Raw genomic sequence first — 135606 nt, forward strand, 5'->3', positions numbered from 1 at the left:
CCGTGACTGTGGGGAATTGGGTGTGGTGATTGATGGAAATACATTCACTGTCTCAGTTGAATAGGATTCACTGTCTCCGTTAAATGGGATGCAGTGACTGAGTGAAATGTGATGCAGTGACATAGTGAAATGGGATGGAGTGACTGAGTGAAATGTGATGCAGTGACTGAGTGAAATGGGATGGAGTGACTGAGTGAAATGGGATGGAGTGACTGACTGATAATGGGATGCAGTGACTGATGGAAATGGGATGCAGTGACTGAGGGACAGGAGCTGCCGTGACTGAGGCACAGGAGGTGCCATGACTGAGGGAAAGGAGATGCAGTGACTGTGGGAAATGGGTTGCAGTGACTGTGAGAAAAGTTTGCAGTGACTGTGGGAAAAGGGACGCAGTGACTGAGGGAAATGGGACACAGTGACTGAGTGTAATGGGATGCAATCACTGAGTGAAAAGGGATGCAGTGACTGAGAGAAATGGGATGCTGTGACTGAGTTAAATGGGATGCAGTGACTGAGGGAAATGGGACACAGTGACTGAGTGTAATGGGATGCAATCACTGAGTGAAAAGGGATGCAGTGACTGAGTGAAAACGGATGCACTGACTGAGTGAAATGGGATGCAGTGACTGAGGGTAATGTGATGCAGTGACTGAGGGAAAGGAGAGGCAGTGACTGTGGGAAATGGAATGCTGTTACTGAGGGTAATGGGATGCTGCGACTGAATGTATTGGGATGCTGTGTCTGAGAGAAATGGGATGCTGTGACTGAGTGAAATGGGATGCAGTGACTGTGGGAAATGGGTTGCAGTGACTGTGGGAAACGTTTGCTGTGACTGTGGGAAACGGGAGGCAGTGACTGAGGGAAATGGGACGCTGTGACTGAGTGTAATGCGATGCAGTGACTTAGGAAATGACATGCAGTGACTATGGGAAATGGGATGCACTGACTGAGTGAGATGGGGTGCTCAGACTGAGTAAAATGTGATGCAGTGACTGAGTGAAATGTGATGCAGTGACTGAGGGAAAGGAGATGCAGTGACTGACTGAAATGGGAGGGAGTGACTGAGTGAAGTGGGAGGCAGTGACTGAGGGAAATCGGATGCAGTGACTGAGGGAAATGGGAGGTAGTGACTGACTGAAATGGGAGGAAGTGACTGACTGAAATGTGATGCAGTGACTGAGTGAAATGGGCCGCAGTGCCTGAGTGAAATGGGCCGCAGTGCCTGAGTGAAATGGGCCGCAGTGCCTGAGTGAAATGGGCCGCAGTGCCTGAGTGAAATGGGACGCAGTCCCTGAGGGTAATGGGATGCAGTGACTGAGTGAAATGGGATGCAGTCCCTGAGGGTAATGGGATGCAGTGACTGAGTGAAATGGGATGCAGTGACAGATGGAAATTGAATGCAGTGCCTGAGTGAAATTGGATCCAGTGACTGTGGGACATGGGATGTAGTGACTGAGAGAAATGGGACGCAGTGACTGAGGGAAATGGGATGCCGTGACTGTGGGGAATTGGGTGTGGTGATTGATGGAAATACATTCACTGTCTCAGTTGAATAGGATTCACTGTCTCCGTTAAATGGGATGCAGTGACTGAGTGAAATGTGATGCAGTGACTTAGTGAAATGGGATGGAGTGACTGACTGATAATGGGATGCAGTGACTGATGGAAATGGGATGCAGAGACTTAACGAAATGAGATGCAGTGACTGAGGGACAGGAGGTGCCGTGACTGAGGCACAGGAGGTGCCATGACTGAGGGAAAGGAGATGCAGTGACTGTGGGAAATGGGTTGCAGTGACTGTGAGAAAAGTTTGCAGTGACTGTGGGAAAAGGGACGCAGTGACTGAGGGAAATGGGACACAGTGACTGAGTGTAATGGGATGCAATCACTGAGTGAAAAGGGATGCAGTGACTGAGAGAAATGGGATGCTGTGACTGAGTTAAATGGGATGCAGTGACTGAGGGAAATGGGACACAGTGACTGAGTGTAATGGGATGCAATCACTGAGTGAAATGGGATGCAGTGACTGAGGGTAATGTGATGCAGTGACTGAGGGAAAGGAGAGGCAGTGACTGTGGGAAATGGAATGCTGTTACTGAGGGTAATGGGATGCTGTGACTGAGTGTATTGGGATGCTGTGACTGAGAGAAATGGGATGCTGTGACTGATTGAAATGGGATGCAGTGACTGTGGGAAATGGGTTGCAGTGACTGTGGGAAACGTTTGCTGTGACTGTGGGAAACGGGAGGCAGTGACTGAGGGAAATGGGACACTGTGACTGAGTGTAATGCGATGCAGTGACTTAGGAAATGACATGCAGTGACTATGGGAAATGGGATGCACTGACTGAGTGAGATGGGGTGCTCAGACTGAGTAAAATGTGATGCAGTGACTGAGTGAAATGTGATGCAGTGACTGAGGGAAAGGAGATGCAGTGACTGCCTGAAATGGGAGGTAGTGACTGAGTGAAGTGGGAGGCAGTGACTGAGTGAAGTGGGAGGCAGTGACTGAGTGAAGTGGGAGGCAGTGACTGAGGGAAATCGGATGCAGTGACTGAGGGAAATGGGAGGTAGTGACTGACTGAAATAGGAGGAAGTGACTGACTGAAATGTGATGCAGTGACTGAGTGAAATGGGCCGCAGTGCCTGAGTGAAATGGGCCGCAGTGCCTGAGTGAAATGGGCCGCAGTGCCTGAGTGAAATGGGACGCAGTCCCTGAGGGTAATGGGATGCAGTGACTGATGGAAATGGGATGCAGTGACTGAACGAAATGAGATGCAGTGACTGAGGGACAGGAGGTGACGTGACTGAGGCACAGGAGGTGCCATGACTGAGGGAAAGGAGATGCAGTGACTGTGGGAAATGGGTTGCAGTGACTGTGAGAAAAGTTTGCAGTGACTGTGGGAAAAGGGACGCAGTGACTGAGTGTAATGGGATGCAATCACTGAGTGAAAAGGGATGCAGTGACTGAGTGAAAACGGATGCACTGACTGAATGAAAAGGGATGCAGTGACTGAGGGTCATGTGGTGCAGTGACTGAGTGAAATGGGATACAGTGTCTGAGTGAAATGGGATACAGTGTCTGAGTGAAATGGGATGCAGTGACTGAGGGTAATGGGATTATGTGACTGAGTGAAATGGGACGCAGTGACCGAGGGAAATGGGAGGCAGTGACTGAGGTTTAGGAGGTGCCGTTACTGAGGGAAATGGATTGCTGTGACTGAGGGTAATGGAATGCACTGTCTCAGTTCAATGAGATTCACTGTCTCAGTTGAATGGGATGCAGTGACTGAGTGAAATGGGATGCTGTGACTGAGTGAAATGGGATGCTGTGACTGAGTGAAATGGGATGCTGTGACTGAGGGAAATGGGAGGCAGTGACTGAGGGAAATGGGAGGCAGTGACTATGGGAAATGGGATGCGCTGACTGAGTGAGATGGGATGCAGTGACTGAGGGAAATGGGATGCAGTGACAGAGGGAAATTTGACGCAGTGACTGAGTGTAATGGGACGCAGTGACTGAGGGTAATGTGATGCCGTGACTGTGGGGAATATTGCGCGGTGACTGTTGGAAATCGATTCGCTGTCTCAGTTGAATAGGATTCACTCTCTCCATTAAATGGGATGCAGTGACTGAGTGAAATGGGATGCAGTGACTGTGGGAAATGGGATGCAGTGACTGCGTGAAAAATGATGCAGTGCCTGCGTGAAATGGATGCAGTGACTGTGTGAAATTGGATGCAGTGACTGAGGGAAATAGTATGCAGTGACTGAGGGAAATAGTATGCAGTGACTGAGTGAAATAGGATGCCCTGACTGAGTGAAATAGGATGCCCTGACTGAGTGAAATGCGATGCAGTGACTGACGGAAATTGAATGCACTGACGGATGGAAATTGAATGCAGTGAGAGAGTGAAATTGGCTGCAATGACTGTGGGAAATGGGTTGTAGTGACTGAGAGAATCGGGATGCAGTGACTGAGTGAAATGGGATGCTGTGACTGAGTGAAATTGGACGCAGTAACAGAGTGGAATGCATTGCAGTGACCGATGGAAATTGAATGCAGTGACTGAGTGAAATGGGATGCCGTGACTGATGGAAATTGAATGCAGTGACTGAATGAAATGGAATGCTGTGACTGAGGGCAATGGGATGCACTGTCATAGTTCAATGAGATTCACTGTCTCAGTTAAGTGGGATGCAGTGACTGAGTCAACTGGGATGCAGTGACTGAGTCAACTGGGATGCAGTGACTGAGTCAACTGGGATGCAGTGACTGAGTCAACTGGGATGCAGTGACTGGGTGAAATGGGATGCAGTGACTGTGGGGAGTAGGGTGTGGTGACTGATGGAAATTGATTCACTGTCTCAGTTTAACAGGTTTCACTGTCTTCGTTAAATGGGATGGAGTGACTGAGTGAAATGGGATGGAGTGACTGAGTGAAATGGGATGGAGTGACTGAGTGAAATGGGATGGAGTGACTGAGTGAAATGGGATGCAGTGACTGAGTGAAATGGGATGCAGTGACTGAGTGAAATGGGATGCAGTGACTGACTGATAATGGGATGCAGTGACTGATGGAAATGGGATGCAGTGACTGAACAAAATGAGATGCAGTGACTGAGGGACAGGAGGTGACATGACTGAGGCACAGGAGGTGCCATGACTGAGGGAAAGGAGATGCAATGACTGTGGGAAATGGGTTGCAGTGACTGTGAGAAAAGTTTGCAGTGACTGTGGGAAAAGGGACGCAGTGACTGAGGGAAATGGGACACAGTGACTGAGTGTAATGGGACGCAATCACTGAGGGTAATGTGGTGCAGTGACTGAGTGAAATGGGATGCACTGTCTGAGTGAAATGGGATGCAGTGACTGAGGGTAATGGGATTATGTGACTGAGTGAAATGGAAAGCAGTGACCGAAGGAAATGGGAGGCAGTGACTGAGGGATAGGAGGTGCTGTTACTGAGGGAAATGGATTGCTGTGACTGAGGATAATGGGATGCACTGTCTCAGTTGAATGGGATGCAGTGACTGAGTGAAAAGGGATGCAGTGACTGAGTGAAATGGGATGCAGTGACTGAGTGAAATGGGATGCAGTGACTGAGGGAAATGCGAGGCAGTGACTGAGGGAAATGGGAGGCAGTGACTATGGGAAATGGGATGCACTGACTGAGTGAGATGGGGTGCTCAGACTGAGTGAAATGTGATGCAGTGACGGAGTGAAATGTGATGCAGTGACTGAGGGAAAGGAGATGCAGTGACTGAGGGTAATGTGATGCCATGACTGAGTGAAATGAGAGGGAGTGACTGAGTGAAGTGGGAGGCAGTGACTGAGTGAAGTGGGAGGCAGTGACAGAGGGTAATGGGATGCAGTGACAGAGGGTAATGGGATGCAGTGACTGAGTGAAATGGGATGCAGTGACAGAGGGAAATGTGACGCAGTGACTGAGGGTAATGTGATGCCGTGACTGTGGAGAATATTGCGCGGTGACTGATGGAAATCGATTCGCTGTCTCAGTTGAATAGGATTCAGTCTCTCCATTAAATGTGATGCAGTGACTGAGTGAAAAGGGATGCAGTGACTGTGGGAAATGGGATTCAGTGACTGAGTGTAATGGGATGCAGTGTCTGAGTGAACTGGGATACAGTGTCTGAGTGAACTGGGATACAGTGACTGAGGGAAATGTGGTGCAGTGACTGAGTGAAATGCGATGCAGTGACTGAGTGAAATGGGATGCAGTGACTGAGTGAAATGGGATGCAGTGACAGAGTGAAATGGGATGCAGTGACAGAGTGAAATGGGATGCAGTGACAGAGTGAAATGGGAGGCAGTGACTGAGTGAAATGGGAGGCAGTGACTGAGGGTAATGGGACGCAGTGACTGAGGGTGATGGGACGCAGTGACTTAGGGAAATGAGATGCAGTGACTGAGGGAAAGGAGATGCAGTGCCTGAGTGAAATGGGATGCAGTGACTGTGGGAAAAGTTTGCAGTGACTGTGGGAAAAGGGACGCAGTGACTGAGGGAAATGGGACACAGTGACTGAGTGTAATGGGACGCAATCACTGAGGGTAATGTGGTGCAGTGACTGAGTGAAATGGGATGCACTGTCTGAGTGAAATGGGATGCAGTGACTGAGGGTAATGGGATTATGTGACTGAGTGAAATGGAAAGCAGTGACCGAAGGAAATGGGAGGCAGTGACTGAGGGATAGGAGGTGCTGTTACTGAGGGAAATGGATTGCTGTGACTGAGGATAATGGGATGCACTGTCTCAGTTGAATGGGATGCAGTGACTGAGTGAAAAGGGATGCAGTGACTGAGTGAAATGGGATGCAGTGACTGAGTGAAATGGGATGCAGTGACTGAGGGAAATGCGAGGCAGTGACTGAGGGAAATGGGAGGCAGTGACTATGGGAAATGGGATGCACTGACTGAGTGAGATGGGGTGCTCAGACTGAGTGAAATGTGATGCAGTGACGGAGTGAAATGTGATGCAGTGACTGAGGGAAAGGAGATGCAGTGACTGAGGGTAATGTGATGCCATGACTGAGTGAAATGAGAGGGAGTGACTGAGTGAAGTGGGAGGCAGTGACTGAGTGAAGTGGGAGGCAGTGACAGAGGGTAATGGGATGCAGTGACAGAGGGTAATGGGATGCAGTGACTGAGTGAAATGGGATGCAGTGACAGAGGGAAATGTGACGCAGTGACTGAGGGTAATGTGATGCCGTGACTGTGGAGAATATTGCGCGGTGACTGATGGAAATCGATTCGCTGTCTCAGTTGAATAGGATTCAGTCTCTCCATTAAATGTGATGCAGTGACTGAGTGAAAAGGGATGCAGTGACTGTGGGAAATGGGATTCAGTGACTGAGTGTAATGGGATGCAGTGTCTGAGTGAACTGGGATACAGTGTCTGAGTGAACTGGGATACAGTGACTGAGGGAAATGTGGTGCAGTGACTGAGTGAAATGCGATGCAGTGACTGAGTGAAATGGGATGCAGTGACTGAGTGAAATGGGATGCAGTGACAGAGTAAAATGGGATGCAGTGACAGAGTGAAATGGGATGCAGTGACAGAGTGAAATGGGAGGCAGTGACTGAGTGAAATGGGAGGCAGTGACTGAGGGTAATGGGACGCAGTGACTGAGGGTGATGGGACGCAGTGACTTAGGGAAATGAGATGCAGTGACTGAGGGAAAGGAGATGCAGTGCCTGAGTGAAATGGGATGCAGTGACTGTGGGAAATGGGTTGCAGTGACTGTACGAAAAGGTTGCAGTGCCTGAGTGAAATGGGATGCAGTGCCTGAGTGAAATGGGATGCAGTGCCTGAGTGAAATGGAATGCTGTGACTGACGAAAGGACATGCAGTGACTATGGGAAATGGGTTGCACTGACTGAGTGAGATGGGGTGCTCAGACTGAGTGAAATGTGATGCAGTGACTGAGGGAAAGGAGAGGCAGTGACTGTGGGAAATGGAATGCTGTTACTGAGGGTAATGGGATGCTGTGACTGAATGTATTGGGATGCTGTGTCTGAGAGAAATGGGATGCTGTGACTGAGTGAAATGGGATGCAGTGACTGTGGGAAATGGGTTGCAGTGACTGTGGGAAACGTTTGCTGTGACTGTGGGAAACGGGAGGCAGTGACTGAGGGAAATGGGACGCTGTGACTGAGTGTAATGCGATGCAGTGACTTAGGAAATGACATGCAGTGACTATGGGAAATGGGATGCACTGACTGAGTGAGATGGGGTGCTCAGACTGAGTAAAATGTGATGCAGTGACTGAGTGAAATGTGATGCAGTGACTGAGGGAAAGGAGATGCAGTGACTGACTGAAATGGGAGGGAGTGACTGAGTGAAGTGGGAGCCAGTGACTGAGTGAAGTGGGAGGCAGTGACTGAGTGAAGTGGGAGCCAGTGACTGAGTGAAGTGGGAGGCAGTGACTGAGTGAAGTGGGAGGCAGTGACTGAGTGAAGTGGGATGCAGTGACTGAGGGAAATCGGAGGAAGTGACTGACTGAAATGGGAGGAAGTGACTGAGGGAAATGGGACGCTGTGACTGAGTGTAATGCGATGCAGTGACTTAGGAAATGACATGCAGTGACGATGGGAAATGGGATGCACTGACTGAGTGAGATGGGGTGCTCAGACTGAGTAAAATGTGATGCAGTGACTGAGTGAAATGTGATGCAGTGACTGAGGGAAAGGAGATGCAGTGACTGACTGAAATGGGAGGGAGTGACTGAGTGAAGTGGGAGCCAGTGACTGAGTGAAGTGGGAGCCAGTGACTGAGTGAAGTGGGAGGCAGTGACTGAGTGAAGTGGGAGCCAGTGACTGAGTGAAGTGGGAGCCAGTGACTGAGTGAAGTGGGAGGCAGTGACTGAGTGAAGTGGGATGCAGTGACTGAGGGAAATCGGAGGAAGTGACTGACTGAAATGGGAGGAAGTGACTGACTGAAATGTGATGCAGTGACTGAGTGAAATGGGCTGCAGTGCCTGAGTGAAATGGGCCGCAGTGCCTGAGTGAAATGTGCCGCAGTGCCTGAGTGAAATGGGATGCAGTGCCTGAGTGAAATGGGACGCAGTCCCTGAGGGTAATGGGATGCAGTGACTGAGTGAAATGGGATGCAGTGACTGAGTGAAATGGGATGCAGTGACTGTGGGGAGTAGGGTGTGGTGACTGATGGAAATTGATTCACTGTCTCAGTTGAACAGGTTTCACTGTCTCCGTTAAATGGGATGCAGTGACTGAGTGAAATGTGATGCAGTGACTGAGTGAAATGGGATGGAGTGAATGAGTGAAATGGGATGCAGTGACTGACTGATAATGGGATGCAGTGACTGATGGAAATGGGATGCAGTGACTGAACGAAATGAGATGCAGTGACTGAGGGACAGGAGGTGACGTGACTGAGGCACAGGAGGTGCCATGACTGAGGGAAAGGAGACGCAGTGACTGTGGGAAATGAGATGCAGTGACTGTGGGAAAGGAGATGCAGTGACTGTGGGAAATGGGTTGCAGTGACTGTGAGAAAGGTTTGCAGTGACTGTTGGAAAAGCGAGGCAGTGACTGAGTGAAATGGGATGCAGTGACTGAGTGAAAAGGGATGCAGTGACTGAGTGAAAAGGGATGCAGTGACTGAGGGTAATGTGGTGCAGTGACTGAGTGAAAAGGGATGCAGTGACTGAGAGTAATGGGACGCAGTGACTTCGGGAAATGAGATGCAGTGACTGTGGGAAAGGAGATGCAGTGACTGTGGGAAATGAGATGCAGTGCCTGAGTGAAATGGGATGCAGTGACTGTGGGAAATGGGTTGCAGTGACTGTACGAAAAGGTTGCAGTGCCTGAGTGAAATGGGATGCAGTGCCTGAGTGAAATGGGATGCAGTGCCTGAGTGAAATGGAATGCTGTGACTGACGAAAGGACATGCAGTGACTATGGGAAATGGGTTGCACTGACTGAGTGAGATGGGGTGCTCAGACTGAGTGAAATGTGATCCAGTGACTGAGGGAAAGGAGAGGCAGTGACTGTGGGAAATGGAATGCTGTTACTGAGGGTAATGGGATGCTGTGACTGAATGTATTGGGATGCTGTGTCTGAGAGAAATGGGATGCTGTGACTGAGTGAAATGGGATGCAGTGACTGTGGGAAATGGGTTGCAGTGACTGTGGGAAACGTTTGCTGTGACTGTGGGAAACGGGAGGCAGTGACTGAGGGAAATGGGACGCTGTGACTGAGTGTAATGCGATGCAGTGACTTAGGAAATGACATGCAGTGACTATGGGAAATGGGATGCACTGACTGAGTGAGATGGGGTGCTCAGACTGAGTAAAATGTGATGCAGTGACTGAGTGAAATGTGATGCAGTGACTGAGGGAAAGGAGATGCAGTGACTGCCTGAAATGGGAGGTAGTGACTGAGTGAAGTGGGAGGCAGTGACTGAGTGAAGTGGGAGGCAGTGACTGAGTGAAGTGGGAGGCAGTGACTGAGGGAAATCGGATGCAGTGACTGAGGGAAATGGGAGGTAGTGACTGACTGAAATAGGAGGAAGTGACTGACTGAAATGTGATGCAGTGACTGAGTGAAATGGGCCGCAGTGCCTGAGTGAAATGGGCCGCAGTGCCTGAGTGAAATGGGCCGCAGTGCCTGAGTGAAATGGGACGCAGTCCCTGAGGGTAATGGGATGCAGTGACTGATGGAAATGGGATGCAGTGACTGAACGAAATGAGATGCAGTGACTGAGGGACAGGAGGTGACGTGACTGAGGCACAGGAGGTGCCATGACTGAGGGAAAGGAGATGCAGTGACTGTGGGAAATGGGTTGCAGTGACTGTGAGAAAAGTTTGCAGTGACTGTGGGAAAAGGGACGCAGTGACTGAGTGTAATGGGATGCAATCACTGAGTGAAAAGGGATGCAGTGACTGAGTGAAAACGGATGCACTGACTGAATGAAAAGGGATGCAGTGACTGAGGGTCATGTGGTGCAGTGACTGAGTGAAATGGGATACAGTGTCTGAGTGAAATGGGATACAGTGTCTGAGTGAAATGGGATGCAGTGACTGAGGGTAATGGGATTATGTGACTGAGTGAAATGGGACGCAGTGACCGAGGGAAATGGGAGGCAGTGACTGAGGTTTAGGAGGTGCCGTTACTGAGGGAAATGGATTGCTGTGACTGAGGGTAATGGAATGCACTGTCTCAGTTCAATGAGATTCACTGTCTCAGTTGAATGGGATGCAGTGACTGAGTGAAATGGGATGCTGTGACTGAGTGAAATGGGATGCTGTGACTGAGTGAAATGGGATGCTGTGACTGAGGGAAATGGGAGGCAGTGACTGAGGGAAATGGGAGGCAGTGACTATGGGAAATGGGATGCGCTGACTGAGTGAGATGGGATGCAGTGACTGAGGGAAATGGGATGCAGTGACAGAGGGAAATTTGACGCAGTGACTGAGTGTAATGGGACGCAGTGACTGAGGGTAATGTGATGCCGTGACTGTGGGGAATATTGCGCGGTGACTGTTGGAAATCGATTCGCTGTCTCAGTTGAATAGGATTCACTCTCTCCATTAAATGGGATGCAGTGACTGAGTGAAATGGGATGCAGTGACTGTGGGAAATGGGATGCAGTGACTGCGTGAAAAATGATGCAGTGCCTGCGTGAAATGGATGCAGTGACTGTGTGAAATTGGATGCAGTGACTGAGGGAAATAGTATGCAGTGACTGAGGGAAATAGTATGCAGTGACTGAGTGAAATAGGATGCCCTGACTGAGTGAAATAGGATGCCCTGACTGAGTGAAATGCGATGCAGTGACTGACGGAAATTGAATGCACTGACGGATGGAAATTGAATGCAGTGAGAGAGTGAAATTGGCTGCAATGACTGTGGGAAATGGGTTGTAGTGACTGAGAGAATCGGGATGCAGTGACTGAGTGAAATGGGATGCTGTGACTGAGTGAAATTGGACGCAGTAACAGAGTGGAATGCATTGCAGTGACCGATGGAAATTGAATGCAGTGACTGAGTGAAATGGGATGCCGTGACTGATGGAAATTGAATGCAGTGACTGAATGAAATGGAATGCTGTGACTGAGGGCAATGGGATGCACTGTCATAGTTCAATGAGATTCACTGTCTCAGTTAAGTGGGATGCAGTGACTGAGTCAACTGGGATGCAGTGACTGAGTCAACTGGGATGCAGTGACTGAGTCAACTGGGATGCAGTGACTGAGTCAACTGGGATGCAGTGACTGGGTGAAATGGGATGCAGTGACTGTGGGGAGTAGGGTGTGGTGACTGATGGAAATTGATTCACTGTCTCAGTTTAACAGGTTTCACTGTCTTCGTTAAATGGGATGGAGTGACTGAGTGAAATGGGATGGAGTGACTGAGTGAAATGGGATGGAGTGACTGAGTGAAATGGGATGGAGTGACTGAGTGAAATGGGATGCAGTGACTGAGTGAAATGGGATGCAGTGACTGAGTGAAATGGGATGCAGTGACTGACTGATAATGGGATGCAGTGACTGATGGAAATGGGATGCAGTGACTGAACAAAATGAGATGCAGTGACTGAGGGACAGGAGGTGACATGACTGAGGCACAGGAGGTGCCATGACTGAGGGAAAGGAGATGCAATGACTGTGGGAAATGGGTTGCAGTGACTGTGAGAAAAGTTTGCAGTGACTGTGGGAAAAGGGACGCAGTGACTGAGGGAAATGGGACACAGTGACTGAGTGTAATGGGACGCAATCACTGAGGGTAATGTGGTGCAGTGACTGAGTGAAATGGGATGCACTGTCTGAGTGAAATGGGATGCAGTGACTGAGGGTAATGGGATTATGTGACTGAGTGAAATGGAAAGCAGTGACCGAAGGAAATGGGAGGCAGTGACTGAGGGATAGGAGGTGCTGTTACTGAGGGAAATGGATTGCTGTGACTGAGGATAATGGGATGCACTGTCTCAGTTGAATGGGATGCAGTGACTGAGTGAAAAGGGATGCAGTGACTGAGTGAAATGGGATGCAGTGACTGAGTGAAATGGGATGCAGTGACTGAGGGAAATGCGAGGCAGTGACTGAGGGAAATGGGAGGCAGTGACTATGGGAAATGGGATGCACTGACTGAGTGAGATGGGGTGCTCAGACTGAGTGAAATGTGATGCAGTGACGGAGTGAAATGTGATGCAGTGACTGAGGGAAAGGAGATGCAGTGACTGAGGGTAATGTGATGCCATGACTGAGTGAAATGAGAGGGAGTGACTGAGTGAAGTGGGAGGCAGTGACTGAGTGAAGTGGGAGGCAGTGACAGAGGGTAATGGGATGCAGTGACAGAGGGTAATGGGATGCAGTGACTGAGTGAAATGGGATGCAGTGACAGAGGGAAATGTGACGCAGTGACTGAGGGTAATGTGATGCCGTGACTGTGGAGAATATTGCGCGGTGACTGATGGAAATCGATTCGCTGTCTCAGTTGAATAGGATTCAGTCTCTCCATTAAATGTGATGCAGTGACTGAGTGAAAAGGGATGCAGTGACTGTGGGAAATGGGATTCAGTGACTGAGTGTAATGGGATGCAGTGTCTGAGTGAACTGGGATACAGTGTCTGAGTGAACTGGGATACAGTGACTGAGGGAAATGTGGTGCAGTGACTGAGTGAAATGCGATGCAGTGACTGAGTGAAATGGGATGCAGTGACTGAGTGAAATGGGATGCAGTGACAGAGTAAAATGGGATGCAGTGACAGAGTGAAATGGGATGCAGTGACAGAGTGAAATGGGAGGCAGTGACTGAGTGAAATGGGAGGCAGTGACTGAGGGTAATGGGACGCAGTGACTGAGGGTGATGGGACGCAGTGACTTAGGGAAATGAGATGCAGTGACTGAGGGAAAGGAGATGCAGTGCCTGAGTGAAATGGGATGCAGTGACTGTGGGAAATGGGTTGCAGTGACTGTACGAAAAGGTTGCAGTGCCTGAGTGAAATGGGATGCAGTGCCTGAGTGAAATGGGATGCAGTGCCTGAGTGAAATGGAATGCTGTGACTGACGAAAGGACATGCAGTGACTATGGGAAATGGGTTGCACTGACTGAGTGAGATGGGGTGCTCAGACTGAGTGAAATGTGATGCAGTGACTGAGGGAAAGGAGAGGCAGTGACTGTGGGAAATGGAATGCTGTTACTGAGGGTAATGGGATGCTGTGACTGAATGTATTGGGATGCTGTGTCTGAGAGAAATGGGATGCTGTGACTGAGTGAAATGGGATGCAGTGACTGTGGGAAATGGGTTGCAGTGACTGTGGGAAACGTTTGCTGTGACTGTGGGAAACGGGAGGCAGTGACTGAGGGAAATGGGACGCTGTGACTGAGTGTAATGCGATGCAGTGACTTAGGAAATGACATGCAGTGACTATGGGAAATGGGATGCACTGACTGAGTGAGATGGGGTGCTCAGACTGAGTAAAATGTGATGCAGTGACTGAGTGAAATGTGATGCAGTGACTGAGGGAAAGGAGATGCAGTGACTGACTGAAATGGGAGGGAGTGACTGAGTGAAGTGGGAGCCAGTGACTGAGTGAAGTGGGAGGCAGTGACTGAGTGAAGTGGGAGCCAGTGACTGAGTGAAGTGGGAGGCAGTGACTGAGTGAAGTGGGAGGCAGTGACTGAGTGAAGTGGGATGCAGTGACTGAGGGAAATCGGAGGAAGTGACTGACTGAAATGGGAGGAAGTGACTGAGGGAAATGGGACGCTGTGACTGAGTGTAATGCGATGCAGTGACTTAGGAAATGACATGCAGTGACGATGGGAAATGGGATGCACTGACTGAGTGAGATGGGGTGCTCAGACTGAGTAAAATGTGATGCAGTGACTGAGTGAAATGTGATGCAGTGACTGAGGGAAAGGAGATGCAGTGACTGACTGAAATGGGAGGGAGTGACTGAGTGAAGTGGGAGCCAGTGACTGAGTGAAGTGGGAGCCAGTGACTGAGTGAAGTGGGAGGCAGTGACTGAGTGAAGTGGGAGCCAGTGACTGAGTGAAGTGGGAGCCAGTGACTGAGTGAAGTGGGAGGCAGTGACTGAGTGAAGTGGGATGCAGTGACTGAGGGAAATCGGAGGAAGTGACTGACTGAAATGGGAGGAAGTGACTGACTGAAATGTGATGCAGTGACTGAGTGAAATGGGCTGCAGTGCCTGAGTGAAATGGGCCGCAGTGCCTGAGTGAAATGTGCCGCAGTGCCTGAGTGAAATGGGATGCAGTGCCTGAGTGAAATGGGACGCAGTCCCTGAGGGTAATGGGATGCAGTGACTGAGTGAAATGGGATGCAGTGACTGAGTGAAATGGGATGCAGTGACTGTGGGGAGTAGGGTGTGGTGACTGATGGAAATTGATTCACTGTCTCAGTTGAACAGGTTTCACTGTCTCCGTTAAATGGGATGCAGTGACTGAGTGAAATGTGATGCAGTGACTGAGTGAAATGGGATGGAGTGAATGAGTGAAATGGGATGCAGTGACTGACTGATAATGGGATGCAGTGACTGATGGAAATGGGATGCAGTGACTGAACGAAATGAGATGCAGTGACTGAGGGACAGGAGGTGACGTGACTGAGGCACAGGAGGTGCCATGACTGAGGGAAAGGAGACGCAGTGACTGTGGGAAATGAGATGCAGTGACTGTGGGAAAGGAGATGCAGTGACTGTGGGAAATGGGTTGCAGTGACTGTGAGAAAGGTTTGCAGTGACTGTTGGAAAAGCGAGGCAGTGACTGAGTGAAATGGGATGCAGTGACTGAGTGAAAAGGGATGCAGTGACTGAGTGAAAAGGGATGCAGTGACTGAGGGTAATGTGGTGCAGTGACTGAGTGAAAAGGGATGCAGTGACTGAGAGTAATGGGACGCAGTGACTTCGGGAAATGAGATGCAGTGACTGTGGGAAAGGAGATGCAGTGACTGTGGGAAATGAGATGCAGTGCCTGAGTGAAATGGGATGCAGTGACTGTGGGAAATGGGTTGCAGTGACTGTACGAAAAGGTTGCAGTGCCTGAGTGAAATGGGATGCAGTGCCTGAGTGAAATGGGATGCAGTGCCTGAGTGAAATGGAATGCTGTGACTGACGAAAGGACATGCAGTGACTATGGGAAATGGGTTGCACTGACTGAGTGAGATGGGGTGCTCAGACTGAGTGAAATGTGATCCAGTGACTGAGGGAAAGGAGAGGCAGTGACTGTGGGAAATGGAATGCTGTTACTGAGGGTAATGGGATGCTGTGACTGAATGTATTGGGATGCTGTGTCTGAGAGAAATGGGATGCTGTGACTGAGTGAAATGGGATGCAGTGACTGTGGGAAATGGGTTGCAGTGACTGTGGGAAACGTTTGCTGTGACTGTGGGAAACGGGAGGCAGTGACTGAGGGAAATGGGACGCTGTGACTGAGTGTAATGCGATGCAGTGACTTAGGAAATGACATGCAGTGACTATGGGAAATGGGATGCACTGACTGAGTGAGATGGGGTGCTCAGACTGAGTAAAATGTGATGCAGTGACTGAGTGAAATGTGATGCAGTGACTGAGGGAAAGGAGATGCAGTGACTGACTGAAATGGGAGGGAGTGACTGAGTGAAGTGGGAGCCAGTGACTGAGTGAAGTGGGAGGCAGTGACTGAGTGAAGTGGGAGCCAGTGACTGAGTGAAGTGGGAGCCAGTGACTGAGTGAAGTGGGAGGCAGTGACTGAGTGAAGTGGGATGCAGTGACTGAGGGAAATCGGAGGAAGTGACTGACTGAAATGGGAGGAAGTGACTGACTGAAATGTGATGCAGTGACTGAGTGAAATGGGCTGCAGTGCCTGAGTGAAATGGGCCGCAGTGCCTGAGTGAAATGTGCCGCAGTGCCTGAGTGAAATGGGATGCAGTGCCTGAGTGAAATAGGACGCAGTCCCTGAGGGTAATGGGATGCAGTGACTGAGTGAAATGGGATGCAGTGACTGAGTGAAATGGGATGCAGTGACTGTGGGGAGTAGGGTGTGGTGACTGATGGAAATTGATACACTGTCTCAGTTGAACAGGTTTCACTGTCTCCGTTAAATGGGATGCAGTGACTGAGTGAAATGTGATGCAGTGACTGAGTGAAATGGGATGCAGTGACTGAGCGAAATGGGATGCAGTGACAGATGGAAATTGAATGCAGTGAGAGAGTGAAATTGGATGCAATGACTGAGGGAAATGGGATGTAGTGACTGAGAGAAATGGGATGCTGTGACTGAGTGAAATTGGATGCCGTGACTGTGTGGAATTGGGTGTGGTGATTGATAGAAATACATTCACTGTCTCAGTTGAATAGGATTCACTGTCTCTGTTAAATGGGATGCAGTGACTGAGTGAAATGGGATGCAGTGACTGAGGGAAATGGGATGCTGTGACTGTGGGAAATGGGATGCCGTGACTGAGTGAAATGGGATGCCGTGACTGGGTGAAATGGGATGAGGTGACGGATGGAAATTGAATGCAGTGAGAGAGTGAAATTGGATGCAATGACTGTGGGAAATGGGATGCAGTGTCTGAGAGAAATGGGATGCAGTGTCTGAGTGAAATGGGATACAGTGACTGCGGGAAATTGGATGCAGTGACTGAGTGAAATGATCTGCAATGACTGTGTGAAGTGGAATGCAGTGTCTGAAGGAAATGGGATGCAGAGACTGAGGGAAATGGGATGCATTGACTGACGGAAATGGGATACAGTGACTGAGGTAAAAAGGATGCAGTGACTGAGTGAAATTCGATGCAGTGACTCCGTGAAATGGGATGCAGTGAGTGAGGGAAATGCGATGCAGTGACAGATTGGAATGCGAAGCATTGACTGTTAAATGGGCTGCAGGGACTGTGGGAAATGGGATGCACTGACTGAGGGAAATGGGATGCAGTGACTGAGTGAACTGGGATGCAGTGACTGAGTGAACTGGGATGCAGTGACTGAGTGAACGGGGATGCAGTGAGTGAGTGAAATGGGATGCAGTGACTGTTAAATGGGCTGCAGGGAATGTGGGAAATGGGATGCACTGACTGAGGGGAATGAGATGCATTGACTGAGGGGAATGGGATGCAGTGACTGAGGGAAATGGGATGCAGTGACTGAGGGGAATGGGATGAGGTGACAGATGGAAATTGAATGCAGTGAGAGAGTGAAATTGGATGCAATGACTGTGGGAAATGGGATGTAGTGACTGAGAGAAATGGGATGCAGTGTCTGAGTGAAATGGGATACAGTGACTGAGGGAAATTGGATGCAGTGACTGAGTGAAATGGGATGCAGTGACTGAGTGAAATGGGACGCAGTGACTGACGGAAATGGGATACAGTGACTGAGGTAAAAAGGATGCAGTGACTGAGTGAAATTCGATGCAGTGACTCCGTGAAATGGGATGCAGTAAGTGAGGGAAATGCGATGCAGTGACAGATTGGAATGCGAAGGATTGACTGTTAAATGGGCTGCAGGGACGGAGTGATATGGGATGCAGTGACGGAGTGAAATGGGATGCAGTGACGGAGTGAAATGGGATGCAGTGACTGCGTGAAATGGGATGCAGTGACTGAGGGAAATGGGTTGCCGTGACTTTGGGAAATGGGATGCAGTGAGTATGGGAAACGAGATGAAGTGACTGTGTGAAATGTGATGCTGTGACTGCGTGAAATGGGATGCAGTGACTGCGTGAAATGGGATGCAGTGACTGTGGGAAATGGGATGCATTGACTGTGGGAAATGGAATGCAGTGACTGAGTGAAATGGGATGCAGAGACTGAGGGAAATGAGATGCAGTGACAGAGGGAAATGAGATGCAGTGACTGAGGGAAATGAGATGCAGTGACTGAGGGAAATGGGATGCAGTGACTGAGGTAAAAAGGATGCAGTGACTGAGTGAAATTCGATGCAGTGACTCCGTGAAATGGGTTGCAGTGAGTGAGGGAAATGCGATGCAGTGACAGATTGGAATGCGATGCATTGACTGTTAAATGGGATGCAGGCACTGTGGGAAAAGGGATGCACTGACTGAGGGGAATGGGATGCAGTGACTGAGTGAAATGGGATGCAGTGACTGAGTGTACTGGGATGCAGTGACTGAGTGAACGGGGATGCAGTGACTGAGTGAAATGGGATGCAGTGACTGTTAAATGGGCTGCAGGGACTGTGGGAAATGGGATGCACTGACTAAGGGGAATGGGATGCACTGACTGAGGGGAATGGGATGCAGTGACTGAGGGGAATGGGATGCAGTGACTGATGGAAATGGGATGCAGTGACTGACGTGAAATGGGATGCAGTGACTGATGGGAATGGGACGCAGTGACCAAATGAAATGGGATGCAGTCACTGTGGGAGATGGCATGCTGTGAGTGAGCGTAATGGGATGCAGTGACTGAGGGGAATGGGATGCAGTGTCTGAGGGAAATGGGATGCAGTGTCTGAGTGAAATGGGATGCAGTGACTGTTGGAAATGGGATGAGGTGACTGAGTGAAATGGGATGCAGTGACTGAACTGGAATGCAGTGACTGATTGAACTGGGACGCAGTGACCAAATGAAATGGGACGCAGTCACTGTGGGAGATGGCATGCTGTGACTGAGCGTAATGGGATGCAGTGACTGAGGGGTATGTGATTCAGTGACTGAGGGAAATGGGATGCAGTGTCTGAGTGAAATGGGATGCAGTGACTGATGGAAATGGGATGCAGTGACTGAGTGAAATGGGATGCACTGACTGAGGGAAATGGGATGCACTGACTGAGGGAAATGGGATGCAGTGACTGAGGGAAATGGGATGCAGTGACTGAGGGAAATGGGATGCAGTGACTGAGGGAAATGGGATGCAGTTACTGAGGGAAATAGGATGCAGTGACTTTTGGAAATGGGATGAAGTGAGTGATGGAACTGAGAGGCAGTGATTGAATGAAACGGGTACAAGTGACCGTGGAGATGGGATGCAGTGACCTGGGGAAAGGAGATGCAGTGACTGTGGAAACGGGATGCTGTGACTTCGGGTAACGGGTTGCAGTGGCTAAGTGAAATGGCACGCCGTGTCTCTGTGAAATGTGATGCGGAGACTGTGGGGAAATGGATTCTGTGACTGAATGAAATGGGATGCAGTGACTGAGTGAAATGTGATGCGTTGACTGATGGAAATGAGATGCAGTCACTGTGGGAAATGGCATGCAGTGACTGAGAGAAATGGGAAGCTGTGAATGAGTGAAATGGGCTGCAGTGACTCAGTGAAATGGGCTGCAGTGACTGAGTGAAATGGGGTGCAGTGACTGAGGGAAAGAAGATGCAGTGACTGTGGCAACGGGATGCAGTGACTGATGGAAATGGGATGCAGTGACTGATGGAAATGGGATGCAGTGAGTGATGGAAATGGGATGCATTGACTGAATGAAATGAGATGCAGTGACTGAGGGAATTGAGATGCACTGATGTAGGGAAATGGGATGCACTGGCTGATTGAAATGTCATGCAGCCACTGAGTGAAAAAGGATGCACTGGCTGAGAGAAATGGGATGTAGTGACTGAGGGAAATGGGATGCAGTGACTGAAGGAAATGGGATGCAGTGACTGAGGGAAATGGGATGCAGTGACTGAGGGAAATGGGTTGCAGTGACTGAGGGAAATGGGTTGCAGTGACTGAGGGAAATGGGTTGCAGTGACTGAGGGAAATGGGATGCAGTGATTGAGGGAAATGTGATGCAGTGACTGAGGGAAAGGAGATGCAGTGACTAAGTGAAATGTGATGGAGTGACTGAGGGAAAGGACATGCAGTGACTGAGGGAAATGGGAGGTAGTGACTGACTGAAATGGGAGGGAGTGACTGACTGAATTTGGGAGGCAGTGACTGAGTGAAGTGGGAGGCAGTGACTGAGTGAAATGGTCTGGAGTGACTGACTGAAATGGGAGGGAGTGCCTGAGGGTAATGGGACGCAGTGACTGAGTGAAATAGGATGTAGTGACCGCGTGTGATGTGATGCCGTGACTGTGGGGAATAGGATGTGGTGACTGATGGATATTGATTCACTGTCTCAGTTGAATAGGATTCACTGTCTCCGTGAAATGGGACACAGTGACTGAGTGAAATGGGATGCAGTGACTGAGTGATAATGGGATGCAGTGACTAATGGAAATGGGTTTCAGTGACTGAACGAAATGAGATGCAGTGACTGAGGGAAATGAGATGCAGTGACTGAGGGTAATGGGATGCACTGACTGAGTGAAATGGAATGCTCTGACTGAGTGAAATGTGATGCAGTGACTGAGGGTAATGGGATGCTCTGGCTGAGTGAAGTGGGATGCAGTGACTGAGGGTAATGGGATGCTCTGGCTGAGTGAAATGGGATGCAGTGACTGAGTGTAATGGGATGCCGTGACTGAGGAATTGAGATCCAGTGACTATGTGAAATGGGATGCAGTGACTGAGTGAAATGGAGTGCAGACACTGAATGACATGTGATGCACTGACTGCGTGAAATGGGATATAGTGACTGAGAGAAATGGGACGCAGTGACTGAGCGAAATGGGACGCAATGACTGAGGGAAATGGGAGGGAGTCACTGAAATGGGAGTGAGTGAATGACTGAAATGGGAGGCAGTGACTGAGTGAAATGGGAGGCAGTGACTGAGTGAAATGGGATGCAGTGACTGAGTGAATGGGGTGCAGTGACTGAGTGAAATGGGATGCAGTGGCTGAGTGAAAAGGGATGCAGTGGCTGAGTGAAATGGGATGCATTGGGTGAGTGAAATGTAATGCAGTGGTTGAGTGAAATGTCATGCACTGACTGAGGGTAATGGGATGCAGTGACTGAGGGAAATGGGATGCAGTGACTGAAATGAGAGGGAGTGACTGAAATGGTAGTGAGTGACTGACAGAATTGGGAGGGAGTGACTGACTGAAATGGGAGTCAATGACTGACTGAAATGGGAGTCAGTGACTGACTGAAATGGGAGTCAGTGACTGAGTGAAATGGGAGTCAGTGACTGAGTGAATTGGGATGCCGTGACTGAGGGAAATGAGATGCAGTGACTGAGCGTAATGGGATGCACTGACTGAGTGAAATGGAATGCTCTGACTGAGTGAAATGTGATGCAGTGACTGAGGGTAATGGGATGCTCTGTCTGAGTGAAATGGGATGCAGTGACTGAGTGTAATGGGATGCCGTGACTGAGGAATTGAGATCCAGTGACTATGGGAAATGGGATGCAGTGACTGAGTGAAATGGAGTGCAGAGACTGAATGACATGTGATGCACTGACTGCGTGAAATGGGATGTAGTGACTGAGAGAAATGGGACGCAGTGACTGAGCGAAATGGGAGGCAATGACTGAGGGAAATGGGATGCAGTGCGTGAGTGAAATGGGATGCGGTGACTGAGTGAAATGGGATGCGGTGACTGAGTGAAATGGGATGCGGTGACTGAGTGAAATGGAATGCGGTGTCTGTGTGGAATAGGGTGCGGTGACTGAGGGTCATGGGAAGCACTGTCTCAGTTGACGAGGATTCAGTGTCTCCGTTAAATAGGATGTCGTGACTGAGTCAAATGGGATGCTGTGACTGAGTGAAATGGCATGCAATGACTGAGTGAATATGACGGAGTGGCTGAGTGAAATGGGATGCAGTGGCTGAGTGAAAAGGGATGCAGTGGCTGAGTGAAATGGGATGCATTGGGTGAGTGAAATATGATGCAGTGGCTGAGTGAAATGTCATGCACTGACTGAGGGTAATGGGATGCAGTGACTAAGGGAAATGGGATGCAGTAACTGAAATGAGAGGGAGTGACTGAAATGGTAGGGAGTGACTGACAGAAATGGGAGGGAGTGACTGAGTGAAATGGGAGTCAATAACTGAGGGAAAGCAGATTCAGTGACTGTGGGAAATGGGTTGCGGTACTTTGGGAATTGGGTTACACTGACTGAGGGAAATGGGACGCAGTGACTGAGTGAAATGGGATGCAGTGACTGAGGAAAGGAGATGCTGTGACTATGGGAAATGGGATGCAGAGACTGAGAGAAATGGGACGCAGTGACTGAGGGAAATGGGAGGGAGTGACTGATTGAAATGGGAGTGAGTGACTGACTGAAATGGGAGGCAGTTACTGAGTGAAATGGGATGCAGTGACTGAGTGAAATGGGATGCAGTGACTGATGGAAATGTGATGCAGTGACTGATGGAAATGTGATGCAGTGACTGATGGAAATGTGATGCAGTGACTGAGGGTAATGTGATGCAGTGACTGAGGGTAATGTGATGCAGTGACTGAGGGTAATGGGATGCAGTGACTGAGTGAAATGGGATGCAGTGACTGTTAAATGGGCTGCAGGGACTGTGGGAAATGGGATGCACTGACTAAGGGGAATGGGATGCAATGACTGAGGGGAATGGGATGCAGTGAGTGAGGGGAATGGGATGCAGTGACTGATGGAAATGGGATGCAGTGACTGAGGTTAATGGGATGTAGTGACTGAGTGAACTGGAATGCAGTGACTGATTGAACTGGGATGCAGTGACTAAATGAAATGGGATGCAGTCACTGTGGGAAATGGCATGCTGTGACTGAGCGTAATGGGATGCAGTGACTGAGGGGAATGTGATGCAGTGACTGAGGGAAATGGGATGCAGTGTCTGAGTGAAATGGGATGCAGTGACTGATGGAAATGGGATGCACTGACTGAGGGAAATGGGATGCACTGACTGATGGAAATGGGATGCACTGACAGTGAAATGGGATGCTCTGACTGAGGGAAATGGGATGCTCTGACTGAAGGAAATGGGATGCACTGACTGAGGGAAATGGGATGCACTGACTGAGGGAAATGGGATGCAGTGACTGAGGGAAATGGGATGCAGTTACTGAGGGAAATAGGATGCAGTGACTTTTGGAAATGGGATGAAGTGAGTGATGGAAATGAGAGGCAGTGATTGAATGAAACGGGTACAAGTGACCGTGGAGATGGGATGCAGTGACCTGGGGAAAGGAGATGCAGTGATTGTGGAAACGCGATGCTGTGACTGAGGGTAACGGGTTGCAGTGGCTAAGTGAAATGGGACGCCGTGTCTCTGTGAAATGTGATGCGGAGACTGTGGGGAAATGGATTCAGTGACTGAATGAAATGGGATGCAGTGACTGAGTGAAATGGGATGCAGTGACTGAGTGTACTGGGATGCAGTGACTGAGTGAACGGGGATGCAGTGACTGAGTGAACGGGGATGCAGTGACTGAGTGAACGGGGATGCAGTGACTGAGTGACCTGGGATGCAGTGACTGAGTGAAATGGGATGCAGTGACTGTTAAATGGGCTGCAGGGACTGTGGGAAATGGGATGCACTGACTGAGGGGAATGGGATGCAGTGACTGAGGGGAATGGGATGCAGTGACTGAGGGGAATGGGATGCAGTGACTGAAATGAATGGGATGCAGTGACTGATGGAAATGGGATGCAGTGACTGACGTGAAATGGGATGCAGTGACTGATGGGAATGGGATGCAGTGACTGAGGGAAAAGGGATGCACTCACTGAGGGAAATCGGATGCAGTGACTGTGGTTAGTGGGATGCAATGACTGAGGGGAATGGGATGCAGTGACTGAACTGGAATGCAGTGACTGATTGAACTGGGATGCAGTGACTAAATGAAATGGGATGCAGTCACTGTGGGAGATGGCATGCTGTGACTGAGCGTAATGGGATGCAGTGACTGAGGGAAATGGGATGCAGTGACTGAGGGAAATGGGATGCAGTTTCTGAGGGAAATAGGATGCAGTGACTTTTGGAAATGGGATGAAGTGAGTGATGGAACTGAGAGGCGGTGATTGAATGAAACGGGTACAAGTGACCGTGGAGATGGGATGCAGTGACCTGGGGAAAGGAGATGCAGTAGCTGTGGAAACGGGATGCTGTGACTTCGGGTAACGGGTTGCAGTGGCTAAGTGAAATGGGACGACGTGTCTCTGCGAAATCTGATGCGGAGAATGTGGGGAAATGGATTCTGTGACTGAATGAAATGGGATGCAGTGACTGAGTGAAATGTGATGCGTTGACTGATGGAAAGGAGATGCAGTCACTGTGGGAAATGGCATGCAGTGACTGAGTGAAATGGGAAGCTGTGAATGAGTGAAATGGGCTGCAGTGACTGAGTGAAATGGGCTGCAGTGACTGAGTGAAATGGGGTGCAGTGACTCTGTGAAATGAGATGCAGTGACTGAGGGAAAGGAGATGCAGTGACTGATGGAAATGAGATGCAGTGACTGAGGGTAATGGGATGCACTGACTGAGTGAAATGGAATGCTCTGACTGAGTGAAATGTGATGCAGTGACTGAGGGTAATGGGATGCTCTGGCTGAGTGAAATGGGATGCAGTGACTGAGGGTAATGGGATGCTCTGGCTGAGTGAAATGGGATGCAGTGACTGAGTGTAATGGGATGCCGTGACTGAGGAATTGAGATCCAGTGACTATGTGAAATGGGATGCAGTGACTGAGTGAAATGGAGTGCAGAGACTGAATGACATGTGATGCACTGACTGCGTGAAATGGGATGTAGTGACTGAGAGAAATGGGACGCAGTGACTGAGCGAAATGGGACGCAATGACTGAGGGAAATGGGAGGGAGTCACTGAAATGGGAGTGAGTGACTGAGTGAAATGGGAGGCAGTGACTGAGTGAAATGGGATGCAGTGACTGAGTGAAATGGGATGCAGTGACTGAGTGAATGGGGTGCAGTGACTGAGTGAAAAGGGATGCAGTGGCTGAGTGAAAAGGGATGCATTGGGTGAGTGAAATGTAATGCAGTGGTTGAGTGAAATGTCGTGCACTGACTGAGGGTAATGGGATGCAGTGACTGAGGGAAATGGGATGCAGTGACTGAAATGAGAGGGAGTGACTGAAATGGTAGTGAGTGACTGACAGAATTGGGAGGGAGTGACTGACTGAAATGGGAGTCAGTGACTGAGTGAAATGGGAGTCAGTGACTGAGTGAATTGGGATGCCGTGACTGAGGGAAATGAGATGCAGTGACTGAGCGTAATGGGATGCACTGACTGAGTGAAATGGAATGCTCTGACTGAGTGAAATGTGATGCAGTGACTGAGGGTAATGGGATGCTCTGTCTAAGTGAAATGGGATGCAGTGACTGAGTGTAATGGGATGCCGTGACTGAGGAATTGAGATCCAGTGACTATGGGAAATGGGATGCAGTGACTGAGTGAAATGGAGTGCAGAGACTGAATGACATGTGATGCACTGACTGCGTGAAATGGGATGTAGTGACTGAGAGAAATGGGACGCAGTGACTGAGCGAAATGGGAGGCAATGACTGAGGGAAATGGGATGCAGTGCGTGAGTGAAATGGGATGCGGTGACTGAGTGAAATGGGATATGGTGACTGAGTGAAATGGGATGCGGTGACTGAGTGAAATGGAATGCGGTGACTGAGTGAAATGGAATGCGGTGTCTGTGTGGAATAGGGTGCGGTGACTGAGGGTCATGGGAAGCACTGTCTCAGTTGACGAGGATTCAGTGTCTCCGTTAAATAGGATGTCGTGACTGAGTCAAATGGGATGCTGTGACTGAGTGAAATGGCATGCAATGACTGAGTGAATATGACGGAGTGGCTGAGTGAAATGGGATGCAGTGGCTGAGTGAAAAGGGATGCAGTGGCTGAGTGAAATGGGATGCATTGGGTGAGTGAAATGTGATGCAGTGGCTGAGTGAAATGTCATGCACTGACTGAGGGTAATGGGATGCAGTGACTAAGGGAAATGGGATGCAGTAACTGAAATGAGAGGGAGTGACTGAAATGGGAGGGAGTGACTGACAGAAATGGGAGGGAGTGACTGAGTGAAATGGGAGTCAGTGACTGAGTGAAATGGGAGTCAGTGACTGAGTGAAATGGGATGCCGTGACTGAGCGTAATGGGATGCACTGACTGAGTGAAATGGAATGCTCTGACTGAGTGAAATGTGATGCAGTGACTGAGGGTAATGGGATGCTCTGTCTAAGTGAAATGGGATGCAGTGACTGAGTGTAATGGGATGCCGTGACTGAGGAATTGAGATCCAGTGACTATGGGAAATGGGATGCAGTGACTGAGTGAAATGGAGTGCAGAGACTGAATGACATGTGATGCACTGACTGCGTGAAATGGGATGTAGTGACTGAGAGAAATGGGACGCAGTGACTGAGCGAAATGGGAGGCAATGACTGAGGGAAATGGGATGCAGTGCGTGAGTGAAATGGGATGCGGTGACTGAGTGAAATGGGATATGGTGACTGAGTGAAATGGGATGCGGTGACTGAGTGAAATGGAATGCGGTGACTGAGTGAAATGGAATGCGGTGTCTGTGTGGAATAGGGTGCGGTGACTGAGGGTCATGGGAAGCACTGTCTCAGTTGACGAGGATTCAGTGTCTCCGTTAAATAGGATGTCGTGACTGAGTCAAATGGGATGCTGTGACTGAGTGAAATGGCATGCAATGACTGAGTGAATATGACGGAGTGGCTGAGTGAAATGGGATGCAGTGGCTGAGTGAAAAGGGATGCAGTGGCTGAGTGAAATGGGATGCATTGGGTGAGTGAAATGTGATGCAGTGGCTGAGTGAAATGTCATGCACTGACTGAGGGTAATGGGATGCAGTGACTAAGGGAAATGGGATGCAGTAACTGAAATGAGAGGGAGTGACTGAAATGGGAGGGAGTGACTGACAGAAATGGGAGGGAGTGACTGAGTGAAATGGGAGTCAGTGACTGAGTGAAATGGGAGTCAGTGACTGAGTGAAATGGGATGCCGTGACTGAGTGAAATGGGATGCAGTGACTGAGGGAAAGCAGATTCAGTGACTGTGGGAAATGGGTTGCGGTACTTTGGGAATTGGGTTGCACTGGCTGAGGGAAATGGGACGCAGTGACTGAGTGAAATGGGACGCAGTGACTGAGGAAAGGAGATGCTGTGACTATGGGAAATGGGATGCAGAGACTGAGGGAAATGGGACGCAGTGACTGAGGGAAATGGGAGGGAGTGACTGACTGAAATGGGGGTGAGTGACTGACTGAAATGGGAGGCAGTGACTGAGTGAAATGGGAAGCTGTGACTGATGGAAATGGGATGCTGTGACTGAGGGTAATGTGATGCAGTGACTGAGGGTAATGGGATGCAGTGACTGAGTGAAATGGGATGCAGTGACTGTTAAATGGGCTGCAGGGACTGTGGGAAATGGGATGCAGTGAGTGAGGGGAATGGGATGCAGTGAGTGAGGGGAATGGGATGCAGTGACTGATGGAAATGGGATGCAGTGACTGAGTGAAATTGGATGCAGTGACTGACGGGAATGGGATGCACTGACTGAGGGAAATGGGATGCACTGACTGAGGGAAATGGGATGCAGTGACTGAGGTTAATGGGATGAAGTGACTGAGTGAACTGGAATGCAGTGACTGAGTGAACTGGAATGCAGTGACTGATTGAACTGGGATGCAGTGACTAAATGAAATGGAATGCAGTCACTGTGGGAAATGGCATGCTGTGACTGAGCGTAATGGGATGCAGTGACTGAGGGGAATGTGATGAAGTGACTGAGGGGAATGTGATGCAGTGACTGAGGGAAATGGGATGCAGTGTCTGAGGGAAATGGGATGCAGTGTCTGAGTGAAATGTGATGCAGTGACTGATGGAAATGGGATGCACTGACTGAGGGAAATGGGATGCACTGACAGTGAAATGGGATGCTCTGACTGAGGGAAATGGGATGCAGTGACTGAGGGAAATGGGATGCAGTGACTGAGGGAAATGGGATGCAGTTACTGAGGGAAATGGGATGAAGTGAGTGATGGAAATGAGAGGTAGTGATTGAATGAAACGGGTACAAGTGACCGTGGAGATGGGATGCAGTGACCTGGGGAAAGGAGATGCAGTGACTGTGGAAACGCGATGCTGTGACTGAGGGTAACGGGTTGCAGTGGCTAAGTGAAATGGGACGCCGTGTCTCTGGGAAATCTGATGCGGAGACTGTACGGAAATGGATTCAGTGACTGAATGAAATGGGATTCAGTGACTGAGTGAAATGGGAAGCTGTGAATGAGTGAAATGGGCTGCAGTGACTGAGTGAAATGGGATGCAGTGACTGAGTGAAATGGGGTGCAGTGACTCTGTGAAATGGGATGCAGTGACTGAGGGAAAGGAGACGCAGTGACTGTGGGAAATGGGTTGCAGTGACTGAGGAAAATGGGAGGCAGTGATTGAGTGAAATGGGATGCAGTCACTGAGTGAAATGTGATGCAGTGACTGAGTGAAATGGGATGCAGTGACTGAGTGAAATGGGATTCAGTGACTGCGGGTCATGGGATGCAGTGACTGCGGGTCATGGGATGCAGTGACTGATGGAAATGGGATGCGGTGACTGAGTGAAATGGGATGCCGTGACTGAGTGAAATGGGATGCGGTGACTGAGGGGAATAGGGTGCAGTGACTGAGGGAAATGGATGCACTGTCTCAGTTGAATAGGATTCACTGTCTCCGTTAAATAGCATGTAGTGACTGAGTCAAATGGAATGCTGTGACTGAGTGAAATGGGATGCAATCACTGAGTGAATATGATGAAGTGGCTCAGTGAAATGGGATGCAGTGACTGAGTGAAATGGGATGCAGTGACTGAGTGATATGGGATGCAGTGGCTGAGTGAAATGGGATGCAGGGGCTGAGTGAAATGGGATGCAGTGACTGCGGGAAATGAGTTGCAGTGACTGAGGGAAAGGAGATGCAGTGACTGTGGGAAATGGAATGCTGTGACTGAGGGGAATGGGATGCACCGTCTCAGTTCAATGAGATTCACTGTCTCAGTTAAATGGGATGCAGTGACTGAGGGAAAGGCGATGCAGTGACTGTGGGAAATGGGTTGCAGTGACTGTGTGAAATGGGTTGCAGTGTCTGAGGAAAATGGGACACAGTGATTGAGTGAAATGGGATGCAGTGACTGAGTGAAATTTGATGCAGTGACTGAGTGAAATGGGATGCAGTGACTGAGTGAGAATGGATGCAGTGACTGAGTGAAATGGGATGCAGTGACTGAGTGAAATGGGATGTTGTGACTGACTGAAATGGGACGCAGTGACCAAGGGAAATAGGATGCAGTGTCTGACTGAAATGGGAGGTAGTGACTGACTGAAATGGGACGGAGTGACTGCGTGAATTGGGAGGCAGTGACTGAGTGAAATGAAATGCAGTGACTGAGTGAAATGGGATGCTGTGTCTGAGGGTGATGCGATGCAGTGACTGAGTGAAATACGATGCAGTGACTGAGTAAAATGCGATGCAGTGACTGAGTGAAATGGGATGGAGTGACTGTGTGAAGTGGGAGGCAGTGACTGAGTGAAATGGCAGGCAGTGACGGATTGAAATGGGAGGCAGTGACTGTGCGAAGTGGGAGGCCGTGACTGAGTGAAGTGGGATGCCGTGACTGAGTGAAGTGAGAGGCAGTGACTGAGTGAAATGGCAGGCAGTGACTGAGTGAAATGGCAGGCAGTGACTGAGTGAAATGGGAGGCAGTGACTGAGGGAAATGAGATGCTGTGACTGACTGAAATGGGAGTGACTGACTGAAATGGGAGGCAGTGACTGACTGAAATGGGAGGCAGTGACTGTGCGAAGTGGGAGGCCGTGACTGAGTGAAATGGCAGGCAGTGACTGAGTGAAGTGTGAGACCGTGACTGAGTGAAGTGGGAGGCAGTGACTGAGTGAAGTGAGAGGCAGTGACTGAGTGAAATGGGAGGCAGTGACTATGGGAAATGGGATGCAGTGACTGAGTGAAATGGGGTGCTGAGACTGAGTGAAATGTGATGCAGTGACTGTCGGAAATGAGATGCAGTGACTGAGAGAAATGGGATGCAGTCACTGTGTGAAATGGGATGCAGTGACTGAGTGAAATGCGATGCAATGACTGAGTGAAATGGGATGCAGTGACGGATGGTAATGGGAAGCAGTGACTGTGGGAAATGGAATGCTGTGACTGAGGGGAATGGGATGCACCGTCTCAGTTCAATGAGATTCACTGTCTCAGTTAAATGGGATTCAGTGACTGAGGGTAATGTGATGCTCTGACTGAATGAAATGGGATGCACTGACTGAGTGAACTGGGACGCAGTGACTGTGTGAAATGGGATGCCATGACTGAGTGAAATGGGATGCAGTGAATGAGTGTAATGGGATTTAGTGACTGAGTGTAATGGGATGCATTCTCCTGAGTGTAATGGGATGCAGTCTCCTGACTGTAATGGGATGCAGTCTCCTGACTGTAATGGGATGCAGTCTCCTGACTGTAATGGGATGCAGTCTCCTGAGTGTAATGGGATGCAGTGACTGAGTGTCATGGGATGCAGTGACTGAGTGTCATGGGATGCAGTGACTGAGTGTCATGGGATGCAGTGACTGAGTGTCATGGGATGCAGTGACTGAGTGTCATGGGATGCAGTGACTGAGTGTAACGGGATGCAGTGACTGAGGGTAATGTGATGCAGCAACTGAGTGAAGTGGGCTGCAGTAACTGAAGGAAAGGAGATGCAGTGACTGTGGGAAATGGGTTGCAGTCACTTTGGGAATTGGGTTGCACTGACTGAGGGAAATGGGACGCAGTGACAGAGTGAAATGGGATGCAGTGACTGAGCAAAGGAGATGCTGTGACTGTGGGAAATGGGATGGAGCGACTGAGTGTAATGGGGTGCAGAGACTGAGTGACATGTGATGCAGTGACTGCGTGAAATGGGATGCAGTGACTGCGTGAAATTGGATGTAGTGACTGAGAGAAATGGGACGCAGTGACTGAGGGAAATGGGACGCAGTGACTGAGGGAAACGGGACGCAGTGACTGAGGGATATTGGGGGAGTGACTGAAATGGGAGGGAGTGACTGACTGAAATGGGAGGTAGTGACTGCGTGAAATGGGAGGCTGTGACTGAGTGAAATGGGATACGGTGACTGAATGACATGGGATGCGGTGACTGAGTGAAATGGGATGCAGTGGCTGAGTGAAATGTGATGCAGTGGCTGAGTGAAATGGGATGCATTGACTGACTGAATTGGGAGGGAGAAACTGAAATGGGATGCAGTGACTGAGGGAAATGGGAGGGAGTGACTGACTGAAATAGTAGGCAGTGACTGAGTGAAGTGGGAGGCAGTGACTGAGTGAAGTGGGAGGCAGTGACTGAGTGAAATGGGAGGCAGTGACTGAGTGAAATGGGAGGCAGTGATTGAGTGAAATGGGATGTAGTGACTGAGTGAAATGGGATGCAGTGAATGAGTGAAATGGGGTGCTGAGACTGAGTGAAATGTGATGCAGTGACTGTCGGAAATGAGATGCAGTGACTGAGTGAAATGGGATGCAGTCACTGTGTGAAATGGGATGCAGTGACTGAGTGAAATGCGATGCAATGACTGAGTGAAATGGGATGCAGTGACGGATGGTAATGGGATGCAGTGACTGACAGAAATGTGATTCAGTGACTGACAGAAATGTGAGGGAGTGACTGAAATGGTAGGGAGTGACTGACTGAAATGCGAGGGAGTGACTGAAATGCGAGGGAGTGACTGAGTGAAATGGGAGTCAGTGACGGAGTTGAAACGGGAGGCAGTGGCTGAGTGAAGTGGGAGGAAGTGACTAGGTGAAATGGGATGCAGTGACTGAGTGACGTAGGAGGCAGTGACTGAGTAAAATGGGATGCAGTCACTGAGTGAAATGGGATGCAGTGACTGAGTGAAGTGGGATGCAGTGACTGAGTGAAGTGGGATGCAGTGACTGAGTGAAGTGGGATGCAGTGACTGAGTGAAGTGGGATGCAGTGACTGAGGGAAATGGGATGCAGTGACTGTGGGAAGTGGGATGCAGTGACTGAGGGAAGTGGGATGTAGTGACTAATGGAATTGGAGTGCAGTGACCGCATCAGATTTGGTACTGGGTCATGAGTCTGGCCAGGTGTTAGATTTGGAAGTAGGTGATCACCTTGGTGATAGCGATCACAATTCTAAGATAATAAAATGCCAACCTCAGCGATCACAATTCTGTTATGTTTACTTTAGTGATGGAAAGGTATAGGTGTACACCACTGGGCAGGAGTTATATCTGGGGGAAAGGCAATTACGATGAGATTCAGCAAGATTTTGGGAGCATAGGATGGGTTAGGAAACTGCAAGGGATGGGCACAATAGAAATGTAGAGCTTATTCAAGGAAAAGTTCCTGTGTGTCCTAGATAAGTATGTACCTGTCAGGCAGGGAGGAACCTGTAGAGCGTGGGAGCCGTGGTTTATGAAGGAAGTGGAATCTCCGGTCAAGAGGAAGCAGAGGGCTTCTGTTACTATAAGATGTGAATGCTCAGTGAGGGTGCTTGAAGGTTACAAGGTAGCCAGGAAAGACCGAAAGAGAGAGCTCAGAAGAGCCAGGAGGAGACTTGAGAAGTTGTTGGCGGATAGGATCAGGGTAAACCGTAAGGTTTTCTATCGGTATTTAAGAAATAAAAGAATGAGAAAAGTAAGATTACGCCCAATCAAGGATAGTCGTGGGAAGTTGTGTGTGGAGTCAGATGAGATAGGGGAAGCGCTAAATGAATATTTTTCAACAGTATTCACTCTAGAAAATGACAATGTTGTCGAGGAGAATACAGAGATACAGGCTACTGGACTAGGTGGGATTGAGGTTCACAAGGAAGAGGTATTTGAAATCCTACAGAGGGTGAAGATAGCTATGACCCCTGGGCCGGATGGGATTTATCCTCGGATCCTCGGGGAATCCAGGGAGGAGATTGCCGAGCCTTTGGCATTGATCTTTAACTCGTCATTGTCTGCAGGAATAGTGCCAGATGACTGGAGGATAGCAATTGTGGTTCTCCTGTTCAAGAAGGGGAGTAGAGACAACCCTGGTAATTATCGGCCAGTGAGCCTTACCTCAGTTGTTGGTAAAGTGTTAGAAAAGGTTCTAAGGGACAGGATTTATAATCATCTAGGAAAGAATAAATTGATTAGGGATAGTCAGCACAGTTTTGTGAAGGGTAGGTCGTGCCTCACAAACCTTATTGAGTTCTTTCAGAAGGTGACCAAACAGGTAGATGAGAGTAAACCGGGTGATGTGGAGCATATGGATTTCAGCAAGGCGTTCGATAAGGTTCCCCATAACAGACTATTGTACAAAATGCAGAGGAATGGAATTGTGGGGGATATAGCAGTTTGGATCAGAAATTGGCCTGCTGAAAGAAGACAGAGGGTGGTAGTTGATGGGAAATGTTCATCCTGGAGACCAGTTTCTGGTGGTACCGCAAGGGTCGGTGTTGGGTCCACTGCTGTTTGTCATTTTTATAAATGACCTGGATGAGGGCAGTGAAGGATGGGTTAGTAAATTTGCAGACGACACTAAGATAGGTGGAGTTGTGGATAGTGACAAAGGATTGGTTGCAGAGAGACAGAGATAAGCTGCAGAGCTGGGCTGAGAGGTGGCAAATGGAGTTTAATGCAGACAAGTGTGAGGTGATGCACTTCGGCAGGAGTAACTAGAAGGCAAAGTACAGGGCTAATGGTAAGATTCTTAGTAGTATAGATGAGCAGAGAGATCTTGGTGCCCATGAACACAGATCCTTGAAAGTTGCCACCCAGGTTGACAGGGCTTTTAAGAAGGCATACAGTGTTTTAGCTTTGATTAATAGAGGGATCGAGTTCCAGAACCGAGAGGTTATGGTGAAGCTGTACAAAACTCTGGTGCGGCCGCACTTGGAGTATTGTATACAGTTGTGGTCACCGCATTATAAGAAGGATGTGGAAGCTTTGGAAAGGGTGCAGAGGAGATTTACTAGGATGTTGCCTGGTATGGAGGGAAGGTCTTACGAGGAATGGCTGAGGGACTTGAGGCTGTCTTCATTAGAGAGAAGAAGGTTGAGGGGTGACTTAATTGAAACATATAAAATAATCAGAGGGTGAGATAGGGTGGATAGGGAGAGCCTTTTTCCTAGGATGGTGACGGCGAGCACGAGGGGGCAGAGCTTTAAATTGAGGGGTGAAAGATACAGGACAGATGTCAGAGGTAGTTTCTTTACTCAGACAGTAGTAAGGGAATGGAACGCTTTGCCTGCAACGGTAGTAGATTCGCCAACTTCAGGTACATTGAAGTGGTCATTGGACAAGCATATGGACGTACATGGAATAGTGCAGGTTAGATGGGCTTGAGATCGGCATGACAAGTCAGCACAAGATCGAGGGCCGAAGGGCCTGTACTGTGCTGTAATGTTCTATGTTCTGTGGCTAGCTCTCCCTGTGCTCCGTGTGTTTTAACTTCCCTAGTGGACTACTGTGAGGAACCTTCTTGAACGCCTTACTGAAACCCATATACGTCCATGTTTCTGCCTTAATCAATGCTCTTCATTACTACTTTAAAAAACTCATTCAAATTACATGAGTTATGATTTCCTGTGCACATGTGTCCTCGGATCCCATGGACTGTTTCCTGTTCTAACAGCCCTCAAATGGGGAATCTTGTCAAGAGCTCTGCTGAAGCCCATGTAGACTGTATCAAATGCATTGCCCTCATCCACACACCTAGTTAGCTCTTCAGTCATAGATTCATAGAGTCATACAGCACAGAATCAGGACCCTCACTCCTAATCATCTGGACTGATCAGATGTCCCAAACTTAACCGGTCCCATTTGCCTGCGTTTGGTATCCGTCTAAACTTTTCCTCATTGTGTACCTATCCAAATGTCTTTTAAATACAGAAATTTTATCTGCCTCTACCACATCTGTTGGCAGCTCATTGCATTCACGCACCACCCTCTGTGTGGGAAAAGTTGCCTGTCGGGTCACTTTTAAATCTTTCCCCTTTCACATTTGAACCTACTCCCTTCTAGCTTTGGACTCCCCTACCTTGGTTATTCCCCTTATCAATGCCCATCATGATTTTTTACACCTCTGGAAGTCACCCCTTCGTCTCCGATACTCCAGGGAAAAAGTCCGAGCCAATCCACCACTCCTCATAAACCCTCCAGTCCCGGCAATGACCTTTTGTAATTATTTTTGCACTCTGTATAGTTTAACAGCATTCTTCCTACGGCAGGGTAACCAGAATTCACTGAAGTATTATGACATAGAACATAGAACATTACAGCGCAGTACAGGCCCTTCGGCCCTCGATGTTGCGCCGACCTGTGAATCCAACCTGAAGCCCATCTAACCGACACTATTCCATTACCATCCATATATTTAGCAATGTTCATTTAAATGCCCTTAAACTTGGCAATCTACTCCTGTTGCAGGCAGGGCATTCCGCACCCATACTACTCTCTGAATAAAGAACCTCCCTCTGACTTCTGTCCCATATCTATCTCCCCCCAATTTAAACCTATCCCCACTCGTGCTCGCCATCACCATTGAGGAAAAAGGCTGTCGCTGTCCACCCTGTCTAATCCTCTGATTATCTTGTATGTCTCTATTAAGTTGCCTCTTCACCTTCTTCTGACAAAAACAGCCTCAAGTCCCGAAGCTTTTCCTCATAAGACCTTCCTTCCACACCAGACAAGATCCGAATAAACCCCCTCCAAATCCTTCCGATAATGTGGCGATCAGAAGTGCATGCAATAGTCCAAGCGCGGCCGCACCAGTGTTTTGTACAGCTGCAACATGACCTCATGGCTCCGAAACTCAATCTCTGTACCAATAAAACCTAACATGCCGTACGCCTTCTGAACAAGCCTATCAATCTGCGTGGCAACTTTCAGGGATCTACGCACAGGGACACCGAGATCTCTCTGCTCATCCACACCACCAAGATTCTGGGCAGCACGGTGGCTCAGTGGTTCGCACTGCAGCCTCGGGCAATTGTCTGTGCGAAGTTTGCACGTTCTCCCCGTGTCTGCTTGCATTTCCTCCTGGTGATCTGGTTAAGGCGGATAAGGGAGGGGAGGGGAATATGTGTCTGGTGGCGGTATCCTGCTGGTGGTGGTGGAAATGGTGCCTGAGGTTGGTATGGATGTGGGCATGTGGGTTGATAGGTAAGGTCAAGTGGAACCTTATTGCTATCTTGGGAGGGAAGAGAAAAGGTGAGGGCAAAAGTGCTGGGTTGGACACAGTTGAGGGCCCTGTCGACCACGGAGCTGGAGAATCCTCAGCTGAGGAAGAAGATGGACATTTTGGAGGCTCCCTTGTTAATGTTGGCCTCATGAGAACATGTTCGATGGAGATGGAGGAAGTGAGAGAAGAGGTGGGAGTCTTCACAGAAAGTGGGGTGTGAGGATATATAGACCAGGTAGCTGTGAGAGTCAGAGAGTTTGTAATGGATATTAGTGCGAAGCCTACCCCCAGGAATGGAAGCAGAAATGTTGAGGAAGGGAAGGGTGGAGTCAGAGATAGAGCAGGTGAAAGTGAGGGCAGGATGGAAATTGGAGGCGAAGTTGATGAAGTTTTCCAATTTCAGACAAGAGAGAGAAGCAGCCTGATGATATCATTGATGTATCGGAGAAAGTGTTGTGGGTGGGAATGTTCCACGTACCCCGTGAAGAGACAGGTTTAACTCGGGCCCACGCAGGTGCCCGGAGCTGCTCCTCTTACCCGAAGAAAATGAGAGGAGTTAAACAACAAGTTGTTGAGGGTGAGGATGAGGTCGACCAAGTGGAGGAGGGTGGTGGTGGGAGGGGAATGTTCAGGTCTTTGCTCCAAGAAGAAGAGGACAGCCCTAAGAACCTCCTGGTGGGGAATGGATGTGTAAAGGAATTACACGTTCATGGTAAAGAGGACGCAGCTGGAACCGGCAAACTGATGTTTTTAAAACTGCGTAAAATGTCAGAGTATTTCTGGATGTACGTGGGCAGTGCTTGGACCAGGGGACAGAAGATTGAGTCAAGGTCGGAAGAGATGAGTTCTGTGGGGCAGGAACAGGCTGAAACAATGGGTCTGCCAGGACAGTCTCATTTGTGGATTTTTCGGGGGACGTCGGAGCAACCTGTGGGGAGCTGTGGCCTTTCATCTTGGAAACAGAGGGGGAAGATCACCGGATAGACCAAGATCAGTTACTGTAGTAGATACAATGGCCCGGTGCGGTCATGGTCCAGGAGAAGTCGGAGGAGGTATCTGAGAGCTGGCGCTCAGCCTCTGCAAGGTAGACTTCAGCTCACCAGACCACAACAGCACCACCTTATCGGCAGGCTTAATAACAAAGTCAGGGTGAGATATGAGTGCGTGGAGGGCAGTCAGTTGGGCAGGACGTAGGTTGGGTTTGGTGCAGGTAACAGAGAAATTGAGGTGATATCACGCCGACAGTTCTCAATGAACAGATTGAGTGCACCTGCATCCCCACTTTAACAATTCTGCACTGAGGGTGCCATTAACTGTATATTTTTCCGTAATAGTTGATTTCCCAAAGTGGAGCATCTCACATTTAATGGATTAAAATCCACTTGCCGTTTCTGCAACTGATCTGTATCCTTTTATGACGTCTACACTCATCACGATTCTCCCAATCATTCTATTGTCTGCAAACTTGCAAACCCATCCATCTATATTTTCATCTCAGTCATTTTGTATAGACAACAGCAGAGGTCACAGCACAGATCCCTGCGGAACACCAATCGTCCTGGATCTACAGCCTGAAAAGCACCATTCCACATCTTGCCTCTGTCTTCTCTGGGCAAGCCAGTTGTGAATCCAAACATCCAAGCCACCATTGACTCGGTGCATCTTAATTTTCTGGATGATCCTACCATGAGGCACCTTGTTGAAAGTATTGCTAAAATCCATGAAAACAATATCGACTGCTATACCTTCATTGATCACTTTCGTCACCTCCTCAAAAAATTCAGTCAAGTTAGTAAGACATGACCTGCCCTGCACAAAGCCATGATGACTGTCCCGAATTAGGCCATGCTGTTCCAAATACCGATAAATACAATCCCTAAGAATTCTCTCCAATAGCTTCCAATGAACGATGAGAAACTCGCTAGTCGAGAGTTTCCTGGATTGACCCTATTTCCCTTCTTAAACAGAAGAAGAACATTTAGCAACTTGCTAATCCTCCAGTACCCCTCCAGTGGCTACTAAGGATACAAAGATATTGCTGAATGCCCCGACAATCTCCTCTCTCACCTCGCTGAAAACCTTGAGTAGATACCATTGGGTCCTGAGGACTCATCCACCTTAATGCTCTTTCTTGATTTCAAAATGCTGTTATCATATGAGCATGCTCCACACAAATTCCACTATCCTCCACACCCTTCGCCTGAGTGAATAGTGATGCACGGACTTAATTTAGGATCTTGCCCACATCCTCTACTTCCAAACACAAGTTCCCTCCTTTCTCCTGAATGGTCGTACCTTCTTGCTATTTATCGCCTTGTTTTAGATGTGTGCACAGAATGCCTTGGGATTTCCTTCAACCCTCCTTGCCAAGGTCATTTGATCGCCTTTCTTTTTCTGCTTTCTTTATGTCAGCCCTGTTCGATTTTAGCTTCCTAAACCTGACATATTTTTGTTTTTCCCTTTTGACTAACTTCACAACCTCCCCAATTATCCAAGGGTCTTTTCCCTTGCCATCCTTGTCCTTCCTCCTTCCTGATCCTAAACTCATAAGCAGGCCTTTAAACAATTCCCATATGGCAAATGTGACAGCTCCTCCCAATTAACACTCCCCAGCTCCTACCTAAAATTGATATAATTTACTCTCCCCCAAGGTCCTGACTTATACTTCTTCATAGCAATCTTAAAATTTAAGGAGTTGTGATCACTATTTCCAAAATGCTTTCCCACCCTTCTCACCAGTTACCTGACCAGGACAAAGTCCAGTATGGCCCATCTTCTATCCACATACTGTGTCAAGAAACTCTCTTGGATAGACTTAACAAATTCAACCTCATTTAAACTCCTGTTGTAAGGGAGTCCCAGTCAATACCGGGGAGGTTAAATTCACTGACTGTGACAACTCTGACTTATTGCATCGTTTCACAAGCTGCCTACATATTTGTTCCTCAGTGTGTCCGTGTCAACATGGGAGCAGGCTTTCAGTTTAATCTGATCAGAGTGATTGTGTCTATCTTATTTTTGAACGCTACCTCTATTGCCTGAGTGGGCAAGCCCTCCAGAATGTCCTTTCTAGGTACAGATGTAACATTTCCCACAGGTTAGGAGTGCACCTCCTTCTTTTATCTTCCCCTCTATCTTGTCGAAAGCAATGAAACCCTGGAACATTGAGCACCCAGTCTGGTCTCTGTCTCAACCAAGCCTCTGGAATGGCCTCAACATCAGAGTCCCATGTACGGATCCAGGCTCTAAGCTCATCTGCCTTACCTGTAATACTCCTTGCAGTGAAATAAACATATTTCAGCTTGTTCGTGCCATCATGTTCATGTACCTGTCTCTGACTGCCATTCTTTTCTGATTTATTGGTCCTGGCATGTACCTGCCATCAATTCATCTACTTGCTGACCTGCTGCTCTGGTTCCCAGCTGCCTGCCAGTCTTTAAATCCTCCCAAGTAGCACTAGCAAACCTCCCTGTGAGGGTATTTGTTCCCGTTCAGTTTAGGTGCAACCCATCCCTCTTACACAGGTCACCCCTTGCCCAAGAAGCGGTCGTAATTATCCATGAACCTGAAAGCCTGCCCCCAGTACCAGCTCCTTAACCAATGCATTCATCTCACCTATCTTTCTCTGACTTAACTCACTAACATGTGGCACTCGTGGCAACCCATAAATTATTCCCCTCTAGGTCCTGCCTTTCAGCCTCTTTGCTAACTCCTTGTACACAGTCCACAGGATCTCATCCCTCTTTCTACCTACGTCATTGGTACCAATGTGCACAATGGCCTCTGACTGCTCACCCTCCCCCTTAAGAATTTGTTGCAACCACTCAGAGATGTCCTTGACCTTGGTACCAGGGAAGCAACACACAGCCCTGGTATCTCAAATGTGGCTACAGAAACTATGCCCCCAACGAATGAGTCTCCAACCACGATCACTCACTTGGATTTGCCTGACCCTGTCCCACAGCAGGGCGGGTTGTACCACGGACCTGGCTGCTGCTGATTATTTTACCGTTCCAGTTTAGTTTTAGATCAGTGTTAACCTTGATGAAGTGGATAGCCAAGCACCTCAGTGGGCTACAGTACAGGAGAATTAAATTCTTAAGCTCACGGATTCTGTGAGAGTCAAAGACAAGCACTGAATTGTTCTAACCTCATTTCCAACACCTGGCCCATTACCCTGCATGGCTTGGATAACACTTGCACATTTAAAAAAAATGTAAGGATGATGTGAGGGTAAGGACATGGAATTTTGTGATATGGTCATATTCTCTCTTGTTGGAGCTGATTGCTGCTCAGCACTTGTATGGTGCAAATGTTACTTATCCTTTATCAGGCCAAGCCTGATCGTTGTCCAAGTCTCACTGTATTTTCTCATCGTTGACTTCACTGTTGGAAAAGTCATGAATTCTGCTGGACACCTGGACAATATTCAATGAACGTTCATGTCTCCACTTTGGTTCAAATGAAGACATGACTTCAACCAGTGCAGGTATCCAGTGAATGCCACTGACTCAATTTTCTATTCCTCTGCTTCACACCACATTCAATCAGAAGTTGCCTTGGTGGAAATGACAGATTGCACTTTCCTTCCTTTTCAAGCTCAGGATCTCTGATCATATTTGTGGTAAATCCTGAATGAGGTTACGAGAAGTGTGGCATGACGAAAAGTAAACTGAACCTTAGTGTGCAGCTGTTTGACAGCACTGTCATCCAGATGTGGCATTACTTTGCTGATGATTGAGAATACATTGAGGTCATAATTGGTCAGCACAATTTGTCTGCCGATTGCGTGATAGGTCATCTTTCTCTGAAATGTGAGTGTCGCGAGTGTTTAAAAATGTACTGGAAAACATTTACTGTTGGTGTGGCGACCTTGGGGTACATTGTTCCAATACAGTTTGTGGGATGCTGCCAGTTGCCATGGCATTTGCAGTATCCGGAACATTCAGTCTTGTCATTGCATGAAATAATTTGAATTGCGTGTAAGTTAAGATCTGTGATGCCTCCTCAGGATGAGGGCAAGAAGATGATCCAGACTGGTGAATGGTTTCATCTGCTCCTTCACCTTTTGTTCATAACATCTTGTAATAACTGCCATGTAGCCTGATGAGAAACTAAAGCTCACCTTGATTCATTTGCATTTGAAGGTGCCTATTTTTCCCAAAAAAAAGGACCCATCACTGAGCGGGAAGTATGGAGAATGTTATAGACATCAGTGGTGAGATAATGCTGGATCTTGACCAGCAAAACCATTGTTGTGTTGGTGAAATGCAAACAAAAATCTATATGATGTAAACTTTATTTTCAGCTAATCCCTTTCTCAAATGACAGATTCTGATGTCGGTTCCTGGAAAGCCTCCATTGTTGGAGGACGAGAAGCCGTATCCAATTGAAGCAGCACAGGCTTCTGCGATGACTGTGGAAACCACTGCTTATGCCTTGCTTCAAGCGTTGTCAAGGAATGATATTGACTATGCAACACGGATTGCGAGGTGGCCAACGATGCAACAGAACTATGGTGGTGGATTTCACTCGACGCAGGTAAATGCTTGAGATCACAACAACAGGCATTCAGATATTTCCATTGATCATGTTACTAACTGGTGGTTGTTGCAGTTTGCAATCAAACTGGACACTGCATTTTCATCAGAGATAATGGGAACTGCAGATGCTGGAGATTCCAAGATAATAAAATGTGAGGCTGGATGAACACAGCAGGCCAAGCAGCATCTCAGGAGCACAAAAGCTGACGTTTCGGGCCTAGACCCTTCATCAGAGAGGGGGATGGGGGGAGGGAACTGGAATAAATAGGGAGAGAGGGGGAGGCGGACCGAAGATGGAGAGTAAAGAAGATAGGTGGAGAAGGTGTGGGTGGGGAGGTAGGGAGGGGATAGGTCAGTCCAGGGAAGACGGACAGGTCAAGGAGGTGGGATGAGGTTAGTAGGTAGCTGGGGGTGCGGCTTGGGGTGGGAGGAAGGGATGGGTGAGAGGAAGAACCGGTTAGGGAGGCAGAGACAGGTTGGACTGGTTTTGGGATGCAGTGGGTGGGGGGGAAGAGCTGGGCTGGTTGTGTGGTGCAGTGGGGGGAGGGGATGAACTGGGCTGGTTTAGGGATGCAGTGGGGGAAGGGGAGATTTTGAAACTGGTGAAGTCCACATTGATACCATCCCAAAACCAGTCCAACCTGTCTCTGCCTCCCTAACCGGTTCTTCCTCTCACCCATCCCTTCCTCCCACCCCAAGCCGCACCCCCAGCTACCTACTAACCTCATCCCACCTCCTTGACCTGTCCGTCTTCCCTGGACTGACCTATCCCCTCCCTACCTCCCCACCCACACCTTCTCCACCTATCTTCTTTACTCTCCATCTTCGGTCCGCCTCCCCCTCTCTCCCTATTTATTCCAGTTCCCTCCCCCCATCCCCCTCTCTGATGAAGGGTCTAGGCCCGAAACGTCAGCTTTTGTGCTCCTGAGATGCTGCTTGGCCTGCTGTGTTCATCCAGCCTCACACTGCATTTTCATCTGCAGGTTTGGTGCATTGGCACAAATTCCAGTTCTTCAATGGCGTTAATCCTTGGTTAAATTCTTACATGCACTTTGCCTGTGCATCACTTTTCCTCTTGGCATTGTCCTTGAAAACTATCTGTTTCTGTAAACCTTCACTTACTTGTCATAGGATCGTTGAGGGACAGCATAATAGAGTGCTATGGCAATGGAACAGACCCTTCAGCAAATTGTATGTGCCCTCACAAGATGCAAGTCCCAAACTATTCTCATCACATTTCCCAGCACTCGACCCAGAGCCTTGTATGCCTTGGCATCGCAAATGCCCAATCAAAGACTTGTTAAATTTTATTATGGTTTCTGCCTCTACCACCCACACAGTCGGTGCGTTCCACATTCTCACCACAGTTTGGGTGCAAAAACAAGTAAGTTTCCTCAAGAGATAGGAACTTGCCAATGCTGGAGAATCTGAGAGAACAAGGTGTAGAACTGGATGAACACAGCGGGCCGAGCAGCATCAGAGAAGCAAGAAAGCTGACGTTTCGGGTCGAGACCCTTCTTCAAAAATGGGGGAGGAGAAGGGGATTCTGAAAAAAATAGGGAGAAGTGGGGAGGCAGATAGAAGATTGGTAAAGGAGAAGTTCGGTGAACTGTCCTGTGCTGTCCACTCACTGTCCCCTGCTCCAGAATCATAGAATAAGAGAATTCTCCAGAATTAGACCATAAGGCCATGAGACATAGGAGTGGAGGTAAGGCCATTCAGCCCATCAAGTCCACTCCTCCATTTAAATCATGGCTGATGGGCATTTCAACACCACTTCCCTGCACTCTCCGCGTAGCCCTTGATTCCTTTTGAGATCAAGAATTTGTCGATCTCTGCCTTGAAGGCGTCCAACATCCCGGCCTGCACTGCACTCTGCGGCAATGAATTCCACAAGCCCACCACTTTCTGCCTGAAGAAATGTCGTCTGATTTCAGTTTTAAATTGAACCCCTCGAATTTTAAGGCTGTGCCCACGGGTCCTCGTCTCCCCTGCTAACGGAAATAACCTCCTAGCGTCCACCTCTTCTAAACCATACATGATTTTGTAAGTTTTTATTAGTTCTCCCCTCAACCTTCTAAACTGTAGTGAGTACAATCCCAGGATCCTTAGCCATTCATCGTAGGTTAAGCCTACCATTCCAGGGATCATCCGTGTGAATTGAACAAGCACTTCATTCCATTGTGTCTGTAACCACTGAAGCCACACTAAGTTCACATTCGGCTCATGTTTTAGCAATCGGCCGGATTGTCCATGCTGGACAATCAGCAACAGCTATGTCTCATTAAAGAATAAATAAATCGGAAAGAAATCCATCTGAGAGTCACAGGCAAATGGGTACTTTTTTTGTTCACTCAGCAGATTGTGGGCTATTACCAATTTTGAAAATGACAAATGAAGCTTTTGTTTGGGTGGGTATTGACAGCAGCTGCCCCCAAAATAAAAAGAAGATGGGAACTGCAGATGCTGGAGAATCCAAGATAACAAAGTGTGCAGCTGGATGAACACAGCAGGCCAAGCAGCATCTCAGGAACACAAAAGCTGACATTTCGGGCAGAGACCCTTCATCAGAAAAGAGGGAGGAGGCGACAGTTCTGAAATAAACAGGGAGAGGGGGAAGGCAGATTGAAGATGGACAGAGGGGAAGATAGGTGCAGAGGAGACAGACGAGCAATCAGGAAGGAGAGGATCAAATATGAAGGTAGGCTAGCTAGTCATATTAGAAATCACAGTGAAAGCTTCTTTCAATACATAAGAAACAAACATGAGGCAAAAGTAGACACTGGGCCGCTCCAAATTGATGCTGGAAGGCTAGTGATGGGAGATAAGGAAGTAGCTGAAGGACTTAATAAGTACTTTGCGTCAGTCTTCACAGTGGAAGACATGAGTAGTATGCCAACACTTAGGGAGAGTCAGGAGGCAAAGTTGAGTATGGCAGGCATTACAAAAGAGAAAGTGCTAGAAAAGCTAAAAGGTCTAAAAATTGCGAAATCTCCTGGCCCCGAAGGGCTACATCCTAGAGTTCTGAGGAAGGTGGCTGAGGAAATAGCAGAGGCTTTGGATGTGATCTTTCAAAAGTCCCTGGAGTCAGGGTAAGTCCCAGATGATTGGAAAATTGCTGTTGTAACCCCCTTGTTTAAGAAAGGATCAAGGCAAAAGATGGAAAATTACAGGCCGATTAATCTGACTTCGGTAGTTGATAAAATTCTTGAATCATTGTCAAGGATGAGATTTTGAAATTCCTGGAAGTGCAGGGTCAGATTAGAACAAGTCAGCATGGATTTAGTAAGGGGAGGTCGTGCCTGCCAAACCTGTTAGAATTCTTTGAAGAGGTAACAAGTATGTTCGCCCAGGGAAACCCAGTGGATGTTATCTATCTAGACTTCCAAAAGGCCTTACATAAGTGTCTCACGGGAGGCTGCTGAGCAAGGTGAGGGCCCATGGTGTTCGAGATGAGCTACTGGCTTGGATTGAGGATTGGCTGTCTGATAGAAGGCGGAGAGTTGGGATAAAAGGCTGTTTGTCGGCATGGCAACCGGTGACGATTGGTGTCGCAGGTTTCGGTGTCGGGGCCGCAGCTGTTCACCTTACGTATTGATGATCTGGATGAAGGGACCGGGGTCATTCTGGCGAAGTTTTCCGATGATACGAAGATAGGTGGACAGGCAGGTAGTACTGAGGAGGTGGAGAAGCGGCAGAAAGAGTTAGACAGTTTAGGAGAGTGGTCCAGGAAATGGCTGATGAAATTCAATGTGAGTAAATGTGGGGTTTTGCACTTTGGTAAAAAGAATACGAGCATGGACTATTTTCTAAATGGTGAGAAAATTCGTAAAGCTCAAGTACAAAGGAATCTAGAAGAGTTGGTCCAGGCTTCTCTAAAGGTTAACTTGCAGGTAGAGTCCGTAATTAAGAAAGCGAATGTAATGTTGTCCTTTATCGCAAGAGGGTTGGAATATAAAAGCAGCGATGTGCTTCTGAGGCTTTATAAAGCTCTAGTTAGGCCCCATTTAGAATACCGTGTCCAATTTTGAGCCCCACTCCTCAGAAAGGACATACTAGCCCTGGAGCGTGTCCAGCGGAGATTCACACGGATGATCCCTGGAGTGGTAGGTTTGACATATGATGAACGGCTAAGGATCCTGGGATTGTACTCATCAGAGTTTAGAAGGTTGAGGGGAGATCTAATAGAAACTTACAACATAATGTCTGCCTCGGAAGGGGTGGACGCTAGGAAGTTGTTTCCGTGAGGCCGGGAGACTAGGACCCGTGGGCACAGCCTCAAAATTAGAGGGGGTAAATTTGAAACGGAAATGAGATGACATTTGTAAAGCCAGAGAGTGGCGGGCTTGTGGAAATCATTGCCACGGAGTGCAGTCGGGGCCAGGTCGTTGGATGCCTTCGAGGCAGAGATCGACAAATTCTTGATCTCACGAGGAATCAAGGGCAACGGGGAGAGTTCAGGGAAGTGGAGTTGAAATGCCCCTGAGCCATGATTTAAATGGTGGAGTGGACTTGATGGGCCGAATGGCCCTACTTCCACTCCGATGTCTTCTGGTCTTAAGTAAAAGGGGCGGACATGAAGCCAGTAGAGGTGAGTGTGGGCGTGGAGGTCGGGAGGGGATAGGTCAGTCTGGGGAGGACGGACAGCTCGAGCGGGTGGGAAGAGGTTAGTCGGTAGGGAATGGGGGTTTGCCTTGAGCTGGGAGGAGGGGATCGGTCAGCGGAAGAACAGATTAGGGGACGAGCTGGGCTGGTTTTGGGATGCAGTGGTGGGAGGGAAGATTTTGATGCTTGTGAAATCCACGTTGATAGCATTGGTCTGCAGAGCTCCCAAGGCTCAGTTAAGGAAGGACAATAAACACTGGTCAGTCAGTCACACATCCAGCAAAAAAAGTTTATTTTTTTTAAAAAAAGGATGCATCTGTTAATCAAGTGGCAAAGCATTATCGAGTTTTGAGAAGATTTGTAGCTCAGGGTTGAGGTTCTGGATGTCAGATTGCTCACTGAGCTGGAAGGTTAGTTTGCAGACGTTTCGGCACCATTCCGGGTAAAATCTTCAGGGAGCATCCGGGGAAGCGCTGGAGTTAGGTCCCGCCTTCTCTTTAAGTGTTCTGGTTTCCTTGGGTTGGTGATGTCATTTCCGGTTCCTTTTCTCAGAGGATGGGAGATGGATTTGGCGCCAACGTGTTCTCCCGAGTGTAGTCTGTGTGTGGCATGAACTGCCAGAGGAGTGACAGAGGCTGTTATACTCACAGTATTTAGAAGTCACCTGCAGGGACACATGAATAGGAAGGGGCTGGAGGGATATGGGCTCCAGGCTGGCAAACAGAACTAGTCAGTTACGGTGTCTGGTCAGCCTGGAGGAGTTGGACTGAAGGGTCTGTTTCCCTGCTGTACAACTCGACGACTCTGTCTCTCTCTCTCCCATTTTCTCCAAACCCACCCCCCGCCACACACACAATCTCTGTCTCTCCATCTCTCTGTGTGTGCCTCACTCTATGTCTCTGTCTCTCTCTGTCATCTTGTCTCTGCCACCTCGCTGTGCACTTCTGTCTCTCTCCTCTCTCACTCTGTCTCTTTGGTCGATGTGTGCGCCCCTCTCCATCTCTCGTCTGGTATCTGGCTCCCTCTGTGTGTGCTTCTGCCGTTCTCTCTCCCCTGTCTCTCCGTCTCTCCCTGTGAACTTGTCTCTCCCCACCCCTCACCGTTCCCTGTGTCTCTCTTCCTCTCTATCCGAGCCTCTCCACCCGCTCAGCAGGGAGCGTTGTGAGTTTTTTTGAACAAAGTTTAAAAATCTCTGTTTAAACCCAACCCATTCGCAATCAGACTGCATTTCTGATCCCCTCTCTCTCTCACACACACAGAGTCTGTCTCTTTCTCCCTCTCAGTCAATCCCCTTCCTCTCCTGTTCCTACTCACGCCTTTCCCCCCGTCTCCCTCGACGACGAGTCCGCTGTCTGGAACCCTTTTCCCGGCAGGGTTCTGAGGACCCAGCTGTTCGGCAGTGGGGATCATCGCACCATGCTCCCGGACCCCTACAACCTCCTGTTCTCCAGCGGCCTCCAACATGACCATGGGGCTGGGAGCAGGCATCTGGGCTGCTGGAGCGCTCGCTGCTCAGTGGCTCGGCCCTGCGCCGCCTGTGCCGGGAGCGGGGATCCGAGGTGGGAGAAGGCCTCTTCGCCCGGCGCCTGGGCACAGCTGCCTGGCACCGAGCCCGCGCTCCCCGAGCACCCGGCCGCGGGTCCGCGACGCCTTCCGTAGCTGAGCAGCGTACAACTATCTCCTACTGCAAGGTAAGCTGGGGGTGGTGGTTTGGGGTGAAGGGAGGATTGGGTACATGAGCACGGCCCCTGTTTCACATCCTGCGCCGCTCCTATCCCAAAGCGAGGTGTTGGGAATGGATGTTTTGGGGGTGAGAACTCCCCTCCCCGGGTGAGGGGAAGGCTGGGGACATTGGGAGGGTGTCTATTATCCAGCCTTGCGCGGGTTTCCGTCGCCGACCAGCCTGCAGCTCTCGTACCACATGGTAAAGGGAAGGAGGCAGATGGGATGGGGTCGGTGTTGGAGGATAGCCGCCCTGGAAGTGAGTGGACATGGGGAGAGTCACTATTATACAGCCCAGTGACTGAGTGGCCGATAGCTACTGCAAAAGGGTCGGATTAGGAGAGGGGTGTTGTAGGGAGGTTTGGGGTCACGGGCAGCACCGCTTTCTGCAGCCGAACAGCCATTGCCACAAGATTGGATGGGAGGGGGTGTTTCAGGAGCGAAGGGATGCCCCCTCCCCCTGCCGCTGTGGGAAGTAGGATCTTAATCGCACAGCCCTCCGTAGTCGAATAGCACCCCGGCGACAAGGTGAGAAGGCAGGAGGGGCTCCCGGGGATGAGGGAAGGACACAACCACTGTCAGTATAAGGTTAGGGGGTGATCATACCCCTTCCTGGGGCTGAGGGGAGCTCCTGACGCCAAGCGAACAGCCGAGATGGAGCTGCAGCTCTCCGACCTCAAGGGGACCCTGTCTCAGAGGCTGGAGCATTTCTAGCCGGAGCTCTGAGGGAAAGGGTCATCGCACCCAAAACGCTACCTCGGGACTTTTTCTTCACAGATGCTGAGCATTTCCAGCAACTTGTGTTTGCATTTCCACCCGGAGGTGGGTTTGTGGAGAGACACCATGGGACGGGAATGGGTGTGGGGTTTGATGGGGCAGTCACAGAGACTGTCGAGAGAGAGAGAGAGGCAACCCCTGTGTCAGGGTTTGGAAAATCTCCGGCAGTTCTTCATTTCTCTCTCAGCCGAAGGCGCTGCGTGCTTTGGTTTCCTTTCCTCTTGTACTCTCTCCCCCTGTGAATAAAGCCAGAGTGAGTTTGTGGGCGGAGAGAGAGAGAGAAGGGACAGAAAGATGGAAAGAAGGGAACATGACAAGGGAGTGAAATTAGAGCCAGCAGAGGTGAGAGAGGGGGTGAGAATCAGAGGAAGGGAGGAAGAGCAAGAAAACACAAACAAAGGAGAATGGGGGGTAACAAGGTGTTGATGTGGATGAACACAGCAGGACAAGCAGCATCAGAGACGCAGGGAAGCTGATGTCAGAGATGATGGGAACTGCAGATGCTGGAGAATCCAAGATAATAAAATGTGAGGCTGGATGAACACAGCAGGCCAAGCAGCATCTCAGGAGCACAAAAGCTGATGTTTCGGGCCTAGACCCTTCATCAGATAGGGGATGGGGTGAGGGTTCTGGAATAAATAGGGAGAGAGGGGGAGGCGGACCGAAGATGGAGAGTAAAGACGATAGGTGGACAGAGTATAGGTTGGGAGGTAGGGAGGGGATAGGTCAGTCCAGGGAAGACGGACAGGTCAAGGAGGTGGGATGAGGTTATTAGGTAGATGGGGGTGCGGCTCGGGGTGGGAGGAAGGGATGGGTGAGAGGAAGAACAGGTTAGGGAGACAGAGACAGGTTGGACTGGTTTTGGGATGCAGTGGGTTGGGGGTAAGAGCTGGGCTGGTTGTGTGGTGCAGTTGGGGGAGGGGACGAACTGGGCTGGTTTCGGGATGTGGTGGGGGAAGGGGAGATTTTGAAACTGGTGAAGTCCACATTGATACCATTAGGCTGCAGGGTTCCCAGGCGGAATATGAGTTGCTGTTCCTGCAACCTTCGGGTGGCATCATTGTGGCAGTGCAGGAGGCCCATGATGGACATGTCATCTAAAGAATGGGAGGGGGAGTGGAAATGGTTTGTGACTGGGAGGTGCAGTTGTTTGTTGCGAACTGAGCGGAGGTGTTCTGCAAAGCGGTCCCCAAGCCTCTGCTTGGTTTCCCCAATGTCGAGGAAGCCACACCGGGTACAGTGGATGCAGGATACCACATTGGCAGATGTGCAGGTGAACCTCTGCTTAATGTGGAATGTCATCTTGGGGCCTGGGATAGGGGTGAGGGAGGAGGTGTGGGGGCAAGTGTAGCATTTCCTGCGGTTGCAGGGGAAGGTGCCGGGTGTGGTGGGGTTGGAGGGCAGTGTGGAGCGAACAAGGGAGTCACGGAGAGAGTGGTCTCTCCGGAAGGCAGACAGGGGTGGGGATGGAAAAATGTCTTGGGTGGTGGGGTCGGATTGTAGATGGCGGAAGTGACGGAGGATGATGCGTTGTAGCCGGAGGTTGGTGGGGTGGTGTGTGAGAACGAGGGGGATCCTCTTTGGGCGGTTGTGGCGGGGGCGGGGTGTGAGGGATGTGTTGCGGGAAATACGGGAGACGCGGCCAAGGGCGTTCTCGACCACTGTGGGGGGAAAGTTGCGGTCCTTGAAGAACTTGGACATCTGGGATGTGCGGGAGTGGAATGTCTTATCGTGGGAGCAGATGCGGCGGAGGCGGAAGAATTGGGAATATGGGATGGAATTTTTGCAGGAGGGTGGGTGGGAGGAGGTGTATTATAGGTAGCTGTGGGAGTCGGTGGGCTTGAAATGGACATCAGTTACAAGCTGGTTGCCTGAGATGGAGACTGAGAGGTCCAGGAAGGTGAGGGATGTGCTGGAGATGGCCCAGGTGAACTGAAGATTGGGGTGGAAGGTGTTGGTGAAGTGGATGAACTGTTCGAGCTCCTCTGGGGAGCAAGAGGCGGCGCCGATACAGTCATCAATGTACCGGAGGAAGAGGTGGGGTTTGGGGCCTGTGTAGGTGCGGAAGAGGGACTGTTCCACATAACCTACAAAGAGGCAGTCATAGCTGGGGCCCATGCGGGTGCCCATGGCCACCCCCTTTGTCTGTAGGAAGTGGGAGGAGTCAAAAGAGAAGTTGTTGAGGGTGAGGACGAGTTCGGCGAGGCGGATGAGGGTGTCGGTGGAGGGGTCTGGTCGGGCCTGTGGGACAGGAAGAAGCGGAGGGCCTGGAGGCCATCTGCATGCGGAATGCAGGTGTATAGGGACTGGACGTCCATGGTGAAGATGAGGTGTTGGGGGCCAGGGAATTGGAAGTCCTGGAGGAGGCGGAGGGCGTGGGTGGTGTCACGGACGTAGGTCGGGAGTTCCTGGACCACAGGGGAGAAATTGGAGTCCAGATAGGTGGAGATGAGTTCAGTGGGGCAGGAACAGGCTGAGACGATGGGTCGACCAGGGCAGGCAGGTTTGTGGATTTTGGGAGGGAGATAGAAACGGGCCGTGCGGGGTTGGGGAACAGTGAGGTTGGAGGCTGTGGGTGGGAGGTCCCCTGAGGTGATGAGGTCATGAACGGTGTTGGAGATGATGGTTTGGTGCTCGGGTGTGGGGTCATGATCGAGCGGGCGGTAGGAGGTGGTGTCGGAGAGTTGGCGTCTGGCCTCGGCGATGTAGAGGTCAGTGCGCCATACTACCACTGCGCCACCCTTGTCTGCGGGTTTGATGGTGAGGTTGGGGTTGGAGCGGAGGGCTGCCCATTCTGCGGGGAAGAGGTTGGAGTGGGTGAGAGGGGCGGAGAGGTTGAGGCGGTTAATGTCTCGACGGCAGTTGGAGATGGAGAGGTCGAGGGAGCGTAGGAGGCCTGGGGGTGGTGTCCAGGAGGAGGACTTGTGTTGGAAGAGGGTGAAGGGGTCAGTGGAGGGAGAGTTAGGCTCCCGGTTGAAGAAGTAGGCGTGGAGGCGAAGACGGCGGAAAAATTGCTCTATGTCCAACCGTGACTGGTATTGGTTGATGTGTGGTTGTAGGGGGACAAAGGTGAGCCCCTTACTGAGGACTGACCATTCGTCCTCAGTCAGTGGGAGGTCTGGGGGGAAGGTGAACATGCGGCAGGGGCGGGTGTGGCTGTCTCTTCTGGGGTTGCTGGCTGTGGGCGGAGCGATGTGGTCGTCGGCCGTGGGCGGGGTTCCATCGGCTTCGGCCGTGGGCGGGGTTCCGTCGGCGTCGGCCGTGGGCGGGGTTCCGTCGGCGTTTGGAGGATCGGGGTGGGCGGCAGCAGCTGCGGTGAGGGTGGTGTGTGAGGTGTTGTACCTGGAAGTGGAGGTGGTGACTGCGGCAGCGGTGGATGTGACGTCATCGGTGGGGTCTCCGGCCGTGTCTTCATGTTCAATGGCGGCGGGGCAGGTACAGACTCGGGATTTGGGAGGCGCAGGAATCCTCTTGTGGGTGGCAGGGGCCCGTGAGTTGGTTGTACTTAGGATTTTTGGTGTCCAGTAAAGCTGAGTGGAACTGGCTGTTCAGTCTGTGGATCCTGCGGAGGATAAAAAACAGCAGGGGTCCTGTGCAGGTCTGGGAGAGGGAGGCTCTGAGCTGGGGCAGGCTGGATTGCAGTGTGTGGAGGTGCCGGCGCATGGCTGCGAGTGTCTGTTTCAGGAGTCGCAGGGAGAAACGCTTCTGAAGGGTCTGAATATTCTGGGTGTAGAGGTGATGTCAGACTGTCTGCTGTGTTCATCTCCCTTCCCCCCCCTTGTCCTGCTCCTTTCCACCCCCCCTTGTCCTGCTCCTTTCCCCACCCCCCCGTCCTGCTCCTTTCCCCACCCCCCCCGTCCTGCTCCTTTCCCCACCCCCCCCGTCCTGCTCCTTTCCCCACCCCCCCGTCCTGCTCCTTTCCCCACCCCCCCCCGTCCTGCTCCTTTCCCCACCCCCCCGTCCTGCTCCTTTCCCCACCCCCCCGTCCTGCTCCTTTCCCCACCCCCCCCCGTCCTGCTCCTTTCCCCACCCCCCTGTCCTGCTCCTTTCCCCACCCCCCCCGTCCTGCTCCTTTCCCCACCCCCCCCGTCCTGCTCCTTTCCCCACGCCCCCCCCCGTCCTGCTCCTTTCCCCACGCCCCCCCGTCCTGCTCCTTTCCCCACCCCCCCCGTCCTGCTCCTTTCCCCACCCACCCCCGTCCTGCTCCTTTCCCCACGCCCCCCCGTCCTGCTCCTTTCCCCACGCCCCCCCGTCCTGCTCCTTTCCCCCCCCGCCTCCATCCAGCCATCCGTTCCTCCATCCCTCCAGCCATCCGTTCCTCATAATTGGGCTTAGCCAGCAACATCCACATCCCGTGAATATAAAAAGAATCCTCCAGGCTACCTGTGCCAATTGGATTCACAGTTTATTGTAACATCTTTCTTACAAGATCCGATTACCTCTTGGTCTATAGACTGTATGCTCTCCTGGACTGTATCTTCTGTCAGGGGATGCATGAATCTGAAACTGTCACAGCTGTGACGACTTTCCTTTGGTGTTCATATCTCTATCCAAACTGATTGTATATTTTGCCTGGGAGCCAGTTAGCTCAGTTGGCTGGTTTGTAATTCAGAATGATACCAACAGCATGGAAGACTACACTGTCTGAAGTTACAATGAAGGAGTATCCTTCTGAACCTGTCTCCTCATCTGAGGTGTGGCAACCTTCAATTTAAACCACCTCCAGTTATCTCTCTGTCTACTGTGAGAGCAGTCCTGTGGTCCCGTCTGGGACTATAGTGACTTTGAATCTGCAAACCAAGATAATTTCTCACCAATGTATTGATCTCATCTTTGACTCAAGACAAAAAACCAAAAAAAGAAACCCAATGAGATGAATTTTGGATCAGTAATTATACATGGCATAATTGGACAAAAAATGCACTATTGTTAAAATAATTAGCAATTCACCCAGAAAGGCCACTAATGTGAATCCTGGATCTGTGTATCATTTGAAATGTGTTAATTGTATAGTTTTAGTATTTGACCACAAGATGGAGAATTCTGTTCAGGTGATGTTGTAGCCAGAAGATAGAAAGATGATAGAAATGTTTGGAGAGATATGGGCCAAGCACAGGCAGGTGGAACTCGTTCAGTTTGGGATTGTGATCAGCATAGACTGGTTGGACCAAAGGATCTTTTTTCATGCTGTACGACTGTATGAAACTCAAGCTTAATTGTTCGAAACTCACATTCAGACATAGCTAACCTTTATCATAATCTTACAGAAAGATAGCGACTTTTTCCCTCAGAATTGCAGACTCTTTAATTTTACATCTTCAAAGACATTTAGCAGGGAAAGCATGGATTATAGAGTGAGTTGAGTAGATTGGTTCATTATTAATTCTTAATTAAATTTGATTTATTTTACATTTTTAGACAACATCAGGTGAAGATGTGCGTGATTTCAGCAAGGTGCTGAAAAATAAGTTCAGATCAAAGAAACACTTTGCCAAACATCCTCGCTTGAGTTATTTACAAGTACAAACAGGTCTAGAAGGCGAGAACCTTGAGAGGTAAGTTTATTGATGTGAGATTTACTCGTGTATCAATGCTCATTTGGGAGTTGACAAATATTGCAGCATGATTCATTCTGCAGCTTTGCAGGAGAGTGAGGTTGTCCATTTGCGCATATGTCAGAGGTACACAATACAAAAACAAGGTTGGCTTAACTGATACCATTGGACCTCACGCCTTCAAAACAGTGTACTTACTCAGAGAGTACATCTGCTGACGACTGGGCCCCTGCAGTCCTCTCCCGCTCACAGGTACTGGCCCCCGCAGCCCTGTCCCGCTGACAGCGATTTCCCCTACAGCCCTGACCCGCTCACAGGGACTGTCCCCCGCAGCCCGGACCCGCTCACAGGGACTGTCCCCCGCAGCCCTGTCCCGCTCAAAGCTCTTTGCCACCGCACCCCTGTCCCGCTGACAGCTCTTTGCCACCGCACCCCTGACCTGCTGACAGCGATTTCCCCCGCAGCCCGGACCCGCTCACAGGGACTGTCCCCCGCAGCCCGGACCCGCTCACGGGGACTTGCCCCCCCGCAGCCCCGTCCCGCTCACGGGGACTTGCCCCCCCGCAGCCCCGTCCCGCTCACGGGGACTTGCCCCCCCGCAGCCCCGTCCCGCTCACGGGGACTTGCCCCCCCGCAGCCCCGTCCCGCTCACGGGGACTTGCCCCCCCCGCAGCCCCGTCCCGCTCACGGGGACTTGCCCCCCCGCAGCCCCGTCCCGCTCACGGGGACTTGCCCACCCGCAGCCCCGTCCCGCTCACGGGGACTTGCCCCCCCGCAGCCCCGTCCCGCTCACGGGGACTTGCCCACCCGCAGCCCCGTCCCGCCCTCCCCCTCCTTCCGACCCCCCCGCCCTCCCCCTCCTTCCGCCCCCCCCCCCACCCTCCTCCACAACCTCCTTTGCAACCACCCTCCTCCTCCTTCCCCCCGCCCTCCTCCTCCTTTCCCCACCAACCCCCCTCCTTTCCCCCCCCAACCCCCCTTTCCCCGACCCCCCTCCTCCTTCCACACCCTACTCCCGTCCTCATTCCACCCCCTATCCTCTTCCTCCTTCCACCCCCTACCCCCCTCTTCCTTCCACCCCCCTACCCCCCTCCCACCCCCCTACCCCCCTCCTCCTTCCACCCCCCACCCTCCTCCTCCTCATTCCCCCAACCCTCCTCCTCCTCCTTTTCCCCCCCTACCACCACCCTCCTTCCACCCCCTGCCCTCCTCCTCATTCTCCCCCGCCCCACCCTCCTCCTTCCCCCCCCAACCCTCCTCTTGCTCCTCCTTTGTTATCACGGAGCAGGAGAAGGGTGGGGTGGAAGGAGGAGGAGTGGGCTGGGGGGCAATGGAGGAGCTGAGGAGGAGGAGGAGGAGAGATATGGGGAACTGCAGATGCTGGAGAATCCACGTGAACCAAGTGTGGAGCTGGATGAACACAGCAGGCCAAGCAGCATCTCAGGAGCAAAAAGCTGACGTTTCGGGCCTAGACCCTTCTTCAGAGACGGGGATGGGGAGAGGGAAATGGAATAAATAAGGAGAGAGGGAGAGGCGGACTGAAGAAGGAGAGAAAACAAGATAGGTTTGGAGGAGAGTATAGGTGAGGTCGGGTGAGGATAGGTCAGTCCAGGGAAGATGGATAGGTCAAGGAGGCAGGATGAGGTAGAGGTAGGAAATGGAGGTGTGGCTTGAGGTGGGACGGAGGGATGGGTGAGAGGAAGAACAGGTTTGGGATGCAGTGGGGGGAGGGGACGAGCTGAGCTGGTTTTGGGATGCAGTGGGGGGACGGGACGAGCTGAGCTGGCTTTGGGATGCAGTGGTGGGAGGGGACGAGCTGAGCTGGTTTTGGGATGCAGTGGGGGAAGGGGAGATTTTGAAGCTTGTTTTCTCTCCACCTTCGGTCCGCCTCCCCCCTCTCCCTATTTATTCCAGTTCCCCCACCCCATCCCCGTCTGTGATAGAGGGTCTGGGCCCGAAACGTCAGCTTTTGTGCTCCTGAGATGCTGCTTGGCCTGTTGCGTTCATCCAGCTCCACACTTTGTTAAACTGGATTCTCCAGCATCTGCATTTCCCATTATCTCTCCCCCCCTCCTCCTCCTCCTCCCCCCGACCACCCTCCTCCTCCTCCTCATCCTCCTCCTTACCCTCTCCCTCTCCCTCCTCCTCCTCCTCGACTCCTCCACTCCCCCCACCCTCCTCCTCCTCCTCCACTATCAACACCCTCCTCCTCCTCCTCCACTCCCAACACCCTCTGCCGCCTCCTCCTCCTCCACTCCCCACATCCTCCTCCTCCTCCTCGACTCCACCCACCCTCCTCCTCCTCCTCCTCCTCCTCCTCCTCCTCCTCCTCCTCCACTCCACCCACCCTCCTCCTCCTCCTCCTCCACTCCACCCACCCTCCTCCTCCTCCTCCTCCTCCTCCACTCCACCCACCCTCCTCCTCCTCCTCCTCCTCCCGCTCCGCCTCCGCCTCCCCCCACCATCCTCCCCTCTCACCCCCACCCTCTTCCACCCCCTCCTTCACCCCCACCCTTTTCCTCCTTCTTCCCGCCCCACCCTTTTCCTTCTTCTTCCTGCCCCACTCCCCTCCTCCTTCTGCCCGCCCCACCCCCCACCCCCCTCCTCCTTCCCCCCACCCAACCTCCCCTCCTTTGACCATACCCTTCCTACTCCTTACCCCCCACCCTTCCTCCTACTCCTCATTTCCCCCACCCTCCCGCTCCTCCTCCTATTCCCCCCACGCTCCGCCACCCCCTCCTCCTCACAGCCACTTGCCCCCTCCGTCGTCACCCGCACACAGCCACTTGCCCCGACCGTCCTCACCCGCGCACAGCCACTTGCCCCTGCAGCACTTAGCAATTGACAGCGACTTGCCTCCTCTGTCATTACCCGTCCCCAGCCTCTTGCCACTGCTGTCCTGACCCCCTCACAGCCTCTTGCCCTTGCAGTCTTCACCCGTCCACGGCAACTTGCCCTTTCTGTCCTGACTCGCTGACAGCGACTTGCGCCCTCTCTCCTGACGCACTCAGAGCCAGTTGCCCCCGCAGCCCTGACCCGCTCACAGGGACTGTCCCCCGCAGCCCTGACCCGCTCGCAGGGACTGTCCCCCGCAGCCCTGACCCGCTCGCGGGGACTGTCCCCCGCAGCCCTGACCCGCTCGCGGGGACTGTCCCCCGCAGCCCTGACCCGCTCGCGGGGACTGTCCCCCGCAGCCCTGACCCGCTCGCGGGGACTGGCCCCCGCCGCCCTGACCCGCTCATGCGGATTGTCCCCCGCTGCCCTGACCCGCTCGCGCGGATTGTCCCCCGCAGCCCTGTCCCGCTCGCAGGGACTGGCCCCCGCAGCCCTGTCCCGCTCGCAGGGACTGGCCCCCGCAGCCCTGTCCCGCTCGCAGGGACTGGCCCCCGCAGCGCTGACACGCTCGCAGGGACTGTCCCTCGCAGCCCGGTCCCGCTCGCAGGGACTGGCCCCCGCAGCGCTGACCCGCTCGCAGGGACTGGCCCCCGCCGCCCTGACCCGCTCGCAGGGTCTGGCCCCCGCCGCCCTGACCCGCTCGCAGGGACTGGGCCCCGCAGCCCGGTCCCGCTCGCAGGGACTGGCCACCGCAGCCCGGTCCCGCTCGCAGGGACTGGCCCCCGCAGCCCTGACCCGCTCGCAGGGACTGGCCCCCGCCGCCCTGACCCGCTCGCAGGGACTGGCGCCCGCCGCCCTGACCCGCTCGCAGGGACTGGCCCCCGCCGCCCTGACCCGCTCGCAGGGACTAGCCCCCGCCGCCCTGACCCGCTCGCAGGGTCTGGCCCCCGCCGCCCTGACCCGCTCGCAGGGTCTGGCCCCCGCCGCCCTGACCCGCTCGCAGGGTCTGGCCCCCGCCGCCCTGACCCGCTCGCAGGGTCTGGCCCCCGCCGCCCTGACCCGCTCGCAGGGTCTGGCCTCCGCAGCCCTGACCCGCTCACAGGGACTGGACGCCGCAGCTCTGTCCTGCTGGCAGGGACTTGACCCCAGCAGTCCTGACCCGCTCGCATCGACTTGCCCGCCGCAGTCCTGACCCGCTCACAGTGGACTGGCCACCCGCAGCTGTGTCCCGTTCACAACGGACTGGCCATCCGCAGCCGTGACCCGCTCGCAGGGACTGGCCCCCGCAGCCCTGACCCGCTCGCAGGGACTGGCCCCCGCAGCCCTGACCCGCTCACAGGGACTGGACCCCGCCGCCCTGACCCCCTGCCGCGGATTGTCCCCCGCAGCCCTGACCCGCTCACGCGGATTGTCCCCCGCAGCCCTGACCCGCTCGCAGGGACTGGACCCCGCAGCCCTGACCCGCTCACGCGGATTGTCCCCCGCAGCCCTGAACCGCTCACGCGGATTGTCCCCCGCAGCCCTGATCCGCTCGCAGGGACTGTCCCCCGCAGCCCTGACCCGCTCACAGGGTCTGGCCTCCGCAGCCCTGACCCGCTCACAGGGACTGGGCCCCACAGCCCTGTCCCACTCACAGCGTTCTGTCCCCCGCAGCCCTGACCCGCTCACAGGGTCTGGCCTCCGCAGCCCTGACCCGCTCACAGGGACTGGGCCCCACAGCCCTGTCCCACTCACAGCGTTCTGTCCCCCGCAGCCCTGACCCGCTCGCAGGGACTGGCCCTCGCAGCCTGGTCCCGCTCGCGGGGACCGGCCCCCGCAGCCCTGTCCCGCTCGCGGGGACCGGCCCCCGCAGCCCTGTCCCGCTCGCGGGGACCGGCCCCCGCAGCCCTGTCCCGCTCGCGGGGACCGGCCCCCGCAGCCCTGTCCCGCTCGCGGGGACCGGCCCCCCCGCACCCCTGACCCGCGGACAGCTATTTGCCACCGCAGCCCTGAACCGCTCACAGGGTCTTGCCCCTGCACCCGGACCCCCTGACCCGCTGACGGGGACTGTCCCCCGCAGCCCTGACCCGCTGACGGGGACTGTCCCCCGCAGCCCTGACCCGCTGACGGGGTCTGTCCCCCGCAGCCCTGACCCGCTGACGGGGTCTGTCCCCCGCAGCCCTGACCCGCTGACGGGGACTGACCCCCGCAGCACTGACCCGCTCACGGGGACTGTCCCCTGCAGCCCCAACCCTCTCTCGGGGACTGTTCCCCGCAGCCCCGACCCGCTCACGGGGGACTCTCCCCCGCAGACCTGTCCCGCTCACGGGGACCGGCCCCCGCAGCCCTGTCCCGCTCACGGGGACCGGCCCCCGCAGCCCTGTCCCGCTCACGGGGACCGGCCCCCGCAGCCCTGTCCCGCTCACGGGGACCGGCCCCCGCAGCCCTGTCCCGCTCACGGGGACCGGCCCCCGCTGCCCTGTCCCGCTCACGGGGACCGGCCCCCGCAGCCCTGTCCCGCTCACGGGGACCGGCCCCCGCAGCCCTGTCCCGCTCACGGGGACCGGCCCCCGCAGCCCTGTCCCGCTCACGGGGACCGGCCCCCGCAGCCCTGTCCCGCTCACGGGGACCGGCCCCCGCAGCCCTGTCCCGCTCACGGGGACCGGCCCCCGCAGCCCTGTCCCGCTCACGGGGACCGGCTCCCCCGCACCCCTGACCCGCGGACAGCTATTTGCCACCGCAGCCCTGAACCGCTCACAGGGTCTTGCCCCTGCACCCGGACCCCCTGACCCGCTGACAGGGACTGTCCCCCGCAGCCCTGACCCGCTGACGGGGACTGTCCCCCGCAGCCCTGACCCGCTGACGGGGACTGACCCTCGCAGCCCTGACCCGCTGACGGGGACTGACCCCCGCAGCACTGACCCGCTGACGGGGTCTGTCCCCCGCAGCCCTGACCCGCTCTCAGGGACTGTTCCCCGCAGCCCCGACCCGCTCACGGGGGACTCTCCCCCGCAGCCCTGTCCCGCTCGCGGGGACTGTCCCCCGCAGCCCTGTCCCGCTCGCGGGGACTGTCCCCCGCAGCCCGGCCCCGCTCGCGGGGACTGGCCCCCGCAGCCCTGACCCGCTCGCGTGGACTGGCCCCCGCCGCCCTGACCCGCTCGCGCGGATTGTCCCCCGCAGCCCTGACCCGCTCGCGCGGATTGTCCCCCGCAGCCCTGTCCCGCTCGCAGGGACTGGCCCCCACAGCCCTGTCCCGCTCGCAGGGACTGGCCCCCGCAGCGCTGACACGCTCGCAGGGACTGTCCCTCGCAGCCCGGTCCCGCTCGCAGGGACTGGCCCCCGCAGCCCGGCCCCGCTCGCGGGGACTGGCCCCCGCAGCCCTGACCCGCTCGCGTGGACTGGCCCCCGCCGCCCTGACCCGCTCATGCGGATTGTCCCCCGCAGCCCTGACCCGCTCGCGCGGATTGTCCCCCGCAGCCCTGTCCCGCTCGCAGGGACTGGCCCCCACAGCCCTGTCCCGCTCGCAGGGACTGGCCCCCGCAGCGCTGACACGCTCGCAGGGACTGTCCCTCGCAGCCCGGTCCCGCTCGCAGGGACTGGCCCCCGCAGCGCTGACCCGCTCGCAGGGACCGGCCCCCGCAGCCCTGTCCCGCTCGCGGGGACCGGCCCCCGCAGCCCTGTCCCGCTCGCGGGGACCGGCCCCCCCGGACCCCTGACCCGCAGACAGCTATTTGCCACCGCAGCCCTGAACCGCTCACAGGGTCTTGCCCCTGCACCCGGACCCCCTGACCCGCTGACAGGGACTGTCCCCCGCAGCCCTGACCCGCTGACGGGGACTGTCCCCCGCAGCCCTGACCCGCTGACGGGGACTGTCCCCCGCAGCCCTGACCCGCTGACGGGGACTGATCCCCGCAGCACTGACCCGCTCACGGGGACTGTCCCCTGCAGCCCCGACCCGCTCTCGGGGACTGTTCCCCGCAGCCCCGACCCGCTCACGGGGGACCGGCCCCCGCAGCCCTGTCCCGCTCACGGGGACCGGCCCCCGCAGCCCTGTCCCGCTCACGGGGACCGGCCCCCGCAGCCCTGTCCCGCTCACGGGGACCGGCCCCCGCAGCCCTGTCCCGCTCACGGGGACCGGCCCCCGCAGCCCTGTCCCGCTCACGGGGACCGGCCCCCGCAGCCCTGTCCCGCTCACGGGGACCGGCCCCCGCAGCCCTGTCCCGCTCACGGGGACCGGCTCCCCCGCACCCCTGACCCGCGGACAGCTATTTGCCACCGCAGCCCTGAACCGCTCACAGGGTCTTGCCCCTGCACCCGGACCCCCTGACCCCCTGCCGCGGATTGTCCCCCGCAGCCCTGACCCGCTCACGCGGATTGTCCCCCGCAGCCCTGACCCGCTCGCGGGGACTGGACCCCGCAGCCCTGACCCGCTCACGCGGATTGTCCCCCGCAGCCCTGACCCGCTCACGCGGATTGTCCCCCGCAGCCCTGATCCGCTCGCAGGGACTGTCCCCCGCAGCCCTGACCCGCTCACAGGGTCTGGCCTCCGCAGCCCTGACCCGCTCACAGGGACTGGGCCCCACAGCCCTGTCCCACTCACAGCGTTCTGCCCCCCGCAGCCCTGACCCGCTCGCAGGGACTGGCCTTCGCAGCCCGGTCCCGCTCGCAGGGACTGGCCCCCGCAGCGCTGACCCGCTCGCAGGGACTGGCCCTCGCAGCCTGGTCCCGCTCGCGGGGACCGGCCCCCGCAGCCCTGTCCCGCTCGCGGGGACCGGCCCCCGCAGCCCTGTCCCGCTCGCGGGGACCGGCCCCCGCAGCCCTGTCCCGCTCGCGGGGACCGGCCCCCGCAGCCCTGTCCCGCTCGCGGGGACCGGCCCCCGCAGCCCTGTCCCGCTCGCGGGGAGCGGCCCCCGCAGCCCTGTCCCGCTCGCGGGGAGCGGCCCCCGCAGCCCTGTCCCGCTCGCGGGGAGCGGCCCCCGCAGCCCTGTCCCGCGGACAGCTATTTGCCACCGCAGCCCTGAACCGCTCACAGGGTCTTGCCCCTGCAACCGGACCCCCTGACCCGCTGACGGGGACTGTCCCCCGCAGCCCTGACCCGCTGACGGGGACTGTCCCCCGCAGCCCTGACCCGCTGACGGGGTCTGTCCCCCGCAGCCCTGACCCGCTGACGGGGACTGACCCCCGCAGCACTGACCCGCTCACGGGGACTGTCCCCTGCAGCCCCGACCCGCTCTCGGGGACTGTTCCCTGCAGCCCCGACCCGCTCACGGGGGACTCTCCCCCGCAGCCCTGTCCCGCTCACGGGGACCGGCCCCCGCAGCCCTGTCCCGCTCACGGGGACCGGCCCCCGCAGCCCTGTCCCGCTCATGGGGACCGGCCCCCGCAGCCCTGTCCCGCTCGCGGGGACCGGCCCCCGCAGCCCTGTCCCGCTCGCGGGGACCGGCCCCCGCAGCCCTGTCCCGCTCGCGGGGACCGGCCCCCGCAGCCCTGTCCCGCTCGCGGGGACCGGGGGACCGGCCCCCGCAGCCCTGTCCCGCTCGCGGACACCGGCCCCCGCAGCCCTGTCCCGCTCGCGGGGACCGGCCCCCGCAGCCCTGTCCCGCTCGCGGGGAGCGGCCCCCGCAGCCCTGTCCCGCTCGCGGGGAGCGGCCCCCGCAGCCCTGTCCCGCTCGCGGGGAGCTATTTGCCACCGCAGCCCTGAACCGCTCACAGGGTCTTGCCCCTGCAACCGGACCCCCTGACCCGCTGACGGGGACTGTCCCCCGCAGCCCTGACCCGCTGACGGGGACTGTCCCCCGCAGCCCTGACCCGCTGACGGGGTCTGTCCCCCGCAGCCCTGACCCGCTGACGGGGACTGACCCCCGCAGCACTGACCCGCTCACGGGGACTGTCCCCTGCAGCCCCGACCCGCTCTCGGGGACTGTTCCCCGCAGCCCCGACCCGCTCACGGGGGACTCTCCCCCGCAGCCCTGTCCCGCTCACGGGGACCGGCCCCCGCAGCCCTGTCCCGCTCACGGGGACCGGCCCCCGCAGCCCTGTCCCGCTCACGGGGACCGGCCCCCGCAGCCCTGTCCCGCTCACGGGGACCGGCCCCCGCAGCCCTGTCCCGCTCACGGGGACCGGCCCCCGCAGCCCTGTCCCGCTCACGGGGACCGGCCCCCGCAGCCCTGTCCCGCTCACGGGGACCGGCCCCTGCAGCCCTGTCCCGCTCACGGGGACCGGCCCCCGCAGCCCTGTCCCGCTCACGGGGGCCGGCTCCCCCGCACCCCTGACCCGCGGACAGCTATTTGCCACCGCAGCCCTGAACCGCTCACAGGGTCTTGCCCCTGCACCCGGACCCCCTGACCCGCTGACGGGGACTGTCCCCCGCAGCCCTGACCCGCTGACGGGGTCTGTCCCCCGCAGCCCTGACCCGCTGACGGGGTCTGTCCCCCGCAGCCCTGACCCGCTGACGGGGTCTGTCCCCCGCAGCCCTGACCCGCTGACGGGGACTGACCCCCGCAGCACTGACCCGCTCACGGGGACTGTCCCCTGCAGCCCCGACCCGCTCTCGGGGACTGTTCCCCGCAGCCCCGACCCGCTCACGGGGGACTCTCCCCCGCAGCCTTGTCCCGCTCACGGGGACCGGCTCCCCCGCACCCCTGACCCGCGGACAGCTATTTGCCACCGCAGCCCTGAACCGCTCACAGGGTCTTGCCCCTGCACCCGGACCCCCTGACCCGCTGACAGGGACTGTCCCCCGCAGCCCTGACCCGCTGACGGGGACTGTCCCCCGCAGCCCTGACCCGCTGACGGGGAGTGTCCCCCGCAGCCCTGACCCGCTGACGGGGACTGACCCCCGCAGCGCTGACCCACTCACGGGGACTGTCCCCCGCAGCCCTGACCCGCTCTCAGGGACTGTTCCCCGCAGCCCCGACCCGCTCACGGGGGACTCTCCCCCGCAGCCCTGTCCCGCTCGCGGGGACTGTCCCCCGCAGCCCTGACCCGCTCGCGGGGACTGTCCCCCGCAGCCCTGACCCGCTCGCGGGGACTGGCCCCCGCAGCCCTGACCCGCTCGCGGGGACTGGCCCCCGCAGCCCGGCCCCGCTCGCGGGGACTGGCCCCCGCAGCCCGGCCCCGCTCGCGGGGACTGGCCCCCGCAGCCCTGACCCGCTCGCGGGGACTGGCCCCCGCAGCCCTGACCCGCTCGCGCGGATTGTCCCCCGCAGCCCTGTCCCGCTCGCAGGGACTGGCCCCCGCAGCCCTGTCCTGCTCGCAGGGACTGGCCCCCGCAGCCCTGTCCCGCTCGCAGGGACTGGCCCCCGCAGCGCTGACACGCTCGCAGGGACTGTCCCTCGCAGCCTGGTCCCGCTCGCAGGGACTGGCCCCCGCAGCCCTGACCCGCTCGCAGGGACTGGCCCCCGCCGCCCTGACCCGCTCGCAGGGTCTGGCCCCCGCCGCCCTGACCCGCTCGCAGGGACTGGGCCCCGCAACCCGGTCCCGCTCGCAGGGACTGGCCCCCGCAGCCCTGACCCGCTCGCAGGGACTGGCCCCCGCAGCCCTGACCCGCTCGCAGGGACTGGCCCCCGCCGCCCTGACCCGCTCGCAGGGACTGGCCCCCGCCGCCCTGACCCGCTCGCAGGGACTGGCCCCCGCCGCCCTGACCCGCTCGCAGGGACTGGCCCCCGCCGCCCTGACCCGCTCGCAGGGACTGGCCCCCGCAGCCCTGACCCGCTCGCGCGGATTGTCCCCCGCAGCCCTGTCCCGCTCGCAGGGACTGGCCCCCGCAGCCCTGTCCCGCTCGCAGGGACTGGCCCCCGCAGCCCTGTCCCGCTCGCAGGGACTGGCCCCCGCAGCGCTGACACGCTCGCAGGGACTGTCCCTCGCAGCCTGGTCCCGCTCGCAGGGACTGGCCCCCGCAGCCCTGACCCGCTCGCAGGGACTGGCCCCCGCCGCCCTGACCCGCTCGCAGGGTCTGGCCCCCGCCGCCCTGACCCGCTCGCAGGGACTGGGCCCCGCAACCCGGTCCCGCTCGCAGGGACTGGCCCCCGCAGCCCTGACCCGCTCGCAGGGACTGGCCCCCGCAGCCCTGACCCGCTCGCAGGGACTGGCCCCCGCCGCCCTGACCCGCTCGCAGGGACTGGCCCCCGCCGCCCTGACCCGCTCGCAGGGACTGGCCCCCGCCGCCCTGACCCGCTCGCAGGGACTGGCCCCCGCCGCCCTGACCCGCTCGCAGGGACTGGCCCCCGCCGCCCTGACCCGCTCGCAGGGTCTGGCCCCCGCCGCCCTGACCCGCTCGCAGGGTCTGGCCTCCGCAGCCCTGACCCGCTCACAGGGACTGGACGCCGCAGCTCTGTCCTGCTGGCAGGGACTTGCCCCCAGCAGTCCTGACCCGCTCGCATCGACTTGCCCGCCGCAGTCCTGACCCGCTCACAGTGGACTGGCCACCCGCAGCCGTGTCCCGTTCACAACGGACTGGCCATCCGCAGCCGTGACCCGCTCGCAGGGACTGGCCCCCGCAGCCCTGACCCGCTCGCAGTGACTGGCCCCCGCAGCCCTGACCCGCTCGCAGGGACTGGACCCCGCCGCCCTGACCCGCTCACGCGGATTGTCCCCCGCAGCCCTGACCCGCTCGCAGGGACTGGACCCCGCAGCCCTGACCCGCTCACGCGGATTGTCCCCCGCAGCCCTGACCCGCTCACGCGGATTGTCCCCCGCAGCCCTGACCCGCTCGCAGGGACTGTCCCCCGCAGCCCTGACCCGCTCACAGGGTCTGGCCTCCGCAGCCCTGACCCGCTCACAGGGACTGGGCCCCACAGCCCTGTCCCACTCACAGCGTTCTGCCCCCCGCAGCCCTGACCCGCTCGCAGGGACCGGCCCTCGCAGCCCGGTCCCGCTCGCAGGGACCGGCCCCCGCAGCGCTGACCCGCTCGCAGGGACCGGCCCCCGCAGCCCGGTCCCGCTCGCGGCGACCGGCCCCCGCAGCCCTGTCCCGCTCGCGGGGACCGGCCCCCGCAGCCCTGTCCCGCTCGCGGGGACCGGCCCCCGCAGCCCTGTCCCGCTCGCGGGGACCGGCCCCCGCAGCCCTGTCCCGCTCGCGGGGACCGGCCCCCGCAGCCCTGTCCCGCTCGCGGGGACCGGCCCCGGCAGCCCTGTCCCGCTCGCGGGGACCGGCCCCCGCAGCCCTGTCCCGCTCGCGGGGACCGGCCCCCGCAGCCCTGTCCCGCTCGCGGGGACCGGCCCCCGCAGCCCTGTCCCGCTCGCGGGGACCGGCCCCCGCAGCCCTGTCCCGCTCGCGGGGACCGGCCCCCCCGCACCCCTGACCCGCGGACAGCTATTTGCCACCGCAGCCCTGAACCGCTCACAGGGTCTTGCCCCTGCACCCGGACCCCCTGACCCGCTGACGGGGACTGTCCCCCGCAGCCCTGACCCGCTGACGGGGACTGTCCGCCGCAGCCCTGACCCGCTGACGGGTTCTGTCCCCCGCAGCCCTGACCCGCTGACGGGGACTGACCCCCGCAGCACTGACCCGCTCACGGGGACTGTCCCCTGCAGCCCCGACCCGCTCTCGGGGACTGTTCCCCGCAGCCCCGACCCGCTCACGGGGGACTCTCCCCCGCAGCCCTGTCCCGCTCACGGGGGACCGGCCCCCGCAGCCCTGTATCGCTCACGGGGACCGGCCCCCGCAGCCCTGTATCGCTCACGGGGACCGGCCCCCGCAGCCCTGTATCGCTCACGGGGACCGGCCCCCGCAGCCCTGTCCCGCTCACGGGGACCGGCCCCCGCAGCCCTGTCCCGCTCACGGGGACCGGCCCCCGCAGCCCTGTCCCGCTCACGGGGACCGGCTCCCCCGCACCCCTGACCCGCGGACAGCTATTTGCCACCGCAGCCCTGTCCCGCTCACGGGGACTGGCCCCCGCAGCCCTGACCCCCGCAGCCCTGTCCCGCTCACGGGGACTGTCCCCTGCAGCCCCGACCCGCTCACGGGGGACTCTCCCCCGCAGCCCCGACCCGCTCACGGGGGACTCTCCCCCGCAGCCCTGTCCCGCTCACGGGGACCGGCCCCCGCAGCCCTGTATCGCTCACGGGGACCGGCCCCCGCAGCCCTGTATCGCTCACGGGGACCGGCCCCCGCAGCCCTGTCCCGCTCACGGGGACCGGCCCCCGCAGCCCTGTCCCGCTCACGGGGACCGGCTCCCCCGCACCCCTGACCCGCGGACAGCTATTTGCCACCGCAGCCCTGTCCCGCTCACGGGGACTGGCCGCCGCAGCCCTGACCCCCGCAGCCCTGTCCCGCTCGCGGGGACCGGCCCCCGCAGCCCTGTCCCGCTCGCGGGGACCGGCCCCCGCAGCCCTGTCCCGCTCGCGGGGACCGGCCCCCGCAGCCCTGTCCCGCTCGCGGGGACCGGCCCCCGCAGCCCTGTCCCGCTCGCGGGGACCGGCCCCCCCGGACCCCTGACCCGCGGACAGCTATTTGCCACCGCAGCCCTGAACCGCTCACAGGGTCTTGCCCCTGCACCCGGACCCCCTGACCCGCTGACGGGGACTGTCCCCCGCAGCCCTGACCCGCTGACGGGGACTGTCCCCCGCAGCCCTGACCCGCTGACGGGGTCTGTCCCCCGCAGCCCTGACCCGCTGACGGGGACTGACCCCCGCAGCACTGACCCGCTCACGGGGACTGTCCCCCGCAGCCCCGACCCGCTCTCGGGGACTGTTCCCCGCAGCCCCGACCCGCTCACGGGGGACTCTCCCCCGCAGCCCTGTCCCGCTCACGGGGACCGGCTCCCCCGCACCCCTGACCCGCGGACAGCTATTTGCCACCGCAGCCCTGAACCGCTCACAGGGTCTTGCCCCTGCACCCGGACCCCCTGACCCGCTGACAGGGACTGTCCCCCGCAGCCCTGACCCGCTGACAGGGACTGTCCCCCGCAGCCCTGACCCGCTGACGGGGACTGACCCCCGCAGCACTGACCCGCTCACGGGGACTGTCGCCCGCAGCCCTGACCCGCTCTCAGGGACTGTTCCCCGCAGCCCCGACCCGCTCACGGGGACTGGCCCCCGCAGCCCTGTCCCGCTCACGGGGACTGGCCCCCGCAGCCCTGTCCCGCTCACGGGGACTGGCCCCCGCAGCCCTGTCCCGCTCAGTGGGACTGGCCCCCGCAGCCCTGTCCCGCTCAGGGGGACTGGCCCCCGCAGCCCTGTCCCGCTCACGGGGACCGGCTCCCCCGCACCCCTGACCCGCGGACAGCTATTTGCCACCGCAGTCCTGAACCGCTCACAGGGTCATGCCCCTGCACCCGGACCCCCTGACCCGCTGACAGGGACTGTCCCCCGCAGCCCTGACCCGCTGACAGGGACTGTCCCCCGCAGCCCTGACCCGCTGACAGGGACTGTCCCCCGCAGCCCTGACCCGCTGACAGGGACTGACCCCCGCAGCACTGACCCGCTCACAGGGACTCTCCCCCGCAGCCCCGACCCGCTCACGGGGACTGGCCCCCGCAGCCCTGTCCCGCTCACGGGGACTGGCCCCCGCAGCCCTGTCCCGCTCACGGGGACTGGCCCCCGCAGCCCTGTCCCGCTCACGGGGACTGGCCCCCGCAGCCCTGTCCCGCTCACGGGGACTGGCCCCCGCAGCCCTGTCCCGCTCACGGGGACTGGCCCCCGCAGCCCTGTCCCGCTCACGGGGACTGGCCCCCGCAGCCCTGTCCCGCTCACGCGGACTGGCCCCCGCAGCCCTGTCCCGCTCACGGGGACTGGCCCCCGCAGCCCTGTCCCGCTCACGGGGACTGCCCCCCGCAGCCCTGTCCCGCTCACGGGGACTGCCCCCCGCAGCCCTGTCCCGCTCACGGGGACTGCCCCCCGCAGCCCTGTCCCGCTCACGGGGACTGCCCCCCGCAGCCCTGTCCCTCTCACGGGGACTGCCCCCCGCAGCCCTGTCCCGCTCACGGGGACTGGCCCCCGCAGCCCTGTCCCGCTTAGGGGGACTGGCCCCCGCAGCCCTGTCCCGCTCAGCGTGACTGGCCCCCGCAGCCCTGTCCCGCTCAGGGGGACTGGCCCCCGCAGCCCTGTCCCGCTCAGGGGGACTGGCCCCCGCAGCCCTGTCCCGCTCAGGGGGACTGGCCCCCGCAGCCCTGTCCCGCTCAGGGGGACTGGCCCCCGCAGCCCTGTCCCGCTCAGGGGGACTGGCCCCCGCAGCCCTGTCCCGCTCAGGGGGACTGGCCCCCGCAGCCCTGTCCCGCTCAGGGAGACTGGCCCCCGCAGCCCTGTCCCGCTCAGGGGGACTGGCCCCCGCAGCCCTGTCCCGCTCAGGGGGACTTTGCCCCCGCAGCCCTGTCGCGCCCAGGGGGACTTTGCCCCCGCAGTCCTGTCGCGCTCGCTGCGGCTGGCCCCCCTGCAGCCCAGTCCCGCTGACAGCGACTTGCCCCTCCTTCCTGATCTGCTCACAGGCACTTGTCCCCTCTGTCCTGTCCTGCTCACAGCGTCTTGCCTCCCATCCCTCTTGCACAGGTCACCCCTTGCTCAGAAACGGTCCCAATTATACATGAGCCGGAAACCCTGCCCCCTGTGCCAGCTCCTTAACCATGCATTCATCTCACCTATCTTTCTATGACAACTCTCTAACATGTGGCACTCGTGGCAACCCGTAAATTATTACCCTCTGGGTCCTGCCTTTCAGCCTCTTTGCTAACTCCTTGTCCATCGTCCGGAGAATGTCTTCCCTCTTTCTGCCTATGTCATTGGTACCAACGTGCACGGTGGCCTTTGGCTGCTCACCCTCCACCTTAAGAATTTGTTGCAACCACTCAGAGATGTCCTTGACCTTGGCACCAGGGAAGCAACACACAGCCCTGGTGTCTCAAATGTGGCGACAGAATCTATGCCCCCAATGAATGAGTCTCCAACCACGCTCGCTCACTTGGATTTGCCTGACCCTGTCCCACAGCAGGGTGGTTTGTACCATGGACCTGGCTACTGCTGGTTATATAACTGACCCAGTTTAGTTTTAGATCAGTGTTATCCTTGGTTTAGTGGATAGCCAAGCACCTCAGTAGTCTACAATACAGGAGAAATACATTCTTAAGCTCACGGATTCTGTGACAGTCAAGGACAAGCACTGAATTGTTCTAACCTGATTTCCAACACCTGGCCCAGAGCCTTGCATGGCTTGCATAGCACTTGCACATTTAAAAAAAAATACATGTAAGGATGATGTGAGTGTAAGGACATGGAATTTTTTTGATATGGTCATATTCTCTCTTGTTGGAGCTGATTGCTGCTTAGCACTTGTATGGTGCAAATGTAACTTATCCTTTATCAGGCCAAGCCTGATCATTGTCCAAGTCTCACTGTATTTTCTCATTGTTGACTTCACTGTTGGGTCTAACCAACATTTTGTACATACCCTGCCTATTCTGAAACTCTGTCACTGAATATTAGGTCTAATAAAGACAAGTATCCAATGTGCCTTCCAAACCACTTCAACGACCTCGTCCATTACATTGGGGGATCAACAGGCATACACATCAAGATCCTGAGATCCCTCTGATCATTGGTGCTTGTGAGGTCCCTATGATTCATCATGGGCTCCAAAATCTGTTTGTGCTGTGTCACCTAATCCTTATCCCGTTTGTCCTTACATGAAATAATGTTCTCAAACGCTTCTCAAAAATTCTTCCCAATCCTACTTTTTGTAATCATGATACAAGTGAGCATAAAACTTGGAACACTACAGCAACAGGAATGTGCCCTTTGGCCCACCGTGTTGGGCCAAACGTGACAAGAAATGAAATAATCCCTTCTGCCTGTCCTTGATCCATAGTCCTCCATTCCTTGCATATTCGTGCACTTAACTAAAAGACCCTTTTAAATGCTTTCATCGTATCTGCATCCATTACCACCCCGGGCAATGTATTCCACACTTTTAACATGCTCAGTGTGAAATATTTGCCCCTCACATCTCTTTTGAACTTCCCCCCCATCTCAGCTTAAATGCATGCCCCCTAATAGTGGACACTTCAACTCGGGGGGAGAAATTTTCTGACCGTTAGCTGTATTTACGTATCTCCTAATTTTATAGACTTCTATCAAGCCTGCCCTCAGCCTCTACTGCTCCAGAGAAAACGAAGAGTTTTTCCAGCTCCTCCTTCTCGTTCATACCCTCTATTCCAGTCAGCATGCTGGTAAATCTCTTCTGCACCCTGTCCAAAGCCTGCACATCCTTAGTGTAATGTGGCAGCCAGAATTGAATGCAATACTCTGTGTGGTCTCAACAAAGTCTTGTAAAGCTGCAATGTGACATCCTGACTCTTGCACTGAGTTTCCCTCAGCATAAAGGCAAGCATGCGATATGCCTTCTTGACCACCCTATCTACTTGTGTGGCTACTGTCAGGGAGTTATGGTCTAGGACCCCAAGATCCCTCTGGATGTCACTGCTGTTTGGGGTCCTGCCATTAACTGTGTATCCCTTTCCTTAACACTTGGTCTCCTAAAATGCAACACCTCATGCCTGCCCAGATTAAATTCCATCGGCCATTTCTCCGCTCGAGTTTGCAATTGGTCTGTATCTTGCTGTGTCCTTTGACAACCTTTCATGCTGTCCACAAGTCCATTGGTCCTTATATCATCTGCAAACTTAGTAATCCCCCGTCTACATTTGCCACCAAGTCATTTACATATCTCACAAACAGCAGAAGTCACATCGATGCGGAACACCACTCGTCACTGAGCTGCAGCCAGAAAAACAGCTTTCCACCACTGAGATGGCAAGAACTGTAGATGCTGGAATCAGAGTTAACCAAGTGTGGAGCTGGAGGAACGCAGCAGGTCAGGCAGCATCAGAGGAACAGGAAAGCTGACATTGTTGATGCTGCCTGGCCTGCTGTGTTCCTCCAGCCCTATACTGTGTTCTCTTTGTTAGCCTTCCACCGCTACCGTCTGCCTTACATGGGCAGGCCAAGTCACCATGGATCTCATGGATCCTAATCTTCTGGATGAGCATACCATGAGGAACCTTGTTGAAAACGTTCGTAAAATCCATGGATATGTTGTCAACTGTTCTACCCGAATTGATCACCCTTGTCACCTCCTTGAAAACTTCAACTGACTTGGTAAGACATAACCTGCCCCGCATAATGCCATGCTGGCTGTCCCTTATTAGCCCATACTTTTGAGACATGAGACACTCACCAGTCTGTAGTTTCCTGGAAAGTCCCTGTTTTCCTGCTTGAACAGAGGAACGACTTTATCCACTCACCAGTCTCCGCAACCCCTCCAGTGCCTGGCAAGGATATCAGATCCTATTGAAAGTAGTATGTTGATGCATTTGTGTCATGATTGTGTTTTGTTTGAGCCCTAACATTCAAAGCAGTGTAAGAATGTCTTTGTGCAGCAGACGAGGTGTGATGAGACAGAGCCTTCATACAATTGCAAGATGTTGAAAATTTGCCATTATTTATGAAAACAGTGATAAATTTCCATGATCAACATTTCTGTTACACTGCAATGATTATCCCATGGCGTGTAAAATCAGAAAGATACGATAAAATGAGACTGGGTCATATGCAGGGAGAATTTTTGCCTTTCATGTCTATAGAAGTAGTGAAATATTTCCATGAATCTAAAAGTCACTTTTCCGTTCATGGAAGGACACAATCATCGCCTTGGAAGCTTCATCACGATACTACTTTGCATTTCTGAAGAGGGAAGAAGAAATCAACATGCAAATTCAATTCCATGGTTTTGGAAGTCCCATTGAGAACACGATTCATTTGCGCCGGCATAATGCTCTGACCGAGAAAGAATTGAAGGTGAGTTTGTAGTTTAGAAGATCGCAGCAATTTATGCATCAACTTCTTCATCGATAACGTTCCATTGCTTTCAAACTGCACTTTCCTCTCTGTGAGATAATAACTGTTAGAACAAGCAACAGCATCGGTAGATGGTCTATGGGGAATGCAATGTTACAAAACCCGATCCATTCAACGACATATTTCAGATATGTCAACAAATTAAATATTCCAACACAGGATAAAACAAGGAAGATGAGAGTGAGGAGGCAATAGTTCTGATGACAAAAGAACAGAAATTTACCTTTCTCCATTCGAGCAAAAAAGCATGCACACAAAGAGTTGTGAGAGCATGGAATGCGTTGCCAGCAGCAGTTGTGGAAGCAAGGTCATTGGGGTCATTTAAGAGACTGCTGGACATGCATATGGTCACAGAAATTTGAGGGTGCATACATGAGGATCAATGGTCGGCACAACATTGTGGGCTGAAGGGCCTGTTCTGTGCTGTACTGTTCTATGTTCTATGTTCTATGTTCTAAATAAATAATCATCTAACAATGCACGTGTGCAACGGAGGCGACAGGGGGACTAAAAATGCCGATTTGTTGTCATGCGTATTGCTGAAAGGGTGAGTGAAACAGATTCTGTGGTAAATTTGAAGAAATACAGATAATGCATCTCAGGATGTTGGAGAAAGAACATTTACGGACTGAGGCAAATCGTATTGCCCTTTTCAGGAGTTATTAGGTTCATAATGAATTGAAACACTTCCTTCTGTGCTGAAAGCTTTAGTTTAGTTGCAGCTGGATCACAATTTCTGTTCCTGGTAGTATTTTGCAAAGTGTTAAAAGTGAATGTCACTGCACAGAATTCCAAACATAACTCCAATCAGTCGAGAAAATATCCAAGGGGTATGATGAGTTGTATCCTCTCATGTTGAACAACGCAGCTACAGATACAATGGAGGCACTGATTATAATCTTCCAAGAATCCTTAGATTGTGGAAAATTCTCAGAGGATTGAAAGATTGTGAACATAACACCATTATTACAAAGATACTTGGACAAAATAGTGAGCAAGTATTGCCAATTTATGTCAACCTGGGTAGATGTTCATGCCGGCAATGAAAGATGAAATAACAGGGTACTGAGTGTGCTATAACATTCTGCAGAGTTAACATCCTTTCATAAATGGGAAATAATACTTGACAAACTTGCTGCAGTGCTTTGAGAAGGAAACAAACATTACTGACGAAGGACCACCAGTTGATGTAGTACATTGAGATTTCAACAAAGCATTTGATAAGGTTCAGCTCATAAGGTGTCTCAAAAGAAAAGAGCCCGTGTGTTCAAGGGTAGTATGTTCGGATGGACGGAGGACTGCATCGTAAATAGAAGTAGAGTCGTAGCAGCAGGATGGTAACTTAGAAGTCACGTACGGCCACAGAGCGAGTGCTGCGGAGGCCGAACGCCTCATGTTGACTGGGTTGATTTCGGAAATGGCGGAGGGGATTGCTATGCTTAGGAAAGTTGGGCTACATTCATTGGAGGTTATAAGATTGAAAAAAAACTTATTTTTTCGACATTTAAGATTCTTAAGAGGCTTGATAGTGTATATCCGTAGAGATTACTCCCATTTGTGAAAGATTTTACGACCAGAGGCCACATTTTCAAATTGATTGCCTATTAATTCAGGGAAGAATTACTTCTTTCAGGTTGTAGCAATTTATTGAACACTTCAACCAAGAGTTCAGGCAGACCCTGTAATAAGAGACACCTCCTCTGTATTAATTCTCTAGATTTGACAGAAGATCGGCCCTGTGAGAGGGTCAGTACTGAGGTATTGAAGCTTTGTCAGAAGGCGAATAATGAGTGCGGGCACTGAAGAAGTGCCTCATTGACAGGGGTTCAGTCCTGACCCCTGTGAGAGTTCATCATTGTCAGATGGTCAATACTGAGACAATGCTTCCTTGTAAAAGGATCAGCACTAAAGATCTGCCACACATTTTTAGTGTCAGTATTGTGGAAATGCAGCAATATGAGAGGGTCCGAACTGTGGGAGTGCATTATTGTCAGAAGGTCCAGACTGAGGCAGCACTTCATTCTCAGGTGAGGCAATGCCATACAAATAGAAGGTCAGTCCTGAGATATTGCTGCTGTGAGAGGGTCAGAAATAAAGGTGCCTCCTTGTCAGATGGTCAGAACTGAGGGATTGAAGCATTGTCAGAGCTTCAATACTGAGGCCTTGCTTCGTTGTCAAAGGGTCAAATCTGTGGGAGTGCGATATTGTCAGAGGATCAATGCTGAGGCAGTGCCTCATAATAATGGTGTGTTTTTGATGACAGCGTGCAACGAGGTGGTTCTTTTGTGATTCTATCAAGTGCAGTTAAAGGAATGCTTGCCAATTTTCTGATAGATGAACATTTATTGAGGAAATAAAAGATGGACAAAGAGTAATTAAAAAGAATAACAAGTAGAGAGTGAAAAAGAATAAGCCTCATGTTCTTGTGGCGTGAGGGCCCCCTCGATCAATGGCTGGCCTGGAGGCTGAGGTTGGTCCTGGCACCGTTCGCGGTCTCGTTCCGAGATGACGTCCAGTGCCGAGGAACAAAATGCTCCCTCTGCTCCGGTGTAACAAACAACTTGGCAAAGATAAAAACCAGTTACAGAAATAAAATTAACTGTAAAACAGGAATGCTGAAAGGACTCATTCAAAGTCAACCATTTCTCAAATATCAAGAAATGTTACCCTTCAGCCCATCCTATTCATGGGGTTGGAACTGCTAGTACCACACGAATGCAGCATCACGACTGAGGCAATGCAGCACTGTGCGAGGGTCAGTCTTAAGGGTCAGTTTTGAGGCAGTGCCTTGATGTAATGGAGTCAGAACATTATTGCCACATGTTCAAGACAGACAGTGTGTTGACCCTCTGTCAATGCTTCAATGCCTCAGTGCCCACCCTCTGATAATGAATCACTCCAACAGTTCTGACCCTATCTTGCAAGACCTCAGTATGACCTTTCTGACCCTATTACAGTGGGCCACTGCTGCAGTATTGACCATCTGATAATGATGCAATACCTCAGTTCTGACCCTCTGACAGTTGTGCAACACCTCAGTCCGCACCCTTTCATCATTCGGCACTTGCTCAATTATGAGCCCTTTATGAGTTAGTTGTGAGGCAAGACTTCATTGCTGCAGTGTCAGTGCTGAGAGCGGGCCTTTTTATTAGCTCATCAGTACCTAAGGTACTGGCTAATTGTCAGCAGGTCAGTTCTGAGGCAGCGTCTCTTTGCCCGAATCCTGACTCTAAACCCAGCCTCAGCCCTAACCCCATACAAACGCTCGCCTCAGGCTAACCCTCACCTCAGCATTAACCCTAACCCTAACCCTTACCCTATCCTCAGCGTAAACCCTCCCTACCCTCAGCCCTAATGCTGATCCTCAGACGAAACATCTAGTCTCAGCCCTAAAGTGAGCCTCAGCCCTACCACTAGCTATTGCCTCAGCCCTAAAATGAACCGTAACACACAGCCCCAATTAACGCTTAGCCTCAACCCCAACCCTCGCCTAAGCTCCAAGTCTAACCTCAGCCCTAGCCTAACTTCCAATACTTGCCTGCCAGAGAGTTAGTACTGAGGAAGTGCTTTAGTTTCAGAGATTTAGTCCTGAGAATGCGCTTCGTTTTCAGAGTGACCATCTGAAACAGCGTCTCATTGAAATGGGGTCAGAATTGCTGGAATGCTACATGGAATGGTGACAGATTGTAGGACTGTCGGTGGGTCAGATCTGAGGTAGTGCATCAACGGTGAATGGTCAGTCTTGAGGGAGTTCAGAGGATCAACGAAGAGGGAATGCCTCAATGCAATGGCGACAGAACTGAGAGAGGGCCACAGGATTAGAGATATGCCACATGATTGGAGATGGTAGGAAGTGCCTCATTGTCAGCAGGTCCGTTTTGTGGCCGGTCGCCATAGCTGGAGAGTCAGTTCTGAGGCAGTGCGTCTTTGTCAGAGGGTCTGTCCTGAAGCAGTGCCTCATTATTCGAGAGGGTTTGGTGTGAGGCAGTATCTGATTGGTGCAAGGTCAGCCCTAAGGGAGTGCCTCTTTGTCAGAGGGTCAATACTGAGTTAGCGACTCATTGTGAGGAGTTCAGAATTGAGGGACTACCACGTGATGAGAGGGTCAAAACGGAGGTATGTGGCTGTATCTGACAGTCCGAAGGGAGTGCCATTGTTAGAAGGTCAGTTCTGAGAAACTGCCTCCGTGTAATGGCATCAGCATTGAAGCTAACCCCGTGACGAGCCGATAAAAACTAAGTTATTGCAGTAGCATCAGAGGGCCAGATCTGTAGGAGTGCATTATTTTCAGAGGTGAATACTGAGGCACAGCCTCAGTGTAAGGGGGTCAAAATTAAGGGAGTGCCACACAATTACATGGCAGTCCGGAAGTATTACAGCACTGTGTGCGGCGCAGAATCGATGGAGTGCATCATTGTTATCCAGCCACAAGTGAGGCAGCGCCTCATTGTAATGGATCAGAATAGGGTCAGCACTGAGAGTCAGTACAGAGGTAGTGCAGAACTGTGGAGGTGTCAGAACTGAGGGAGAGCACCATTGTCAGCTGGTCAAAAGTGCCCCATTGTCGTAAGATCAGAACTGAGGGTGTGCCGCACAATGAGAGGGTCAATATAGAGGAAGTGACTCTTTGTCAGTGTTAATACTGAAGTATGACCTCATCTTGAGGGGATCAGGCTTCAGAGAATGCCTTGTTGTCAGAGGGCCGGCACTGCAGCAGGGCTATGTTGTAAGGGGGTCAGAATTGAAGGAGTGCCACCCATTTTAGAAGGTCAGTAGAGAGGTAATCTAGCACTGTCAGAGGTAAGTCCTGATGGAGTGCTTCATTGTCATTGGATCAGTTTTCAGGCAGTACCTCTTTGGCAGAGCGTCAGTACTGACGCAGTGCCTGATTGTAATGGGATCAGAATTCAAGGAGTGCCACTGCCTCATTGAGGTACTGCAGCTCTATCAGAGGGTCTGTTTGAGCCAGTGCCTACTTGGCAGAGTGTCAGCAATTCGGGAGTTTGCCTTTATCAGAGGGTCAGAACTGGAGAGTGCATTTGTAGCAGAGTGTCAATACTCAGCCTTGTCCGCCCAAGTCCAACACCAGCACCTCCACATCATCCGCCCACCCTGAGGACTGACCCTCCAGCAATGAGCTACTGCCTCACACTGGACTGACCAACAATGAGACACTATCCCTCCAGACCCCCTGACAAAGAAGCAGTGCCTCAGTACTGACTGTCAGGCAAGGAAGGCTCTCTGTCAGTCCTGACCCTCTCACAAGGAGACACTGCCTCAGATCATGACCCTCTGACAATAATGCACGCCCACAGTTCAGATTCTATGACGCTGTTGCAGTACCTCAGTACTGAGTCTCTGTTAGTGTGGCACTGCTTCAATTCTGACCCTTCTATAATGAGACACTGCCTCAGTATCGACAGTCTGACAATAGTTCATTCCCACTATTCTGATGCTCTGACAGTGCTGCTCTACCTCAGTACTCACTAATTAACAATGAGGGTTAGCGTGAGAGGGTGGCGAGGGTGAGGGTTTGGGTTAGGACCAAAGCTAGGGGTTAGGTGTGAGGATTGGACGAGGTTTTGGATGAGGGTAGAGTTAGGGTGAGGGATGAGACTTGTGTTAGGGTTACTAATGAGGTTAAGTTTGGAGTTCGGGGTAGGGCTCGGGAGAGGTTTTGGGTTAAGGCTGAGGTTAGGCTTAGGGCTGAGTCTATGGTTAGGGTTAGAGCTCAGACCACATTTAGGTTTGGGGCTGAGGCTTCTGCTTAGGTTGAGGGTGAGTGTTAGGCCTGAGGCTAGGCTTAGGCCTGAAGCCGCGGTTAGGTTTGGGGTTGGACTGATTAGACCCACTCTGACCCATTACAATGAGGTACTACCACAGAACTGACTCTCTGTCGATAAAGAACATGAGATGCTGTCAGCTTGTCCAATCGGAGGTCCAATATTAAGGAAATAGTGCACTGTTGGAGGGTTGATAAATATAATATAATATAAAGGGAGTGCTGCACTGTCAGAGGGTTAATGACGTGGGAGTGCTGAAATAGCGCAGAATCAGACCTGAGAGAGTGCTGCACGTTCAGAGAGTTAGCACTGAGGGAGTGCTATAATGTCAGAGGATTGATATCAAGGGGCACCGCCGAAGGATCAGTAGCGCAGTACCGTCCGAAGGCCAATATTGAGAGAGTTCTGCTGCGTCAGTGGGGGTCGATATTACAGAATTGCGATACTATCAGTGTATGGATGTCAGACGGTCAGTTCTGAGGGAGGGCTACGCTGTTGGAGGGTCAATATTGAGTGTGTGCGTGACACTCAGATGATCACTTTGTTGGAGTTCTGCACTGTAACGGAGTGCCACACTGGCAGTGGGTTAATATTAAGGGAGTGCTGCACTGTCAGAGGGTTAAAGATGAGGGAGGGCTTCTCTTTGTGGGGGTGGGTATGAAAGAGAACCTCCCGTTCGGGGATCAATATTAATGTTGTAGAGTCAGTAGAGAGGCAGTGCTGCACTGTGGAGGGTCAATAAGAAGCATGTAGCTCCACTGGCAAGGTGCCAATGATGACAGAATGCTGCACTGCCAGAGGATCAGCAATGAGGGAAAACTGTATTGTCAGAGTGTCTTCGTCAAGACAGTGCCACTCTGTCGGAAGGCCAATATTAAGGGAGTGCTGCACTGTCACAGGATCAATATTAGGGGTGTGCTGCACTAACAGAGGGTCAGTGTTGATTGAATGCTTGACTGTTGCAGAGCCAGGACTGAGGGAATCCTGCATCGTTACGGTGTCATCGTTGAGGGAGTGCTGCACTGTTGAAGGGCCGATAGTAAGGGAGTGTGACCCTGTCAGAGTGTCATTCCCAAAGGTGGGCTACAGTATCAAAAGGTGAGTAATGAGGGAATGCTGCGCTGTCGGAGGGTCAGCACTGAGGTGGGCTGTACTGTCAGATCGTCAATATAAATAATAATGTTAGGGGAGTGCTGCATTGTGAGTTGGTCCATATTAAGGGAACGCTGAAACTGTCAGTGATGCTCAGGGTGTGCAACACTGTCAGAGGGAGTGATGTACTCTGAGTGTCAGCACGGAGGCTGACCTTCACTGTAATTGTGTCAGAATTAAAAGACCGGTCAGAGGATATAAACTGAGGCATTTCAGAGCCATCAGAAGGTCGAAATTGAGGTGTTTCAGATCAGTTTGAGGGTGCCTCATTTTAATGTGGTCAGACTTAAGCAAGTGCTTCATTGTCAGAGGCTCAGAACCAAGTGAGTGCCTCGTTATCAGACACTGTCCTAAAGAGGGCCTTGTTGTTCGTGGCTGTGTTGTAAGGCAATTCCTCATTGCTGCAGGATCAGCCTTGAGAGTGTGCCAGTCTGGAAGGAGTGCCTAAAAACTGAGGGAGTGCTACACAATTAGAGATTCAGCGCTGAGTAAGTGCCTCATTGTCACAGAGTTAGTTCTGAGGCAGGGTCACATTGCCTTAGGGTCAATTCTGAGGGTGTATTAGGAGCAGACTGTAAGTACTGAGTCAGTACCTCAGTGCATTGGATTCAGAGTTGATGGAGTACAAGATGATTAGAAGTTCAGTCCTGAAGTATTGCAGCTCTGTCAGAGGGTCAGAACTGAGGGGGCAGTGCTTTACTGTCAGCGGATCAGTTCTGAGGCAGTACCTCATTGCTGGAGGGTCAGATGTGGACGAGTGTCACATTGTCAGAAGGCCAGTTCTGAATAAGTGACTTTTTGTCAGAAGGCCAATCCTCAGTCAGTGGCTCATTTTGAGCAGATCAGAATTGAGGGTTTGCAACACTTTTCGAGATTCAGTCTGGAGATATTACTGCTACACGCCTGAATTGAGGGAGTGCTGCAAGATTGGAGGGTGAAAATAAACCCGAAAACAGTGACCCCTTTCAATAACCTGTAAAACACAGGGATGACTGTAAATAATCCCTAAAACGAAGAGGCCTTTGTAGGAGTGCCTCAGTGTAATGTTTTCAGAATTGAGGGAGTGCCACGTGATTACAGATTCACTGCTGATGGAGTAGCTCATTGTCACAGGGTCAGTTCTGAGGCAGGGCTGCTTTGCTGGAGGGTCACTTCTGAGTGTGTGTATTAGTATCAGCCCCATGTTGTAGGGACTGTACTTTTCCAGGAACACAGTTAGAATAATCTTTAATTATAAACTAATCTGAAATACTGTTTGACTTGTTAAGATTACAATACATCCTGAGTCACCTACAGAATACGCACTTGCTCTCCCTGTGTCTCTGGGTAAGCAAAGGTAGTTTCTTTCAGACTACTCTCAGAAATAAAGTGCTGCGCTGGTGGTCAGTATTGAAGGAATGCTCCATTGTTGGAGGATCAGTACTGAGGGAGTGCTGGACTGTCACAGGGCCAAGATTATGGGTGTGCTGTGCTTTCAGAAGGTCACAAGCAAACAAGCACTGCCAGACATAAAAAACAAAAGAACTGCGGATGCTGTAAGTCGGGAACAAAAAGAAAGTTGCCGGAAAATCTCAGCAGGCCTGGCGGCATCTGTGCAGGAGAAAACAGATTCAACGTTTCGAGTCCATTGACCCTTCCTCAGAACTGGGGATCTTCCTCAGAACAGTTCTGAGGAAGGGTCACTGGACCCGAAATGTTAGCTCTGTTTTTGCCTCCACAGATGCTGCCAGACCTGCTGAGCTTTTCCAGCACTGCCAGACAACTGACGCTCTGATTGTGAAACACTCCCTCAGTACTGACCCTCCAACACTGCGTACTCTCTGATGACTGATTCTCTGACGGTGCATCTCCGCCACAGTATTAACCCTCCGTCATACTGGTGTTCTCTCAGCAATAACACTCTGAGAATGCCATGCTCCCTTACCATTGACACTCTGGCCGTGGGACACCACTTCAAATTTAACCCTTCAGCAGTGCAGCACACACTCATCATTGCCTCTCTGATATTGCAGTGCTGCCTTCATCCTGACCCTTTCACAGTGCAGGACACAGTAATATTGAACATCTTCAAGTGCCGCTCTCCCTCAGTGCTGACCCCCCTCTCATTTCTGACCCATTCACTGTAGCATACCCTTTATTCTGAACCCCTCAGTGCAGCACTCCCTCAACGCTGACCTGCTTCAGTGCTGACCCCCTTCAGTCCTGATCCCCCTCAGAACAGCACTCCCGCAGTGCTGACCCCACACTGTGCTGCACTCCCTCAGAGCTCACCCACTTATCGCTGACGACCCCCTCACTTCAGCACTCACTGATCACCTGGTCGTGCATCACTCCCTTTCTCCGACCCCTCGGACGGTGCAGCACTACGTCAGCGCTGACCCGCCAACAAGATAATGTCAGAGAGATGTTCTCCCATCACATTGACCCTCTGAGACTGGAGCATTTGCTAATGTTGGCCCTCTCACAGTGAAGCTCTCCGTTTAGTCCCTCTGACAGGCCGCATGCCTTTTATTACAGGTCTTTTCACAACGCACTGCCCCGTCATCATCGATTCTCTGACAGTGCAGCCCTCTGTGAATATTGAATTTGTGACAGTGCACAACTCCATTAATATTTGCCCTCTGATAGTGCAGCCCTTCCTCAGTCCTGACTCTCTGACAATGCAGCAGTCCCCTAATTACTGTCAGAGGGTCGATACTGAGAGAATGCTGCACTGTCAGAGTCAGCTGCCCGCAGTCCTATCAGACATTCAGTATTGAAGGTCTGGGAGAGGGTGAGTGTCAGTGAATTCTGCACTGCAACAGGGCCAACAGTGGTGTCCCATGGCCAGAGTGTCCATGGTAAGGAAGAACTGCAATGTCAATGTAACAGGGTCGGGACTGAGGTCAGAATTGAGACAGTACTGCAGGATTAGAGAGTCAGTGTTGTGGCTGAGGAGCACTCTCAGGTCCAGTACTGAGGGAAAGCTTCATGATCAATGGGTCAGTTCTAAAGCTGTGCTACTTTGTCCGAGGGCCATACTAATGCCGTGCCTCATTGTAATGGGATAAGAGTTGAGGGAATGTCGCACATGCATCACTAGCTCATCATTGACTGTCTAACAGTGCAGCACACTCTTAGTATTGACCTTCCAACAGTGTAGAGCTCCCGCAGTGATGACACTGACCATGCAACACTCCCTCAGTACTGACTCTCCAACAACGCGGTGCTTCCTCAAGAATGACCCTCCGAGAGTGGAGCACACCCTTATTATTGATCGTCAGATAGTGCAGTACTTCCTTCATATTGGATCCCCCTCGGTGCAAACTCGCCCCTCGTTGCTGAAACCCCCTTCATGGAGCCCTTCCCCAGTGCTGACACCATCCCAGTGCTGAGTACCCCTCAGTGCAGCACTCCCTCGGTGCTAACACCCCATTACTGCCTCAGTGCTGACCACCTCTCGATGCTAACCCGACCTCAGTGCAGCACTCCCTCAGTGTTGACCCTGCTCAGTGCAGCACTCTTTCGATGCTGTCCCTGCTCAGTGCAACACTCTCTCATTCTTTTCACCCACACCGCCCTCAGTGTCAACCCCACAATGAGGCACCGCATTAGTATGGCCCTCTGACAAAGTAGCACAGCCTCAGAACTGACCCATTGACAATGAATCTTTCCCTGTGTACTGACGCTCAGAGTACTACTGTACCACAGCACTGACACTCTAATCCTGTCGCACTGCCTTGATTCTGTCTCCTTGACAAGGAGTGCGGTGTCAGAATTGAAAGTGGTCAGCACTGAGGGGGTACTGCACTGTGGGTTGTTAGCACTGAGGGGGAGTCAGCACAGTGGGAGAGCTGCACTAAGCGGGGATGTGCACTCAGTGGCCGGTCAACAATGAGGGAGTGCAGCACTGTAGTGGTTCAGCTTACGGGAGGTCAGCACTCGGGGTCGGGGGGTTCAGCACTGAATGCAGCTCAGCACTGAATAGGGGTCGGGCCGGGGGGGAGCTCTTTACTACGGGAGTGCTGCACTGAGGGAGGGCCAGTTTTCAGGGAGCACTGCACTGTCAGAGCGTCAAGAAGAAGGGTCTGCTATGTTCTCATTGGGTCAATAATGAAGGAATTCTGCATTATCAGAGTGTTAAAATTCAGGGAATGCAACAATTTCAGAAAGATGATGTTGATGCGGTGGGGGGGGGGATGCGGTAGCATAAGGTGGTGATGGGAAAGTGGTAAGTCATGCGACACCACTGAACGGTCAGCACTGAGAGAAAGTCACCCTCTCAGAGGGTCAATATTAAGGGAGAGCTTCACTGTCAGGAGGTCAATCTTCAGACAGTGCTCCAGGACTGAGGCTCAATATTAAGTGACTGCAATACTGTCAGAGGGTCAATGATGAGCACGTGCTGAAGTGTTGCAGAGTAAGTACTGAGGGAGTGCTGCATTGTCAGTGTCATCAATGAGTGAGCTCCACACTGTCGGAAGGCCAATTTTTAGCAAGTGCTGCACTGTCAGAGTGTCACTACTGAGGGAGAACTGCACTGTCAGAACAGTGAGTCATCACAGAGCACTGCACTGTCAGAGGGTCAATATTAATGGTATGCTACACAGAGTTGGGTTAGCAATGAGGGAGTGCTACACTGACGGGAGTCAGTACAAAGGGAAACTGCCCTCTGAGAGGGTCAACAGTAAGAGTGTGCCAGCGGGTCAGTGCTGGGGAATTATAGCACTGAGAGACGGTCAGCAGTCCCTCAAGTCCTGACTCTCTGACAGATTAGTCACTCCCAGAGATTCGGTACTCCGTCATAACTAGCCGCCTGGCAACAAGGTACAAACTCAGAACTGACCCTCTGGCCATTATGCCCTCTCTCTGTTTTGACATTTTAAACATGAGGGTCTTCCCTTAATCATGGGGATTTTCAGCACTTCCTCAGTACTCCTGGCCCCCTGACAGTGTTGCACTACCTCAAACTGACCATATTAAAATGAGGCATCATCTCAATTTGATCCTTTGACAACGATGCACTCCCTCAGCACCGACCCTCTAACAATAAGGCACTCCATCAGTAGTGACCCTCTGCTGATAGTGCTGCAGGACCTCAGTACTGATCCTCCGATTGTGCGAATCCCTCAATTCTTATCCCATTACAATGAGGCACCGCATTCGTATGGCCCTCCGACGAAGTAGCACAGCCTCAGAAGTGATCCATTGACAATGAAGCTTTCCCTCGGTACTGACCCTCTGAGTGCTACTCGACCACAGCAGTGACACTCTAATCCTGCATAACTGTCTCAATTCTGACCTCAATCCTGACCCTCTGATTGTGAGGCACTCGGTTCTGACCCTGTTACATTGACATTGCAGTTCTTCCTCATTGTTGACCCTCTTGCAGTGCAGAATTCACTGACGCTCACGCACTCCCAATGCGGCATACCTTTAATACTGAACATCTGATAGGACTGCAGGGAGCTGACTCTGACAGTGCAGCATTCTCTCAGTATTGACCCTCTGACAGTATTTCGGGGAGTGCTGCACTGTCAGAGAGTCAGAACTGAGGAAGAGCTGCACTGTCAGTGGGCAAATATTCATGGATTGCTTGGGTCAATTTTAATGGAGTTGTGCAGTGTGACACATTCAATATTAAGAGAGTACTGCACTGTCAGAGGGTCAATGATGGGAGAGTGCTGTGCTGTTGGAAGGTGTGTACTGAAAGGGAGCCGCCCTGCCAGAGGGCCTATATTAAGGCAGTGCAGCATTGTGAGAGGGTCGAGATTTAGTGCATGCTCCTGTCTCAGAGGGTCAATTTGATGGGACAACATGCCTCTGAAACTAACTTGTTGGAGTGCTGCACCGCCTGAGGGTTCGTCTGAAGGGAGTGATGCCCTGTCAGATGATGAGCTTTCCCTCATCTTTAACCGTCTGACAGTGCAGCACTCCCATAATATTAACCCGCTACCAGTGTGGCAATGATTACAATTGAACTTCTGACAGTGCACAAGTCCAACAAAATGATCCTCTTGAGTGTCGCACACACTCAATATTGGCCCTCCAACAGTGCAGCACTCCCTCAGGACTGACTTTCTGACATTGATACGTGGATCGTGTAGCAATCCTGTAATATTGACCCACTGACACAGCAGAACTCCCTCAATATTGTTTTTCTGACAGTATTGCACTACTGATCCTTTGGCAGTGCCCCTTGATATCAATCTTTTCACATTAGACCACTCCCTCAGCACTAACTCTCTGAATGTGCAGCACTTCTCAGTACTGATTCTGTGACAGTTCAGCACTCCCACATCATTAACCCTCTGACAGTGCAGCCCTCCCTTTATATCAACCCTCCAACAGTGCAGTGTTTCCTTAATATTGGACCTCTGATTGTGTGATACTCCCTCAGTGCGAAACTCTGACAATACAGCACTCTCTCTGAAATAACTCTCTGATTAAGCACTTCCTCTGTGCTAACCCTCTGAAAATGGAGCTTTCTCTCATTACTGACCCTTTGCAGTGCTGCACTGCCTCAGTACTCACTCACCACAAGTGCAGCACTCCATTAAGAGTGATCCTCTGACAGTGTGGCACTCCCCTAATATTGGTCCACTGACTGTGTGGCACTCCCTTAATACTGACCTGCTCGCGGTGCATCACTGCTCTAATATCAAACCTGCAGCTCTATCAGAGGGTCTGTCCTGAGCAAGTGCCCCATCGTCAGCATGTCAATTGTGAGGCAGTGAGTCAACATTGAGGTAGCTCCTGACGGTCAGAATTACGGGAGTGCCTCATATTTAGAGGGTCATTAACTGAGGGACAGCCTCATGATCAGCGGGTCAGTCTTTACGGACTGCCTTATAGCCAGTGTGTCAGTTCTGAGGCAGTGCCCTCAATGTAACAGATTTAGAAATGGGGTAGGGGGCACATGATTAGAAGGTCAGTAGTAAGCTATTGGAACTTTGTCAGAGGGTCAGTACTCAGCGAGTGCCTCATTGACATCGGGTCCATACAGAGGGTTTGCACTGAGGGAATGCTTCCTTGTCAGAGATTCAGAACTGAGAAAGTGCCTCATTGTCAGAGGCTCATTCCTGAGGCAGTGCCTCATTGTCAGAGTGACATAATCAGATAGCACTCCCTCAATTCTAAACCTTAATACTGACCCTCTGACAATGAAGCACTGCCTCAGGACTGACCCTATGATAATGAAGTGTTCCTCAGGATTGAACCATTGACGATGTGACTCTCCATTCGTGTTGACCTTCTGATAATGGGGTTCTCCTTAAGTCCTGACCCTCTGATGGTTGTGCACTGCCTCAGTACTGACCTTCTAAATATCTGCCACTCCGTCAATTCTGACCTCCTTACGATGAGGCATTACCTCAATACTGACTGGGGTGCAGGTCTCTGGCACAGAGTCTGTCGCTGTTGCAACGAAGGGAATGGGGGATAGGAGGAGAGTGTTAGTCATTGGGGACTGAATAGTTAGAGGGACAGATAGAAGGCTTGTTTGGAACCGAAGAGACTCACGATTGGTGCGTTGCCTCCAGGTGCTAGGGTCCGTGTTGTCTCGGATAGTGTCTTTGGGGTCCTGAAGGGAGAGGGTGACCAGCCCCAAGCCATGGTCCACATAGGCACCAACGACATAGGTAGAAAGAGGGATAGGGACGTCAGGCAGGATTTCAGGGAGCTCCGCTGAAAGCTGAGAGCTCAAACAAACGGAGTGGTTATCTCTGGTTTGTTACCCGTGCCAAGTGATAGCGAGGCAAAGAACAGGGAGAGATTTCAGCTGAACACGTGGCTGCAGGGATGCTGCAGGTGGGAGGGCTTCAGGTACATGGACAATTGGGGCTCATTCTGGGGAAGGTGGGACCTCTACAAACAGGACGGTATCCACTTGAACCAGAGGGGCACTGATATCCTGGGCGGGAAATTTGCTAGTGCTGTTCGGGTGGGTTTAAACTAGCTTAGCAAGGGGATGGGAAACTGTGGTGTAGTTTCAGTACACAGGAGAAAGAGAATAGAGAGGACGTGGACAGGATCTCACTGTCACAGGAGTGTGCTGGCAAACAGCAAGCTGAATTGAAGTGTGCCTACTTCACTGCCAGGAGTATCCGGAATAAGCGAGGTGAGCTTGCAGCATGGATAGGTACCTGGGGCTTCGATGTTGTGGCCATTAAGGAGACATGGATAGAACAGGGTCAGGAATGGATGTTGCAGGTTCCAGGGTTCAGATCTTTGAGTAAGATCAGGTAAGGTGGGAAAAGAGGGGGAGGTGTGGCTTTGTTTGTCAAGGACAGTATAACGGAGGCTGAAAAAACTTTTGAGGAGGACTGGTCTACTGAGGTGGGATGGATTGATGTCAGAAACAGGAGAGGAGAGGCCACGCTGCTGGGAGTTTTTTAATAGGCCTCTGCAAAGTTCCAGGGATCTGAAGGAGAGGATTGGCAAAACGATTCTGGGCAGGAGTGAAAGGAACAGGGTGGTCATTATGGGAGACTTTAACTTCCTAAACATTGACTGGAAATGCTGTAACTCTCGTACGTCGGATGGATGAGTTTTCGTCCAATGCACGCAGGAGCGTTTCCCGACACGCTACGTCGAAGGGCCGACAAGAGGGGAGGCCACACTGGATCTGGTACTTGACAGTGAACCAGGCCAGGTGTTTGATTAAGTGGTAGATGAGCACTTTGGAGAGAGTGACCATAATTCGGTTACGTTTAGTTTCGCGATGGAGTGGGAGAGGAACATGCCACAGGGCAAGACTTACAGATGGGGGAAGGCAATTATAATTGGGCAAGACTTAGGAGGCAAAGAATTGGGTAGCAAAATGCAGGGGATGGGGGCAATCGAAATGGGGAGCTGGTTTAAGTAACAGATATTGCGTGTCCTTGATAGGTACGTCCCTGTCAGGCAGGGGTCAGTGATAAGGTAGGGGAACCGTGGTTTACTAAAGAAATTGTATCTCACGTCAAGCAGAAGAGCGAGGTTTATGTGATGTTGAGATGAGATGGATCAGTTGATGCGATGGAGAGTTACAGATGAGCAAGGAAGGATTTAAAGAGAGAGTTAAGAAGAGCAAGGAGGGGTCCTGAACAGTCATTCGCAGGTAGAATAAAGGAGATCCGTCAAGTTTTCTCAAGGTATGTGAGGAATATAAGGATGACTGGGGTAGGAATAGGGCCAATCAAAGACAGAAGTGGGAAGTTGTGTGTGGACCGGGTAGAGATCGGAGAGGTGCTAAATGAATATTTCTCATCTGTTTTCACTGAGGAAGAGGAGAATATCATCGAGGAGACGACTGAGATACGTGCTATTAGACTTGAAAGGATTCAGGTTAGTAAGGAGGAGATGTTCTCAATTCTAGAAGGTGTGAAGCTAGATAAATCCCCTGGGCCTGAGAGGATTTTTCCGAGAATTCTCTGGAAAGCTCGGGAGGAGGTGGCGGAGCCCTTGGCTTTGATCTTTGAGTCCTCATTGTCTGCAGGTTTAACACCAGAGGACTGGAGGATTGCAAATGTTGTGCCCTTGTTCAAGAAGGGTAGTAGAGATGAGCCAGGCAATTACAGCCAGTGAGCCTTACGTCTGTTGCAGGAAAAGTTTTGGAAAGGGTTATAAGAGATAGGGTTTATAATCATCTCGGAAGCAACAATTTGATTGGAGACAGTCAACATGGATTTGTCAAGGGCAGGTCGTGTCTCACAAACCTCATGGAGATTTTGAGGAGGTGACCAAGCATGTGGATGAGAGAAGGCCAGTTGACGTAGTGTACGTGGACTTCAGTAAAGCCTTTGATAAGGTTCCACATGGTAGGCTATCGGAGAAAATACGGAGCCATGTGATTGAGGGAAATTTAGCAGTTTGGATTAGAAACTGGCTTTCGGTAAAAAGGCAACCAGTGGTGTTTGATGGAAAATATTCAGCCTGGAGTCCGGTTACTAGTGGTGTGCCTCAAGGATCTGTTTTTGGCCCACTGCTGTTTGTCATTTTTATAAATGACTTGGACGCAGGCATAGGTGGATGGGTTAGTAAGTTTGCAAATGACACTAAAGTCGGTGGACTGGTGGACAATGTGCAAGAATGTCGCATGTTGCAGGGAGACTTGGATAAAGTGCAAAATTGGGCGGAACGGTGGCAAATGGAGTTCAATGTGAGGTGGTGATTCGCTTTGGGAGGAATAATAGGAAGGTACAATACTGGGCCAATGGAAAGATTCTTGGTAGTGCGGATGTGCAGAGGGACCTTGGCGTCCATGTACATAGATCTCTGAAAGTTGCCACCCATGTTGATAGTGCTGTGAAGAAGGCATACGGTGTGTTAGACTTTATTGGTAGAGGGATTGAGTTCCAGAGCCATGATGTCATGCTGCAACTGCACAAAACGCTCGTGCGACCTGTTCTGGTCGCTCCATTGCGGGACGAATTCGGAAGCATTGGAAAAGGAGCAGAGGAGATTTACCAGGATGTTGCCTGGTCTGGAGTGAAGGTCTTATGAGAGAAGGCTGAGCGACTCGAGTCTGTCCTCATTGGAGAGAAGAAGGCTAAGAGGGCCTTTAATAGAAACATACAAGACGATCAGAGAAAGATGAGTCAGGGTGGACGGTGAGAGTCTTTTTCCTAGGATGATGATGTTGGCTTGGACGAGGGGGCTCAGCTCCAAATTGAGGGGTGATGGATTGAAGACAGATGTCAGAGGCAGGTTCTTTACCCAGAGAGTGGTAAGGGCGTGGAATGTCCTGCCTGCCAATGCAGTTAACTCAGCCACATTCAGGGCATTGAAACAGTCCTTGGATAAGCATAGAGATGATGATGGGACAGTGTGAGGGAATGGGCTTAGATTAGTTCACAGGTTGGCACAACATGGAGGGCCGAAGGACCTGTTCTGCACTGTATTTTTCTATGTTCACAGATGACACTAAAATGAGTGAGAGAGTAAAGTCTGAAGAGGACAATGAAAATCTGCGGAAGGATGCAGAAAGTTTAAGTGAATGGACAAGGGTCCAGCAGATGGAGTCCAATGATGGTAGATGTGAGGGTATCCATTTTGGTAGCAATTATGGAAAAATGGAGTCTTGCTTCAATGGTGAAAAATTGTAGCATGCTGCTCCGCAGAGTGAGCTGGGCAGCCTTGTGTCTGAATCAGGTAGTTTGCAGATGCGGCTGGTAATTGAGACAGCAAATGGAATAGTGTCCTTCATTGCGAGAGTGATGCAGTTTAAAAATCGGGAGGGTATACTGCAGTTGTATAGGGTGCTGGTGAGGCTTGGTGTGGAGCAGTTTTAGTCTCCTCACTTGAGAAAGGATGTACTTGCACTGGAGCGGGTGCAAAGGAGGTTCACGAGGTTGATTCCAGAATTAAAAATGTTGCTGTATGGGGAGAGATTGAGTAGACTAGGATTGCAGTCACTGGAATTTAGATGAATGAGGGGTGATCTAATAGAAACTTTTAAAATTATGAAACAAATGGATCGGAAATTGTTTCCACTGATGGGCGAAATTCCAACTCGGGGGCACAGCCTCAAAATAAGTGTGAACAGATTTAAAACTGAGTTGAGGATGAGCTTCTTCATCCAAAGGGTTGTGAATCTGTGGAATTCTCTGCCCACTGAAACAGTTGAGGTTCCCTTGTTGAATGTTTTGAAAGCCAAAACAGAGAGATCTTGGAACAGGAAAGGAATTGAGGGTTATGGTGAATGGGAGGGTAAGTGGAGCTGAGTCTGCAAAAAAGATCAGCGGAACGAGCTGGAAGAGACAGATGGCCTACTCATGTTTTATTTCTTATGCCCGTATGTCCTTCGATTGCCATCCTTGTCATTCCTCCTTCCCTGGAATAGGCCAGTTCTGAACTGAAGAGTAGGTCTTTAAATAACTCCCACGTATCAAATGTTGACTTGTTCAATAAAAGCTCCTCCCAATTAATACTGCTCAGCTCCTACCTAACACTGATGTAATTTTCCCTCCCCCAATTTCGTCCCTTCCCACAAGGTCCTGATTATCCATGGCTGTCTTAAAATGTAAGGAGATGCGATCGCCCATTTAAGAAGCTCCTGGTTCACTGTTTTTCCCAAGTGGGAGTCAGCTACAGGCTTTCTTGTTCCACGATGGGGGAGGAAATGGCCCAGTGGTATTATTGCTGGACTGTTAATTCAGAGACTGAGATAACATTCTGGGGACCTGTGTTCAAATCCCAGCACAGCAGATGGTGGAATTTGAATTCAATATAAAAGAAAATCATGAATTAAGAATATAATGATGACCATGAATTCATTGCCAAATGTCAGAAAAACTCACCTGGTTCACTGATGTGCTTGAGGGAAGGAAACTGCCACCCTTACATGATCTGGTCTATATGTGACTGCAGACCCACAGCAATATGATTGACTTTGAACTGTCCCCTAGGCAATTAGGGATGAACAATAAACACTGCGTAGCTAGGGATGTCCTCCTCCCATTAACAAATAAATAAAATTGGATTCTACATCTTCCGATCCAAGATCGTTTCTTGCTCTCATACTAATTTCTTCGCTGACAGTCACTTTCCCTCCTGCCTGTCTTTTTGGAATGTCGTATAGCCCTGCGCACTGACCTCCAGTGTTGATCTCCTTGTAACCATGTCTTTGTAATAGCTATAAAATCATGCCCGTCAACCTAGAAATGTGCTATTAATTTGTTGATTTTGTTCTGAATACAATGAGCACGCAAGCAAAGAGCCATGAATTTAGCTTTATCACTTGATTTCACCTCTTGACACTATTTACAGCTGTTTTTTGTTTGTACATGCTGTCTTTTCCAGTACCACGCTGAGTATTGTTATCCTGATAGTTCTTTCGTATCAGTCCGTGTGTATTCCTGGGCAAATGTGCTCGTGTGGTCTCAGGAGTTGTGGAGGTCACGGCTCTGGGACAGCCGTTTCATCGCCCGATGCTGCAGGTAAGAAGAAAAGAAAATCTCTTGCTCTGAGCTCTGCAAACCTGGGCAATGTCAAAAGGGAAACAAGGTCAAAAGAATTTCAACAAGAATCTCAAAATTAACTGCTGAATTCATATCAACATTACAGGGATCGCCCAACTTAGTGGCCACAACATCCCACTTTCTATTCTTCACAAACAATCCAAAGGCTGAAGTATCCGTATCCCTCTTAACTTTTATGGTTTTTGAGCTAATTTCTTGTTTCGAACTTGTGCATATTTGTGGTGCCTTATGACTTGTCGCATTTAGCAATTGATAAACTCACTCTCTCACGAGTCCAGGAGAAGCTATTTTTATAGAATCCCCAATGTGGAAACAGGCCACTCAGTTCAACAAGCCCACAGCAACCCTCCAAAGAGCATCCCACCTAGACCCATCCCCATTCCCCTACTCTATCCCTGTCAGCCTGCATTTCCCATGGCTAATGTACCTAACCTAGACATCCTTGGGCACTGTGGGTAATTCAGCATTCCCAATCCACCTAACCTGCACATCTCTGGACTGTGGGAGGAAACCAGAGCACCCAGCAGAAACCCACACAGACAAGGGGAGAATGTGCAAACTCCACACAGACAGTCATCCGAGGCTGGAATGGAACTCAGGTCCCTGGTGCAGTGAGGTAGCGTTACTAACTACTGAGTCACCGTGTCCCCCTGAGTTATCTTGACTCCTTCTGAAACATAGGAAGGTATCCACAAGACAAAGATCCTTTTTAATCAGCTTAATTCGTACCAACTGAGGTGGATCTAGTTGGGTGTGTAAAGAAGGGGAGTCTTTCACGAGGGAACTTAACAATTTGGGAGACTCAGTCACCGAGGGAGCCTGACCCGAAGACTGGTCAAAACAATAATGATTTGATACGAATTAGTTAGAATGCAGCTGTTAACAGTAATCCTCCATCCCTATGTGGGAGCGAGATTTAACATTCAAAATCAAAACTGAAACTCTTGAACAAGGTAGTTCAAAGCAGCCAGTTCTCTGATTGAGGTTGTGAACTTGCTCGCCGAGCTGGCTTCTTCTCATTCAGACGTTTCGTCACCATGATCGGTGACATCATCGGTACAGCCTCCAATGAAACGATGTTATTCTACTCTGTCTGGAATTGACACTGTCCAGTCTGTTACCATGAGTACTGTCATTTCCGGTTTTGATCTGTATGGGTTTGTGTGTGGGGGTCCAATTGTATCTGTTTGTTGGTTGCATTATGGGTGGAGAATCACGCCTCTCAGAGGACACTGCGACAAGGTAACCGTAGTAGCCCAAGCCAAGCATGGACACGCACAGGAATTCCGAGAGGCATGGTTCTGCACCCATTCTCCAGCCTCACATTCTTGGTCTCTTCAGTCTGAATATGATCACTCAACCATATCCTTGATGACAAACAATAGAGTCTTACTTCCCAAAATCTACAAACAGGACTGTCCAGACAGATCCATTTGTTCTAATGATATCATCTTCTGCTGGAGGGATTCCGAAATGTCTGCATTCTTCCTCAACTGAGCATTCCTTGCATTCGTGGTTGACAGAGCTGTCAGCCATGTCCATTGTGCTGCAGAGTTCCCAAGCGGAATATGAGTTGCTGTTCCTGCAACTTTGGGGTGGCATCATTTGTGGCACTGCAGGAGGCCCATGTTCAGTTTGGTTATGACTTTTGAGGAACGGATGGTCCCTTTGAGATTGAAATTGGAGAAAGATTTCAGGATTTTTTCATGTTCTTGTCTTTCTGTTATGCCCCTAGGAAAAAAGCAATGAAAGTGCCGTTAATTTTTTGCATGGCGAGCTGCTGCATACTAACCGGTCTCACACCATTACCAACACCTTGCCCTTGTGAAGGCAGATATGGATAAAGTTTTCAAAGCTGATAGAAGATTGAAACCACTCTAATCCTGTGACGATGGTAAGTTTCCCTTCTTTAAAAAAAAAATGCTTGCAGCTGAATTCGCATAATATAGAGCACAGTGGCTCTGGTTAACACCACTGTCTCAATTCCACCGTTTGATGACTTTCTGTGTGGAGTTTGCACATTCTCCATGTGCCTGCATGGGTTTTCTCCGGGTGCTCGAGTTTGCTCCCACAGTCAAAAGATGGGCAAGGTCGGTGGATTGGCCATGCTAAATTTCCCAAGGTGTTCAGTGATGTGTAGGTTAGGTGAGTTATAGGTGGATGGGTCTGGGTGGGATGCTGTGAGGGGCAGTGTGGACATGTTGGGCTGACCGACCTGTTTCCACACTGTAAGGGTTCTCTGATTCATGATTCCATGATTTTACTGAGCGCAGAGGTACAATATTGACTCGTCATATTTGTCTCACCTCTTTACACATTGACAAGAAAGCTTTAATGTCAGTTTCTTTGCATTTGCAACTTGTCTGCTGTCTCTGACAAGGCTGACTATATCTCCTTCTCTAATGCACATCTCCTGTCCCCTAACACTGAGAGGTGACACTTGCTTTTCATTTAGTACAACCAATAAAACAATAGCCTCCATATTACATCCAGCGGCTTCTCTTAACACTCACACACTGTTCTTTTTTTCCTCCAGGTATTGACCACTCATCATTTCTAATTCCTCATCTCATCTGTCTCTCTCTCTCTCTCTGTCTCTCTCTCTCTCTCTGTCTCTCTCTCTCTCTGTCTCTCTCTCTCTCTCTCTCTCTCTCTCTCTCTCTGTCTCTCTCTGTCTCTCTCTGTCTCTCTCTGTCTCTCTCTCTCTCTCTGTCTCTCTCTGTCTCTGTCTGTCTCTGTCTCTCTCTCTGTCTCTCTCTCTCTGTCTCTCTCTCTCTCTCTCTCTGTCTCTGTCTCTCTCTCTCAGTCTTTATCTCTCCTCTCCCTGTTCTCCCCCATCACTTCACTCACAGGCACCAACAGAGGCTCACAGTCACACTATGTTGCACATGCATATTCTGTCCCTCATGCACAAATACACTACACACACACAAAAAAAAAGTCAGGAACACAGTCTCTCACGAACACACTGTCACATTCTCACTCATTCATACTCCATACCGTCACACAGTCGTACACGGTCTTGCACACATTCTGTGGCACACTTGCATGCACTGTTGCAGGATCTTTTGCCAATGCTCTTACTCTCAAGTATACACACACACTACCACAAATCTCTCCCTCACACACTTAGGTTTGCAAATTCACTTGCTGTCAAGCTCACTCACACTTACAGACACACTCACTCCCTCATGCATGCTGTAACACTCCCTTCTTGTGCTAACTCCCTTACACACACTCTCAAGCACGGTCACTGGCGCACACATTCTGTCGTGCGCACACACACACACTTTCATGCACTGTCTTTGCACTCTTGAGCACAATCATATGCTCACCTCTCTCTTGCAAACAGTCAATTTGATTTGAGTTAGAGATAATGGGAGCTGCAGATGCTGGAGAATCCAAGATAATAAAATGTGAGGCTGGATGAACACAGCAGGCCAAGCAGCATCTCTGATGAAGGGTCTTGGCCCGAAACGTCAGCTTTTGTGCTCCTTGGCCTGCTGTGTTCATCCAGCCTCACATTTTATTATCCTGATTTGAGTCATAATTGTCACATGTGCCCAGGTACAGTGAAAAGTTTTCTTCTGCATGCAGTATAGACAGGTGATATCAAACAAGGCGCATTAGTGAAATGGAACATAGTGACAGCTGCAGAGAAGATGCACAGAGAGCAAGATCAAAATTAGATTTAAGCTTTTCAGTGTCCTATTCAGATGTCCAATAACAGCGGTGAAGAAGCTGTTCTTGAATCTTTTCACGCATGTATACAAACTTTTTTTACATCTTCCCTTCAGAAAAAGGGAGAAGAGAGTGTAATTGGCGGGTGAGAAGGGCCTTTGATTATGTCAGTTTCTTTCCCGAGGCAGCGGGAAGTAGAGGTGGAATCAACGAATGGAAGGCTGGTTTGCATGATGGACTATGCTGTGTTCATGACTCTGCAGTTTCTTGTGATCTCAGGAAGAGCTGTTGCCAAACCATGCTGTGACATGCATCCAGATAGGATGCTTTCTCTGGTACATGAATGAAAGTTGACCTTGCGGACACTCCAAATAACCTTAGCCTGCTGGGGAAATAGAGATATTTGGTGTGCTTTTTTGCCCATTGCGACGATCTGGGTGGACCAGGAGAGATTGTTGGTGATCGACACTCTCAACTATCTCCACCTCAGCAACATCTCTCTCACTGTCTGATGCAGGCACTCACATTCTGTCACCTATTCTGTCTGTCTGTCTCTCCCTCTCTCCCTCATCGCCCATCTCTCTCTCTCGCGCTCGCTCTCTCTCGCGCTCGCTCTCGCGCGCGCTCTCTCTCTCTCGCGCTCTCTCTCTCTCGCGCTCTCTCTCTCTCGCGCTCTCGCACTCTCTCTCGCGCGCTCTCGCACTCTCTCTCGCGCGCTCTCGCACTCTCTCTCTCGCTCTCGCGCACTCTCGTGCGCTCGCTCTCTCTGTCTCTGTCTCTGTCTCCCTCCCCCACCCCCCCCAACCACTCTGGCTTTGTCTCTCTCTCTCTCTCTTTCTCTCTCTCTCTCTCTCTTTCTCACACACCAACTCATTGCTCAGTATTCCATGGTATCTGAATTGTTGGAAGAATTAACTTAGACTGAGCATGGATTTTCTCCCAAATTAGTTAGGACAAAGCAGAACCAATTCTGCCTGGAAGAAGAAAGGCAGGAGCCATAATAATTAGGGATTGTTTTGCTAGAGGAACCGTGCTGTGATATGCATCCAGATAGGATGCTTTCTGTGGTACATCAATGAAAGTTGCCCTTGTGGGCACACGGAATTGCCTTAGCCTCCTGGGAAGTAGACACAACGGTGTGCTTTTTTGCTCATTGCGATGATGTGGACGGACCAGTGAACTAATCTAAGCCCATCCCCCTACACAATCCCATTATCATCCAGATGCTTATCCAAGGACTGTTGAAATGTCCCTAATGTGGCTGAGCTAACTGCATTGGCAGGCAGGGGGTTCCACATCCTTACCACTCTCTGAGTAAAGAACCTGCCTCTGAAATCTATCTCAAATCTATTATCCCTCACTGTTTAGCTGTGCCCCCTCATACAAGCTGACGTCATCATCCTCGGAAAAAGACCCACACTGTCCACCCTGTCTCATCCACTGATCATCTTGTACGTCTCTATTAAATCCCCTCTGAACCACCTTCTCTCCAATGAGTACAGACCCAAGTCCCTCAGCCTTTCTTCAGAAGACCTTCGCTCCGGACCAGGCAACATCTCCTCTGCACCTTTTCCAATGCTTCCACATCCTTCCTGTAATGGGGCGACCAGAACTGAACGCAATATTCCAAATGAGACCGCACCAGCTTTTTGGACAGTTGCTCTGGATCTCAATCCCACTGCCAATAAAACCTAAAACACCGTAAGCCTTCTTCACAGCACTGTCAACCTGGATGGCAATTTTCAGGGATCGACATAGATGGACACCCTCTGCACAGCAACACTACCAAGAATCTTTCCATTGACCCAATATTCTGCCTTCTTATTATTCATCCCAAAGTGAATCACCTCACATTTATCCGCATTGAACTCCATCTGCCACCTTTCCGCCCAATTCTGCAGTTCATCCAAGTCTACCTGTCACCTGCAACATTCTTCCACATTGTCCACCACTCCACCGACTTGAGCGTCATCTGCAAACTTACTAACCGATCTACCAATGCCTCCGTCCAAGTCATTTATAAAAATGACAAACAGCAGTGGTCCCAAAACAGATCCTTGAGACAAACCAGTAGTGACCAGACTCCAGGCTGAATATTTTCTATCAAGCACCACTGGTTGCCTCCTTAGCCAAAGCCAGTTTCTAATCCAACCTGCTAAATCTCCCTCAATCCCATGTCTCCATGTTTTCTCCAATAGCCTACCATGTGGAACCTTATCGAAGGCTTTACTGAAGTCCATGTCCACCACGTCAACTGCCCGACCCTCATCCACGTGCTTGGTCACCTTCCAAAATTACTCAATGAGGCTTGTGAGACACGACCTGCCCTTGACAAATCCATGTTGACTATCTCCCATCAAATTGGTTCTTGTTCGATGATTATAAATCCTATCTCTTATAATCCTTTCCAAAACTTTTCCTGCAACAGACGGAAGGCTCACTGGGTTTATAATTACCTGGGTCATCTCTACTGCCCTCTTTGAACAAGGGCACAACATTTGCAACCCTCCAGCCTTCTGGTACTAAACCTGTAGACAATGAGGATTCAAAGATCAAGGCCAAAGGCTCCGCCACCTCCTCTGTAGCCTCCCAGAGAATCTGAAAGTTTCGAAGGATGATGCGTTGTATCCGGAGGTTGGTGGGGTGGTACGTTAGGACGAGGGAGACTTTGTTTTGGTTGTTGTTGCGGGGTGGGGTGAGAGGGATTTGTTGCAGGAAATGCTGGAGACATGGTCGAGGGCGTTATCAGCCACAGAGCGGGGCAAGTTGTGGTCCTTTCAAAATGAGGACATCTGAGATATACAGGAATAGAATACCTCATCCTGGGAGTGCAGATGCAGAGGCAAAGGAATGGGGAATAGGGGATGAATTGTTGCAGGAATATGGTGGGAGGAGGTGTAATCTTGGTTGCTGTGGGAATTGGTGGAGTTGAAATGGATATTTGTTTCTCAGTGGTTGGAAATAGAGTGGTCCAGGTAGGAGAGAGAGGTATCAGAGATTGTCCAGGTTAACTTCAAGTTCGGGAGGAAGGTGTTGGTCAAGTGGATGAACTGTTCGAGCCCCTTGTGGGAACACGAGGCGGTGCCGATACAGTCATCAATGTAACGGAGGAAGAGGTGGGGTTGAGGGCCAGTGTAGGTACGGAAGAGGGAGCGTTCCATGTCACCTCCAAAGAGGCAGGCATAGTTTGGGCCCATTTGGCTACCCTGGCCACCCTCTTTGTCTGTAGGAAGTGGGAGGAATTGAAAGAAAAACTGTTGAGGGTTGTTCAAGGACCGGAACTTCACCCTCCTCAGTGGCCAAAAACACCCTCGACCGTGTCACCCGCGTTTCCCACAACTCATCCCTCACACCCGCACCCCATAATAACTACCAAAACAGTGTCCTCGTCGCCCTCACGTACCACCCCACCAACATCCGGATTCAATGCGTCGTCCTCCGACCCTTCTGCCATCCGCAATCCGACCCCACCACCAAAGACATTTTTCCCACCACCCTTAGGTGACCCCCTTATCCGCTCCACACTCCCCTCTAGCACTCCCTACACCCAGCACTTTTCCCTGCATATCCATAAATGTTGTCATCACAATGTTTAAAATTCACTGGTCCCGATACCTCACCCCCATCCCAGGCCCCAGGAAGAATTTCCTCATCAAACAGATGTTTACCTGCACATCTGCTAATGTGGTAGACTGTATCCACTGTTGCCATTGTGGCCCCCTCTACATCGGGGAAACCAAACAGAGGTTTGGGGACCGCTTCACCTGTGCTCAGTTTGCACTAAAGAACTGCACTTCCCAGTCGCGAACTGTTTCGACTCTCCCTACCAATCCTCAGGTAACATGTCCATCCTGGGCCTCCTGCAGTGCCACAACGATGCCACCTGAAGGTTGCAGGAGCAGCACCTCATATTGCGCTTGGGAACCCTGCACTCCATGGTATCAATGTGGACTTCACAAGCTTCAAAATCACCCCTCCCCCTCCCGCATCCCAAAACCAGCCCACCTGTCCCATCCTGCCACCTCAAACCCCACCCCCATTTCCTACCTCCTAACCTCTTCCCGCCCCGGAGACCTGTTGGTCCTCCCCGGACTGGCCTATCCCCTCCCTACCTCCCCACCTACTCTCACCTCTGCTGGCTCCATCCCGACCTCTTTAACTTGTCTGTCTCCTCTCCACCTATCTTCTCCTCTATGCATCTTTGATCCGCCTCCCCCTCTCTCACTATTTATTTCAGAACTCTCTCCCCCTCCCCCTTTTCTGATGAAAGGTCTCGGCCCAACGTGTCAGCTTTTGTGCTCCTCAGATGCTGCTTGGCCTGCTGTGTTCATCCAGCTGCACACTTTGTTGTCTCTACATCTCTTAACAACCTCATTAAGTGAGTTCTAGAGCGAACTATGCAGGGTAGACTTTGGGTTTATCATTCTAACTTGCCAGTCCTGAAAGATGAAAGTTGGTTTGTGTTGGATGTTTGTCTCATAGCTGTGAAAGATATCCTGAAAGGATTTTTCAAATCTTTTGTTGAGAATTGTACCCATTTAGTTACTAATCCTTTTCCTTCTTTAAAGTTTCCTTGGTAGTGACAAATTTCAAATATCTGCGGAATTTTATTTGGCTTTGTATTGGTTCTCTGTGATTCTCTGTTAATGGCTCCGCGACCTGCCAGCTAATTCCAGAATTTATCATTGATGTGCCTGGACCAAAATCTTTCGTCTTATACTATATATCCCAATTTCAGGAGAAAGTCCAGAGAGATCTTTTAAAGGAAAGGGGATTAGAAAGAAAATCTATCGATCAAAATCATGAATAGTTGATAAATTATTTGCATTCCATATTTCCAGAACCTGCCCCGGAAGAGAGAGCCCAGAGAATTGCCAAAGCTCTCCGCAAACAGTCAACAGAAGTGAAGGAAAATTGGGAACAACTGAAAATCCGTGCGAGCAACTGGCAGAAACAGGTGGAAAAGGCGTTGGAGAAACTTCAAGAACTGCAGAAAGTTCTTGATGATCATGAGGCTCATGAACAGCTGAGGGGGTCCACACTGATTGGCAACCTGTGAGTGACCTGCTTATTGACTCATTGCAGGATCACATTGATAAAACCACAGTAAGTGCAATTACATTACACTTCACTATGAACAGATGTAACCACAATGTTGTATCGAGACGATCAGTAATATGAGTCCTTCAGTAATATTGATTGAATGGTTGTTAACTTAATTTGCAAATGAAAACTTAGTTGAGCATGCCTTCTGATGATATCACAACATGAATATCAGTATAATTGAGGATTCTATTAGTCAGTGACATCAGCTGAGTTATCTGCTTGTTGCCATGTTATCAGGGTTAAAGGTAAAGTCTTAGCACGCCATTTGGCGACTCCTTAGAGAGAGACAACTGGTCATGATTTAACCTGAAGATCACCATGCCTCAGGGAAGTAGAGGGGTTGAGGCGAAGACCCTTTGTGGTCAGCTCACTGGTGTGGCAATTGAGCCCTCTCTGCAGGGCATCAGTCTGCATCACAAACCAACTGAATTTGAATAGAGTTTAGGATTGGAGAGCAATCCATGCAATTATTTTTTTAATGAATGTTTCTCACTGGGACTGTCTCACCGGCAAACTTTTCAAAAGCCAGCTCAGCCATACAGGCGAGATCAGTTCCTGATCTCAGCTGAATTTTTTGACCTGGGGTGGGTCAGCGTTAGGAGTTCATTGATTGGAATGAATTCTCATTAAGTTAGCGAGAGGGATACTACACGTGAATAGATCGATGTTTTGAAAAGAGGATGAGATATGAGCAAAAGTTTAATTGATGTGGAAGACCAGCCACAATCATCATCGACGGTGGAGCAGGCTTGAGCGGCCTTGCAACATTGTGCTGCCGCTATTTGACTTGTTCTGTGGAAAGGAAGGAAAACGGTCCAAGTGTCAAAAATGCCGAAGACCACATCATTCTACAACCTCAAAATTTGATTGTGTTCAGCATATTATCACTCCTGGTACCCCTAAATCCTGGTCTATCATCTCAGCAGCTCGACTCTGCCCAAAAGCTGGTTACTTGTGACATTTTTGTAGTATCTTCCCAAGTCTGAAAATCATTTTTGTTTTTGTACAATCAGAGTTGGCCAGTGTGGAAGGAGGTCGTTTGGCATATCGTAGCTCTTTGAAATAACTCCCCAATTCGTCCCCCTCTGCTTGGCAATGACTTCAACCACTTATAAAATCTCTTCAATGGAGGGAAACTTTGAAGGCGTCTGATTGGAGTATTAACGATCCCAGAATACAACTGAGCCTTATTAAGTTGTTAGTTCTGATGATCAAGAGCTTGATGAAAGAGGATTGTTTGAAAAAGTGCCTTAAAAGAGGAACTGTACAGAGGCTGAGAGGTGTAGGAAGTTAGCGAGTTTTGGGAGGATTTGTTGCTTGGGTTGAGGTTCTGGATGTGAGTTTGCTCGCTGAAGGTGTAGGAAGTCTCTTCTTGGGTTTGAAGCCGACACAATTAAATGTTTGGCAACTAGTAGTGGGCCGTTTAAAATCAAGAGTGGGTAAGAGGACGTAATTAGACGAGTGCAGATATCCTGAAGTATGGTTGGACTGGTGGAGATTACCAAAATAGCGATAGGCATAGCCAAGGAACGATTTGTAAACAAAAATGAGAATTTAATAAAATTACTGTTAATAGTATCAGTCAGGTAGAAAGTACAGAGGATAGGAATTGGTTCAAGTTGAGACTCAGGCAGTGGAGTTTTAGATGACCTCAAGTGTTCAATGGACAAATGTGGGTCTCCATCAGGGAATGCATTGGAATTGTCAGGTCCAGAAGTGAAGTAGTTCCAGGTGAAGGTTTCACTGCTAATGAGCCGAGACAAAAGACAGGTAGGCAGGATTGAAAAGATGTAAAGAGACAGCTTTAGGGATTGCATGAATGTGTGGTTGGACGTTCATCGTGGGATAAACAAGATGTCAAGGTTGTGCTGAGACAAGTGTAATATTACATTGTTGCCAAGGCGGAGTAATGCAATCAGTAGGTCGTGAATAGAGATTGGTGTGGGCACCACAAAGTGGTCTTCCCAGTTTTAAATTGTTATCTCTACATAGTTGCGCAACTTTATGTTCTGTTCAAAAGGCATTACTGACAAGGAAACAGAAATTAGCCATTTGTTTACTTGTCAATATATCCTGATTTTTCCACCATGTTCTCCAATTATTGACACAACATGTGCAGTGTACGAAGTGAACCGTTCAAACCTTAAAAGGAGATGTTAAAATTGTGGAATGTAAAGTTAAATTTATTTTATTGAAAATTTAAATAAATTACATGAAGGTTTGACCAAGACTGCAAGGAATTAGATGGAACACCAGATGAATAAAACAAGCAGTAGTAAGGTGGTATTAGCTGGATGTTCCTGAAGAAACAGAACGCAGCCAACCTTTCTTCCATCAGGGGGATTAATTGTGTGGTGTCAGACACAGTCGATGAAATCATTCCTTCTGTCTTTACTGTCTGACTAGACTATGGTTGTAATATTTCCTTTTTTAAGCGCTCAAGGTTAGACATACTTCATTTGACATTCTCATTTTATAAATTTTAAGAAGTTGACTTATTGTCAAGTCACGATAGGATTGAAAACACATTCTATAAGTGTTTGAAGTCAGAAGTCACATGACACCAGCTTGTCATCCAACAGGTTCGTTTGAAATCACACAAGCTTTTGGAGTGCAGCCCCTTCATCAGGTGCAGTGAGTGAGGTGACCACAGAGAGACACAGCTTATCAGCAGAGAGATCAAAAGATCATAGAATTGGCGTGAGTGAAGTGTCAGATAATAACTCTATACAGGTGACCAAGAGTGTTAGAGGCAAGTAAAGCGTTTATAAAGTCAATGTCAGTGCTGTGTTGTCATGATAATCAGGCAGCCCAACAGGAAAGTACAAAAGGTGACATCTCAGGTCAGACTCTGACTTGTAGTTTCGAGGCTTGTGTTCAGAATCTGTCTTAGAGTTTTAACCTTTATTTCAAAAGCAAGAATTTATAAGATACCACACTGACTGTAACTACAAGTTGTGTGTTTCTTCAACAAAATATCTGCAAACAAACAAACATCCTGGATGAAGACTTATTATCTGACACTCCACTCACACCAGTTGTATGATGTTTTGATCTGTCTGCTTATGAATTGTGTGACTGTGTGTTTTCCTCCCTGACCGCACCTGATGAAGGGACTGCACTCCGAAAGCTTGTGTGATTTCAAATAAACCTGTCAGATTATAACCTGATGTCATGTGACTTCTGACTTTGTCTATCCTAGTCCAACACCAGCACCTCCACGTTATAACTGTTTGGAACCAAGTCAGTGCAACAGGTACATCTCGAACATTTGACTTCGGAAGAATGCCGAGTGCTGAAAAGTTCATTAATAACAAAGGATTTCTTCATTATGCCATCTATCGTAACATGCTGCGTCTCACAGTCACAATGAAAGGATGGCCACTTCAATTTAGCAGGGCCAAGAACAGTTATGGACATTTTTAGCATGGGAGGAGGCCATTCAACCTATTTTAACTGTCCCAGCTCTCTCCCAGCGCAACAAAATTAATCCTTCTCTCGAACTCATTCCACATATTTCACAGAATTGAAATATGTAGGTACATACTTAAGAGATTTTAACATCAAGTGAGCAGTTCTCGCACTTCACCTTGTCACTAAAAATGGAAAACGTGACTTACAAGGAGTGGGTCTTTATTTTGTTCTGTTTTGATGATGAAGCAGATGCAAGTCAAAGTGCTGGAACTGGCGTCTTGAACTTAGCAACTGTTCAACGTGTATAAAATGAATTCTGTGCACATCTACTAAAAGCAGTTTTATGGAAGGAAAAGGTACCAAAGAAGATTTGGTGTATTGTGCTTGATGCTATTATACTCCAACCTGTGAAAACAGAACTCTACGACTGTGAGTGTTGAGTTCTGAGAGGGTGCTATCTTGTTTGAATGTACATTGCTAAGCCTAGGCCTATTTTCCCAACAGCAAAATTGGTAATCCAGCAAGAAATGGATATTTCTCACATTTGTTGGCTGTAAGTGTCTGTTTAAAGTTTCCTTTTATACAGGTGCTTAACCTGCTTTTACAGTTTGAACATTCGTTGTGCCAATGAAAATTTTTTGAATGGTTTCACCTCCAGTTTTCCTCTTTATACATATTTGGTATTTTTCCAGGGTAAGGACTATCTTCAAAATCTGAGATTGGGTTTTGAAAGACAGCAGCCTTTGTTTTGGAGAGATAATGGGAACTGCAGATGCTGGAGAATGCGAGATAACAACGTGTGGAGCTGGATGAAGACAGCAGGCCAAGCAGCATCTTAGGAGCACAAAAGCTGACGTTTCGGGCCGAGAACCTTCTTCAGAAAATGGGGAGGGGGTGCGGGTTCTGAAATAAATAGGGAGAGAGGGGGAGGCGGATGGAAGATGGATGGAGGAGAAGATAGGTGGAGAGGAGAGTAAGGGTACGGAGGCAGGGAGGGGATAGGTCAGTCTGGGGAGGCGGGACAGGTCAAGGGAGCAGGATGAGGGGAAATAGGGGTGCGGTATGAGGTGGGAGGGGTGATGGGTGAGAGGAAGAATAGGTTAGGGAGGCGGGGACGAGCTGGGCTGGTTTTGGGATGCAGTGGCAGGACAGGAGATTTGGAAGCTTGTGAAATCCACATTGATACCGTTGGGCTGCAGGGTTCCCAAGCAGAATATGAGTTGCTGTTCCTGCAACCTTCGGGTGGCGTCATTATGGCACTGCAGGAGGCCCAGGTTGGACATGTCCTCTCGGGAATGGGAGGGGGAGTTGAAATGGTTCGTGACTGGGAGGTGCAGTTGTTTCTTGCAAACTGAGCGTAGGTGTTCTGAAAAGCGACCCCCAAGCCTCTGCATCTTTTCCCCAATGTAGAGGAAGCCACAACGGGGACAGCGGATGTTTTGGATATTTCTGAAGCATTGATTTTCATTCAGAGTTGGTTGGATTTTGCTGAAGCAATAGACATAACTCACTATGACGTAGACAATGTCAGAGTTAATGTTTTGCGTCCTGTGAGCCTTCCTCGGATCTCACTCTTCACTGATGCTGCCAGACCTGCTGAGCTTTTCCAGCAACTTCTGCTTTTGTTGCTGATTTACAGTGCCCACAGTTCTTTTGTTTTTTACGACACAGACAAAACTTGATCTCTGCAGGAAGCATGATGCTGCATTCTCCAACTTCCCTGCCTTTTTGTAATGTAATATTGTCTTTTTGGGACAGAAGTGGCTTTTTTTGTTTGTTTTAACTTCCGCACATACTTTCTATGCAGGTTAAAAGTCTACACCTTTTCAGTTCTCTGCTGCATAATGAAGACTTGGAACAATTTTATTTATATAAAGTAGAAAATCAGTGTGGTTTGTTTTCCAAAATGTGATGTGTAAGTGCAACACTTAACAGTGTGTTCATCAAACTATTGTTTCCTTTGATCTTTGTGTTGCAGAAATTTCTAGAATCATTTCATATATATTTTTCTTGATATATTTTAGCAGCTTTCCTGGAGCAAGTCTGTTTTCCTTCGGATGAGACGACTTTCAGACATACTCCCTTTATTATGAGATTTAATTGCGGTAAAATGAGGAGGATTTTTATTCACTGAGACACACATGACTATATGTTTAAAGCATTGGAAAATGCGTTCTGTTAGGACTGTCATGTTATCTGGTGTTTGTACCAGGCTTTCCGATTAAATGCAAGTGATTAAGGATGCTAATGATGCCACATGTTATTACAAGAGGAAATGAACATACAAGTAAGGATTTTATGCCACATTTATACGTAGCATGGACCATGCAGCATGGATGCAGTGACTGAGTGAAATGGGATGCAGTGACTGAGTGAAATGGGATGCAGTGACTGAGTGAAATGCTCACAGCGAATTGCCCCCTCCATCCTGACCCGCTCACAGTGACTAGACCCTGCAGTCCTGACCCCCTCACAGCGACTCGCCCCTTCAGTCCTGTCCCAATCACAAGGACTTGCCCTCTCCGTCCTTACCCGCTCACAGTGACTTGCCCCTGCAGTCCTGACCCCCTCACAGTGACCTGCCCCCTCACTCCTGACCCGATCTACATTGAGGAAACCAAGCAGAGGCTTGGGGACCGCTTTGCAGAACACCTCCACTCGGTTCGCAACAAACAACTGCACTTCACAGTCGCGAACCATTTTAACTCCCCCTCCCATTCCTTAGACGACATGTCCACTAAGGGCCTCTTGCAGTGCCACAATAATGCCACCCGAAGGTTGTAAGAACAGCAACTCATAATCCGCTTGGGTACCCTGCAACCCAATGGTATCAATGTGGACTTCACCAGCTTCAAAATCTCCCCTTCCCCAACTGCATCCCAAAACCAGCCCAGTTCTTCCCCTCCCCCTACTGCATCACAAAACCAGCCCAGCTGTTCCCATCACCCGACTGCATCCCAAAACCAGCCCAGCCTGTCTCCGCCTCCCTAACATGTTGTTCCTCTCACCCATCCCTTCCTCCCACCTCAAGCCACACCTCCATTTCCTACCTACCACCTCATCCTGCCTCCTTGACCTGTCCGTCTTCCCTGGACTGACCTATCCCCTCCCTACCTCCTCACCTGTACTCTCCTCTCTACCTATCTTGTTTTCTCTCCATCTTCGGTCCGCATCCCCCCACCTCCCTATTTATTCCAGTTCCCCCTCCCATCCCCCTCTCTGATGAAGGGTCTAGGCCTGAAATGTCAGCTTTTGTGCTCCTGAGATGCTGCTTGGCCTGCTGTGTTCATCCAGCTCCACACTTTGTTATCTTGGATTTTCCAGCATCTGCAGTTCCCATTATCAGTGGCATTTTCCTCTTGATCAAAGTTTGTGCAAAAGCAACACGATATGGGGCGGCATGGTGGCTCAGCAGTTAGCACTGCAGCCTCACAGCACTGGGGACCCAGGTTCAATTCCAGCCTCAGGCAACTGTCTGTGTGGAATTTGCACCTTGTCCCTGTGTCTGCGTGGGTTTCCTCCAGATGCTCCGGTCTTCTCCCACAGTCCAAAGATGTGCACGCTAGGTGGATTGGCCATGCTAAATTGCCCATAGTGTTCAGGGGCGTGGGTCTGGGTGGGATGCTCCAAGGTTTGGTGTGCACTTGTTGGGCCAAAGGGCCTGTTTCCACACTGTAGGGAATCTAAACAATCCTGTTCCCACATCTCCATGTTATAACCCTGCTGATCACTGCACACAGAGATGTTTGATAACAAAAGGATAACAATAATATTCAAACCCAGTGCTGGAGATGTATTTTAAATACACTGAGGCCAGTGTCGATCTCCAATTCAACTTTTATTTACAAATGAACTGTCTTCAACTTTAGCACTGCCTCATTCAGAGATAGTTGCCAGGGTGTCAGCATCTCTGACCCTCACACGACTTATCTGTCAGCCAGGGCTCCCTGATTTGGGCTGTTAATATGGAACAATCAGGCAACTCATATTCTGTGAGGTTCAACTGGCCGACCTGGTCACAAACCAGTGCGGTGTGTTCATCGAAAATCAAACGTACTAGAAAGATACCATTCCATACCAGTGTAAAGGAAGGCATGAGGCTGAACTGGGGAGGGAAGGGAACTGCTTATTGGGGGTGGCCCAGAGAGTGGAAGAAAATCGAATGGGAAGAAGACGATTTGAGACTGAGGGAGAGAGATGTAATTGCCTGAATGAGGCATTCCAATTGCGAAATGGATTTTTGTGTGTACACCATGTTCAGTTTCCCCGATCTTAATCTGTACTCCTCTTTAAATCATTAGTAAATGAAATTTCTGTATCATTTCCAAATGTTCTGTCTCTCATGTTATGCTGTTGGAATTGGTTGAACTGCAGAGATATCATTTATTTGCACAAATGTGTTCAGTGAAATGAGTTGCATGCTATATATCTATTATTCTTCCTGATTCTATTGTACGCATACAAAGTAAAGTTAGTTCCACTTTTGAACAAAAAACTGCTTTTAGATGTCTGATGTATCTCATTTGCCTGCCACTGACTCTTGTTGATGATAAAATGTGAGGCTGGATGAACACAGCAGGCCAAGCAGCATCTCAGGAGCACAAAAGCTGACGTTTCGGGCCTAGACCCTTCATCAGAGAGGGGGATGGGGGGAGGGAACTGGAATAAATAGGGAGAGAGGGGGAGGCGGACCGAAGATGGAGAGTAAAGAAGATAGGTGGAGAGAGTGTAGGTGGGGAGGTAGGGAGGGGATAGGTCAGTCCAGGGAAGACGGACAGGTCAAGGAGGTGGGATGAGGTTAGTAGGTAGCGGGGGGTGCGGCTTGGGGTGGGAGGAAGGGATGGGTGAGAGGAAGAACCGGTTAGGGAGGCAGAGACAGGTTGGACTGGTTTTGGGATACAGTGGGTGGGGGGGAAGAGCTGGGCTGGTTGTGTGGTGCAGTGGGGGGAGGGGACGAACTGGGCTGGTTGAGAGATGCAGTAGGGGAAGGGGAGATTTTGAAACTGGTGAAGTCCACATTGATACCATATGGCTGCAGGGTTCCCAGGCGGAATATGAGTTGCTGTTCCTGCAACCTTCGGGTGGCATCATTGTGGCAGTGCAGGAGGCCCATGATGGACATGTCATCAAGAGAATGGGAGGGGGAGTGGAAATGGTTTGCGACTGGGAGGTGCAGTTGTTAATTCCTCCGCCTCCGCCGCATCTGCTCCCACGACAAGACATTCCACTCCCGCACATCCCAGATGTCCAAGTTCTTTAAGGACCGCAACTTTCCCCCCACGGTGATCGAGAACGCCCTTGACCGCGTCTCCCGCATTTCCCGCGACACATCCCTCACACCCCGCCCCCGCCACAACCGCCCCAAGAGGATCCCCCTCGTTCTCACACACCACCCTACCAACCTCCGGATACAACGCATTATCCTCCGACACTTCCGCCAATTACAATCCGACCCCACCACCCAAGACATTTTTCCATCCCCTCCCCTGTCTGCTTTCCGGAGAGACCACTCTCTCCGCGACTCCCTTGTTCGCTCCACACTGCCCTCCAACCCCACCACACCCGGCACCTTCCCCTGCAACCGCAAGAAATGCTACACTTGTCCCCACACCTCCTCCCTCACCCCCATCCCAGGCCCCAAGATGACGTTCCACATCAAGCAGAGGTTCACCTGCACATCTGCCAATGTGGTATACTGCATCCACTGTACCCGGTGCGGCTTCCTCTACATTGGGGAAACCAAGCGGAGGCTTGGGGACCGCTTTGCAGAACACCTCCGCTCAGTTCGCAAAAAACAACTGCACCTCCCAGTCGCAAACCATTTCCACTCCCCCTCCCATTCTCTTGATGACATGTCCATCATGGGCCTCCTGCACAGCCACAATGATGCCACCCGAAGGTTGCAGGAACAGCAACTCATATTCCGCCTGGGAACCCTGCAGCCATATGGTATCAATGTGGACTTCACCAGTTTCAAAATCTCCCCTTCCCCTACTGCATCCCTCAACCAGCCCAGTTCGTCCCCTCCCCCCACTGCACCACACAACCAGCCCAGCTCTTCCCCCCCACCCACTGTATCCCAAAACCAGTCCAACCTGTCTCTGCCTCCCTAACCGGTTCTTCCTCTCACCCATCCCTTCCTCCCACCCCAAGCCGCACCCCCCGCTACCTACGAACCTCATCCCACCTCCTTGACCTGTCCGTCTTCGCTGGACTGACCTATCCCCTCCCTACCTCCCCACCTACACTCTCTCCACCTATCTTCTTTACTCTCCATCTTCGGTCCGCCTCCCCCTCTCTCCCTATTTATTCCATTTCCCTCCCCCCATCCCCCTCTCTGATGAAGGGTCTGGGCCCGAAACGTCAGCTTTTGTGCTCCTGAGATGCTGCTTGGCCTGCTGTGTTCATCCAGCCTCACTTTATTATCTTGGAATCTCCAGCATCTGCAGTTCCCATTATCTCTTGTTGATGAGTTGTGTTTCTGTTTTGTGAAGAAATATGAATGAGCTGGAGTACTAATGGCAATGCCCAATGTGGTGATCTTCCAACATTGCAGCTGGAAGGTGGGGCAGGAAGGGGGATGGGTTTCACAAGAACTATTACAGTGGGAAATGGAGAGACAGGTGATGTATGTGGCAGCACCGAGACAGTGAGGAGAATGAAATGCAGCCTGAAGGGGAATCTGGCTGTCGTCTCAAAGGCACGGGCTGAATGGAAGAGGACAGAAAGGATTCACTCAGAGGAAGAGAAGATCAGACTAGACTGACTGTGAAACAGGCAGTAATCATTGGCAAGTTAGTGATAGGAGGGTGAATCAATCGGGCTCACTTTAAGACTGTTGACAGTTACCATATAGTTCCTGGGAGATGTGTAGATCAGGCCAGGCTCATAGAGAAACGCTTCCCGGAGTAATTAACATGGAGACGCCACTGGGAAAGAGTGAGGGGTTGGCCGTCCTGCTTCCACTGCTGCTGGTGAGGCCCAGGCCAGTCATTCTGGCCAGAGACTTCAGCTGCATCATCGGCACGAATGAGCAATATGGAGGGTATGACAGTGAACTGGACTCGACGTCCAGATTTCTGATGGAAACGGTTAAAGTTGCCAAGCTGCATAACATCTTCAGCACCCCTGAAGACTGAGCATAGAGTAGAAACGCCTGGTCATAGCCAGACGGGTCTGTACACCCATTGGATAGATTTCCTGTTTGCGCCCACACGTCCTCGATCATATCCATTGAAGTCAAGCCGGTGTTCTTCTCTGACGACTGCCTCCTGCTGGCTGACTGTCACCTACAGGATGATCAGCGGGCTGGCAAGGGAACGTGGAAGCTGAATGTGAAACTGTTGACCCCAGAAAAATCATTAAGAAGCTCAAAAGAGAGCACACAGGTTGGAGAACGATGAAGACCCTTTTTGCACTTGGTGGGAGGCAGTCAAAGCGAACACCCAGAAGTTCTTTGTCCTGAAAAGTGTTCAGAAGGTGAGAGAGAGTTGGGCAAAACTGTTCAAACTCCAGAAACCCGTGCAAAACCTCGTCTTACTGCAGACAATCGGGTCAATGTCACGAAGGAGCCCCAGGACGTGTCGAGGCAGCAAGCCCCACTCTCTGCTTTGGAGGCCTCCAAGATCATCTTGCGGTTCAGGGTCTGCACTGTGGAGCAAGAGAGAATAACAGTCAGAGACAGACAGCACTGAAACAGACCGTTTGGTCCAACTTTTTCATGCTGACTCGATATCCGAAATAAATGTAGTCCCATTTGCCAGCATTTGCCCATATCCTTCTAAACTCTTCCTATTCATTTTCCCATCCAGATGGCTTTTAAATGTTGAAATTGTACCAGCTTCCAATCCTCTCTCTCGCAGCTCATTTCATACATACACCACCCTCTGCATGAAAATAATGTACCTTAAATCCCTTTTAGATCTTTCCCCTGGTACTTTAAACCTATGCCCTCCAGTTATGGACTCTCCCACCCCAGGGAAAAGACAATGTCTATAAACCCTATCCATGCCTCTCATGCTGTTACTAATCTCTATCAGGTCATCCCTCAGCCTTTGATGCTCCAGGGAAAATAGACCCAGTCTCTTCAGCCTCGTCCTTTAGCTTTAACCCTCCAACCCAGTCACCATCCTTGTAAATCTTTTCTGAACCCTTTCCGGTTTCACAACATCCTTCCTACAGCAGGGAGACTGGAATTAGATACAGTATTCCAATGGAGGCCAAATCAGTGTCCTTTAAAGCTGCATGTGACCAAATGAGATGTGTTCACATTCCATCTTCTTGAAGATGCTAAAGGAGAGCTCTGTGCTCAGCAGCCTGAAGGATGAACATAGCTCGATAAGTTTGTCTCAATCAGACATCCTGAAGCTCAGCAAATCCTTTTAAGCCAGTCCGTATGACACTCTGACCACAGCCAGCGCAATGACACCCAGACATTCCTGTCCTCGATCCTGGGGGTCTGAGACAACACCAAGCAGGAGAGCCTGGACCGACCATTATCTCTGGATGAGCTGGAGAAGGCCTTCGAGTCCTCAGAAAAGAATAAAACTCTGGGAAGTGATGCCTTACCAGCCGAGTTGTATTCAGCTCTTTGGGAGTTGATTGGCCAGGGCCTGCTGGAGCTGTACGACAGTATGCTTCTGTCAGGTGCTATGAGCGAATCCATGAGGAATGGTATCATCACCCTGACCTGCAAGTGGAAGGGATTGAGGGAGGAAGTTAGAAAGCAGCGACCAATATAACTGGCGAATGTAGCCTACAAAATCCTGTCTCAGTCATTTGTAACTGGGTCAGGTCTGCTCTGCGATTGGTGATTGACCCTGAACAAACCTGTGCTGCAGCGGACAGGACGATTTCTGAGAGCCTCGCGCTCCGAGGGATGCGATCACCGGCAGGCAGAACAGAGGGGTGGATACCTGCCTCATCAGCCTGGACCAAGAGAAGGCCTTTGGCAGGATATTGCATACCAACATGTGGGATGTGCTTTATAAAATGGGCTTTGGGGAGAGAATCTGCAATTGGGCCCGACAGATCTACCCCGACATCATTAGCGCAGTCTCAATCTGCGTATGGGAATCACAGAGCTTACCCATCAGATCCAGGGTCTGGCAGGGCTGCCCACTCTCTTGTGCCTTTTTGTGTGCTCTATCGAGCCCTTTGCTGAGTCTATCAGTAAGGATGTGAGCCTGAGAAGTGTGATTATTCCAGGTAGAGCGGGCCTGCAGGTCAAAGCGTCCCTGTACGATAACGATGTCACCAAACTCTGCTCAGCCCCAGTGTCAGTGCGCAGGTTCATGAGCATCTGTGACCCTTTCAAACTGGCCTCGGGAGCCACGGTAAATCGAGACAAGAATGAGGCCATGTTCTTTGGGATCTGGCCTGAATGATCCTTCATTCCCTTCACCGTCAGGGCAGATTACCCAAAAGTGCTGGGCACACAGTTCAGAGAGCCTGGGGCGTGCAGAAAGCCTTGGGAGGTGCACATTGTGGGTAAAATCCTGGTCATCAGGTGTGAGGCACTCTCTCTGTTGTTGTGCATGGCACAGTTCTGGCCCATCACCCACACTGCACTGTTTCCCTCATCCGAGCCATCTTCCATTCCTACTGGAAGCCTAAGATAGACCGTGTCTGCAACAACTCCATGTACTAAGCTCTGGCTAAGTGGGGGAAGAACGTACCCAATGTCACCCTCATCCTGATGTCCACCTTGTTGTGCTGTGTGTCGACTCTCAGTACGCAAAGACCAAGTGTCACTATGTACTGAGGTACGACCTGATCCCAGTGTTGCGAACGAAGGGACTGGCCTCTCTGCCACGGAAAGCTCCAAGTAGTTGGACCGTTCTATAACATATGTCCTTTGTTGTGAAATTTGCAAAGAAACAAACCTCTGACCGCCAGTCCATCAGGTCGTGGTCAGCACGCAGCATGCTCGAGACCCTGTGGGAAAAGGAGAGGCTGGATCCTGTCGTGTAGTTCCCAGAGCAGACTGACAAAGTCATTTAGTACAATGTCTCATCATCAGAACTTTCCAACAAACAACAAAACATAGATTGGCGGGTGGTGAGAATCCTGTCAGATTGTGTATGTACACCTTGTTGGCCTGTGCCACAGTACACTGCCCTGGAAGTGGCTGTGGGTGAAACCCGAAACATCAGCTTTCCTGCTGCTCTGATGCTGCCTGTCGTGCTGTGTTCATCCAGCCCACACCTAGTCATCGCAGACTCCAGCATTAGCAGTTCCTACTCTCTCTCTCGGCTCAGTGTGAGACCTTTTACAGTTACCGTATAGTTACAGGGAGTGTGTGGATGAGGCCAGGCTCAATGTTTACCTTCAGCATATAGTTATTGGGAGGTGCACGGATGAGGACAGACTTGCTGTGAGACTGTTCACAGTCACCGTATAGTAAGTCGGAAGCATGGAGATGAGGCCAGGCCCACTGTGATACTGTTTACAATCACTGTTTAGTTTCTGGGAGGAGTGTAAATAAGGCCATGCTCGGTGTGAGACTGTTTTCTGTCCCTGTATAATTCCTGGAGGTGTGTCAATGAGGTGAGGGCAATTGTCAGACCGTTTACAGTCAAGTAGGACTTCCTGTGAGTTGTGCGAATGAGGCCAGGGCCACTGTGAGACCATTTACAGTCACCGCATCATGACGCGGAAGCGTGTAGATGCTGCCAGGCTCCCTGTCAGTAACCAGCTGGTGTGTCCACGAGGCATAACTGGGATGCACTAAAAGCTTGGGGCATAACTGGGACGATGGGGCTGCTGTTGCCGAGGCACAGTCGGGAAGGACCACTGTCTGAGGTTTTCCTGCTGAAGGTAAATGAGGGTCCATTCAGTTATCGGACCCTCCCCGTGTCTCACACGTTTGTAAATATTTTTGTTGTATGTCTAAGAGAGGTCTTTGGTTCATTGGGTGGAGCCAAAGTCCAATGCTTTATTTGTTTATTTGATATGCAGCTGGACAGAACGCAACTGCAGTTGTGACATTGTACATATACAAAGAGATTTCTTGTGAAAAAGGTGTATTTTTCAAATCAGAAATGTGACTGGGAGGAGTGTGGATGAGCCCAGGCTCACTGTGGGTCTGGTGACGGTCACCACATTGTCACGAAGATGTGTGTATATGAGGCATGGCTGGCTGTGAGACTGTGAAAAATCACTAATTAATAAGAGTTTGTTTCTTCAATTATTTGTTGGATGTGTGTGTCACTGACTGGTCCAGCATTTATTTTCCATCCCTAATTGCCCTGGAGATGTTGGTGGTGAGCTGCCTTCTCGAACCGCTGCAGTTCGCCTGCTGTGGGTTGCCCCCACAGTGCCATGACGGAGGGAATTCCCATCTTCTGAAGAGTCGCAGTGAAGGATTCCAGATATATTTCTAAATCAGAATAACGAGTGGCTTGGAGTGGGATTGGAGGAGGTGTTCCCGTGTACTTTATGCCCTTGTCCTTCGAGATGGAAGCTGTCATGGGTTTGGAAGGTACTGCATGAGGAGCTTTGGCGAATTTCTGCCGTGCATCTTGTAGATCGTACACAGTGCTGCTGAGGCCGCTCATCATTGGTGGTGGAGGGAGTGGATGATTGTCGATATCGTGTCAATCAACTGGGCTGCTTTGTCCTGGATGGAGTCAAGCTTCTTGCATGTTGTTACAGATGCAGCCATCCTGGTAAATGGGGAGCGTTCCATCACAGTCCTGACTTATGCCTTGCAGACAGTGGACACGTTCTGGGGAATCAGGAGGTGGGTTAGTCGCCGCAGCATTCCTCACCTCTGACCTGCTCTTGTAGTCACTGTGTTTATGTCGTGAGTCTGGTTCAGTTTTTGTTCAAAGCTCACCCCCACGATGGTGACAGTGTGGGATGCAGTGAATGTAACAAATTGTTTGTCAAGGAGGGGGTTGTCTCTTGTTGGTGACGGTCATTGCCTGGTATTTCTGTGGTGTGAATGTAACTTCCACTTGTCTGACCAAGCCTGGGTATTGCCCAGATCTAGTTGCATTTGGACAAGGACTGCTTTAGGATCTGAGGAATCATGAATGATGCTGAACATTGTGCAATCATCAGGAACATCCCAACTTCTGGCCTTATGATGAACGCAAGTTCATTGATGAAGCAGCTGAAGATGGTTATATCTCAGACACTGCCACGAGAAACTCCTGCAGGGATCCCCTGGAGCTAAGGTATCTGACCTCCAATAAGATCATTCATTTTCCTGCGTGCCAGGTATGACTCCAGCAAGTGGAGAATTTGTCCCCTTACACCCATTGAGTCCAGTTTTGCTCGGGCTTCTTGATGCCACACTTGGTCAAATGTAATCTTGTTGTAAAGGGCTGGAGCTCTCACTTCCCCTCTGGAATGCAGCTGTATTGTCCATGTTTGAACCAAGGCTGTAATGAGGTCAGGAGCTGAGCTGCCCTGACGTAACCCAAACTGGCCGTCGCTGAGCAGGTGCTGCTTGATAACAATGTTACTGACACCTTCTATCACTTTACTGATGATTGAGTACAGCCTGATGGGGCAGTATATGGCCAGGTTGGATTTGTCCTATGTTTGCAATCCAGCACATACGTGGGCAATTTTCCACATTGTCGGGTAGATACCAGTGTTCAAACTGCACTGCAACAGCTTGGCACGGGGAGCGGCACGTTCTGGAGCACAAGTCTTCAGTATTATTGCCAGAATATTGTCAGGGCCTGTGACCTTTGCAGTATCCAGTGTCTCCAAGTGTTTCCTGACATCACGTGGAGTGAATTGAATTTACTGAAGATCGGTATCTGTGATGCTGGCGGAGCCCGAGATGAATCATCCACTTGGCCCTTCTGGCTGAAGATTGCTATGAATACTTCAGCCTTATCTTTTGCACTGATGTGCTGGGCTCTTCCATCATTGAGGATGGGGATATGTGTAGAGTCTTCACGTCCAATCAGTTGTTTAATTGTGCACCACAGTAAATGACGAGATGTGGCAGGACTGCAGAGCTCAGATTTGATCCATTGATGGTGGGATCACTTTGCTGTGTCTATCACTTGCTGGCTATGCTGTTTGGCGGCTTCACCAGGTTTCTTTATTTATTCATTCACAGGACAAGGGCATCATAGAATAGAATCAGAGAATCCCTACAGTGTTTTGGTATTTCCAGGGGGTCCCGGGAGGGGTGGTGTGTCGGTATTTCCAGGGGGTCTCAGGGAGTATGTCAAGATTTACTGTGGGTCGCAGGGAGTTTGTCTGAACAGGGATCTGGGGCTGTGTGTCCGTATTTCGAGGAGCTCCTGGGGAATGTGTCAGTGTTTAGAGGGGACCCTGGGACATGTGTCATTATATACAGGGAGTCCCAGGGAGTTTCTCAGTACTAAAAGCGGGGACAGGGAATGTGTCAATATTTGCAGCTGGTCCCGGGGAATCTATCAGTATTTACAAAGGGTCCTGGGGAGTGTGGCAGTATTTTCAGGGGTTCTCTGGGACTTTGCCAGTATTTAAAGGATGTCTCGGGAATATGTCAGTATTTAGAGGGCTTCCCGAGGAGTGTGACAGAATTTACAGGGGTCCCGGTGATTGCATCAGTATTTGCAGGGTGTCCCAGGGAGAGTATCGGTATCCGGGGGTGGAGTGTGTCAGTGTTTACGGGAGTTCCGGGCTGTGTATCGGTATTTACAGGGGGAATGGGGAATGTGTAATTATTTCTAGGGGGTCCTGGGAGTTTATCAGTGTTTACGGGGGTTCCGTGGAATGTGTCAGTGTTTAGGTGAAGTCCCAGGGAATGTGTTCGTGTTTAGAGGGGTCCCTGGGAAATGTGTCCGTATTTACATGCAGCCCCAGGGAGTTTCTCAGTATTTCCAGCGGATTCCAGGGAATGTGACAGTAGTTACAGTGTGTCGTGAGGTGTGTGTCGGTATTTACGGGATATCCCAGTATTTGTGGTCAGTTGCGTAGAGTGTGTCTATACGTACAAGGGTCCGGGGATGTGTGTCAGTATACAGAGGCTGAGGGAATTTTTCAGTGTATAAAGCGGGCCCTGGGAAATGTGTCAGCGTTTACAGAGGGTCCCTGGGAGTGTGGTGGCATTTTCAGGGATTCTCAGGTACTATGTCAGTATTTACAGGGAGTCCTGCGGAGCGTGTCAGAATTTATAGGGGCTCGGTGCATACTGACACACTCCCCTGGAATCCCTGTAAATACTGGCACACTCCCTGGGACCACCTTGAAATACTGTAGCTCTCCCTAACACCCGCTGAAAAAACAAATTCCACGGGCCCCCCTGGAACTACTGACGCTCTCCCCAAGTCTCCCTGTCAATCCTGACACAATCCCTGAGACGCCCTGTAAATACTGACCCTCCATGGGACCGCCTGCAACTACTGACACACTCCCGGGAGCACCTGTAAATAATTACAAATTCCCCGGAACACCCTGTAAATACTGACACTCTCACCAAGAGCCCCTGTCAATACTGACACAGTCCCTGAACCCCTGTAGGTCGCGGGAATTTTTCAGTATTTAAAGGGGGCCCCGGGAAATGCGTCAGTCTTTGCAAAGGGTCCCAGGGACTGTCAGTATTTTCAGGATTTGCTGGGACTGTGTCAATATTTACAGGGGGTCCCACGGAGTGTGTCAGTTTTACAGGTGATTTCAGGGGCTTTGTCAGTATTTCCAGGGGGTCACACAGATGTGTCAATATTTACAGTGTGTCCCCGGGGACTCTGTTGGTCTTGACAGGGGATTACCAGGTCGTGTGTCAATATTTACAGGGTGTCACAGGTTGTGTGTGTGTGTCAATATTTACAGGGTGTCCCTGTGTGTGTGTGTGTGTGTGTGTGTGTGTGTGTGTGTGTGTGTGTGTTTATTTACAAAGAGTCCCTGGGGAGTGTGTCAGTGTTCATTGTGAGTCCAGGAGAGACTGTCAGTATTTATAGGACGTCCAGGGAGACTGTCAGTCTTTACAGGGGGTCGTCAGGAGTTTGTCAGAGGGTGAACGCTGAGGCAGTGCCTCATTATGCAGGTGTCAGAATTCAGATAGTGTCCCTTGATGAGAGGGTCAGTACTGAGGTATTGCAGCTCTGTGAGCAGGTCAGTGGGGTCAGACTGAGAGGCTGCTAAACAATTATCAAGTCAGTTGTGACATATTACAGTTCTATCCTGGGGTCAGTCCTGACAGAGTGCCTCATTGCCAGAGTATCAGCACTGAGGTATTGATGCGCTGTCTGAACATTAGGGGTGAGGGAGTGCCTCATTGTCTCAGGGTCAGAAATGTGGGAGTGCGTTATTGTCAAAGGGTCAATGCTGAGGGAGTGCTGCCATTTTCAGGGGACAGAATGAAGGAAGTTTCTCACATTTCAAGGGCCAGTACTGAAATAGTTTTGCACTGGGAGGTCAGTGTGGAGGGAGGGCCTCAGAAGCAGTGGGTCAGTATGACGGTTTCCCTTATTGTCAGGGGGGCAGTTCTGAGGCACTGACTCGTTGTCAGAGGGTCAGTCCGGAGGTATTGAATCACTGTCAGCGTATCAGAACTGTGGGGCTGTTTTATTGTCACAGCGTCAAAACTGACGCAGTGCCTCATGAAAAATGGGCTAGAATTGCGAGAGACCCACACATTACACAATCAGTAATGATGTATTGCAGCATTGTGAGATGGTCAGAATGAGAGAGGGCCTGATTGTCACAGGGTCCGCACTGAGCGATTTCATCATTTTCAGGCACTCCGTACCGAGGCAGAGCCTCATTGTGATCGGGTCAGAATTGAGGGAGTGCCACTTGATTACAGGGGCAATACTGAGGTATTGCAGTTCTGTCAGGTGGTCAAATCTGATGGAGCTCCTCATTGTCAGGAGATCAGCACTGAGGTATTGAAACACTGTCAAAGCATAAGGGCTGAGGTGTTACAGGTCTATGAGAGGTCAGTACTACGGGAGTGCCTCATTATCAGAGGTCCAGTACTGAGGGAGTGCACAATCGTCAGACTGTCACTACTGAGGGAATGCCTGATTGTTCAAAGGGTCAGTACACAAGGAATGTCTCAATGTAATGTACGATTAGAGATGCAGTGCTGAAGGAGTGCCTCATTCTCAGTGTCAGTTCTGAGGCAGGGTCACATTGCTGGAGGGTTGTTCTGACTTAGTGCATTAGTAACAGAGGGTCAATACTGAGGCAGTATCTCATTTTAGGGGCTTAGAATTCATGGGTGCTACATAATTAGGAGGTTAGCCCCGAGGTATTGCAGCTCAGGTGCGGTCATAAGTGAGGGGGGAGTGCAACATTGTCAGGGGTCAATTCTGAGGTGTCAGAAAAAGTCCTGCCAGAAACATCAGCAGGACTTGACAAAATCTGTTCAAGTGAAGCAATGCCTGGCCCGTTAAATAAGAGCAGGTTTGTTGGAGCCTATATAAACGATAGACCTCAGTGTAATGGAGGAAGCATTGAGGGAGTCCTGTACTGATAATACAAGATAATAATTCATACATAATTGCAGCATTGTCAGAGGATCAGAACAGCCAGAGTGCATTATTATGAGAGACTGAACACAGAGGAGGAGCTTCATTGGAACGGGTTCAGAATTAATGGTGAGCAACCCATTCAGAAGGTCAGTACGGAAGTATTGCATTTCTATTGGAGGCTCAATACTGAGGAATTACCTCTGTCAGAAGTTCGTACTTTGTCAGTAGTGAGGAATTGTGGCATTGTCACTGTGTTGGTCTGAGAAAGTGCCTCTTTATCAGAGAGTCAGAATTGATGGGAGTGCTACATGATTAGATGCTCAGGACTAACAGATTGCAGGACTGTCGGCGGGTCAGATCTGTGGGAGTGATCATTGTGAGATGGTCGCTGATGTCCAACCCTAAAACATAGAGCGCCCTGTAAATAACTCCTTAAAAAAAGGCCCCTTTAACTAAACCCGAAAACAGAGCCCCCGTATCTAAGTCCGAACACACAGAACCCACTAAATTACCCCTAAAACACGAAGCTCACAGTGAATAAACCCCAAACACAGATGTTAATGGAATTCTCCAGCATCTGCAGTTCCCATTATCTCCCAAACACAGATGGCCCTGTAAATGAACACTAAAGAATAGAGCCTCCTAAAACAAACAGCACCCGTGAAATAAAGCCTAAAACACAGGAACCCCAGTGTATAAACCCTGACATTCAGAGCCCCCTGCAGATAAACACTAAAAAAAAGTAAAAACTAAAAGGAACTGTGGATACAGTAAAATCAGGAACAAAAACAAAATTGCTGGAAAAGCTCAGACCTCACGCTAGCCCAATCCGGCACTCACCAGAGCCTCAGGCCCAAACTAAACCAAGCTTCAGCCGCACTCATCGCCCTCACACACGGAGCCGCCTGCACAGAAGCCCTCAAACACCTTTCTATAATCCGTAAAAAGCGGGCTTCACTGTTAATAACCCCTAAAACACAGAGTCCTGTTTAAACAAACTTCTACAATATCAACTTCACCCCCTGTAATTATACGCTTAAATACAGAGACCCCTTTAAACGAACACGAACACATATCCCCCAGGAATAAAAGGTGAAATACCGGGCTCCTTCTCAACAAAGCCGAAAGCACAGAGCACCTGTCAATACACCCCAACATCGAGCCGGCCTGTATATTATCCATAAAACAGGGCCCCTTACAAATAAACCCTAAAAGACAGAGCTGGCTGTAAGTAAAGGGCCCCTTGTAAATAAATACCAAAACACACAGTAAAAACCGGAAGAACTGCGGATGCTGCAAATCAGGGAAAATATACAAAGTTGCTGGAAAAGCTCAGCAAGTCTGACAGCATCTGTGAGGGAAAAGAAAGTTAACGTTCTGGGTCAGGTGATCCTTCCTCTGAACCTCTGGCTGGCGCGTCTTCAGTAATGCAGGGTCAATTGCTTTAAAATGTCCTTTTTCTGTGAGGCTCTATAACATGAAAATAGAAAAAACATCAGAACTAAGCAGGAGTAGGCCATCCGGCCCCTCGAGACTGCCCCGCTGTTCAATAAGATCCTGGCTGATCTTTTTGAGACTCAGCTCCGCTCACCCACTCGCTCACCATAAACCTAAATTCCTTTCATGTTCATAACGTGATCTGGTCTTGCCTTAAACACATTCAGCGAGGTAGTTTCAACTGCTTCACTGGGCAGGGTATTCCACAGATTCACAACCCTTTGGGTGAAGAAGTTCCTCCTGTCCTCAGTCTGACATCTGCTTCCTTTTATTTTGAGCTATACCACCTAGTCCGAGTTTCACCTCCCTGTCTCCACCTTATCTATTCCCTTCATAATCTTGTATGTTTCTATAAGCTCTCCCCTCATTCTTCTGAATTCCAATGAGTATCATCCCAGCCAACTCAGTCTCTCCTCATATTTCCAACCCTCTCAAGTCTAGAATCAACCAAGTCAGTCTCCTCTGTGCCCCCTCCAGTGAGAGTATATCCCTTCTCAAGTAAGGAGACCAAAACTGCACACAGTAGTCCAGGTGGAGCTTCATCAAGACCCTATACAGCTGCAGCATAGCCTCCCTGTTTTTAAACTCCATCCTTCTCGCAATGACAGACAAAATTCTATTTGCCTTTATAATAACCTGCTGCAATATTACTTTTAGCGATTCCTGCACAACGACACCCAAGTCACTTTACACAGTAACATGCTGCAATTTTTTTACCATTTGAACCATAGCTTACTTGCTATTATCTTCCTTAATGATGGATTCACGCATTCTCCCAACAACCGAAATTAAGCCAACTGGCCTATAGTTACGTGCTTTTTGGAAAACAGCCAATGTGACACCACTGTTTAAAAAGGAAGTTTACAATCTGCGGGAACCAGCCCAGATTCCAGTGAATTTTGGTAAATAATTACTGGTGCAAGCCTCTTTACTATACTGTTGTACGAAAGGTCCTCTTTACCAATTCACCCACAAGCACTACATATTAGCGCTCTCACGCTCTGATTCATTCATAACTTTACTGACCTCTTACTGGCATAGCTTGTTTAATATTACCGCATTTCATTCAAAAAATTGCCAGCTAGTCATACCTTTCACTATGAAAGGGAGACTGAATTAAAATGCTCCTTCCACCCCATTTACAGCCCTTTCACAGTTTTAATCCTCACGGCTTTATTTTGCTGACAGCTGCAAAACGTGTGTCTACATCAGTGTCTATCCCTGAGTACATGTTAATTTTCTAACCTATTCAGAACAATACCATCGTGTCATCGTTTGAAGAAGCATAATATTAATCAGCCCTCAGCAACCGTCTCCCAGGACTTGAATAGCTTGCAGGATATCAAACAAGTTTTCTGCATTAGCAGAGATAGTAGGAACAGCAGGTGCTGGAGAATCTGACATAACAAGGTGTAGAGGTGGATGAACACAGCAGATCAAGCATCAGAGGAGCAGGAAGATTGATGTTTCAGGCCTAGATGCTTCTTCAGAAATTGGGAAGGGGAAGGAGGTTCTGAGATAACGAGAGAGAGAGGGGGAGACGGATAGAAGATGCATAGAGGAGAAGGTAGGTGGAGAGGAGACAGACAGGTCAAAGAGGTGGGGATGGAGCCAGTAAAGGTGAGTGTAGATGGGGATGTAGGAAGGAGCTGGGTCAGTCCAGGGAGGATGGACCGGTCAAGGGAGCGGGATGAGGTTAGTAGGTAGGAGACAGAGGTTGGGGCTTGAGGTAGGAGGAAGGACAAGGGTAGGGAGGCAAGGGCGAGCTGGGCTGGTTTTGGGATGCGGTGGGGAAGGAGAGATTTTGAAGCTTATGAAGCCCACATTGACACCATTGGGCCGCAGGGTTCCCAAGCGGAATATGAGATGCTGTTCCTGCAACCTTCGGGTGACATCGTTGTGGCACTGCAGGAGGCTCAAGATGGACATGTCGTCTGAGGAATGGGAGGGGGTGTTGAAACAGTTCGCGACTGGGAGGCGCAGTTGTTCAGTGCGAACTAAGTGTAGGTATTCTGCAAAGCGGTCCCCAAGCCTCCACTTGGTTTCCCCAATGTAGAGGATGCCACAATGCGAGCAGTGGATGCAGTATACCACATTGGCAGATGTGCAAGTGAACATCTGCTTGAGGTGGCAAGTGTTCTTAGGGCCTGGGATGGGGAGTGAGGGGAGTGGCGTAGGGGCAGGTGTAACACTTCTTGCAGTTGCAGGGAAAAATGTGCCAGGTGTATTGGGGCTGGAGGGGAGTGCGGAGCAGACAAGGCAGTCACAGAGACAGTGGTCCCTCCAGAAAGCAGATAAGGTTGGGGAGGGAGAAATGTCTTTGGTGGAGTCGGATTGCAGATGATGGTTGGAGGATGATACGTTAGATCCAGAGGTTGGTGGCGTGGTCCGTGAGGATGAGGGGGATTGTGTTTTGGTTGTTATTGCAGAGAGGGGGCACGAATTACGGGAAATGTGGGAGACGCGGTCAAGGGCGTTCTCGACCACTGTGGGGGTCGGGGGGAGGATTTGCGGTCCTTGAAATATGAGGAAACCTGAGATGTGTTGGAGTGGAATGCCTCATCCTGGGAGCAGGTGTGGCGGAGGTGAAGGAATTGAGAACAGGGGGTGTTATTTTTGCAGGAAGGTGGGTGGGAGGAGATGTATTCTAGGTAGCTGTGGGAGTCGGTGAAATAGATATCAGTTTCTAGGTGGTTGCCGGAGTTGGAAACAGAGAGGTCCAGGAAGGTGAGACAGGTATTAGAAATAGTCCAGGTGAACAGGTATTAGAAATAGTCCAGGTGAATTTATGGTTGGAGTGGAAGGTGTTGGTGAAGTGGATGAAATGTTCAAGCTCCTGGTGGGAGCACGAGGCGGCGCCGATACAGTCGTTAATGTTATGGAGGAAGAGGTGGGCTTCGGGCCAGTGTAACTACGGAAGAGGGACTGTTCCATGCAACCCACAAAAAGGCAGGCATCGCTTGGGCCCATGTGATGTTTCTTGTGACTGCAGCCCCCTGGCGGCCCGCCCGTGGTGGTGCTCATCTTTGCTGCGATCTGCCGGCTCGGTCCCCGAAAGGCAGCATCGGTTCCCCATCCCCGCCCTCCCTACAAACCAACCCTTTGAAGGCAGAAGGCACCCACCCACTTATCATAAAGGTCAGGTTGCGGGGTGGGGGGGCACGGCGAGAGGGTGCCAGAGGCTGCATTTATTTTGGCACAACCCTAATCTGGGGGTTGTCTAGCATCCCCGCGCCCCCAGAAATAGGATTATGGGTGCACACCACTAATTTTGGATTCCTCTTTAGAATAAAAAGTAGAGGGGGAGTGTAAATAGGGTTTTGGGATGGGGGATGGGATAGGGTGTGGTTGTGGGAGTGGGTGTGTAGGTCGGGTTGGGGGAGACGGGGAAGAAGGTGCCCCTCTCCTTCCACTTAAGGGTGCGTACCCACAATTTGGTCCCTTAGGTTCTTTCCTGTTCTGGTAAGGGTTAGGCCGATGGCGAAGGTTAGGGTTTGGGCTGAGGTTAGGGTGAGGGCTGATGCCTGGCACTCCCTCCATACTGACCCTCTAATATCTATGTACACCCTAAAACACAGAGTTTCCGGTAAATATGCCCTAAATCACAGAGTACCGTGTAAATCAGCCCAAAAAAGAGAGGGCCCTGAAGATAAGCCCTGTAACGCTGAGTTCACTGTAAATAAACCCTAAAACACAGATCACTGTAAACAAACCCAAAGACACAGAAAACCCTGTAAATAAACCATGAAATACAGAAAACCCTGTGAATAAACTCTAAAAACACAGATCTCACTGTAAATAAACCCTAAACACAGATCTCACGACCGACAAACCCTCAATCAGAGAGCTCCCTGTAAATAAACCCTAACACAAAGCTAGCTGTAAATAAACCCGAAAACACAGTGCCCTCTGTAAACAAGCTCTAAATCAGAGCTCACTGTAAATATTCCCTAAAACACGGAGATCACTGTAAAAAAGAAACTCAGAACAAAGAGCCACTCGTAAATTTTCTTAAAACACAGAGTCCCTTGTAAAAAGCCCGAAAACACAGAACCTCCTGTAAATAAAACCTAGAACACAGAACCTTCTGTAAATAAACTATTAAGCACAGAAACAAAGTTGCTGGAAAAGCTCAGCAGGTCTGACAGCATCTGTGGAGGAGAAAAATGAGTTAACTTTTCGAGCCTGGGTACCCTTCCATTCTGAGGAAGGGTTGCTGGACCTGAAAAGTTAACTCGTTTTTCTCCTCCACAGATGCTGCCAGACCTGCTGAGCTTTTCCAGCAACTTTGTTTTTGTTCCTGATTTACAGCATCCACAGTTCTTTTGGTTCTTATTAAACACAGAACCCACATTAGATAAAACCTAAAGCACAGAGCTCAAGTACATAAAGTACATAACCATAAACGCACAGCCCCCAGTAAATAAGATTTAGGGCTGAGGCGAGGTTTCATGTTTATGCAAGTGTGAACATTAGGGCTGAGGCTAGGCTTAGGTTTAAAGCTGCTGTTATCTCTGAGGGTAGCGTGGAAGAAAGCAGCTTTGCATTCCCAGAGACAGAGCTGAGGGAGAGCATCTGTGTATTCCATAGGAGGCACGGGAACCATTGTAACCTTAACAGATCAAATAATATGACAGATTAGTTTACAATTAAAGATCATTGTGACTGTGGTCACAAGGTGAAGAGCTGGATGAACGCAGCAGGAAAAGCAGCACCAGAGGAGCAGGAAAGAACATAGAACATAGAACATAGAACATAGAACAGTACAGCACAGAACAGGCCCTTCAGCCCACAATGTTGTGCCGACCATTGATCCTCATGGATGCACCCTCAAATTTCTGTGACCATATGCATGTCCAGCAGTCTCTTAAATGACCCCAATGACCTTGCTTCCACAACTGCTGCTGGCAACGCATTCCATGCTCTCACAACTCTCTGCGTAAAGAACCTGCCTCTGACATCCCCTCTATACTTTCCACCAACCAGCTTAAAACTATGACCCCTCGTGCTAGCCATTTCTGCCCTGGGAAATAGTCTCTGGCTATCGACTCTATCTATGCCTCTCATTATCTTGTATACCTCAATTAGGTCCCCTCTCCTCCTCCTTTTCTCCAATGAAAAGAGACCGAGCTCAGTCAACCTCTCTTCATAAGATAAGCCCTCCAGTCCAGGCAGCATCCTGGTAAACCTCCTCTGAACCCTCTCCAAAGCATCCACATCTTTCCTATAATAGGGCGCCCAGAACTGGACGCAGTATTCCAAGTGCGGTCTAACCAAAGTTTTATAGAGCTGCAACAAGATCTCACGACTCTTAAACTCAATCCCCCTGTTAATGAAAGCCAAAACACCATATGCTTTCTTAACAACCCTGTCCACTTGGGTGGCCATTTTAAGGGATCTATGTATCTGCACACCAAGATCCCTCTGTTCCTCCACGCTGCCAAGAATCCTATCCTTAATCCTGTACTCAGCTTTCAAATTCGACCTTCCAAAATGCATCACCTCGCATTTATCCAGGTTGAACTCCATCTGCCACCTCTCAGCCCATCTCTGCATCCTGTCAATGTCCCGCTGCAGCCTACAACAGCCCTCTACACTGTCAACGACACCTCCGACCTTTGTGTCGTCTGCAAACTTGCTGACCCATCCTTCAATTCCCTCGTCCAAGTCATTAATAAAAATTACAAACAGTAGAGGCCCAAGGACAGAGCCCTGTGGAACCCCACTCACCACTGACGTTTCAGGCCGAGACCCTTCTTCAGAAATGGGGGAGGGGAAGGGGGTTGTGAAATAAATAGGGAGAGAGGAGAGGCCGATCGAAGACGGATAGAGTACTCCCTCAGTACTGATTGTCTGACAGTGAGGAACTCCCTCAATGCTTGTTATTGCAACAAATCCGTGAGGGTCCCCGAAAACGAACATGACAACAGTACTGATTCTCTGACAGTGAGGTACTCCATCAGTACTGACCCTCTGACAATGAAGTGCTCCCTCAGTACTGACCCTCTGGCAGTGAGGTTCTCCCTCAGTACTGACCCTCTGACAGTGAGGTACTCCCTCAGTAGTGACCCTCTGACAGTGAGGTACTCTCTCGGTACTGATTCTCTGACAGTGAGGTTCTCGCTCAGTCCTGACCCTCTGACAGTGAGGGTCAGTACCGAGGCAGTACCTCACTGTCAGAGAATCAGTACTGAGGGAGAACCTCACTGTCAGAGGGTCACTACTGAGGGAGAACCTCACTGTCAGAGGGTCACTACTGAGGGAGAACCTCACTGTCAGAGGGTCAGTACTGAGGGAGTACCTCACTGTCAGAGGGTCAGTACTGAGGGAGAACCTCACTGCCAGAGGGTCAGTACTGAGGGAGCACTTCATTGTCAGAGGGTCAGTACTGATGGAGTACCTCACTGTCAGAGAATCAGTACTGTTGTCATGTTCGTTTTCGGGGACCCTCACGGATTTGTTGCAATAACAAGACAACGACCTGTTTAGAAAAACACGAATCCTTTTATTACCAAGCAAGTACAAGCTGTGGAGAATCACAGTACTTAACCCGGCCCAGAGCGCAGAGTATCGCAGGTAATTCTCCCCGAGCAGCGGACAGTCCCCGCTCTTCATACTTTACAAAATACATGATACATAAAATAATTACACATTTTACAATGACATGATACATAAAATAATTACTACAACAGACAAAGACAGGATACCAAACAATTATTACATCAAGAACATGAAAGACCAGGATATAGTCCCGAAGATAATAAAATGTGAGGCTGGATGAACACAGCACATCTCAGGATGCTGCTGGACTTGCTGTGTTCGTCCAGCCTCGCATTTTATTATCTTGGATTCTCCAGCATCTGCAGTTCCCATTTTCACAGGATATAGTATCGATTGCTCTTGAAGTGGCTGCTGATGGCATGAGGCGATTTCAAGTTGTTATCCGGACAGATTGTTCTAGCCAGACACACTGGCAACTTGAAATCACAAATTCAGTGCCCTGGCCCCTTTGTCAGCGACAGAAATTGCATGCTTTAGAAGTTTCACACCTTTACAAATGTTCCCCACCGAACCCTATTTGGCACAGTTTAATTCTAATTGTATTCAGTCAGGAAGCTTAAGACAGTGTCTGCATACCGATGTGTGGGAAGACAAAGAGTTACAAAAGTTTTACACTGAATTCCTAGCTGGGCAGGAAGCTTCAGGGCAGTGCCTGCATCCCTGTGCGGAGGCAGGTAAAAGACTTTAATTTGTAGAAGTATAGAAATCAATGGGATGTTATACAAAAACATCTCATTGTGAGAGTACCTCATGGTCAGAGGGTCAGTACCGTAGACGTGCAGTGTTGTCTGACGGCCAATCGGGTCAGGATTGAGGGCTATTACAGGGACAGGACTGAGGTATTTGAAATAGGGCAATGACTGGTGTGGATCCTTTTTATTTTTTAAAAATTAGACGACACCAGAAAGATTATCAACCCGATGTGATTTGATTGGGCTGACAATCAGTTGATGACAGCAGAAAGGTCAGTGGCCTGATTACCGCGGCCGGGACTTGAGATTTCACTATTGCCGACCTTCTCATTCTTCTCACTCAATTTCACGGAAGAGCTGTTTTGAGAGAGAGTAGGAACTTTCTGAAAGTGATCGCGGGCCCTATTCAATATGTATCTAACAGAGACGTGGTAAAGCAGAAACTTGTTTGATGTCCCGCCAGCTATTCAAGTCCTGGGAGACGTTTGTTGAGGGCTGATTAATATTATAATTATTCATAGTTTCGGGTGACACGATGGATGGGAAGATATTGTTCTGAATAGATTAGAAAATTAACACATATTCAGGGATTGACTCTGATGTCGACACAGGTTTGGACACTGTCAGCAACACGAGTTCAAACTGTGAAAAGGCAATAATGCGTGGAAGGAACATTTTAATTTATAGTCTCCCTTTATTCGTGAAAAGTATGGCAAGATCGCAATTTTATGAATGAATGAATGAAATGCGTAACAGTAAACAGAGGACCCTAGTGAGTGGTCAGGAAAGTTCTGAATGAATGAGAGCGCGATAGTGGTCACATGGAGCGCTGTGGGTACTTCGGTAAAGAGGACCTTCAGTGCAACAGTAAAGAGGCTTATGATATAATGTCACACAAAAACCACACAAAAGGATATTTGAAGGCGATTGGCCCTGTATCACTAAAGACACACCAGCCAGCCTCCGGAAGCCTTGTTAAGTGCTAACCGATATGAGTAGACAGGGCAGACCACAGGATATTCAGGGGCAAAGGTTACAAGATTAACAAGTGACCACTTTTCTGAAGAAGGGTGTAGGCCCGAACCGTCAGCCTTCCTGCTGCTTGGCCTGCTGTGTTCATCCGGCTCAACACCTTGATCTCTCAGACCACGTGAGCGAACGAGTTTGGCGTGTTTGAGTCTGACTGGTAAATATGTGATACACAACCATTTGATGTTACTGACTGCCTGGTGAATTGAAAACTGAAATAACTGCGGATGCTGCAAATCAGGAACAAAAACAAAGTTTCTGGAAAAGCCCAGCAGAACTGAGGGAGGTTCTGTGGAAGGGTCACCGAACCGGAACCGGTTAGCTCTGTTTTTCAGCTGCCAAATGCTGCCAGACCTGCTGAGCTTTTGCAGCAACTTTGTATTTGTTTTCTGATTTGCAACATCCGCAGTTTTTTGGGTTTTTACTCAGTGTTTTAGGGTTTATTTACAGGGCGCTCTTTATTTATCGCGAGCTCTGTGTTTTAGGGTTTATTTGTGAAGGGCCCTGTCTTACAGATAGTTCACATGTCGGCTCAGTATTCGGGTGCATGAAGAGGTGCGCTGTGTTTTCGGCTTTATTCAGCCCTGTCTTTTCCTCTACTTCCTGGAGGATGTGTGTTAGAGTTCATTTTAAAGGGGTCTGAGTATTTGAGTGTACAATTGTAGGGCGCTCTGTGTTTTTCAGTGTCCTGTATGTTTTTGACTTAATTTACAGGGTAGATCTGTGCTTTATGGCTTATTTACAGGGGGCTCTGTGTTGCAGTGCTTCGACACTGGCGGGGTGGGGGGGGTCTCTGTTTTAGAGTTTATTTACAATGAGGCCTGTGTTTTAGGGTTATTTACAAAGAGCTCTGTGATTTAAGGTTTACATAGAAAGGCTGTATTTTAAGGTTTATTTACAGAAGGCTCTCTGCTTTAGGGTTTATTTCCAGTGAGCAGTGTAGTTTAGGATTTATTTCCAGTGAGCTCTAGGTTTTAGCATTTATTTACAGAAAAATCTTCATTTCATGGTTTTGTTTCAGTTGGATCTTTGTTTCAGGGGTTTTTTTAAACAATGAGCTCTGTGTCTTATTTGCAGTGCCATCTGCGTTTTTGAGTTTATTTGCAGAGCATTCTGTGTTTTTGAGTTTATTTCCAGGAGGCTCTCTGTTTTAGGGTTTGTTTGCAGGATCCTCTGTGTTTTAACATTTAATTTACTGTTTATTTGCATGAGTACTCTCTGAGACACTGACTGAGTACTGACCTTCTGACAATGTGGTACTCATTCAGATCTGACCCTCCAGCAATGAGGTACTGTGTCAGAACTGATCCGCTGACAGTAAAGCGCTGCCCCCTCAGTTCTGACCCTCTGACAGAGCTGCAATCGTTCAGGACTGAACTTCTGATCATGCTGTCCTCCATCAACTCTGAACCCAATGCATTGTGGTACTGACTCAGTATTTACTGTGTGCAACTAATATACTCACTCAGAACTAACCCTGTAACAATGAGGCACTGACCTCAGCACCAAATCTCTAATTACGCGGCTCTCCCCAGTTTTGAGGCACTGCTTCCGTACTGACCCACGAACAATGCGGCACACACTCAAGAATGATCCTTCAATGAGGTATCACCTTATAACAGAGCTACTGACATCAAGGCCCTCTCTTTGGACTGTGTCTGATAATGAGGCACTGACTTGGTTCTGACCCTCTGACAATGAGGCATTCTGTCAAGTCTTACTGCATTAAAATGAGGCACCCTCTGACTGATCTGAAATGCCTCAGTATAGACCCTCTGACTGATCTGAAACACCACTTCTTAGACCCTCTAAATGACAATCTTTTAATTCTGACACCATTACAGTGAGGGTCTGCCTTGGTGCTGACACTCTGTCAAAGAGACGTTGCCTCAGAACTGAGCTGCTGACAATTAGCCAGTGCCTTAGGTACTGATGAGTGAATAAAAAGGCCCACTCTCAGCACTGACACTGCAGCAATGAGGTAGTGCCACAGAACGAACCCACAAAGGGCTCATAATTGAGGGAGTGCCTACTGATTGAAGGGTGCGGATTGAGATGTTGCAGAACTGTCAGAGGGTCAGATCTGAGGTATTGCATCATTGTCAGATGGTCCATTCTGAGGCAGTGCCTCAGTGTCAGAATTGAGGGTATGCACATGTTTAACTCATCAGGAATGAGCTTTATGCAGCTCTATCAGAGACTCAGCACTGACTGCCTGCTTCATTCTCATAGGATCAACACTGATATATTGAAGCACTGTTAGATCTTCAGTGCTGAGTGGGTCAGAACTGAGGGAGTGCATTGCTGTCAGAGGCAGTGCCTCATTATGCAGGTGTCAGAATTCAAGGCATGCCCCATGAATGGAGGGTCAGGACTGAGGTATTGCAGCTCTATTCAGAACCAGTGGCTCGTTGTCAAGCGGTCAATGCTGAGGCAGCGACTCAATTCTGTATGGTCAGTCTTGAGGAAGTGCCGCATCATTAGAGGGACAATACGAAGGGTAAGTCTCAATGCAATTGTGACAGAACTGAGACAGAGGTGCATGATCAGAGATGAGATTACCTACAGCGTGGAAACAGGCCCTTCAGCCCAGTAAGTCCACACCGCCCGTTGAAGCATCCCAGCCAGACCCATCCCCCTCGAACCCACACACTCCTGAACACTATGGGCAATTTAGCATGGCCAATCCACCTAGCCTGCACATCTTTGGACTGTGGGAGGAAACTGGAGCGCCCACATAGGAGGAGGCCCACATAGATAGCGGGAACTGCCGATGCTGGGGAATCTGAGATAACAAAGTGTAGAGCTGGATGAACACAACAAGCCAAGCAGCATCATCTAGCTCGACAGCTGTTATCTCAGATTCTTTAGCGTCCATTTTCTGACGAAAGATCTAGACCAAAAACGTCAGCTTTCCGACTCCTCTGATGCTGCTCGGCCTGCTGTGCTCATTCAGCTCAACCCCGTGTTATCATAGAGACAGCACATGTTAGGTGTCTTTGCTACATCATGTTTTGTAAGTGTCATAAGAACTTAGATGAATGGCTTCAACATACAAATAATTTTAATGTGAATAAATTTACATTTGGACTCTGATAAAATACAAAGGAACCTAGACTTGTTTGAAAATTAACTCGGCTTAATTAATTCAGCCATATACTTGGCCTAAAAATATAAGAAATTAATCCTACTCTCAATCTTGGAGATGTTTTTGTTTGGAATTAGGGTGTTGAAGGTGGAGATGTGGTCAATAAGTAGGAGCTTGACGTAGATGCCCTTGTTATCTGGACATTCCAGAGATGTGTGTAAAGCCAAGGAGAGGGCATCTACCATGGATCTGCTGCATCAGCAGGTGAATTGCAGTGGATCAAGGGAATGTGGGAGGCTGGAGTTGATGTGACCCATGACCAACCTCTCAAAACACTTCATAGTCATAAATGTGGATTGAAGAGCCGCTGGGCAGTAGTCATTGAGGCTTCTGGAAAAAATTGCTGACATTCAGTGCAAGGATCTTAAAGCATTAGCATGAACGTCAGAAAATTGGAGAAGCCTCGAGCATGTGAGCACAGGTAGCTGAGGGTAGGGATGGCGGGTATTACAGAAATCAAAGAGGGCGAGAGAGTGAGTCAGAGATCATAGTGAGCAAATGATTAGCCTGGTAGGCAGTGGAAAATACATGATTTTACGTGGAACATGCAGACATCTTCGAAAAACAGGACATTAAATTTTCAAAGTTTTGGAAATTAGTGTTATAGTTGATTCAAAGTGAATCAAATTACTTTTCACTTTGGTTATGGATTTTGATGAATGGATGGTCCCCCTGAGATTGAAATTGGAGAAAAATTTCAGGATTTTTTCATGTTCCTGTCTTTCTGTTATGCCCCTAGGGAAAAAAGCATTGAAAG

At 51.1% G+C, this 135606-nt stretch overlaps 1 protein-coding gene across 2 annotated transcripts; it reads left to right on the forward strand.

The window, feature by feature from the left end:
- The first annotated feature begins 52818 nt into the window (after positions 1–52818).
- LOC132206161 (uncharacterized) lies at positions 52819–106542 on the forward strand. Of its 2 annotated transcripts, XR_009442870.1 has the most exons (8): positions 52819–52935; positions 54619–54755; positions 73194–73355; positions 80164–80296; positions 93113–93249; positions 95027–95185; positions 101814–102078; positions 106185–106542. XR_009442870.1 is itself a non-coding variant. In XM_059639018.1 (4 exons), the coding sequence occupies exons 1-3, from the start codon at positions 79971–79973 to the stop codon at positions 102029–102031; spliced, it is 681 nt and encodes a 226-aa protein (XP_059495001.1). In that variant the 5' UTR covers positions 79796–79970; the 3' UTR covers positions 102032–102078; positions 106185–106542. The 2 variants fall into 2 exon arrangements, 1 of the variants encoding a protein (XP_059495001.1); XM_059639018.1 differs by lacking the exons at positions 52819–52935; positions 54619–54755; positions 73194–73355; positions 95027–95185 and having other exon boundaries at positions 79796–80296.
- The last annotated feature ends 29064 nt before the right edge of the window (positions 106543–135606 follow it).

The sequence above is a fragment of the Stegostoma tigrinum genome, chromosome 32, assembly GCF_030684315.1.
Source record: "Stegostoma tigrinum isolate sSteTig4 chromosome 32, sSteTig4.hap1, whole genome shotgun sequence".
NCBI classification, from domain to species: Eukaryota; Metazoa; Chordata; class Chondrichthyes; order Orectolobiformes; family Stegostomatidae; genus Stegostoma; species Stegostoma tigrinum.

Coding starts and splice junctions, on each gene's coding strand:
- LOC132206161 (XM_059639018.1), top strand. CDS start 79,971: ATGATGACAGAATGCTGCACTGCCAGAGGATCAGCAATGAGGGAAAAC. Junction 80,297..93,112: donor GTGGGCTACAGTATCAAAAG/GTGAGTAATGAG, acceptor TGTCTTTTCCAG/TACCACGCTGAGTATTGTTA. Junction 93,250..101,813: donor TTCATCGCCCGATGCTGCAG/GTAAGAAGAAAA, acceptor CCATATTTCCAG/AACCTGCCCCGGAAGAGAGA.